Below are 117,801 nucleotides of genomic sequence, written 5' to 3' on the forward strand. Positions count from 1 at the left end.
GTGTGAACAGGGCCTAACTCCACCATTTCCTGTAACAACTAATTTTCTGCCAACTGAGAACTAATAAGAAAATCAAAGTGATAGTTTATAAAGTGAACCACTCGCCCAACAGGTTAATAAGAATTTAAAGGGCAAGCTCCAATCATTTCTTTTATTTAACCCCTTTAGGACACAGATGATTTTTTCAAACCTGACATATGTTGCTTTATGTGGTAATAACTTTGGAATGCTTTAACCTATCCAAGCCATTCTGAGATTGTTTTCTCGTGACATATTGTACTTTATGTTAGTGAAAAAATGTGGTCGATAAATTCAATATTTGTGAAAAACTTAAAATTTTAGAGAAATTTAGCAAAAATTTGCATTTTTCTAAATTTAAATGTATCCACTTGTAAATCAGATAGTAATACCACACAATATAGTTACTAGTTAGCATTTCCCATATGTCTACTTTAGGTTTGCATTGTTTTTTACACGTCCTTTTATTTTTCTAGGACGTTACGAGGCTTAGAACTTTAGCAGCAATTTCTCATATTTTCAAGAAAATTTCAAAAGGCTATTTTTTCAGGGACCAGTTCAGTTGTGAAGCGGCTTTGAGGGCCTTATATATTAGAAAGTACCCAGAAATCACCCCATTTTGAAAACTGCACCCCTCAAAGTATTCAAAAAAGCATTTAGAAAGTGTTATAACCCTTTAGGCGTTTCACAGGAATTAAAGCAAAGCAGAGGTGAAATTTACAAATAATTATTTTTTTCTGAAATTCATTTGTAATAAAAAAAAATCTGTAACACAGAAGCTTTTAGGGTATGTGCACACGCTTACTAAAAAAACGTCTGAAAAAGAGCTCCTGATTTTCAGACGTTTATTTAGCAACTCACGTTTTTCACAATAGTTTTTGGAGCCGTTTTTCTATGGAGTCAATAAAAAACGGCTCAAGAAGTGACATGCACTTCTCTTTCACGGGCGTTTTTTTTACGCGGGCGTTTTGAAAAACGGCCGCGTAAAAAACTGCCCGCGAAAAAGAACAGCGTATTTCCCATTGAAATCAATGGGCAGATGTTTGGAGGCGTTCTGCTTCCGATTTTTCTTCCGGATTTGTCGGCCGTTTTTTGGGCTATTTACGGTCCGAAAATAAGCCGTGTGCACATACCCGAACCAGAGAAACGCAACTCTATATTTATTTCCCAGATTCTGCAGTTCTTAGAAATACCCCACATATGGCCCTAGTGCAGTAATGGACTGAAGCACCGGCCTCCGAAGCAAAGGAGCACCTAGTGGATTTTGGGGCCTCCTTTTTTTAGGAATATATTTTAGGCACCATGTCAGGTTTGAAGTGGTCTTGTGGTGCCTAAACAGTCAAAACCCCCCAAAAGTGACCCCATTTTGGAAACTACACGCCTCAAGGCATTTTTCTAGGGGTATAGTTAGCATTTTGAGCCCACAGGTTTGTTGCTAAATTTATTCGAATTAGTCTTTGAAGATGAAGATCACTTTTTTTTCTGCTAAAACATAGAATTTTTTCATTTTTACAAGAAACAAAGGAGAAAAAGCACCCCAACATTTGTAAAGCAATTTCTCCGATTTAAGGCAATATCCCATATGTGGTCATAAACTGCTGTTTGGACCCACAGCAGGACTCAGAAGAGAGGATTGGTTTTCAGGACCATGTCGCGTTTGCAAAGCCCTGGAGGGATTAAAACAGTGGAAACTCCCTAAAAGTGACCCCATTTTGGAAACTACACCCCTCAAGGAATTTTTCTAGGGGTATAGTGAGGATTTTGACCCCACAGGTTTTTTTGTAGAATTTAGTGGAATTAGGCTGTGAAAATTAAGATCAACATTTTTGTCCACTAAAATGTTGATTTTTTTAAATTTTCACAAGGGATAAAAGAGAAAAAGCCGCCCAACATTTGTAAAGCAATTTCTCCGGAGTACGGCAATACCCCATATATGGTCAGAAATGTTTTTTTTGTTAGAAATGAATTAACCCTTTCAGGATTGATCCATTTTTTGCTTTTCCATTTTTGTTTTTCACTCCCCGCATTCCAAGAGCCATAACTTTTTTATTTTTCCGTCAATAGAGCGGTGTGAGGGCTTATTTTTTTGCGGGAGGAGTTCTAGTTTCTATTGACACCATTTAAAGTACCATATAATGTACTTAGAAACTGAACAAAAATTATTTGCGGGCTGAAATTGGAAAAAACTGTGATTTCTCCATTGTTTTTGGGGTTTTGTTTTTACGTCTTTCACCGTGCAGTAAAACGACAACTTAGTTTTTATTCTGCGTCTCAATACGATTCCAGTGATACCAAATTTATATAGGTTTTTTATATTTTACTACTTTTACAAAGAAAAGACTATTTGTTAAATAAAAAATTTTTTGTATCATCACATTCTGAGAGCCATAACTTTTTTTATTTTTGGTCAATTGAGTGGTCTGGGGGCTTATTTTTGACGGGACGAGCTGAAGCTTTTATTGGTACCATTTTATGGTACATACAACTTCTTGATCACTTTTTAGAAAAAAATTTTTAGAGCTAAGATGTAAAAAAAAAAACAGCGATTTTGGAGTTTTAAACTCTATTTCTTACGGCGTTCAACGTGCGCAATACATTACATTTTACTTTATTCTGCGGGTCGGTACGATTACGGCGATACCATATGTATATAGTTTTTTGCACAATAAAATCACTTTTCTATAAAATTATTTATTTTTTGCGTCACGCTATTCTGAGAGCCATGACTTTTATTTTTCAGTCAAAAAAAGCTGTGGGAGGTCTTGTTTTTTGCGGTACGGGTTGTAGTTTTTATTGGTACTATTTTGGGGTAAATGCGACTTTTTGATCACTTTTTATTCTATATCTTGGGCGGGGTGGTGACCAAAAAATAGCGATGCTGGCATAGGTTTTCATTTATTTTGTTTGCGGTGTTCACCGTGCGGGAAAAATAACATTATAGTTTGGGTTGTTACGAACGCGGCGATACCAATTATGTTTATTTATTTATTTTTTGACTATGCTCTAGGGGGAAAAGGTAAAAGGGGGGTTTTTTGAACTTTTAATATTAAAAAAAATTTTTTACACCAAAAAAAACTTTATTTAAAGAGCCTCTGTCACCAGATTTTGCAGCCCCTATCTGCTATTGCAGCAGATAGGCGCTGCAATGTAGATTACAGTAACGTTTTTATTTTTAAAAAAACGAGCATTTTTGGCCAAGTTATGACCATTTTTGTATTTATGCAAATGAGGCTTGCAAAAGTCCAAGTGGGCGTGTTTAAAGTAAAAGTCCAAGTGGGCGTGTATTATGTGCGTACATCGGGGCGTTTTTACTACTTTTACTAGCTGGGCGCTCTGACGAGAAGTATCATCCACTTCTCTTTAGAACGCCCAGCTTCTGGCAGATCACGCGGTGACGTCACTCACAGGTCCTGCATCATGTCGGACGAGCGAGGACACATCGGCACCAGAGGCTACAGTTGATTCTGCAGCAGCATCGGCGTTTGCAGGTAAGTAGCTACATCGACTTACCTGCTAAAGCCGATGCTGCTGCAGAATCATCTGTAGCCTCTGGTGCCGATGTGTCCTCGCTCGTCCGACACGATGCAGGACCTGGGGCAGGAAGTGAGTGACGTCACAGCGTGATCTCTGGATAACACGCTGTGTCTGCACTGCCAGAAGCTGGGCGTTGTGAAGAGAAGTGGATGATACTTCTCGTCAGAGCGCCCAGCTAGTAAAAGTATTAAAAACGCCCCGATGTACGCACCTAATACACGCCCACTTGTACTTTTACTTTAAACACGCCCAGTTGGACTTTTGCAAACCTCATTTGCATAAATACAAAAATGGTCATAACTTGGCCAAAAATGCTCGTTTTTTAAAAATAAAAACGTCACTGTAATCTACATTGCAGCGCCGATCTGCTGCAATAGCAGATATGGGTTGCAAAATCTGGTGACAGAGCCTCGTTAACTTATTTTTACTTTTTTTATTAGTCCCCCTAGGGGACTTCAACCAGCGATCGTTAGATCGCTTGCACGATATACTGCAATACTAATGTATTGCAGTATATCGTGATTCTGACAGGCACCTATTAAGCCCTGCCGGAGGGAAGGCTTAATAGGTGTACAAAAATGGTGGACCTGGGGCGTTCATTAAGCCCCCAGGCAGCCATAGCAACCATCGCCACCCCGCGATTGCGTTGCGGGGGGCGCGATGTGCTGTTAGAGGGGGTCGCCCCCCACTTTCTGACGATTTAAATGCTGCGGTCAGTATTGACCGCGGCATTTAACGAGTTAAACTAGCGGGATCACGCTCGAGCGTGATGCCGCTAGTTACTCTGTAGTGTCGGCTGTAACATACAGCCGCCATGTCATCGTATGGAGCGAGCTCACTGCGTGAGCCCGCTCCATGCTTCCCCTACCCGACTTTGGCGTATGGATACGTCAAATGTCGGGAAGGGGTTAAGGGGTTAATTGGCGAAATCAGCAGCACAGGACTGCTAGCCGGCAAGAGTGGAGTGTCAGCTGTCGGCGACAGCTGACCTCCGGGTTCCCGATGCACACTGTCGCCGAAGTAACCTCCAGCGACAACGTATAGTTACTGACTCGTGCGGGTAGGGGTTAAAGGAGTATATAGATACAGTATATTCTTTATTATAATCTTTATTAGAAAAAACAAAATAGGGACGAATCACACTCAAGTTAAAATGACCATGCAATCTGGCAATAAGGAAGCACACACTGACACAGACACAACGGTGTCTAAGGCCTAATTCACAGGAGCATGTTCGGTCCGTGATATACGGACCATTGGTCGGCAATATTTCCAGGACCGAGCGCACTGCAGGGAGCCGGGCTGCCAGGTGCGGAAACCTGTCCGGTACTGGAAACATGATTACACCGCAGGACTGGTTATAATAGATAACTATGACGCTAGGAGCCCGGCTCCCTGCAGTGTGTTCGGTCCGGGAAATACTGCCGACATACAGTCCGTATATCACAGACCGAACATGCTCGTGTGAATTAGGCCTTAGTGTTATTCACTATCGAGGAGATTACGGCTAATAAATAGCAGCTGATAGAAGTTTGCGGCTATAGTGCATTGTGTCTTTAAATTTTAATCTAACTGCCAGAGAATTCCACAATAAAGTGTAGTCTATCAGATATTAAGATATGCTCCTGCAGAACCTCATCGTACACACCACAGCTGCTGCAGAACCTCATCATACACACCTCAGCTGCTGCAGAACCTCATAATACAAACCTCAAATGTTGCAGAACATCACAATATACACCTCAGCTGCTGCAGAACCACATAATACACACTTCAGCTGCTGCAGAACCTCATAATACACACATAATATACACCTCAGCTGCTGCAGGACCACATAATACACACCTTGGCTGCTGCAGAACCTCATAATACACACATAATACACACCTCAGCTGCTGCAGAACCTCATAATATACATAAAACTTTTAGGAATTTCGGACCCAATTTGATTTGTGTAAAACTGATTCACTAATCTCTATTCACAGAACAGAACTTCTAGTGACTTCTGATATTCTTAAAATTGACAGTAGGAGATACATTATACAATATATCTACCAGCTTATATTAAAGTCTTTGTCCAGTATATATATATAGTAATATAATAGATGACATCTTTCTATTCCACAATATGGTGCAGTTTATCAGATATTCAGTAGTTGGCAGCAAGTAACATGGCCGGCCGCCTGACTGTTGTGATCTCACAGAGCTATGGATCAAGCAAGCAACATGGCCGCCTGAGTTCTGTGATGTCACAGAGGTATGATGAGGCGTGGATTGTGAGGTCACACATATGATGTCATAATGTCTTGAAGTTATATAAGGCCTGAGCACTGTGACATCAGCGCCATTTCCTGAGTTGATGCTTTTGCTGATACTTCATTTTGGTTTGTGGAAGAGCGAACTAGTTTGTATTACATATCTAGTGTTTACTTCCCGACCTTCTTATTGATCTTTGATCAAAGCCCAATAACACCGGGGCCACCTGAGAACTTAGTTCTCCAATTTTCCAACAACCCAACCTTGAGGGTTACTAAGCCATGAGTGCCCGAGAGCTGCGTCAGCTGATCGCTGACAATGACGCATGGCTGAGCCGACCGGAAAATCAAGGTAAGTGAAATGTTTAGATAGACAATATTCCCCCCATAGAGGAGCTTTCCTGGGAGGGGTTATCCCTGGGGTCTGTTGGGCAATGTTTTAGGATAGACAGCGCATTCTCCACCTACCATTCCTATCCCTTGGGGGCAGTTTTACCTTCAGCCCAGTTCTACCCCTGCCTTGTGATGTCTACAGAGAAGAAATGTACAGAGCAGATTTACTCATCCCAAAGTAACACTAATCTGTGCTGAGGTTCCCCTCTCCCTAAACCCCACAGCAACAGCAGGGTCCGTCACTATGGCCAAAAGTGTTTGATAATTTGTTTTTAACATTTTAATAAATAATCCCTCTTTACATTGTAGTGATGTCCCACATGGTGGAAAGAAGGGAGAATTTGTTGTACAACCAATACATATCCTCCCACCTGAAGCACTTAGTCTATTGACATGGCGAGCTCAATAGTTATAACAATGTTATACTTCTTCTTCCCTCTTACCCCACCCCCCTCAATGACTCGATGTCCGAAATGATATTGTCATATTTGTCTGACATGCACTGGAATGTAACTGCTCATCTGGATACATCTCTATTTTCTTACTTTTATAATTCCCCCATCCCCCTTCCCTTCGTCCTTTTTATTTTCTGTGCCCCTTATTGAAAAATGTTAATAAAAATAATTTGGAAATAAAACTTCTTTATAGGTCAGGCCATATTTGTCGAAAGACTAAGGTCTTCCCAAAGAGCGAATGGAAGACCTTCTACCAGTGACGCACAACAAAGAGCCACAAATGCTGTCCCTCCGAGGACAGGGAGACCGACCAGAGATCCTCCGCGGAGCAGGGGACAAGTAGAGACCAGGGAGCGAAGCCGCTCTCCACAAAGACCCGTCCCTGCGGAGCCCTCCAGGAGAACAGGAGAGAGCAGCCGTCCAGCAGGTGGATCTGCAGCCAGACCTGAATATGACATTCCAGGACCAAGTCATATTCCACCAAACCGCAGCCCCAGGGAGATTCCAATCAGCTCTCCAGAACACCCCCAAAATCCAAATTATTTATACCACACGCTGATTACACGGCGGGGGGTGAATTTATTGCCAACACCGCCACAGGCAACGCCACAGGCAACGCCACGGCCCGGCAGGAGAACGCTGCAAATCCAGAACCTCCCAACAAGAAATGTAACATCTGAAGAGGAGGCGCAGTCATGTATCATCTGTATGACTGAATATGAGATCGGGGAGCAGATCACAGTGCTGCCGTGCTCCCATAACTTCCATCAGGGCTGCATTTCTACTTGGCTCCGCTCCAACCCTCGGTGCCCCCTGTGTCGTGCCCGCTGCTTCCAATGAAGCACTAAAAATAAACTAAAAGCTTCAAGAAGGAAGTGAAGAATATGGCGCTGACGGGAAGAGACCGTCTTATATTCCAGCCCAGGTAAGAGACCCGCAGATACATTAATATTGTATTATATTTAAAGCTGCAAAAAAAATTAAAAAATAATCATCCTTATTTTCCTGACAATTTGGTCTCTCTTTAGTTTATCATCAGATTTGGTCTCATCTCATCAAGCATGAAGGGCTATGAACAGGGAGATCCCAAAAACACCAGACGGTAAGTCACCTATTCCCTCTTCTATCTGCGTCCTATGAGATGTACATTGTATGTGACATAGAAATAATTTATATTTTCTCCTTTTTCTAGGAAGAATCTCCAAGTCTAAAAATAATTGAGGAGAAAGGAATCACCAAGTCTGGCAAAAAAATTAGCAATTGGATCAGGACGACCTAAACTACAAGTAAGTAAATATTAGAATATCTTCCTTTTAGTTTCCAGTTTGTATTTACTTTTGATCATGAATCCATAGATTTGATATAATAACATGTTCTCTTTCTCTTTTCAGAAATCTATAAAAGTCACTTCCAGGTCACGTCCATCATGATCGGAGGATTCCTCATCTGCTGCATAGGAACACTGATCCCACCATGTGCAGTGATTCTGAGAACAGCGACATCTCCAGTCCTGGATGTTGTCACATATTCTATTCAATTGCAAAATATTCCTAAATATAAAAACTATTTACCATCTTTATATCTGGTCTGTAGTTATTGTTCACTATATATATATCATACTACACACCACAGCTGCTGCAGAACATCATAGTACACACCACAGCTGCTGCGTAACATCATAATACACACCACAGCTGATGCAGAACATCATATAACACACCACAGCTGCGGCAGAACATCATAATACACACCACAGCTGATGCAGACCACAATACACACCACAGCTGATGCAGAACATCATAACATACACCACAGCTGCTGCAGAACACCATAACACACACCACAGCTGCTACAGAACATCATAACACACACCACAACTTCTGCAGAACATCATAATACAGACCACAGCTAATGCGAAACATCATAACATACACCTCAGATGCTGCAGAACATCATAACACACACCTCAGCTGCTGCAGAACACCATAATACACACCACAGCTGATGCGGAACATCATAACACACAGCACAGCTGCTGCAGAACATCATAACACACACCTCAGCTGCTGCAGAACATCATACTACACACCTCAGCTGCTGCAGAACATCATAACACACACCTCAGCTGCTGCAGAACACCATATAACACACCACAGCTGATGCGGAACATCATAACACACAGCACAGCTGCGGCAGAACATCATAATACACACCACAGCTGATGCAGACCACAATACACACCACAGCTGATGCAGAACATCATAACACACACCTCAGCTGCTGCAGAACACCATAATACACACCACAGCTGATGCGGAACATCATAATACACACCACAGCTGCTGAAGATCTTTATGAAAAGGATGAAGATGCTGCATATCACTTAATGGTGAACAGGAATCTCCCCCTTACTCTTCAAAAAGAGGTTCTGCAGTAGCTGGGATGTATATAAGGAATCATGTACCCCCTACTATAAATTATAAAGAATATTAGGTGTCACCTGTGGCCTTGTGCTTTTGGTCACAGATAGAGATGAGCACATTTTCCAATATTCGTTTTGGGTCCGATTTGGTAGAATCGACCACCCGATTCAATATGGTCCGAATATATTTATCTTGTATCGAAAGTGCCCCAATTGCATTGAAATCTCGTGTCTGACTCCCTGCTGTCTTTTAGGACTGTATCCAGGTTAAATACAACCCATTATAAGGTCTTTAACGCCAGCCAGTATGTAATGTCACAGTGACAGCAACATATATATGAGTAGAGGGGGGATAACCACAGTGCGTCTTTGGACGGCTGCCTGCAAGGCATTATGGGGAAGCCCACCCCAGGTCATGTAATCCTTTTTCTAATTTGTAAAATGGCCATTTTGTTGCAATTTGTGCACCGCAAACCCCAGAAGTTTTGAAATTTGCCAAATCCAAAACTTTTAGGACGTTCGGACCCAATTTGATTTGTGTAAAAATGATTCGCTAATCTCTATTCACAGAACAGAACTTCTAGTGACTTCTAATATTCTTAAAATTGACAGTAGGAGATACATTATACAGGGGCGTAGCTAGGTGGGGGCAAGCGGGGCATATGCCCCGGGCGCAGTTCAGAGGGGGGCGCCAGCGCCCCCTCCTCCTGCACTATAATTGTACCTGTGTCGCAAGGACACAGGTACAATTAGAAGCAATGAATGCCCGGGCACGTTCCGTGCCCGGCCATTCAGCGCCTCTCCACGAATGAAGCGACTGGTACCTTTTGTACCAGTGACGCTTCCGTCGATGAAAGGCGCTGACTGACTGGCAGGGAAAGTCATCCTGCCCAGCCAATCAGCGCCTTTCATAGACGCCGCGTTAAAACCCCCTGGAGACCTGCACAGAAGAGAGCAGGTCTCCATGGCTGCCGGACGGCGTGGGAGCGGGAATAAGGTGAGTTTGAATTTTTTTTTTTTTTTAATTGTAATAGACATGTGGCTGTATTTGCGGGGGGGACTTTGTCTACGGGGGTGTCTATCTACAGGGGGACTATATCTACAGGGGGACTATATCTGCTGGGCTATATACAGGGCGACTATATATACAGGGGGACTATATATACAGGGGGACTATATACAGGGGGACTATATCTACAGGGGGGCTATATACAGGGGGGCTATATACAGGGGGACTATATCTGCTGGGCTATATACAGGGGGACTATATCTACAGGGATGGGCTATATACAGGGGGACTATATCTGCTGGGCTATATACAGGGGGACTATATCTACAGGGATGGGCTATATACAGGGGGACTATATCTGCTGGGCTATATACAGGGGGACTATATCTACAGGGCTGGGCTATATACAGGGGGACTATATCTGCTGGGCTATATACAGGGGGACTATATCTATAGGGGGCTATATACAGGGGGACTATATCTACAGGGGGCTATATACAGGGGGACTATATACAGGGGGACTATATCTACAGGGGGGCTATATACTGGAGTGGGCTGTCTATAGAGCACCATATACAGGGGTGGGCTATATAGTATATGGTGCTCCATAGATAGCCCACCCCAGTATATAGCCCCCCTGTAGATATAGTCGCCCTGTAGATATAGCCCAGCCCTGTAGATATAGCCCCCTGTAGATATATTCCCCCTGTATATAGCCCCCCTATGTATAGCCCACCCCTGTAGATATAGCCCCCCTGTGTATAGCCCACCCCTGTAGATATAGCCCCCCTGTGTATAGCCCAGCCCTGTAGATATGGTCCCCCTGTAGATATGGTCCCCCTGTAGATATAGCCCCCCTGTAGATATAGCCCCCCTGTAGATATAGTCCCCCTGTAGATAGATATAGTCCCCCTGTAGATAGATATAGTCCCCCTGTAGATATAGCCCACCCCTGTATATAGTCCCCCTGTAGATATAGCCCACCCCTGTATATAGTATCCCACAAATAGCTCCCCCTATAGTGCTCCACAGAAAGCCCACCCCTGTATATAGCCCCCTTGTACATATAGTCCACCCCTGTATATAGTGCTCCACAGATAGCCCACCCCTGTATATACTATATACAAGGGTGGGCTATCTGTGGAGCACTATATACAGGGGTGGACTATCAAGTGGAGCACTATATACAGGGGTGGACTATATGTACAAGGGGGGCTATATACAGGGGTGGGCTATCTAGTGGAGCACTATATACAGGGGTGGACTATATGTACAAAGGGGGGCTATATACAGGGGTGAGCTATCTGTGAAACACTATATGTGGAGCACTATATACAGGGGTGGGCTATATCTACAGGGGGGGCTACATACATGGTTGGGCTATCTGTAGAGCTCTATATACAGGGGTGGGCTATATATACAGGGGGCTATATACAGGGGTGGGCTATCTGTAGAGCACTATAGGGGGAGTTATTTGTGGGACACTATATACAGGGGTGGTCTATATGGGGGCACTATCTACAGGGGGCTCTATGGCAGGCACTATCTACAGGGGGGCTCTATGGCAGGCACTATCTACAGGGGGCATAGTGTGTGTGTATGGGACATGGTGTATGGTGCTATTATAATTAGAGGTGCAGTGTATGGCACTATTATATTTAGGGGCGTAGTGTGTGGTATAATGATAACTTTATATTTATTTATAGGTGCAGAAATGTTGGAAAAGTGAGAAGCTGAAGACAAACTGCAGAAATGGACCGGGAGAAGTCATCATAGAGGTCTGTACCAAATGGAGAAAAATAACTAGAATCTGAGACGTCACCGGTGAGTCACTTAATGTAAATGTTCACTCTGCCTCTAATCAGCACTGTAGTCACTGTATGATCTGCAGCGAGATGATGGGTGGAATGATTACGATAGGATTTATTTTTTGTGAAACGGCATCTCCCAGCATATCCTTATCATTGTTCGGGCCATGCTGGGAGCTGTCTTAAAATTGACAGTAGGAGATACATTATACAATATATCTACCAGCAGGTGAATTATCTGCTTTTCACAAACTTATATTAAAGTCTATGTCCAGTGTATATATATATATATATATATATATATATATATATATATATATAGTAATATAATAGAGGACATCTTTCCATTCCACAATATGGTGCAGTTTATCAGATATTCAGCAGTTGGCAGCAAGTAACATGGCCGCCTCAGTGCTGTGATGTCACAGAGCTATGGATCAAGCAAGCAACATGGCCTGACTGCTGTGATGTCACAGAGCTATGGATCAAGCAAGCAACATGGCCGCCTGAGTGCTGTGATGTCACAAAGATAAGATGAGGCGTGGATTGTGATGTAACACATATGATGTCATAATGCCTTGAAGTTATATAAGGCCTGAGCACTGTGACATCAGCGCCATTTCCTGAGTTTATGCTTTTGCTGATACTTCATTTTGGTTTGTGGAAGAGTGAACTAGTTTGTATTACATATCTAGTGTTTATTTCCTGAGCTTATTGATCCTTGATCAAGGCCCAATAACACCGGGGCCACCTGAGAACTTAGTTCTCCAATTTTACAACAACCCAACCTCGGGGGTTACTAAGCCATGAGTGCCCGAGAGCTGCGTCAGCTGATCGCTGACAATGACGCATGGCTGAGCCGACCGGAAAATCAAGGTAAGTGAAATGTTTAGATAGACAATATTCCCCCCATAGAGGAGCTTTCCTGGGAGGGGTTATCCCCGGGGTCTGTTGGGCAATGTTTTAGGACAGACAGCGCATTCTCCACCTACCATTCCTATCCCGTGGGGGCAGTTTTACCTTCAGCCCAGTTCTACCCCGGCCTTGTGATGTCTACAGAGAAGAGATGTACAGAGCAGATTTACTCATCCCAAAGACTAATCTATGCTGAGGTTCCCCTCTCCCTAAACCCCACAGCAACAGCAGGGTCCGTCCCTATGGCCAAAAGTGTTTGATAATTTTTTTAAAACATTTTAATAAATAATCCCTCTTTTCATTGTAGTGATGTCCCACATGGTGGAAAGAAGGGAGAATTTGTTGTATAACCAATACATATCCTCCCACCTGAAGCACTTAGTCTATTGACATGGCGAGCTCAATAGTTATAACAATGTTATACTTCTTCTTCCCTCTTACCCCACCCCCCTCAATGACTCGATGTCCGAAATGATATTGTCATATTTGTCTGACATGCACTGGAATGTAACTGCTCATCTGGATACATCTCTATTTTCTTACTTTTATAATTCCCCCATCCCCCTTCCCTTCGTCCTTTTTATTTTCTGTGCCCCTTATTGAAAAATGTTAATAAAAATAATTTGGAAATAAAACTTCTTTATAGGTCAGGCCATATTTGTCGAAAGACTAAGGTCTTCCCAAAGAGCGAATGGAAGACCTTCTACTAGTGACGCACAACAAAGAGCAACAAATGCTGTCACTGCGAGGACAGGGAGACCGACCAGAGATCCTCCGCGGAGCAGGGGACAAGTAGAGACCAGGGAGCGAAGCCGCTCTCCACAAAGACCCGTCCCTGCGGAGCCCTCCAGAAGAACTGGAGAGAGCAGCCGTGCAGCAGGTGGATCTGCAGCCAGACCTGAATATGACAATCCAGGACCAAGTCATATTCCACCAAACCGCAGCCCCAGGGAGATTCCAATCAGCTCTCCAGAACACCCCCAAAATCCAAATTATTTATATCACACGCTGATTACACGGCGGGGGTTGAATTTATTGCCAACACCGCCACAGGCAACGCCACAGGCAACGCCACGGCCCGGCAGGAGAACGCTGCAAATCCAGAACCTCCCAACAAGAAATGTAACATCTGAAGAGGAGGCGCAGTCATGTATCATCTGTATGACTGAATATGAGATCGGGGAGCAGATCACAGTGCTGCCGTGCTCCCATAACTTCCATCAGTGCTGCATTTCTACTTGGCTCCGCTCCAACCCTCGGTGCCCCCTGTGTCGTGCCCGCTGCTTCCAATGAAGCACTAAAAATAACTAAAAGCTTCAAGAAGGAAGTGAAGAATATGGCGCTGACGGGAAGAGACCGGCTTATATTCCAGCCTAGGTAAGAGACTTGCAGATACATTAATATTGTATTATATTTAAAGCTGCAAAAAATCATCCTTAATTTCCTGACAATTTGGTCTCACTTTAGTTTACCATCAGATTTGGTCTCATCTCATCAAGCATGAAGGGCTATGAACAGGGAGATCCCAAAAACACCAGACGGTAAGTCACCTATTCCCTCTTCTATCTGCGTCCTATGAGATGTACATTGTATGTGACATAGAAATTATTTATATTTTCTCCTTTTTCCAGAAAGAATCTCCAAGTCTAAAAATAATTGAGGAGAAAGGAACCTCCAAGTCTGGCAAAAAAATTAGCAATTGGATCAGGACGACCTGAACTACAAGTAAGTCAATATTAGAATATCTTCCTTTTAGTTTCCAGTTTGTATTTACTTTTGATCATGAATCCATAGATTTGATATAATAACATGTTCTCTTTCTCTTTTCAGAAATCTATAAAAGTCACTTCCAGGTCACGTCCATCATGATCGGAGGATTCCTCATCTGCTGCATAGGAACACTGATCCCACCATGTGCGGTGATCCTGAGAACAGCGACATCTCCAGTCCTGGATGTTGTCATATATTCTATTCAATGGCAAAATATTCCTAAATATAAAAACTATTTACCATCTTTATATCTGGTCTGTAGTTATTGTTTACTATATATATCATAATACACACCACAGCTGATGCTAAACATCATAACATACATCACAGCTGCTGCAGAACACCATAATACACACCACAGCTGCTGCAGAACATCATAACAAACACTACAGCTGCTGCAGAACACCAAAACACACACCACAGCTGCTGCAGAACATCATGACACACACCACAGCTGCTGCAGAACATCATAACACACACCTCAGCTGCTGCAGAACATCATAACACACACCTCAGCTGCTGCAGAACATCATACTACACACCACAGCTGCTGCAGAACATCATACTACACACCTCAGCTGCTGCAGAACATCATAACACACACCTCAGCTGCTGCAGAACACCATAATACACACCACAGCTGATGCGGAACATCATAACACAGCACAGCTGCTGCAGAACATCATAATACACACCTCAGCTGCTGAAGATCTTTATGAAAAGGATGAAGATGCTGCATATCACTTAGCCCCTTCCCGACATCCGCCGTATATATATGGCGCTGTCGGGAGGTGCTTCCCGCAAAGCGCCGTATATGTACGGCGCAGTGATGGTGCGGGCTCAGAAGCAGAGCCGGCACCATCACCGCGGGGTGACAGCTGTATTATACAGCTGGCACCCTCCTGTAACTGCCAGGACCTGAGCTATTCTCCGATCCGGCAGATTAACCCCTCAGATGCTGCGCTCAATCGCTGGGTTGCTGTGGCAATCGGACGCCAGAAAATGGCGTCCGAGTCTGCCTTGTACGGGAGCCGATGAGGACCCGCCAGAAAATGGCGTCCGAGTCTGCCTTGTACGGGAGCCGATGAGGACCCGCCTGCGGCGTGTCCTCATAGGCTTGCTGTCAGTGAATAAATGACAGCGCTAATACACTGCACTACGTATGTAGTGCAGTGTATTAGAGTAGCGATCGGGGCATCAGGCCCTCATGTCCCCTAGTGGGACAAGTAAAAAAAGTAAAAAAAAGTTAATAAAAATGTGGTAAAACAATAAAAACACACATTTCAAATAAAAATAAAGCTAAACTGACTTTTTTCCCATAGTAAGTTTTTTATTATGGGAAAACCGTAAAAATAAAAAAAACTATACATAATTGGTATCGCCGCGTCCGTAACGACCCAAACTACAAAACTATTATGTAATTTATGCCGCACGGTGAACGCCGTAAAAAAAAACCATGAAAAACAGCGCCAGAATCTTTGTTTTTAGGTCACATCTCCTTCCAAAAAATGCTATAAAAAGTGATCAAAAAGTCACATTTACTCCAAAATAGTACTAATAAAAACGACAATCCGTCCCGCAAAAAATAATCCCTGACACCGTTTCGTGCACGCAAAAATAAAAAAGTTATGGGTCTTAGAATATGGCGACACAGAAAACAAATGATTTTATAAAAAAAGTGATTTTATTGTGCAAAAGCCGCAATACATAAAAAAAACTATATAAATTTGGTATCGCCGTAATCGTATCGACCCGCAGAATAAAGCTAACATGTAATTTATGGAACACTGTGGATGCCGATAAAAAAAACAATAAAAAACTATTCCAGAATTGCTTGTTTTTGGTAATTTCCTTTACCAAAAAATGAAATAAAAAGTGATCAAAAAGTCGTATGTGTTCTAAAATGGTACCAATAAAATCTACAGCCCGTCTCGCAAAAAACAAGCCCGCACACCGCTCAATCAACTGAAAAATAAAAAAGTTACGGCACTAGTAATGCGGTGATGAAAAAACATCTCAATGTGCAGGCCGGAGGGGAACATTCCTTCAGTTTCAGGGCCATAGTATTTAGGAACTAGGAAAGGGAAGGGACATAGCACATCCGCTGGAAGCGAGAGTGCCCGTATTATACCAGCGCAAAACTTTCCCAGTAATATTTCCCAAACTACGAAGGAGAAAAAGTCCCCAAAAGGTGCAGAGCCTTACAAAAGGGGGATAAGAAAGAAAACCGTTTATCAGTGCGACACCGGCCTGCGCATAACGGATCGCTTCACGGCGTAACACACATCTATGGATAATTGTATTATTTACCCCATTATTATACCCTCTTATTATGCCCTGATGTACTCCGCACAGATTACATATACCCTGATGTACTCCGCACAGATTACATTATAAACGGAAATACCAGCAAAACCCCAAACAGAACTGTTACCAAGCAAAATCCATGCTCAAAATGGCGGTCTTTCCCTTCTTAGCCCTACAGTGTGCCCAAACAGCAATTTATGGCCACAAGTAAGGCATTACCATACCCGGGAGAACCCGCTTAACAATTTATGGGGTAAGATTCTCTAGGGGCACAACATCTTGTGCGGTGAATGGGCAGATCAGTGGAGAAATTGCAATTTTCACTTTGCACAATCCATTGCGTATTCATTTCTGAAAAACACCTGTGGAGTCTAAATTCTCACTACACCCCTTGATAAATGCCTTTAGGGGTGTAGTTTCTAAAACGGGGTCACTTTTGTTTGGTACATCAGGGGTTTTGCAAATGCAACATGGCGTCCGCAAACCATTCCAGCAAAATCTACGCTCCAAAAGATAAATACCGCTCCTTTTCTTCTGTATGCTCCCATATATGTAAACAGCTGATTATAACCACATATGGGGTGTTACAGTACTCGGGAGAAATTACTTTACAAATGTTGGGGTGCTTTTTCTTCTCTATTCCTTGTAAAAATGAAAAATGTGTATCTAAAACTACATCTTGTTGGAAAAAAAAATTATTTTTCATTTTCATGGCTTAATTCTAATTAATTCAGCAAAAAACCTTTGGGATCAAAATTTTCACTATACCCCTAGATGATTCCTCAGGGGGTGCAGTTTCCCAAATGGAGTCACTTTTGGGGTGTTTCCACTGTACTAGTACTAAAGGGGCTCACCAAATGTGACAGGACACCCAGAAACCATTCCAAAATCCAAATGGTGCTCCTTCCATTCTGAGCCCTACCGTGTGTCCAAACAGATGTTTGTGACCACATGTGGGGTATTGTTTTACTCGGGAGAAGTTGCTTTACAAATGTTGCGGTGCTTTTTCTCCTTCAGGCCTTGTGGAAATGAAAAAAAAATACCTAAACCTACATTTTCTTTGAAAAAATGTAGATTTTCATTTTTACGGCCTACTTACAATAAGTTCTGTAAAACACCTGTGGGGTCAAACTGCTCACTGTACCCCTAGATAATTTCCTCATGGGGTGTAGTTTCCAAAATGGGGTCACTTGTTGGGGGTTTCCACTGTTTTGTCCCCTCAGGAGCTTTGCAAATGCGACATGGCCTCCGCAAACCATTCCTGCTAAATTTGAGTTCCAAAAGCCAAATGGCGCTCTTTCCCTTCTCAGCCTCGCCGTGTGTCCAAACAGCCGTTTATTACCACATGTGGGGTATTGTTTTACTCGGAAGAAATTTCTTTACAAATTTTATGGTGCTTTTTCTCCTTTTAGTCCTTGTGGAAATGAAAAAAAATTAGCTAAACCTACATTTTATTTGAAAAAATGTAGATTTTCATTTTCACAGCCTACTTGCAAAAATTTCTGCAAAAAACCTGTGGGGTCAAAATGCTCACTATACCCCTAGATAATTTCCTCAAGGGGTATAGTTTCCAAAATGGGTTCACTTGTTGGGGGTTTTCACTGTTTTGTCACCTCAGGAGCTTTGCAAATGTGACATGGCCTCCGCAAACCATTCCTGCTAAATTTGAGCTCCAAGAGCCAAATGGCTCTCTTTCCCTTCTAAGCCCTGCCGTGTGTCCAAACAACCGTTTATTACCACATGTGGGGTATTGTTTTACTCGGGAGAAATTGCTCTACAAATGTTGTGGTGTTTTTTCTACTTTAGTTCTTTTGGAAATGAAAAAAAATTAGCTAAACCTACATTTTATTTGAAAAAATGTACATTTTCATTTTCATGACCTAGTTCCAAAAATTTTTGCAAAAAAACTGGCTGGTCAAAATGCTTGCTACACCCCTAGATAAATTCCTCGAGTGGTATAGTTTCCAAAATGGGGTCACTTGTTGGGGGTTTCCACTGTTTTGTCCCCTAGGGGGCTTTGCAAATGCGACATGGCCTCCGCAAACCATCCTGCTAAATTTGAGCTCCAAGAGCCAAATGGCGCTCTTTCCATTCTAAGCCCTGCCGTGTGTCCAAACAACCGTTTATTACCACATGTGGGGTATTGTTTTACTCGGGAGAAATTGCTCTACAAATGTTGTGGTGTTTTTTCTACTTTAGTTCTTTTGGAAATGAAAAAAAATTAGCTAAACCTACATTTTATTTGAAAAAATGTAGATTTTCATTTTCATGGCCTAGTTCCAAAAAATTTTGCAAAAAAACTGGCCGGTCAAAATGCTTGCTACACCCCTAGATAAATTCCTCGAGGGTGTAGTTTCCCAAATGGGGTCACTTTTGGGGGGTTTCCACTGTTTTAGTTCCACTAGACCTGTTCAAAGCTGACATGGTGCCTAAAATATATTCTAATAAAAAGGAGGCCCAAAATCCACCAGGTGCTCCTTTGCTTCTGAGGCCGGTGCTTCAGTCCAGTAGCACACTACAGCCACTAGTGGGATATTTCCTAAAACTGCAGAACCTGGGCAATAAATATTGAGATGCATTTCTTGGGTAAAACATTCTGTGGTACAAAAAAAATGGATTCAAAATGAATTTCTGGAAAAAAATAATGAACTTTGTAAATTTCCCCTCTACTTTGCCTTAATTCCTGCGCAATGTCTAAAGGGTTAAGAAACGTTCTAAATGCTGTTTTGAATACTTTGAGGGTGCAGTTTTTAAAATGGGGTGACTTATTGGGGGTTTCTAATATCTAAGGACCTCAAAGCCACCTCAGAACTGAACTGGCCCCTGTAAAAATAGCATTTTGAAATTTTCTTGAAAATGTGAGAAATTGCTGCTAAAGTTCTAAGCCTTGTAACGTCCTAGAAAAATAAAATGATGTTCAAAAAACGATGCCAATCTAAAGTAGACATATGGGGGATGTTAGTTAGAAACATTTTTGTGTGGTATAACTGACTGTCTTACAAGCAGATACATTTAAATTGAGAAAAATGCAAATTTTTGCAATTTTTAAGCTAAATTTTGGTATTTTTCACAATTAAATACTGAATGTATCGGGCAAATTTTGCCAGTAACATAAAGTCCAATGTGTCACGAGAAAACAATCTCAGAATCGCTTGGATAGGTAAAAGCATTCTGGAGTTATTACTACATAAAGTGAAACATGTCAGATTTGAAAAATGAGGCTCTGTCAGGAAGGTCAAAAGCGGCCAAAGAGGGAAGGGGTTAATGGTGAACTGGAATCTCCCCCTTACTCTTCAAAAAGAGGTTCTGCAGTAGCTGGGATGTATATAAGGAATCATGTACCCCCTACTATAAATTATAAAGAATATTAGGTGTCACCTGTGGCCTTGTGCTTTTGGTCACAGATAGAGATGAGCAAATTTTCCAATATTCGTTTTGGGTCTCATTTGGTAGAATCGACCACCCGATTCAAATATGGTCCGAATATATTTATCTTGTATCGAAAGTGCCCCAATTGGCTTGAAATCTCGTGTCTGACTCCCTGCTGTCTTTTAGGACTGTATCCAAGTTAAATACAACCCATTATAAGGTCTTTAACGCCAGCCAGTATGTAATGTCACAGTGACAGCAACATATATATGAGTAGAGGGGGGATAACCACAGTGCGTCATTGGACGGCTGCCTGCAAGGCATTATGGGGAAGCCCACCCCAGGTCATGTAACCCTTTTTCTAATTTGTAAAATGGCCATTTTGTTGCGATTTGTGCACCGCAAACCCCAGAAGTTTTGAAATTTGCCAAATCCAAAACTTTTAGGAAGTTCGGACCTAATTTGATTTGTGTAAAAACGATTCGCTAATCTCTATTCACAGAACAGAACTTCTAGTGACTTCTACTATACTTAAAATTGACAGTAGGAGATACATTATACAATATATCTACCAGCAGGTGAATTATCTGCTTTTCACAAAGTTATATTAAAGTCTTTGTCCAGTGTAAATATATATATAGTATTATAATAAATGACATATTTCCATTCCACAATATGGTGCAGTTTATCAGATATTCAGTAGTTGGCAGCAAGCAACATGGCCGCCTGACTGCTGTGATGTCACAGAGCTATGATCAGGCGTGGATTGTGATGTCACACATATGATGTCATAATGCCTTGAAGTTATAGAAGGCCTGAGCACTGTGACATCAGCGCCATTTCCTGAGTTGATGCTTTTGCTGATACTTCATTTTGGTTTGTGGAAGAGTGAACTAGTTTGTATTACAGATCTAGTGTTTACTTCCCGAGCTTCTTATTGATCTTTGATCAAGGCCCAATAACACCGGAGCCACCTGAGAACTTAGTTCTCCAATTTTACAACAACCCAACCTCGGGGGTTACTAAGCCATGAGTGCCCGAGAGCTGCGTCAGCTGATCGCTGACAATGACACATGGCTGAGCCGACCGGAAAATCAAGGTAAGTGAAATGTTTAGATAGACAATATTCCCCCCATAGAGGAGCTTTCCTGGGAGGGGTTATCCCCGGGGTCTGTTGGGCAATGTTTTAGGATAGACAGCGCATTCTCCATCTCCCATTCCTATCCCTTGGGGGCAGTTTTACCTTCAGCCCAGTTCTACCCCGGCCTTGTGATGTCTACAGAGAAGAAATGTACAGAGCAGATTTACTCATCCCAAAGTAACACTAATCTATGCTGAGGTTCCCCTCTCCCTAAACCCCACAGCAGCAGGGTCCGTCACTATGGGCAAAAGTGTTTGATAATTTGTTTTTAACATTTTAATAAATAATCCCTCTTTTCATTGTAGTGATGTCCCACATGGTGGAAAGAAGGGAGAATTTGTTGTATAACCAATACATATCCTCCCACCTGAAGCACTTAGTCTATTGACATGGCGAGCTCAATAGTTATAACAATGTTATACTACTTCTTCCCTCTTACTCCACCCCCCTCAATGGCTCGATGTCCGAAATGATATTGTCATATTTGTCTGACATGCACTGGAATGTAACTGCTCATCTGGATACATCTCTATTTTCTTACTTTTATAATTCCCCCATCCCCCTTCCCTTCGTCCTTTTTATTTTGTTTACCCCTTATTGAAAAATGTGAATAAAAATAATTTGGAAATAAAACTTCTTTATAGGTCAGGCCATATTTGTCGAAAGACTAAGGTCTTCCCAAAGAGCGAATGGAAGACCTTCTACCAGTGACGCACAACAAAGAGCAACAAATGCTGTCACTGCGAGGACAGGGAGACCGACCAGAGATCCTCCGCGGGGCAGGGGACAAGTAGAGACCAGGGAGCGAAGCCGCTCTCCACAAAGACCCGTCCCTGCGGAGCCCTCCAGAAGAACTGGAGAGAGCAGCCGTGCAGCAGGTGGATCTGCAGCCAGACCTGAATATGACATTCCAGGACCAAGTCATATTCCACCAAACCGCAGCCCCAGGGAGATTACAATCAGCTCTCCAGAACACCCCCAAAATCCAAATTATTTATACCACACGCTGATTACACGGCGGGGGGTGAATTTATTGCCAACACCGCCACAGGCAACGCCACAGGCAACGCCACGGCCCGGCAGGAGAACGCTGCAAATCCAGAACCTCCCAACAAGAAATGTAACGTCTGAAGAGGAGGCGCAGTCATGTATCATCTGTATGACTGAATATGAGATCGGGGAGCAGATCACAGTGCTGCCGTGCTCCCATAACTTCCATCAGTGCTGCATTTCTACCTGGCTCCGCTCCAACCCTCGGTGCCCCCTGTGTCGTGCCCGCTGCTTCCAATGAAGCACTAAAAAATAACTAAAAGCTTCAAGAAGGAAGTGAAGAATATGGCGCTGACGGGAAGAGACCGGCTTATATTCCAGCCCAGGTAAGAGACCGCAGATACATTAATATTGTATTATATTTAAAGCTGAAAAAAATCATCCTTATTTTCCTGACAATTTGGTCTCTCTTTAGTTTATCATCAGATTTGGTCTCATCTCATCAAGCATGAAGGGCTATGAACAGGGAGATCCCAAAAACACCAGACGGTAAGTCACCTATTCCCTCTTCTATCTGCGTCCTATGAGATGTACATTGTATGTGACATAGAAATAATTTATATTTTCTCCTTTTTCTAGGAAGAATCTCCAAGTCTGAAAATAATTGAGGAGAAAGGAACCTCCAAGTCTGGCAAAAAAATTAGCAATTGGATCAGGACGACCTGAACTACAAGTAAGTCAATATTAGAATATCTTCCTTTTAGTTTCCAATTTGTATTTACTTTTGATCATGAATCCATAGATGTGATATAATAACATGTTCTCTTTCTCTTTTCAGAAATCTATAAAAGTCACTTCCAGGTCACGTCCATCATGATCGGAGGATTCCTCATCTGCTGCATAGGAACACTGATCCCACCATGTGCAGTGATCCTGAGAACAGCGACATCTCCAGTCCTGGATGTTGTCATATATTCTATTCAATGGCAAATTATTCCTAAATATAAAAACTATTTACCATCTTTATATCTGGTCTGTAGTAATTGTTTACTATATATATATTATACTACACACCACAGCTGCTGCGGAAAATCATACAACACACCACAGCTGCTGCAGAACCTCATAATACACACCTCAGCTGCTACAGAACCTCATAATACACACAGCTACTGCAGAACATCATACTACACACCACAGCTGCTGCAGAACCTCATAATACACACCAGAGCTGCTGCAGAACATCATAACACACCTCAGCTGCTGCAGAACCTCATAACACCTCAGCTGCTGCAGGACATCATGATATACACCAGAGCTGCTGCAGAACATCATAATACACACCTCAGCTGCTGCAGAACCTCATAATACACACCAGAGCTGCTGCAGAACATCATAACACACCTCAGCTGCTGCAGAACCTCATAACACCTCAGCTGCTGCAGGACATCATGATATACACCAGAGCTGCTGCAGAACATCATAACATACCTCAGCTGCTGCAGAACCTCATAATACACACCTCAGCTGCTGCAGAACCTCATAATACACACCTCAGCTGCTGCAGAACCTCATAATACACACCTCAGCGTCTGCAGAACATCATACTACACACCACAGCTGCTGCAAAACATCATAATACACACCTGAGCTGCTGCAGAACATCATGATACACACCTGAGCTGCTGCGGAATCTCATAACACTCCTCAGCTGCTGTAGAACATCATGATACAGAGGTCTGAGGGGACCCAAAGACCCCTCTGCCACATAGGAAGGCACCGAGTGCAGCATGTAGTGGGCTGGGCTGATCAAACCCTGGGACACTTTACTAAACCTCGATCACTTCCATGTATTACCTTTGGCTATTTGACTAGCAGGCTTGTAATACATTTCCCCTACTGAGGCCACATCCCATTAATAACAGCTGATCTCCGGGCCAGCTTCAATTTGGAAAGGGGTTGTCTTGATGAGAATCAGAATGATGATGGCGATCAGAAGTTATTGCCAGGGGAAGCAATATCTGGCCATATATTTACTTTGCAGCTGCAGTCTCCATTGTTTTGGCTCATAGACGAGGGCCCCAACCACAGCACCCCCTTCTAGGACGTCCATATGACTTCATAGGGCAGGGGTTGCCGTCATGAGACAATTCCTCTAAATAGTATAAAGTAGACAGACCTGGTAATGATGAAATAGTCATGAATTACAACGCTATGTATGATGTTTCCTCAAATACAATTTATTATAAAACATAAAAATTATTTAAAAATTACAAAATTTAAAAAAAACAAATGCTATAAAATCTGGACATAAAAAACAAGGACAAACCCTCCTACTATTCAGCCAGTCCAGGTGATGGCGTGTACCTGACCCAAAAAATACCCAGACTGCATAGTACATAGTAAAAAGTGCTTGTTTGGAAGCTTCATCCCACGGTAGACGCTGTGTATTTCTGGAAAGGGAGGCGAATAGCTGATCAAACACGAAAGAATAAAAAACTTCAGGAGGTCTCTGCCGATGGAGAATTTTGTCTCAGTTCCTTGACCCGCTGAGCGGAGATACATTCCACATCCGAGTTCTAGCACTCCACCCCAAATCGATCAAAGTTCCTGAGCATGACAGTGAGTTCCAGGTGTACCTGCCCCATGGCTGTGGTCTGCAGACGGTACCGGTCAGCTCCCCCATATATAAGGTTCGGTGATTTTAGCTGGGGGCCGCCCCCTACAAACATGTGGGATATCTGCTCCTGCCAGGTCCCCAAGGGTCTCCATGTGGGGCTCAGCAATGTGTGGGTTCCTGGAGTAGAAGGGATGTGGAGGAAGCTGTACCCGAACAACTCATTCCGACCAAAAGAGTCTTGATGCCAAACCTGAAGATGCAGCTTAGGCCAACCTGGAAAGGAGAGGCGGTTACAGTGTAATATGGCACTAGTCATACCCACAAGTCAAGAAATAAGACTGGATGATGAGGATGAGACTCATGTCAGGCAATGCCCCTCTACAAATCTTACAGTCAGGATTCCAGGTCTGCTACGCTGCGGTGCGTATGACCAATTATAGATCACACGCCATGAAAGTATGTTGTATATAATCATTCTATTCGTGCTCTTACGGCAATCAGATCTCCATACATGGACTTCCTAGTGAGATTTTGGTTGCTCATGCTTGTATATATAGCAGCAGGGCTGCAGTGTAAAGCATGAAGGATGGGCAATGCAGCAGCCAGAGTTTTTGAGATAGGTGGATTTCAGACTACTCTCGACAAACATTACAGCTAAGCTAATGGAGAAGACCTAGAAGCCGTCAATAGGGAACAAATAGCAGGTAAATAGTATCCGTAGGTGCTGACCCACATTAGTCACTGATGTTATTTATCATTTATCCATAGGATAGGTAATAAATATCTTATTGGTGGGGGTCCAGCCGCTGGGACTCCCACCGATCACAAGAACGTGCTTATCTTGCCGTTACTTAGTGCCCTATAGAAATGGAGCGGCAGCGTGCCTGCTCATCCACCGCCCCATAGAAATGAATAGTGCGGTGGTCGAGCATGTGCACTGCCGCTCCATTCCTAAGGGGCTCCCAGGAACAGCAAGGTATGCCCTTTCTCGTGATCGGTGGGGGTCCCAATGGTCAGACCCTCACCAATCAGAAATGTATCACCTATCCTGTGGATAGGGGATAAGTAATGAGTATGTGAAAAACCCCTTTAAGACTCTCTCACATAGCGGAGGGTAATATAACCCCCCACTCCTCTATTCTAATATTGTGTATTTCAATATGATTTACAAACTGACTTACCTTGCAATCCTTTGGTAGCAAAATGTATGTCAATAGGGTGTGACCAGAAAGCCATGTCTTCATTCTGTGGGTTGTCCACTTGTGTCTGACCTTCCACGGTCCCCGAGAGCAACTTCCAGGCTCCTCCTACATGATATACAGAAATTACAGGGGACAGGTTAAAAAACATGGAAGCGGCGTAGAATTATAGGAGATCAATAGGAATTTTAAGAAACTTTATACAACAGGAACGGTTATATGGATTTATAGGATTCGTTTTTTTTAGAAGCATACCTCCAGCCAAAAATTAAAGGGAACCTGTCACGTCAAACATGCCGTCCAATCTGCAGCCAGCATTTTATAGGGAAGGAAGAGCTGAGCAGATTTGTGGGAATAGATTTAGGATAACTTGGTTTTGTGTTTTCATTTTTGATAACTCTGGGCTTAAGAGTCCAGTGGGCGGTCCTACTCTGTGACTGGCAGCTTTTTCTGTAGGCACACAAATGAAGGAACAGCCCACTAGGCTCTTTAGCCCACAGTGAGCAGAGATTTAAATCATTGAATTACAGGTTATCCGGAACCTTTTCCCACAAAACTATATATCAATCTGCTCAGATCCTCCTGCCCTATAACATGCCGCCTGCATAATGGACAGCACACACTATATGTCAGGTTCCCATAAAAACTTTATTTTATAATCTCAGTTTTTCGGTCAGCCATATTAGATCTCAAGGGGCTTTATTTGTCTGTCACCCGGCCACCCAGAGAACTCTTACTTCTCCCCGGCTGTCATTTACTGTAAGGAAACTCTACCTTTTAAGAATGAGACAGACACTAGATTGAATCTATGACTGTAGAGCGGGAAATATGATCTGGTATCAACAACATAGTTTTGTCTATCAGGGATGTGTCAGACAAACCAGAACCTTCTTCACTGTTTATAGATCTAAATCTAGATATAGATCCATTTAATGTGTCATGACAGCAGCACTTTGAATAGAATAGCAAGAAATGATATGAACTGTAATTCAATCGTGAAAGTGAGGGAGGAAGTAGCTAGCTTCTCCTCCTATTTGATTTAAAACAAAATCAATATCAACACAGTTAGCATTCTGGGACATAACGGCATGAAAACAAAAGGTAAGACATGAACTTATAACAAATAAAGCAACACCCAATTTTGTTCATATCCATGGAAATATGCTCTAATGGGAGTCCAGCACCGGGCCTGACCCCTTTTAACTAAGGGACATTTTACATTGTAAAATAAAATAGCGAAACTTAATTTTTTGTTCTAATCGTGTTTCTATTTTTTGATAGTAGATTTTTTTATGCTATTTTCTGTACATGATCATGGGGCGGCCATCTTGCCTGAGCTGCTGTTAACATTATTTAGAGATATGCTTTGCAGCAGCCACATGGGCCATAGGAACCTATATATTGACATATATGGGAGAGTTTTCTAGGCATGCTCTGTGACCTGTGCAGAGGTTAATTGTGCAGGGAGAGGGCGGAGGGGAGCCGTGTCCATCATCTACAGTATTGTCAATATATAGGTCTATATAGAGGTGTTACCTGTCAGTGTAATCCTGCCTGTGATGATGAGATGACTGCTGAGAAGTGATCACTACAGAACAGGAAGGGTCAGTCTATTATGAATGGTGGATCCTGTGTTATCTATAAATAGGTGTTACCTGTCACTGTAATCCTGCCTGTGATGATAACGAGATGAGTGATAAGAAGTGATTGCTACAGAACAGGAAGGGTCAGGCTATCGTGAGGCTCAGTGGCCAGAGAGAAAACTGCAAGATTTTAGGATCATTTTTTAATAGAGGTAACGACATAGAAAATGTAAAAATTAATCACCAAAAATTCTTACATTTTTTTGTAACATAAAAACTTGATTTAAACCATAGGTCATTTTCCGATGACACATTCGCTTTAACTGGTTGCCGACCCAGGACGAGTATGCTCGTCCTGAGCGGCGAGCACTTCGCGCATTAGGACGAGCATATTCGTCCTGTGTGACATCCGTCCCTGCGCGCGATCGAGAGCGGGGCAACGGCTGTAATACACAGCCACGGCCCCGCTCTGACAGCGGAGAGGAGAGAAACATCTTCTCTAGGCTGTTAACCCTTTGAACGCCGCGATGACAGCTGATTGCGGCGTTCAAGGAGAGGGGACTGCACATTGATCGCGTCACAGAAAATAACTGTGACGCGATCAAGCCCACAACTCGTATGGCCAGACAGCGCAGGGTCCAGTGAAGGACCCCAGGGCTGTCTGAACATATTTCCTGTTGTTAGGGCATACTGAGGTATGCCCTAACAACTGCCTGTGTACGATCAGTAACAGGCTAATGTACTGGCATATAGATCTATGCCAGTACATTACAGTTACAAAATAAAAATCAAAATGATAAATCCCTTTATGGGATTAAAAAAAAAAGTTAAATGAATGTAAAAAAAAAAATAATGGTAAATAAATAAAAAGTAAATAAAATACACAGAAATACACATTTTTTATAATAAATAAACTTTTTAAAATATAAGTCCCAAAACATGAAATAATAGACATATTTGGTATCGCCACGACCGTAACAACCTGTACAACAAATGTATACCATTATTTATTATGATCGGTGTATGGTGTAAATAAAATATTAAAACTGCTGCGCAACTGCTTTTTTTCAGCATTTTAATCTAATTAAAAATGTATAGAAATTAAATGATAATGTATTTGTACCAAAAAATGGTACGTACATAAAGTACAACTCGTCCCGCAAAAAACAAAGTCCCATACAACTACGTCGTACAAAAAATAAAAGCGTTATGAGCGTCGGGATGCAAAGAGGGAAATGTAAAAAAAATTGCTCTGTCCTCAAGGCTAAAATTGGCCGTGTCCTTAAGGGGTTAAAGGCAGTTTTTAATTTTTAAACATACGGTAGAGATTCAGGTTTTGCTAACAATATTATGAAAATTGTGTATCTATTTTCTGTTTTTAGTTATGACTTGACACAATGGAAATTTCAGTTTACGTGAGTTACCAAAAAAAGCCACGTTTGTTCAGAAAACAAATAGATATTCTCATATCATTTATGATGTGTAAGATATTAACAGAGACGTATCCATTACTGACGCAACAATTGCCCGGCCACCTGTGAAAATACAGCACCCGAATTTCCAGCAGAGCAACAACACGTAATGTGGCGATTGTAAAGATGGAGCATCAGTCTACTAGTAATAAGGGAAATGTACGTGATGTAATATGTGGAGTCACACAAGGTAATAACATGAAATAATAGATAGAAAGTTAACACTAATGCAAATACTGAAGAAAACAACAAGACAATGAATGTATATGGCCTCATGCACATGGCCGTGCCCGTAATCACAGCCCACGATTGTGGGCACGGCCGGCCACCGACGCCCGCGTGCTGCATTTTTCGTGCAGTGCTCCTATACAAAGTATGGGAGCACGGCCCGCAAAATCCGAAGAGTAGGACATGTTCCATATTTCCCGGCACGGTTCTACAGCACGGACACCTTTCTGTAGCCCTACGGAAAGGTGTCTGCGGCCAATAGAACCGGGCGGGTCCGTAATTGCGGACCGTATTGCCGCGGTCGTGTGCATGGGCCTAAGGGTGTGTTCACATCAGCGTTCGCTATCCGTTGATAGGTTTCGTCGGAGCCACCCATCAACAGAAAGGCAAACCGAAACCATAGCTTCCGTTTGCATTACCACTGATTTCAATGGTAATGCTTCCGTTACTAATGGCTCCCGTTTGTCTCCGTTCTGTAAGGTTTCCATTTTTTGGACTGTGCTATTGATTCCGTCAAATAAACGGAAACCTTGTGAAACGGAGACAAACAGAAACCATCAGTAACTGAAGCGTTACCATTGAAATCAATAGTAATGCAAAACGGAAGTAATGGTTTCCATTTACCTTTCCGTTGATGGGTTCCCGCGACGGAAAGGTCTAACGGAACCCATGAATGGAATGCGAACTCTGATGTGAACACACCCTAATCAGATTTATATTGGTAGGAGCTCCTACCTGTGTGCACCCCCCATTTACAAAATAAACTTTGTTGTGGGAAGCCGCTGGCTCCGATGATCTGTCCAATTACGTGGACCTCCGCCATCTGTGAAGAAAAAGACATTCATGCGAATATGACGACAATCTTCATACTGTAGAAGTCTAAGCAGCGCACAATTTATTACATGTAACGATGGCTATTACTGCACTGAATATAATACCGCCATGTGGCGAGTCCCGTCTGGATACCAAATCCTTAAAGCCCAAACGGACGCAAACGGAAACCATTGGCACCGGATCCGTCACCATTGAAATCAATGGTGATGGAAACGGAAAGCTATGATTTCCGTTTGTGTCAGTCAAGGCTCCATTTCGAGAGAAAGCTCCGACGGAACGTCGAAACGGAGCCCTGACGCAGATGTCAACATAGTCTTAGTCAGTAGCGTGATGTGATGCAGCCAGTGCCGCACTACTGAGCGGCGCTGCCGGCCCTGAAGACAGAGAATATGGTGCACACACTGCCCAGCGCCCCCATTATCCGTCTTCAGTGCTGCTTATTAGTGCAGCATCATGCTGATCAGCAAGTGTGCCCGCGCGATCAGGAGTGGGGCAATGGCTGTAATACACAGCCGCAGCCCCTCTCTAATGGACGAGATCGGAGAAACCTCTGATCTCCGCCGTCACCCCCTTTAATGCCGCGATCAAAGCTGACCGCAGCATCATTCAAAGGGAAAATGAGAGATTGTGAGCCCCGATGGGGACAGTAAGTGAGGAGCTTTGTACAGCGCTGCAGAATACATTGGCGCTATATAAGTAACAGAAATAAATAAGGGGGATTCCCCTTTGATTGCATCACAGAGAATTCCTGACACTAGGGGGACATACCATATATGGGCAGACAGCCCAGGGTCCATTGAAGGACCCCAGGGCTGTCTGACTAGATTTCCTGTTAGGGCATATTGAGGTACGTCCTAACAACTGCCTGTGTACGATCAGTATATATGTATATACCAGTACATTAAAGTTAAAAAAGTAAAATTAATGAACAAAAAAAAGTCATGTTAAATAAACAAAATTTGTAAAAAAAAACACAAGGCACATTTTTTTTTTTACAATAAACATTATTGAAATAAATCCCAACACTAATATAGGCATATTTGGTATCGCCGCGACCGTAATAACCTGCACAACAAATTTATAGCGTCATTTATGATGATTGGTCTATACTAATGAGCGTGGGATGCAAAGAGGAAAAAAATAATTGTTCTGTCCTTAAGGGGTTGACCCCAATGTTGCCATTACGTGAGGGGAATGATGGGGTCACTTATTGAAGTGCAATGAATTTTGAACCTCCATTTGCCTGACATTGATAGTAATTAACCCCATCATGTACCTTACACATTAACCCAATGTTGCCATTATGACGGTGAGGCACATGGAGGTTCAAATTCATAACACCTCCCGCCTCACATCAGAAAACAGAAGAAATTTTTATTTTTGTGTTTTTTTGTTTTTTTTTATTGTTGGCAAAGTATCATTTTGGTATCAGGAATCGCAATACTGCACAAAGTATCGGTATCAAAGTCCAAATTGTGGTATCGTGACAACCCTAATACCGTGACCGGATCCCACAAAAGACAAATCACGTGACCCAGAGCCCACAAAAGTCCCAAATACCCAAAAAGTCCCATCACGTGACCGAGATCATGCAAAAGTCTTATCGAATGACCTGAATCGTAGACAAATCTCACCGACTGATCCACGTCACACAATGGTCGCTGCAAACGCCCCGGATTCCGCAATAGTTTTTACCACGTGACCCGATGCCATATATTTCTCACTGTGTGACCCGATGCCATATATTACCACTAAAGTCCCATCAAATCGCCCAGATCTCAGTTACTCCTTGTTAATCCAACCTCACACAAGTGTCCATTAGACCTGCACTGCCTCCACCTTCCATAATCATTGTAATTCCGCACCTACGTGTCACATACGCCGCCGCTCACACGGTACTGGTGTCAGGCTCTTCTCTAAGTAAAACACGGTGGAGTAATGTCGTTGCTAGGAAACAGAAAAGCCGCCCGCTTCTGCCGCGCAAAGCGGAAGTGACGTCTCACTTGGGCTTCGCTTGCCCAGGTCGCAGGAAGTAAAGGCTCCTCCTGAGCCTGATGCGGCCATGATGACTGAGGGCAAGTTGCAATACTAATCTTTATTATATCGCTACTAATACAACGTAAACAGGACATGTAGGCTGTTGGGACAATATCTTCTAATATTTCATCATTTAATATGATTCATTAGTGAATATTCCAGATGTACATGGAAATTAGGAAGGTTCATCCCTGAAAATATAGCTGACCAGGCAAGGAATTATCCATACATAATCGATAGGTTATTAACCGTTTAGGGGCTTTGTCTTAGTTACAGTTGCCAACTTTTGAGAAGAGACACCAGAAAGATTCTGGTGAAGTGGCAAAATGTTTTCCGTGATTCCCCGCAAATTTATACATCATCTGCCCCCAAACTATGGAAATCATAAATAGTGCATATGACCGCCTTCATCACACCACAAAATAAATGCAGACCTCCTAAACTAATACACACCCTTGACAGACTCCCTAAATACATATCCAAGACCCCCTAATCTAATGCAGACCCTAGACAGACCCCCTAAACTAATACAGACCTCTTAAATTAATATAGACCCCATACAGAGCCCTAAACTAATACAGACCCCAGACAGACCCCGCAGACTAATACAGACCCCCTAATCCAAGACAGACCCCCCAAAACTAATACAGACCCCCTAATCTAATACAGACCCCCTAATCTAATACAGACCCCCTAATCTAATACAGACCCTAGACAGATCCCTTAAACTAATACAGACCCCAGACAGACCCCGTAAACTAATACAGACCCCCCTAATCTAATACAGACCCTAGACAGACCCCTTAAACTAATACAGACCTCAGACAGACCCCTTACATTAATATAGACCCCAGACAGATCCCTAAACTAATACAGACACCAGACAGACCCCCTAAACTAATACAGACCTCAGACAGACCCCTTACATTAATATAGACCCCAGACAGATCCCTAAACTAATACAGACACCAGACAGACCCCCTAAACTAATACAGACCCCTCTAAACTAATACAAACCCCAGAAAGACCCCCTAAACAAATACAGACCCCATAACTAATACAGACCTCAGACATACCCCTTAACTAATACAGACCCCTAAACAAATACAGACCCCCTAAACTAATAAAGACACCAGGCAGACCCACAAAATAAATACAGACCCTAGACAGACCCCCTAAACTAATATAGACCATCTAAATACAGACGTCTGACCACCTAAATAAATACATATAGACCATCTAAATACAGACCCCCTAAATACAGATACAAGACCCCAGGCCAAACCCCCTAAATAAATGCAAACCCCATAAATACAGAGCCAAGAACCCATACTCCTAAGTACAGACCTCAGACCACCGAAATAAATACAAACATCAGACCCTTAAAACAAAAAAGACCCCCTAAATAAATACAAACCCCTACATACAGAGTCAAGACCCCAGATCCCCTTAAAAATACAAACCCACTAAATACAGAGATAAGACCCCAGACCCCCCCCCCCCTAAATACAGACCCCAGATACTCACCTCTCCCCGTTCCTTCAGTCCTCTTCATTTCCAGAAGTCGCTGCAAACAACGTCCTGAGAGGAACGGAGAGAGGTGAGTATAAGTTAACCCTTCATTACCGTCAGGGCTGTGGAGTTGGTAAGGGTATGTGCACACACACTAATTACGTCCGTAATTTACGGACGTATTTCGGCCGCAAGTTCCGGACCGAACACACTGCAGGGAGCCGGGCTCCTAGCATCATAGTTATGTACGACGCTAGGAGTCCCTGCCTCGCTGTCGGACAACTGTCCCGTACTGTAATCATGTTTTCAGTACGGGACAGTAGTTCCACGGAGAGGCAGAGACTCCTAGCGTCGTACATAAGTATGATGCTAGGAGCCCGGCTCCCTGCACTGTGTTCGGTCCACTACTTGCGGCCGAAATACGTCCGTAAATTACGGACGTAATTAGTGTGTGTGCACATGCCCTAAGACTCCTCTATTTTTCCACTGTCCGTCTCCTTCATAGATGGCTGACGTATAATTGGTGATAACATGCTAACATCAGGCTTTTCATCTCCATCATGTAAATAATCAGGCTACTTAGATAGAAAATATACATAGATTTATTGTGATACAATTTCTGAACAAAATACTTTTCTAAATTCCTGTGAGTAAATATTCAGCACACTGCATTTAATAAATTCATACAATATTAATAATATATTATATTATATATTTTGTTTTGAAGACGGAGTGGGAGTCAAACCTTCATACCTGCTATCAAGCTATGTACAGTATCTGCCACAGATGACACCCAGAGTGCCTGGCGGAAGATGCCGTAGTCACCTGAAGGATTTAGTCCTTGGAAAACCCCTTTAACCAAATCTTTTTTCCCGATTACACATAATGGGATCCGATCCTGTTTTTCTGGCTCTGCATAGCTGGTTCGCTGGGAGAGCGCTATTACATCTGTCTAAATGAAATTCAATTAAAGGCGTATTCCCATACTTTAATTTGATGGAATATTGCTTGGATATGACTTAACATTATGACTGGTGAGGGTCTAACCCCCGCCAATCAGGAGAATGTAGCCCTGGAGTTCCCAGTGATCAGACCCCCAACATTCACACTTTTATGGTATGTCTAATTGATCATGGGGAAACCCTTTAACGTGGATCTGTCAGGTCTGCTATCTGAGGGAAGTAAAGGATAGAGGAGACGACGCTGAGCTCGGGGATATCATTTCTTATGATTTGATTCAGTATTTTCATATATAAATGCCGCCAGGCCTCATATAGACAAAGCCTGTGAGTCCTGCTCCCCTCGCCCACACACAGTGATTGACAGCTCTCCCTGTATACAAACTCATGCAAGAAAACCTGTCAATCACTGTGTGTGGGCGGGGGAAGCAGGACTCACAGGCTTTCTCTATGAGTCCTGACAGAGGTCCTGGGAGATGAGATACAGGGAGTTGAGCTCGTTAGCGGTCCTTGTATCTTAGCAGGTCCTGAAGAGTCCTAACGATGTGGGGCAAAGACTAGGATTGTTTTTAACATATTAAAATGTATATATTATAGAACTCCTGGCTCTTTAAGAGGGGTGGGCTTCAGGAAGATTTCACATGGATATATAGGGTTACCGGCAGGGAGAGTGCTCATTTTATGCCGTATCAGGTGAGCGGAGCACGGCCTCAATTTTTTTTTTGTTTTAGTCTGTTTGTTATGTCTTTTCTCTGCTTAGGATTTTCAGTCTTTCTTTTCTGGTTTCTGCTGCGTTCTTTCTTTCGGATGTCACAGCGTTGGCGGTATTCCGTGCCCAGGTCAGTCCACAAACCCGCAGCGGTCTGGACTTTCATACTGTTGGATTCCTTCCGACTTGATCAGAATGTTCTTGATAGATAGATGAAATTTGGGCATGGATAAGTTTTTCGTTTTTTTTTTCGTTTTTGTACTTTCTTTTGTAAAATGTAAATAAAGCTGTGGCAACCCACTAGACCCACATTCAAATGTAAGTGTGTTTTTCTATTTTGGAAAGTAAAACTGATCTGATGGGTATAAAAGGAGTTCATTCAATGTATAGTTTGGTATACATCCCTGCTGTCTCCTGTGGCATGGACGAGACTGTGGTCACTGGTAGTTTCCCCCTGTGACCGGGGCCGGCAGGTCCTTATGTCAGGGATCATTACTATGTATATTGTCTGAAAAATATTATCCTCACACATATGTATATACATTTCAGTTCTTTGTGTAATATACTGATATATATAACAAGTTCTTTGTTCATGTCGGACACACCTATGGAAGACACCGCCCCCTGGAATGCAAAGAGGAGTGTGCAGAAGAATGTATAGGAAAAGTTACAGCTGGGGAGCGAATAGAATTTAAGCAAGTCACACATCTATAGGGAGGGGCATGTGTCTTCTCTGTGTGTGTTTCTTTGTTCTGAATAAAGTTCAGTTCCTCCTGGCTGACATTGAAGCTGTACCTAGGACGCAGGTATAATTTACAGTGATGGTGAGGCAAGGGAACCATCAGTTCCCTTCCCCGCCATTCAGCGCTTTTCTTGTGATGTAGGTGGTGTGATGTCATCGAGCCGCCGCATCTTTCGCTACAGCAGGCCTGGTCTGAAAAGAGGAGATCGGCGTGGGAATGGGGACAGGTGAGTCCTTCCTAAAGCGTGCGACACTACAGGGGACACTGTGGCACTATCTACATGGACACTGTGGCACTACAGGGGGCAGCGTGTTGCACTATCTACATGGGCAGTGTTTGGCACTATCTACATGGGCAGTGTATGGCACGATCTACTGAGGGCACCGTGGCACGTTCTGCAGGGTGGTTTTTACGCTAGTAGACCACGAGTAGTGGTCAGCACATATCCACTAGACTAGCCATAGTGACATGTCAGAAGTTTTGATCGGTGGGGGTCTCGGTCGAGCGCTGAACGGCTTTTCTCGGAAAGCCAAAGTAACATGTATGAACTCAATAGAGAGTCTCTGAGGCCGAACACGTTACCTTGGCTTTCTAAAAATAGTCGATCAGAAACAAAGCGTCTCAGCACTCACCCAAGCGCTTCTGCTGCTTCGTTTTAGCGATCGGTGGGGTCTCAGTGACCGATCAAAACTTCTGACATGTCACTATGAAGTTTTCTGAAAGTTTAGTTACCCTTTAAAGCTTGTAATATAAAGGGATAGACTGATAGATACGTGCAGACCACTACACATAGCGTAAAAACCAGAGGAAAGCGGGGGCGTGGCGAAAATAACTGAGCAGCTCTACAATGTGAGGATCCCACCAAACAGCACATTATATTTGGATCCTTATAAGAGTGATATTGGGGATAACTGCAGTCACACCTGAGTCTGGATTGGAGCTGCGACAAGGGTGTTTGACCTTACACCAACTTTACGAGATTTGGACGGTAGGAGTATTTTAGTGCCGTATTAGAGGACACTCCATTAGTCGCCTTCTGTCCTGCAGGTGTCACCATTGTATATCCTAAAATATGATCAGAAGCTCAATAGAATAGTGAGTAGAAATATAGAACTAGGGAAGCGATATTCTAATATTTCCATGACAAAGGCCACATCCAAGTGTCTTGTGGGCTGAGCAATAATGAGGTTTATGCAGCAAGACTATGGAGATTTCAGGAAAACCAAGGGACACAAATATGATATCATGGGATTGTCCCACCAACGGGTTGCAGAGGGTGTGGGTTGAGGTAAGTGTGCATAAAAGTAAGCATTACCGACATGTTTTGTGGTTATTTCCGGGCGGATTGGGGGCAGGGCTTAAAACTGTCCACGCGAATAGGGATGCAAGTGTTGGAAGGTATGTCATGAGAACCAATGGCAGCTCTTAATTAGGGTTCATTTACACCTCATGGATTTGCCACTGATTTTCGGTGCGGATTCTGCACTGAAAATCTGCAACAATTTTTCGTTTAATGCATGTGGATGGATGTGCAGAATTCAGTGCATGCTGCAGATTTACAAATAGAAATAGAAAGAGTCTAGGGAGGAGTCTAGCAAAGTTTGCTGATAATCTGCTAACATTCAACCCATAACCCAGGCTTGCTGCCCCTGGTATCAGGATCCAACACCCCGACACAGAACAAGTGACCACCCAAGTCTCTGTCAAGACTATTTCAAAATTATGTCAGAAGTTAGACTGGACACAAGAGGGCATCCCTGCAAGCAAGCGACAGTGTAAGAACAAAGTACCCCCATAACAGTGCCAACCAAAGTGCCTCTACAATATTGACATCCGCATTGCTTCCAAAAATGGATTAGTCTGAGAGCCTCAAATATAGTGTAAGCCACAGCGTCCCCATAACTGTCCAACAAAGTGTGCCAGCCACAGATTCCCCAGAACGTTGCCGGCCCTAGAGCCCCCATCACTGTGCCACCCTGTGTCCCCATAGCAGAGACAGCCACAAATCCTCTACAACTGTGCCTTCCACAGTTACCTCATAACAGTTACAGCTACAGAGCCCCCATAACTGTGCCAGCCACAGATCCACTGGATTACTTAACGGAGCAAACAGGATCATCTTCATTTCAGGCAGGTGGTCCATTGCCAATCCCTACTGGCTCTGTCTGCGCTGTAATCGTCCATTGGTGGTCACTACACCCTCAGGTCACAATGTGACATTACTGGTTTCTGCTCATATTATCTTGGCAGGCCTCTTGTGGTATCGCATAGAATATATATGTATCTGTGGCATACATTGCATTTTACTACAGTGCACTACATACCGCATGTCACTATACCTCCCCCGCACATACACCCACACTATTTCTAGGTTAATGTGACATGTGTAATATTAATGTGTAAGAATTAAGTCTTTGGAGAGTCTTGCGTTCTGATTACTATTCCCAGCAGATTCTTCCTCCGCATGGATGAGCACTAGTGAAAGTTACTCCCCAATGTGTTCATATTAAAATTGACGACCTGTGCTGTATATTGAGTTTCTGCCTTGTAGTTTTAGCAACCCTGCCAACCTTCCGTGCCATCTCACCTTTTGCTTTAGACTTTTTTCAGGTATGATTTAGTATGTAGCATTATTGAATATTGTAGAAATTGTTCTGGTCATTACTACAACTTTAGGCTTTATTCAGACGAACGGGAATTACGTCCGTGCAACGCGCGGGATTTTCACGCGCGTTGCACGGACCTATATTAGTCTATGGGGCCGTGCAGACATGTGCGTGATTTTTACTCAGCGTGAGCCCGCTGAAAAAAAGTCATGACATGTCCGTTCTTTGGGCGTTTTGCGCAAATCACGCATCCATTGAAGTCAATGGGTGCGTGAAAACCACGCATGCCGCACGGAAGCACTTCCGTGCAAACTGTGTGATTCGTGCAACAGCGGTGAAAAGGATGAATGAAAACAGAAAAGCACCACGTGCTTTTCTGTTTACAAACATCCAAATGGAATGTCATAATGATGGCGGCTGCGCGAAAATCACGCAGCCGCGCATCATATGCTGCTGCCACACGGAGCTGTTAAGTGGCTTTTGCGCAGGCAAAATGCCGCGTTTTTGCGTGCGCAAAAACGCCACGCTCGTGTGAATCCAGCCTTATATTGTTTCATTGCAACTACTTACAAATGCACGTTACTAAAAGCAACTACGTGTTAATCCAGACGTGCCCTTATTGTTGTGATTAATTTGAGCCATAAATTAGGCTTAAATATAGAAAATGTGCTATCTGAACTATTTTGCTGCAGGGTATTTATGTGGCATGTGTATATAATGTAGGAGGATTGTCTATGTTCCTACCTTCCATCCCCTCCTCTTCTTTTCCCTCCCTCCAGCTACTTTCCCCTCCCATATCTTCTCCCTCCCACTACTTCTCCTCCGACTACTTCTCCCTCCCACTACTTCTCCGACTACATCTCTTTCCCACTAGTTCTCACTCCTACTACTTCTCCTCCCACTTATTCTTTTCCCACTACCTCTCCTCCCACTATTACTCCCACTACATCTCCTCCCACTACTTCTCTTTGCCACTACTTCTCCCTCCCACTACTTCTCCCTCCCACTACTTCTCCCTCCCACTACTTCTCCGACTCCATCTCTTTCCCACTAGTTCTCACTCCTACTACTTCTCCTCCCACTTATTCTTTTCCCACTACATCTCCTCCCACTACTTCTCTTTGCCACTACTTCTCCCTCTCACTACTTTTCTACTACTACCCCTCTTGAGTGTGCGCAAATCTTGTACCTCGTAATTGAGCCTTTACTTCCTTATATTGTGTATCTGCCTCACACTAATAAGTCCTACAGGCATCTGAATAGTGTTTTTTTCTATAAACCGTACTTGAATGGCTCCAGGTATACATGTATCTCCTTGTCCTGGATATAACATTATGCCTTTATTACCTGTATATTTGCTGTGGGCACTGGGAATACGCTATACAACATGTCAGTTCTGCATTTCGGTCCATATGTCAGGTGTAATATCCTATGACCATAGTTAGTTTGCAGGTCTGAAGTGCTCTACACTAGCGGCCATCACGCACTCATGTCACGTACGCACTTCCCAGGGAAATAAAATTATTATCTATGAGGGAAAATGATTTCAAGTGAATTACTTCTTCCAAAACCTTCATTAAATGTGTCTTAATAAATTACTGTTTTGGCCAGGATACAAAAAATTAAACCCTTATTTTATGACAGGAACCAGACTGTTTTTCGAGAGATAAACAGTATTTCATCTGTACTTCCCAAGACATAAAATATCTTCTAACATTTAACCAATTCTCCCAAATACTACCTCACAGACAGCAAACCTTTCCTTTACCAGGGTCCTCTCAACACCTGGAGCACATTACCTGCCAGCCCCCCAAGCTACGCCCCGTGCCACCTAGATTCACATCCACAAATACCTTCCATTTCCAACCGCTTCAGTCTTCACAACTATTCCACGTCTTCCTCTATTAATTGAGGACTGTAGCAAAATTCATATCTCATCAACAGGGAATTGTAGCAAAACTTACAGGACTAAGGCTTCGTTCACATCTGCGTCGGGGTTCCGTTTATGGATTCCGTCGGACCTTTCCGTCAGGGGAACCCATGAACGAAATCCAAACTGAAACAAATGGAAACCATAGCTTTGCATCACCATTGATTTCCAGGGAAAACAGCTCTTGATTTTCAGCCGTTTTTTAATCAAACTAGCGTTTTTCGCTGTGTTTTTTTACGGACGTTTTTGGAGCTGTTTTTTTTTATAGTCAATGTAAAACGGCTCCAAAAAACGGCTCTAGAAGTGACATGCCCTTCTTTTTACAGGGCGTCTTCTTACACGGCGTTTTTGAAAATGAGGCATAAAAAAATGCCCCGTCGGAACAGAACGCCGTATTTCCCATTGAAATCAATGGGCAGATGTTTGGAGGCGTTCTGATTCCGATTTTCAGCCATTCCCCGAAAAACGGCTGAAAATAGCCAGTGTGAACATACCCTAATAGTACAAAAAAACAGCACAAATAATTTTAGTACTGAAGGAATACAATAATAATTTATTATAATATTTAAAGAAAATTATACTAATTAATGTGTCCAACCACCATTGAAATAATTAGTATAGATATAACAAGCAATATCCACAATGCAACAATAATGTGTAGCGGTCTGAGTCCACTTGATATGTATAGATAGATACACCCTAAATTTCGGGGGTTGTACAGGATTATAAAAACATGGCTGCTTTCTTCCAAAAAATAGTGCCATCCCTGTCCATTGGTTGTGCCAGGTATTGCAGCTCAGCTCAATTCACTACTGCAATACCGGATCCAACCAGCTACAGGTGTGGCGCTTTGTTTAAAAAAAATCAGACATATTTTTTCAATTCTGTACAACCCCTTTAAAATATAGTCATGATCTTAAACAGTACATGGGATCCAGTTCAACCTGGCTAAGCATCAGGATTGTAGAAGCATGGCGCCCACCCTATTCCTGCTGCCAGTTTCCATCTGCCACACATTAAAATAAATCTACCAGTAGGATGCATCGAGTTACCATATTGTGAAAATGGCGCCACCTTATGACTATTTTACACAAAAAATGTCACTTGCCTTTTTTCAAGAAAGGTTAGAATTTTGAGATAGGTGCAAAAAATGTCTAAAATGCATAATATCTTTGATGCAAAACATATACATTTATTTAGTGCACTTTTTTTTTACAGAATTCTGGCACCTTTTTTCTTAGTAAATCTCTCCACTTTTGTAAAAGAGGATAAAGAATGAATAAGAAGCTCTAATCTTGTCGGGAGGGGAATATTGGGTCAACATTTTAGAAAGATTCTTGGCAAGGGGGTTTGAAAAAAAATAAATGGCCTCCTGCTCTTAGGTAGCTCCCTCCTATTTTGCTGCTGTGTCAGTCTTCACTGTATTTCTAGATTTTTACTCGCGAAGCAGGAAGTACAGCATGAGCGGACACATGAGTGATCTGTAGAGGCCTCTCAGCATAGCATGTCCGCATGTGTGTGTTTGAGAAGCAGCTGCTCACAATGGACATTACAGTAGGCAGCGATCTTATAACACTGGAGTCCCTGAGGAACGGCTCTAGACGTCTCTTCATCCTCATCATCTGCTCTATGCTCAGGCTCCGTTACATCCTTCTCTCTCCTTGAATTAGAACTGACGGACATTGTCACAACCTGCTGAGCAAGGACAGACAGACCATTTGTAATAATGACTTGTTTTGGATCGATCTCTCCCTCGAAATCACTATTAGAAATTCTAAATGCCACAAACTGGAGATCTTATAAAATCTGAAATCCCTCTTATTCCCCTCGAGATTTATAAAGCAGTTTATCTGATATCAGAGCGGAAAAGCTCCTACGCCGGGGGTAGTTACACACAATACAGGGGAAATTAGTTTTCTGTAAAGCCTGGGAACCAACTTCACGTCCCTTCCAGTAATGTGATTTCGGCCGGCTTTACTGCTGATTTGTGAAATAATCTAGTAGTGACTGCTGTACCTGAGTAAATGTGGATTTACCTCCTGAAAGATATTGTTCTGTACAGTTTTATACATGAAAAAGCAAAAAAAACAATAAAAAACTAACTGCAAGAGATGAAAAGCGTAGATTTGACTCTTTTTGACTGTAGATTTGACTCTTTTCTGCTCATTAGCATACGGCGCGGGAACACAAAACAACTGAATACTAAAAGTACAGAGCCGACTTAGAAGATCATTTTCAGTCAGTGACTGCCGGGGACCCTGAGGAGAAGATAGAAGCAGTTTTCACTGTTTCTATCTTCTCTGTTCTCTTGCAATTAGCGCTGTGCATAGAATAGAGGCAGCGCCACAGCCTCTATTGGTCCAATTGGTCATGTGACTGGTCACATGATCGCCGGGTGCCATTAGTGGCAGGCTGCTGCTGGCTCTAGCTAGACCCAGCACAGCCCTAATAATGACAATAGTCCCTTTAATTCCTAAATTAATTCCAATTTCTAATTGGATTCCTCAATCAATTCCAATTTCTAATTGGATTCCTAAAAATTAAACGCTAAAATCCCTATACCCAAAAATGGAGCTTAAATAAAAGTACAACTTGTCCCGCATCAAAACAAGGTCTCAATCAGCCATATCGGAGGATAAATAAAAAAGTTCTGACAATCATAACGTAGGAAGACAAAAATAGATGGTCCTGATGGCCATTACTGGCCAGGTCCTGAAGGGGCTAACAAACCCCTTTCACAAAGAGCCTAGATGCTGCGGATTCATGCCCTATCTGATGTGAACCCACCGCAAAAAAACACAACTGCTATTTGTTGCAGGTTTTACCTCTGCATTGAATTCAGTGGGTGAAACCCGCAACAAATAAGCAGCGTTTACGCAAATACAATTGACATGCTTCAGACTAAAATTCCGCACCGCAGGTCAATTTCTGAGTGTTTTTTCCGCTCAATATTTACGCAGCCTGTGGATGAGATTTGTTTTATCTCATCCAATTTGCTGCCACAGTATTTGCTGCGGATTTTCCGCAACTAATTCCATCGCGGAAAATCCGCAGGATTTACGCAGCGTGTGAACTGACCCTTAGTGTACGTAGCTCGAAGCCTCCAGGAAAACTACTTTGAAGCCTTTGTAACTGCATTTCTCTCCCGAGTCCTAACCTTATTAAATCAATAATGTTCCCATATTATCCCCGTTTTCTAAGGGACCCACAACCACATACATATATACATCAGAGTGCATAAACTTAGCGTTCTAAAATAAATGTGGATTATTTTTCCAGCGACTATATTCTATTTATACCCCAAGGTGACAGCATTATAAAGCCTTCATCATCCGTCTTGATGTGGAAGTGTTTGTTGAACCTAATCTATTTTCCCTATCCACATTCTCCGCTATCAGTATAATGAATAGGCAATTAACATGGAAAATAAACTGAATTACCTAACCGTTTATTTCTACTGCCTGAAGGCTGTTACTTGGCAACGCGAGTGAGAGAATTCCCCAACACACGTGCTATTAATGACAGCTCTCTACCCGTCCTCTACCCACTCATCTAGAGAACCGCACATCTACGTCACGTCCCCAGAGAGACGATCAGCACGGAGTCCTCTTGGCAATATGTCGATATAATGGAGCAATTTGCTACAGTTTCCGTGAGCTGGAGAGAGAACGTTCGTGAATCGCGATGAGTTCCTCTACTTGACTGGTGTAGAAATTATTCCTCGAATTTCCAGGCTGATTTTCATTAGTGAGGGCCAAATGTACCATGTAGGTCAAAAGATATTTTTATTGCCGAAATTCAATCATTTTTGACTGGGGGAAAATATGCTCCCTCCCTCTAAAAATGTATCCAACACGGTAATGTTTTTTTATTTGGCTGGACTTCTTATCTGTTTTTATGTTCTACATTTTATTTTATTTTTTTACAGAACTGTGAACAGCAGTTCCAGAGATTTGCTTTACAGCAGGCACCTGGATGAAAGAATTCAAAGTCAGAAAATGACATATCGACTTCTATGGATGATTGTAGTGAGCATGCTCTGTGATATGTGGAGAAGTCACTGTGCAGGGAGAGGGAGGACGAGCTGAGTCGTGTCTATCACCTACTGTCAGTGGTGTGAGAGAGGATTAGAATAGAGGGGTTACCTTTCATTGTAACCCTGCCCTCTTTTGTGAATGTGGAAACGGTAATATTTTTGTAACTTTTTATAAATATAGATAGCAACATGGAAAATTTAAAAAATCCAAGAGTAAATAGTAAGTATACATCAGGTAGACAACCAATCTCCTCTCCCTTTCCTGAGTTACACCTGTTTCAGGAAAGTACGGATGACAACTCATATGGCCCACATTATAGCTCCCACATTGGTTGTCAGCTGTCAGGGACAACTTTGTAATAAAGGGCCCTTAAATATGGCCCTCTAAATAAATATGGCCATTGGCCCTGACCCAGAACCCAACTCAAGGATGGCACAGTATTGGAGTCGGACACAGCAGCTGTCAACAGAAACGTAACTTATCTCCACTTGGGGCCACGAGCATAATGGTTACAACACGGTACACAATGGTTACAGAATATAGTACACGGTGTGGCAGTTACAGTCACAACTGGGTACAAAGCTTGGCGGTTGCAGACTTATGAGTATAAAACAACTCATGGCACTTGCAGTACACTGTGTCTATGTCCTTACTTTGGCTGAGACTCAGGTCATACTCTCTTTTTGGCAGGGGGTCCACAGCCTCCACCTGCCTCTGTGCAGGAGCCCTCTCCCTCTGGAAGTGTTCGGTAACCACTTGCAGCAGACACAGGACCCCCATGACGTAAGGGCCCAGGTCAGTGAGATCAAGGTAAGTGGTGTTTTCTGCCCAGCATGATTCACAGGGTCTACCTTTTCAGTGCCTAACGCTGGCACAACCCAACTCCCCTCCACAGACCTTCCTCCAGTCTGAGTTGTCCTGCCAGCCCTGTGCGGTATCTCCTCCTGACAGCTTGTTCCATAAGGTACCACTCTCTGCTACGAATTCCACCTACGAGAGGAGCCTGTGGATCGCCACGCTCAGGTGCCTACACACATGACCAGAGCCCGCCAACATATCCTACGTGACCACCGTGTATGTTGAATAAACATGGCTTGACAATTAAAGGATATGGACACCTTTGGGGGCTTTTAAGCTTAGAAGATTGTGCAGGAGTAGGCATGAGCCGCTGTACCATGACTCGACAGACCAGCTCTCTGATGGATTCGGCTGAGAACAGTATTCTGCAGCTTCTATGCACTGTGATACATAGAAGCTGCACAAGCTCAACGATGAAATTTTTTAATAGAAGCAAATTACAAAAGTGCAGTGTTTTTGCTTGATTTGATTGACCACCAACTTGGCCGTCAGTACAGCTCCCAAAGCGGTAGTCACCCAGCTTCCCCAGACTCTCGAAAAGGCAATTCTGGCTATTTACGTTCATTGGCAGATTTACCTCTTTCTAAGGAAAAGCTGAAAATTATTTTGTCAGAAGTACCACATGTCAGGGACTTATATTTTTTTTATTTCTAAAGGGAAATACTCTATAAACTTTCAATAATTATTATCTGACACTTCTTCAGTCCCAACTAGAATATGTATGATTTCTATAGTCCATAAGTAGTCCTCTGGGCACATTTTAAATGACCTCTATTCAGAATTGTCTTTCTTCCTGGGGTAACAGAGATGATCTGTCTGGCCTGTCCTTTAGAGCAGAGTTATCAGTAATAATAATATATAATAAATAATCCGTATCTGCTCTATCCTCATATAGCTCCTGAGTCCATCGATCAACCAGCAGCATTAGCGCTGATCCGGCTCTTATCTGCCCGCACACACTTTATAAATGGATGGGGGAGGGAGAATCTAGCTGGAGACTAAAAATTGTTCTTGCCATATATCAGCAGGAGCTCAGGGGCACAATTGCCTGGATTTAAGGTTAACGCTTTATTACAGAATGAGCAGTGGTTTTATTTGACCCCCTTCTGCGTCTGATAGTAGCAATACTCGCCATTAAAAGAATAACAGTAGGAATGTCAATTTAGTCTGCAAATATATCCGCTATTATTCCTCATATTAGTGCATCATTTTGAATGATATGTATACTTTTACAGACTTATTTTTTATTATTACTGCAATGCTAATACGAAGCGAAATAGTCTTAAAAATTAAAAATATCCTATTATTTTGTGTCTGCAGCTTTTTTTGCAGACCAATGCATCTCATACTAACCAAACCTGTGTAGTCTCATCCTGCAGTCATAATCCCTTCAGTTTTTTCCTTACTTCTTGACAACCTACTAAACGTAGGTTTTTATTTTAGATGCATTGGAGCAATGAAAAAAAAAAATCGGTGCATAAGTGTTCATACCCTTTAAGTGTACTAGACGTCCAAACCAGCGGCATAATGTTCTCGTAGTATACTGGATGAGGCTATGGTGATCATTCTGTTTAGTGCAGAGCAGCGTTCCCACACAATCTCTGCTGCCTGACGCCACTTCTGTATCTGTATGCAGCTCATATTCAGGTCCATAGGAGCTGAGTACAGACTGGATCACTGGTCACAGCAGCAGGAGGCTGAGATATGTATGTGGGATACAAAGGAATAGTGCTATTCATAATATTAAAGGGAGTCTGTCACCAGAAAGTGGCAATCAAAGCAGCAGCCCGGTAATATAGCGCAGCCTCGCCTGAATATAACGCGGTTTTCATTTTTCAGACGCGTGGCTCCGTTGCAGCGATAATAACTTTATTATTCATATGCAAATTAGCTTTTTGGAGCAACGAGGACGTCACCATTGCTCTACCTTCTATCCCTAGTCCCTCCCTACCTTCTTTGATTGACAGGGCCAGTCAGTGTAGAAGCCATGATCATGCCTGGCCCCGTATTCTTCTGAGCGTGCCCATGCCTTGGCTTCGGAATTCGCCGCATGCGCAGTACAGCACCCGGGGGCTGAATAAATGGATCAAATTCCGTCATTTAATGCCCCTTCTGCCAAGTCCAGGGAACTGTCCTCTTGACCCCCTCAACACTGCAAGGGCTCATGTAACTTACCCAAGCTCTTGGCAACTCCTTTCAAAACGTCCTACATCAGGGACTCCTTGTACATTAATATGGGGTCCTATAGTGGAGAATACTAATGTGATAACCTTATAGGCTCTGGTTTGTATCGATTTATAATAAAATGACATTTGATTTTGAAATTAATGGCTGGATCAAAGTATATTTGTTGGGGTTATTTTCTGCTCTTCAGGGAGTGCCCTGCATTCTCTTAAAATCTGATTTAGCTTGAAGCTAATGGAGACTGCTTTAGCTTCTCCAATGGTTGGGATATTGGGTAGGCAGAGTAGGCAGAATCATTGGGCGTAATTAAGCATGCCATCTGTACAGCCAATTTAATGTTGAGTCCTGGAGGCGGACAATACTATAGGTACCAGAGTCCGATGAACATCTTCCTTTAGGGCATTGGTAATAGAACGTCAATACTGGGACCATCCCAAGTCCCAATATTGCAATACAGGCAGGAGAACTTTTGATCGTAAAGAAAACGTCTATTTTTCGCATGTCCCTCTTTGCATCATAATAACACTGCCTATTATGTAATGGTGGAAATAAACTATTAGAAAAATCCTAAGCTTTTAATACAAGAACATTTAAGAGAAGATGTTAAGAACCTGCATCCTCCTTATTGCCTTGTTGGAGCAAGAACCCATTTCATAAAAGACAATTTTCATCTTAATGTCAATGGTCTTATAATGAGCTTGAAAAACGAATTTAAATTTATGGGAGAAACTTCTACATCTGGTTCTACATCGAAATCCAGAATATAACATTAGAGTTTTCTTCGTTAAGACTTTTGCAGACTTGAAAGTAATTACAAGTGATGTTCTTGGCGTTGTCACAATCTGATAGCTCGGCGAGATAAGTAATAAATCTGGATGTTCTAAGAAGTTTAGTCATTTTATTGTATTTTAGTCATTACTTTATTAGTACGTAGTGATTTGAAATGAGACGGTTTCTAGGCCAGGCTTTGTTGCATGAGGAATTAACAGTTTGCTGACAGGTCTATTAAGAAGAGGTGGTGACCTGGTCTGTTCGTGTAGAATCTCCTGTCATTAGATATTTGCTATCGGGGCCTCAGTTTGGCAGTATGCACACAGTCTTGTCTCTTCCGAAAATAAAATTGTTCTTCTGTCACGGCAGAAGGTGAGATATGAGTAAAAGTCTGGCTCCTGTCTGCCTAGAGTTTCATGCCGTCTCGTCATTAATGGACCTCAATGAGATCAGTGTCTATGTACATGTTACAAATTAATTAAATTCACCCATTGGAACAGAGAATACCCAAAAAAATTATTATTCTTTCTATACAAAATCAAGAACAAATGACCTTCTCCCTTCGGGAATACGTAAAAAGCTTTACTGTATGTTGAAGGGGTTTTCCGGGACTTTGATATTGATGACTTATCCTCAGGGTAGGTCTTCAATATCAGATTGGTGTGGTTCCGACTCCCAGCACCCCCACCGATCTACCGATTAAAGAGGCCACGTGCTCCCGCCTCTTCACTGTTTACTAGGACATCTCCGTACGTAGTGGCTGTGCCTGGTACTGAAGCTCAGTCCCATTCACTTGATAACCTAATGATAGGTCATCAATATTGAAGTCTTAGAAAACTTATGTATAGGTGTTGTCTTGTCTACGATTATAAAAAAATGGTCTGTTTTTTTTCTCACCCAAAATAGCTCCATATCTGTCCATGGGCTGTGTCTGGTACTGCAGTTTAGCCCAATTCAATTGAATGGGTAATAACTGCAATACCAGACGCAACCCATAGACAGGAGTGGGTCTGTTTCTGGAAAAATAAAGCAGATCCCATTATTTTAATCCTGGGCAACCCTCTAATGTAGTGTAGCTATATGGAGCCAACAAAAAAAATATATTAGGACATGGCTTAATCACTCCCTTTGGTGGGTGGGGGGGGGGGGGGCAGGTTAGCTTAATAATAACCTAAGGAACTGCAAGGGATTGCAAATTCTACATGTTTTCTGTGCAGACCTCATTTGACATCATCCCATAGTCTGTAGTTTAGTGATGTCATATATCTGCACCTCATAAACATCTCATGATCTGTTCGGTCTCACAATAAGTTTTTAAGATGTGTTTTTCCTGCCCGGTATATCAACAGTCAAGCTGCCCATAGACATTCGATTTTTGGTTGGGGCTTTGTTGACAATGTTATGTCTACGGGAACTGGCAGACCCATGAGTAAGGCTGTTGATGTTGAAAATATGAATGAAGACAAGTTGGTTTTTACCTGCCCAATCCTATTATTTCCACGGGAGATACACGATATCAGAGGTGCCCGTAAGCTACTCTTCTGCTCTACTGAACAGCTTGCATGTTTGGATGAGCAGCATTGTCTTCAGAGGCTTCAGTTGAGTTGTGCTTGTTACCGTACAACTTCATCAGGTAGAAGCGTCATTATTGTTTTATCCGCGAAAAAAATGTAGTCAAATTTAAGATATTGTCAATTTTTTCGCTTTTTTTCTTATATTAGGGAATCATATGACATACGTATTTTTTTTATCAGATTAGTTATACTATATTGTTTTTTTGCCATTACATAGGTGTTTCTACAAATAGAAGCTACTGTAATGATCTGGATACTGCGATACCCAGAGAAAGAGCAACTCTCCATTACCAAATTCACCTATAGGACCACCCTTTTTTCACGACTGCGGTTTGGGTCAAGGTATTCAGCTGGCCCCAGGACTTAAGTGCCCTAATTTATTCTGGTGTTTGATCCCTGGATAGTGTCTATCGTAGTTGGAACCAGAATACAAGGGGATAGTTTGGGGCAAAAACAATGAAAACTGATTCAGAAACATAACAATGAGTGCAGGTAGTCGTAGTCAGAGTAGCCGGGTCCACAACAGTGGTCAGATAAGGAATGTGGTGCCGTAGAGTGGCCAGAAGAGTATTCAGACAAGCCAGGGTCAGGTAATGAAGGTAAGTACAGGTCAAAGGCAGCAGGAAACAAACAAAAGTGCACAAGCCGAAACAGGCGGCGGCCGAGAGGAGGAGGAGGATGCGTCGCTAGAGGACAGATAAGTTTACTATACTTGCCAAGCACAGTGCCCCCCAAACAATGCCAAGCATAGTTTCCTACCAAACATTGACCAAACATCTAGTGGAAGGGAAGACAGCAAAAAAATGAAGGAAATGGAAGATAAGAAAAGTTAAAATAAAGGAAAGGTAATATTATTTTATGGTACCCATGCAACTTCATCGAAATCCTCTTTTGGTTTGAAATTAATAGTAATGTCTCCATTCTGAGAAAACCCTCATATAATTTCAATTCGTCTAATGTAATCTAATGTAGTTGAGCTATGCAATAGTCATATAGTCAAATACATTTCTTTTCCCCTATAAATAATGAATATACAATGTTATATAATTTGGGGTCCTGTGTTCCCAACATTAACCCATTCTTATTCCCAAAAGATAAGTTTTTTTTTCAGCAATGACCATACTTGCTTCTCACTATAGCCAGCGTTTGTGGAACCATGAGAAGAAAAGAATTTCATTTCAGCGTCTTTATAAAGGAGAGGATTAAGGAGCGTGCTACACGACAGGCACAAATAACAATGAATCAGTCCCCTCGGAGACTAGTCTAATTGAATAAACATACATATCTTCAGTCTAGGCACGTCCTCATCATCTGTGTATGTGTAAAGTTACTTAATGATCTATAACAGCCTGAAATCTATGGAATGTGATTGTATCTTTGTATTCTCCATGTATTTATTGAGAATAGATAGAATTTATGTGTTTGTCTGTTTGGAGGTTATATATGCCTTGTGTCTGGAAAGACAGACCTGGATCAGAATAGTGATTACAACCCCCTGGCAGATGAGCCCAGTGTTACCAATATCCTAATAGAATTGTGTATGGATTAGAGAGTTCTTTAATTAATCTTATTCATCATCTGTCCCACCGTTTTATTAAATGACAGAGATGTGTACTGCTAATCTCCCTACCTCCTGCTATCCATGAGCCATTCATTTGTCCTTGAGTTTTGTAATGCCACCTGATATCTTCTCCACAATCTTCTCTTACCTCACTCATTCCTGCTCATCCTCTACTATACTTGGCTGTTACCCTCTCCATAATCTTCTCTTACCTCACTCATTCCTGCTCATCCTCTACTATACTTGGCTGTTACCCTCTCCATAATCTTCTCTTACCTTACTCATTCCTGCTCATCCTCTACAATACTTGGCTGTTACCTTCTCCATAATCTTCTCTTACCTTACCTCCTGCTCATCCTCTACCTATACTTGACTGTTACAATCTCCATCATCTTCTCTTACCTTACTCATTCCTGCACATTCTTTACTATCATTTGGTTGTTAATATCCCTATCATCTTCTCTTACATACTCATTCCTGCTCATCCTCTATTGTACTTGGCTGTTACCTACTCCATCGTCTTCTCTTACCCTACTCATTCCTGCTCATCCTCTATTATCACTTGGCTGTTATCTTCTCCATCGTCTTCTCTTACCTTACTCATTCCTGCTCATCTTCTACTATACTTGGCTGTTACCTTCATCATCTTCTCTTACCTTACTCATTCCTGCTCATCCTCTACTATACTTGGCTGTTACCTTCTCCATCATCTTCTCTTACCTCACTCATTCCTGCTCATCCTCTATTATCACTTGGCTGTTACCTTCTCCATCGTCTTTTCTTACCTTACTCATTCCTACTCATCCTCTACTATGACTTTGCTGTTACGCTTTTCATTATCTTCTCTTACCTGACCCATACCTTCTCATCCTCTAATATCCCTTGTGTGTTATCATCTTCTACTTCAACCTGACTCCTTACCTGCATAAACTGAAATATCCCCTGATGGACCTCCTTACCATCCACTGCAAGATTAGTACACAGCTAACCATACTCTAACTGGCACCTTAACCATCCTCTATCACATTCATTTATATCTTCTACTATGACCCATATGCTTGGCCCACACTATGGTACTGGCTTGGTAGCGGCCCCAGTAGATAAACGAGGAACTGGTCTTTTTCAATGTATTATGTTTTATTTTTATGAAAATGTATTTGTGTTTTATCCAATGACAGCTTAAGGATAAATTTCTAATGTTCTCCTAATGTGTCTGTTGAAGACAAGTTCAAGGTTTCTCAAATGAGGACACGTCAAGGCAGGCAGATTTTGTATGAAAATTCACTAGTCTATGACATTTTTAGACCTATAACATATGACTTGTTTTTTAGTAGGTACATTTGTGCAACCTGTGCAGCTGCACAAGGGCCCAGTAGGTAAGGGGGCCCACTGTCACAATTAAAGCAGCAGCTAGAATCCTACTGCTGTTAAATTACATACATGGGACTTGGCTCGTTAATTTTGATATCTAGTAATTACTTGCGTATTGTTAGAGACTTTTGGGGGTGCTCTGTGATAAGCTATTAGAAAGCAAGGTTACTTGTATACTATTCTTGCACAAAGGGTTCTCTATTGTCTAAGTACGCCACTGTTTTTTTAGTGTATTGTCTTAAAGTCGAAACAGACAACACTTTCCATGATATGCATCCTCTTATTTTATTGGGATGAATATTAGAACAGTGGGTTTAGTTTGGACATGACACATTTCTTCTGTGGTTCTGAGGCTCTTTTTTGGCAACTCAGATGCCTTAGCTTTCTTATATAATATAATTGTTAATCTCCACTTCTGATCTGTACTGTCTCCTATTTATTTCCGCTTCTACTCTCTATTGCACACAGACTACTCATCTTTACTTCTGCTCTCTACTGCCACCTAACTGCTCATCTCTACTTCTGCTCTCTACTGCCACCTGACTGCTCATCTCTACTTCTGCTCTCTACTGCCACCTGACTGCTCATCTCTACTGCCACCAGACTGCTCATCTCTACTTCTGCTCTCTACTGCCACCTAACTCCTTATCTCTACTACTGCTCTACTGCCACCAGACTACTCATCTACTACACACTACTGCCACCTGACTGCTGATGTCGTATTCTGTACTGTCACCTGAATGCTAATGTCTTATTCTCTACTGTCACCTGACTGCTGATGTCTTATTCTCTATGGCCACCAGACTGCTGATGTCTTACTCTCTACTGCCAACCGACTGCTGATGTCTTACTCTTCCCTGCCATGACTGCAGATGTCTTACTCTCTACTGCCACCTGTCTGTTCATTTCTACTTTTGCTTTATACAGCCACCTGTCTGCTCTTCTCCACTTCTACTATCTACTGTCATTTGACTTTTCATCTTCCCTTGACTCTGCAGTCACATGACTTTTGACCAAATTTCAAGTCTCCACTGTAATAAAATTGGTTGCTCATCTGTCATGTCTGCCTGTGTCTGACTGCTCATCACCCCCTCTGCACTGTTCTACCCAGCTCCCCTCACTGTTCATTTCCTTCCATCACTTAAAATAGTTTCCTACCAAATGTGCTCAATACTGATAAGGAGAAATAGAAATGTAGTTTAAATGTTAATCCAGACTGAGTAATTGCTATGTGCGGAGTGATGATGCTTCCGGAAGCATAATTCCCATATAAATTTACTAATTGATAGGTTAACTTACCGACATTTTAGAGCTCGGAATCAAACATTCATTGAATAGTGAACAGCAGGCGATATGCTGGCTCAGTATCTGTAACACCTGGACATAATAGCACATTATTAGCATGTGCGTGTCCTCCACTCACGTAAGCACAGACACGTAAGGAACCCATCCTCTATAAATAGCAGTCGGTACCTCTCCTCAATCAGACCAGCAGGCATCTGTCATATTATTGTCACTATCCAGGGCCAGAAGAACCTGCCAACCACTCATTACACGAAGAACTAGATGATATTTTCCAGCATAAGTAGTGTTAATTGCTCTCGAGTGCATGATAAAAATGAATATATGAAACAGCGACACCAGCATTATAAATTATTAGAACATTTCATTGTATTCTTACTAGGGTTGGACGGGTAAAACAGCCACCTGGAAGGGAGGTGGGTCAGCAGGATGGTTTGCTTCACTCCTGGAGATCAGGAAATAATTGAGTTTTCGAACTCAATCAACTGTATCAGATGGTGGCACAACCGGCTTCATGGATGAGATCTCATTGATCCTTCTTTTGGAACACCAGAATAGGACAGGTTGTGTTAATCGCATGGAGATCCCCCAATATGTTGGAAAATTTCTGTGTGAGATAATCAGCGCTTTAGACTGTCAGACATACTAGTTATTTCTCATATATACGGTATCTAGACTACGTATGACCATTCTTCAGGCTGGTCACATACGTAACATATCTTACTAAGGGTCCTTTTGCACCGCCACTTTTGGCCATAACCACGAGCGCCGATGAATCCCTTTAAGGACCTTACTGTTGGCCTAAAGGTGGTATTACACGGCCCCGACTTGGGCCGTGTAAATGAGCGCCGATCAACGAGACAGCTCATTGATCGGCGCTCATTTGCTCCTTTCACAAGAAGCTAGTATGTGGACGAGCGCTCGTTACTCCGATCGCTCCTTCCCATACATTTCTATCGTGTCGGCAGTGCATCTCCTTGTTTACACAGGAGATGTGCTGACAACAACAATAACAGTTTCGGCAATTAAAACGATGCGTTTGCTCGTTCATCGGCTGATCGCTGCCCTGTTTACACAGGGCAATAACTGGGAACGAGAGTTCATATGAACGCTCGTTTGCCCGATCATTATCCCATGTAAAAGAGCCCTAACACCTAAAATTATCATATACAAATCTGATCATCAGAGCTGCTTTGTCGTTCACCAAACATGTCCTAATTCTCAGCATGATCATCGCGTCGGGTTTAAAGGGGTTGTCTGGTTTAAATAACCCATTTTTTAAATACCCTATTACTGCATTCTTAGTTGATAGAGGGGATTTGGGAACCTATATAAATTAGCCAGAGTGGCAAAAGTTCTCTATCTTTGGAGGACCATGTGTGTTTGTGCATTACAAAGAGATCACATTGATTTCAAGGGACACCATGTAATACTTAATTTCCCCTGTGGTGGCACTGCAGGGCTATTGAACACTTGTTACCAGATTTTCTTGCAGATTACAGCTGATCACTTGGGATCCTAGAACCAGGGCACTTTGTGATCATCTCGTTTTCAGCGAAACCTTCATATAAAAAGCAGACACCCCCTTTAAATATTACTTTGTTTAAGGCTAGCCTAAGCTAATGCAACACTGATACCATCGCTTCACCAAAGTTGTTCTTTAAAGAAAGCGCTAAATTATCAGTTTTTTAATTCTGACATCTCCATTAGTGCCAATATCCCGATTCTCATCTACTATACAAGGTTCAATGAGATGGTAGAGTAAATGTTAAGTAAATAGCAGTGCCTGGCTTCATTTGTGTACGTCTTTAACGTCTTTAACAAATCTGGCGCATTTTATGACTTCTCTTAGCCGCGCCTCATTTTTTAAGATACTTTCCAAAACTGTTGAGGAAGGTGCCAAAAGTGTCTACACATAATAAATTTGGCACACGGCATGTACTGACTCAGGATAAGCTGATGACAGGGTGCCTTGTTGCTGGAACCCGCAGCGATCAGTTGGGAAACCAGGCAGCAAAGGTTAATTTTCTCTGCAGTATCAGATATAGTAAAGAAAGTTGCTGTTGGATCTCATCCCAGATTCCGTGCATTTCATGAGGACATTACAGGGGCCTCAGCGCTGTGGCCCCTTTATTCTCAGGGTCGTGGGGTCCCAGAGGTTGAACCCCCACCACTCATAAATTGATAGCATATTCTTTCTCACCCCCCTGCAACCTGGTTTCCCCATCTAGGGGCGCCAAACCTAGATTTCAAGCTGTGGCAGACAGGTGGGCAACAACCTATGCAAATGCTGGAGCACAGATCAGTTCTTCCTTTGCTTCGGCAAAGGGAAACCACTGGTTCCTGACCTTTGCAGTGCCTTCTGGCTCAGAGGGTTGGGATATAGGTTGGGGGCCCCTTTACATTTGGAGAGAGTTTGCAATAGACTGCAGCACTTTTTGTGTGCATTTGGGCTTTCAATGTTAATGGGCTGTCTGCGTAATGTACGGATATAAAAAAGAAAAATAGGCTCTTTCTAGCCACTCTTTGCCTTGCCTGAACACAGGACCTCCTACTACTTAGGCCTCATGCCCACTTCAGTGTTTTCCTTCAGGATGCTAGCCGTTTTTCCAATGGCTAGCACCCTGACCCATTAAATTTCAATGGGGCCATGCACACTTCAGTTTTTTTGACGGTACCGTTGCTCCGTTCCGACAAAAGTAGAGCATGTCCTACTTTGGTCCGAGATTCCGTGACCATGAGGCGCATGCAAGTCAATGGGGCCTTCAAAAAAACTGAAGGCACATGGAAGGCATCCGTGTGCCGTCCGTGTGTGACGGAGCCGTTGCCTAGCAACGCCCGGGCGGGCAGAGGTACACATAGAGACAGATACTGCACTGCACTAATCGGCAGCCCCTTCTCCCTGTCAGCACTGATAGAGAGAAGAGGCTGCTGATTAGTGCTGGAACGCAGCGATTTTAAGAAAAATAAGTTCATATATACCCCGGTCGTTGTCTTGGTGACGCGTCCCTCTTCTGACATCCAGTCCAACCTCCCTGGATTATGCGGCAGTCCATGTGACCGCTGCAGCCTGTGATTGTCTGCAGCGGTCACATGGTCTGAAATGTCATCTCAGGAGGCCGGACTTGAGGAAGAGGCAGGCAAGCAGGGAGTTCTGGGTAAGTAGTAACTTTTTTTTTGTTGCAGGTTTTTTTAAATGAACCATTAATCTATATTGTAAGTGCCGCACATGGTATTCCCTGTCCAGCGGTAGTCTCTGTCCAGGCTGCTGAAAGAGTTAAAGGGCTGCACTGATCGGCAGTAACTCTTTCAGCACCCTGGACAGTGAGTACCGCTGGACAGGGAAAAGCACGTGCGGCGCTCACAATATCGTGTACATAGTGTGAACGGGTTTCAGTTTCCTCTCGGAAACTGAAACACGGAAGTGTACACGGAGTACACACGGGAAGCACACGGTTCCAATCACGGACACACGGATCCGTGAATAACGGCCATGAAAACGGTAATGGAAGTGTGTATGAGGCCTTATTAGGCGTCATTTACACTTGCGTATTTTAAACAGTATTTTCCAAAATACTGTCCAAAATATGCAAGTGTGACTGAGGCCTATTTACTCACAATTCCCTAGTAGAGTATTTGAAAATGGGTTTACTAAATTAGCCAATCCCTTTAAGGATCTTACTGGTGGCCTAAACGTGTTTTTTACACGGCCCCACTTGGGCCGTGTAAACGAGTGCTGATCGAATAGACAGCTCGTTGATCGGTGCTCGTTTGCTCCTTTCACAAGGAGCTAGTATGTGGACGACAGCTCGTTACTACGGTCGCTCATCCCCATACATTATTATCATGTCGGCAGCGCATCTCCTTGTTTACAGAGGAGATGTGGTGCCGACGACGATAATAGTTTTGCCATTTAAAACGATGCAATCAGCGTTTGCTCGTTCATCGGCTGATCGTTGCCCTGTTTACACAGGGCAATTATGAGGAACAAGCGTTCTGTGAACTCTCGTTTGCCCGATAATTGGCCGGTGTAAAAGACCCTTTAGTCTCCTTTTCTATGCGTACCCTTAACAAGCTGCTGGTACCCATGCAAGAGATTGGTATTGCAATGAGGGCACATATCCATACACATAATATAGTTGTCGGCTGATCTTCCAGGTTATCGAGCTGCCCCCATACACACCGGATAATCAGTAGATACCATCAAAATTGGCAGGATCTGCCAATAAATGTGTAATGTGTGTGGCCGGCTTTAGAAGTTCATCTCTTCAGCAGAGAAAGTACCAGATGCAGGAACGTTGCCTTTACCACAACGGTCTACAGAATCGGGACCTGCCACTCCTCGTGCCCCACAGTGTGGTTTCGCACCATTGCAAATATGCCACTGCACAAAATTATCCTGATGCGTTCTAACAAGACTGAGCACCACATTATGACCTTAAGAAGACCCATCACCATCTTGGCTTATGTAGACGGTCACCTTTTTTAAGCTCTAAAAGATCTACAATGGATCTACTCAGACGTTAGATCTTCCAAGTGTCAGGTCAATGGATGCATTCACTGTGTTGTTTCATCCTCGGCACAAGAATTTGACTGCCACCATAAATTCTGCAACAAAATAGAATGGTTTTAATTGAGCCTTATGGTCTGTTCAAAAAATATTTGCTCGTTTCAGCTTATCGATGATGAAAAGACGATTGAAGCTCTAGACATAAAACGTTGAATCTACTTCAGTGGGAGAATATGGAATTCTTCCAGTATTGGTCTCATCTAGAGGTGTTGGACATGAGATACTGTTCTCCTATAATGCTCTTCTGGCAGATGAAATGGCTCCTAGAATTTGATCTTCAAAGGAAGCTATTTTAGATCAATCATTTTCTCTTTTCTGATTAAATCCACTGAGTGATTTGGAGAGCTATATTTAGATCCAAGGGATTGCGCTTTAGACGTTCGGTTTGATAATGGGGTAACAGATAAGCATGGCAAAAATCATATTACAACAATGTGACCGATCTGCCTGTGAGAACACTGATAACTCGGAGACATATACTAAGCTCTTTACAGAACCCACATGCCCATGTTTTTATGACTGGAGGAGGTATTCGAAAAGATGGTCCGAAATGAGCAGCTAAATTTGTTTTTCACAATGATGAATAATAGACAAGAGAACAACAAAGGGGTAAAATTTAGTCCGGAGGGGGCAATTTAAAGTACTGATTGTGGCCTTGTAATGTCACCATTTTGGTGTAAGAGGGATGCGACATAGTTAGAACGCGCAAAAATGGATGTGTGCCATAGATCATACTGTAGTCATACCTTCAGGGAAATATGATACGTGAATGATGTGCTAAATGATGGAGTTCTGTAGCTAATATAATCAGGGCTGTATTTATCTATAGGCACATTAGGCCAGTGTCTGTAGGCGGCCCTGGGGAAAAGGTGTCCGCTCAAACTCACCCTGACAGTGTCAGCGGGTTCATAGCTGTAATGTCCGCGGTCGCAGACCGCAGGGTCCTATCATCCTGCAGACGTCTTCCTCCCCAGAGATGCCAGCACATGCGGCCGTCCTGTCCTTCAGTGACAACTAGGGTGTGCGTTCGAGCTCATTCCTGGCATTAATGGGCCAGAGTACACACATGTTAAAGATTGACTGATTGCTCCCATAATCACCCTGGACAATAAGAAGGGTCCTGCCACTTCCTTCATTGCCTGAGCTTTGTTGTTGTGTTACCCGTGAAAGTCTTTGCAAATGGTCCCTTAGTGTTTTCCAGTTCCCAGTGTTCCTGTTCCTGCTACTTGAATCCTGTATCCCGTGCTACCTTGTTCCTGTGCCGCAGAGAGTTGGAGTCGTGTTGTCTCGTATACTACGCCTGCTGTATTTCACCGCGCCTGGTGTCTGCCTGCTGCCAAGGTCCCATCCGAGCCTGCCATCACTACTGTCTGTATTGCCACAGGTACCCTTATTCGAACTATTGACTTTGCCTTAGTATCCTGTTTGGCCAGCTGCTATCCCGCTACGGCCCAGTGGATCCACATACCCATCGTGAGAATAACTTAGATGTGATCGATTACAGGTGGATCATGTGTGTCAGAGACACGCAGGACCCGCTCATACTGAACCTGTCAGTCCCGCGGACCTGACAGATTCAGGTCTTAGCGCATGATACAGCTGTTCTATATACAGAATACAGAACAGCTATAGCTCAAAAAGTAAAAAGAATTTTTAATGAAAACTAATTATAAAGTTGCACAAAACACACTGATTGAACTTTTTATTTATTTATTTTAAAAAAGGGTTTACATAGCCTTTAAAAATGTCTTTGAAAAAATGCCTCAATACACGCTTCAAAAGCGCTTGCAAAAATCAAAAATATGTTGAAAATCAGCAAATCGGCTCCAAAAACACTTCAATTCAGAGGCTGTTTTCTCATTAAATCAGCCTCGTATTTTTTTTGTTGGAACATAGATCATGTAAACCTAGCCTAAAGCTACTGAAGGTGTTAAATGTTGTGAAGAGTAGACAATTTGAAAGCTGTACATGACTTAAGTTGTGGCCTATTTGATGGAGTCTAAGGATCCTTTTACAACGGCCCATTATGACCGTAACAACGAGCGCCGATCAACGAGACTGCTCGTTGATCTGCGTTTGTTTGCTCCTTTCACAAGGGGCTATTATCAGTAATGTATGGGCACGAGCGTTTGTTACTTCGATCACTCGTCCTCATACATTTCTATCATGTCGGCAGCACGTCTCTCTCTTTACAAGGGGAGATGGGCTGTTGACAACAATAATAGTTTCTGCCGCAGAAACGATATGATCAGCCGATGAACTAGCGTTTGCTCATCCATCGGCTGATCGGTGCCCTGCTTACATAGGGCAATGATTGGGAACAAGCGTTCTATGCCCGAAAATTGGTGCGTGTAAAAGGGCCCTAAGGTGCCAGACTATCTGTCTCAGGCTACTGAGATGTAAATATAAAATATGTCTAATTGCTGGATTGCTTGACCCATGGAAGCATTTCTTCTTCAAAATCATTACGTTTTTTAATTGTGAAGTATTTTTTGGGAATATTTCTAATAGAATTTTCAGTGAAAACAGAGCAGAGGTGCCACAATACAAAGGCTATAGAGGCCTGAATCTCTCCAGCCCTCCCACTCATGTCTGGAAATATTAAAGTAATGGGTTGCATGCAATAAAGCATCTGCCCTTAAAGAAGAATTGGCCACCTACCGTGTTATTGTCCCAGTGAGCACCATGCTGTCGTTTTAAAACAATCATTTAATGGATTTTTAGCTGCAGTTGTGTATTATTTAATGATAACCATGTGGATAAATGTGTTCCAAATAATCTCCATTCAATCCACTGGAAATAAGAAATCTGAAATCGTAGTCTGATAAATAACAGTTTCGGAGTTACGGTATTTGCTTTTTTAGACTTTGAATGATTTCTTATATATATATAAACATTAATACAAAGCTCCATCTCTCTCATGGTTATTAAGGGACCCGGGGGGTGCAGACCCGGCCATAGAAGACATTGGGGTACTCTCCCCACTGCTCGTCATACATTTTCTATGTTTGTTGGACAACCTTTAATAAGAAAGATATACCAGGTACAAACTGGAGAAAGTAGGGGACAAATAATGTAGTAATAACAACAACAATAATATAGGAGTAGTCATATATTTTAGTGATGGTATCTCAAATTAACGGAGTTCTACCAACTCTCTAACTCCCAGTGATCAGTTTTTATTGGCAAGTAAGCAACATGCGACCATACATTTCCCCTATAGAAAAATAATATTATATAGCACTCGATGAAATGAATGGACGGCCATGTGATACATGTTTGCTTTAAATCCGCCGGAGCGGAAGACATTTTTTTGCAGCAGTTCTATTCTCTGGCTCATAGTGGGGAGGGGGGGGGTTCCAAGAGGGGAAGTCCCCCCCCCTCCCTATGATGTCCATATGCCCTAATAACAAATCTCCTACTTTTATATTTAACGAATAAACTGCAAAAATAAAGAGCATTTCCTCCTAAAATAAAAATAAAAGTCCTTTGGTTGACCTCTTGTGTTTCAGCTTCGGCTGTTTATAAGTTATCTCACTGAGGTTGGATTTGCACCAGTGACAACCACTATAGAGGGTGCAGTGGTAGCAGTCGCACCGGGGCCGTGGTACCTGGGGGGGCCCAAAAACATTTTCACAACATAAGAAGACACCAGTCTTATAAAAGTCGCGTGGGAGGCCCTGTTACAGACTTTGCATCGGGGTCCAGGAGCTTCAAGGTTCCCCCTTAGGAGCCCTCACAATGCTTGATGGGGACGGGTTGTCACTCATCTTTCACTAGACTATAAATGGCAGATAGCCCTGCATTGTTATTGAGTTATAGTCCATAATTATCCAGATTTATTTGTGGAAAGGTTGACAACTTCTACGGCCATAGTAATGACAGCCATTAGTAATTGTCACCCAGGCACTTTAACTACAATCTCTTTAACCAAGTAGTAGACGCATCAATGTAATGGACTCCAAAACGTCTGGACTTATAGTTTAGGTGGAATCCTCTTTAATATCCGGCTGCCTCCTTTTTTATGGATAAACACTGATATTTATCACTTTTCCTGACGATTTTGCTGGGAGGTGGAACACATCTACAATTAAAGAACAAAACTTAAAGTGTAGCTAAATGTTCGACAAACTTCTGACATGTCATAGTGACATTTGTATTGGTGGGGGTCCGAGCAATGAGACCTCCACCAATTGCTAGAACGAAGCAGCTGAAGTTCTCGTGTGAGCGCTCAGCCGCTTCGTTTCTGATCGGCTTTTTCCGGAAAGCCGATGTATCGGAGTACGGGGTAATAGAGTTTCTATTGAGTCCGTACACGATACATTTATTTCCGGAAAAAGCCGAACAGAAACGAAGCAGCTCACACAAGCGCTTCTGCTGCTTCGTTCTAGCGATTGGTGGGGGTCTCAGTGCTCGGACCCCACCAATACAAACTTCTGACATGTCACTATGACATGTTAGAAGTTTGTCGAACGTTTAGCTACACTTTAACAAGACTCTTGGATGACCGCCAGCAACTTCTGCAGTGAGCGGGACACACCAGACGCCAATCTACTATTATCAAACTCAATTTATATATTTCAGATAAATAGGTCACAAACCCCGATTCCACTCAAAGGTCAGGGCTACATCTGGTCTTTTTGTAGCGCTACTGATTCATTTTCATTTTTGGGTGACAGCTGCAGTCCACAAGATTGCTTGCAACTCAATGTATTTGCTTGGATTTCAGCTGTAGCTCAAAAATGTAAAAATCAGTAGCGCTACAAAAAGTCTAGGTGTATCCCTGGTCAAAGATTTAGTTCAGGGCTAAGCTGAGACTTTTTGTAGCGCTACTGATTGTTTTAACTTTTGAGTGACAGCTGCAGTCCTCAAGATTGTATGCAACTCAATGTACTAATGTGGACTGCAGCTGTAGCTCAATAGTTAAAATCAATCAGTAGCGCTACAAAAATTGTCAGTGTAGCCCTGGCCTTAAAATCAATGTTATTGAAGTTAACCCAAATCCACATTCATAGGTGTGTAGGAAGCTGAGATATGGGGTTTTGTTTGATGGGATCCTCACACCGTAGAGCTGCTTTAGTTGTCTCTGTGAAATGGAAGAGACAGAATTAGCTTTCTTCTCTTGAAAGAAAATAGTGTCTCTAAGTCCAGTATGACAGCCACTTTACATATGAATAGTTATATTCAGCCCTGACATTCTTTATTCCCAGCAGAAGTCATAGCGATGGGTGACCACTTCCCTCCAGTGGCAATATGGGGGAAAGTAGTAGTCTCCAACTTTACTGATGACTGTAATAGATGTCAGCACAGTCTAAGTGAATTGAACGGGCAAGCACAGCTGATGACATCACTCAACTTACCATCATGAGGCATTGTACGGAAGAGGAACAAAGGCTAAGTAAGTCATTCAATTTAATTTTTTTTAACCCTCCCAAACATTTTTACGTTCTCACAGTGGGCACCAACGTGCTTTGAAACTGCTCTTTTTGCAACCTTAATGATGGAAAAAATGATTTGCCCATAATTTCCCAATTCCTGCATTGGATAAGTAAGTGGGTAGTATATAAAAGAACTGTGCTCAGTAAAGAGTTATTCCGGACACTGCTATTAATATGTCACAGAACAGATCTGACCCAGAATATCGGTAAGGTGGCGTATAAATCCCCAATTCCCGTATCAGTCCATTAATTTAAGGTCACTTCTAACGCGTGAAAGTGGATTCACGAGCTGCAGTCTCCCAGGACTCGCACTATATTTATAGCCAGCGAGGACGCGCAGAGCGAAAGCGGCAGAACGGATGTTCCCGTCATTCACAGTGAACTGGCTTCTGGATTACCATTGTCTGGTGTGAAAGGCAATTATCCAGCTCTGCAAGAAAATCCCGTTAAATAGTTCCTTTGTATACTTTGTATAATGACATCAGAGGTGTTCGGCCTGACAGCCCCACTAGGAGAACCTTCAAGAGCGTTTGTTGGCAAACAAGGCAGAATAATAAGTTGGTTTTGTGACTATAGTCTGGACGTTGAATGCCAGGTCGTGGCCGTATGTCTGGGTTATAGTCAAGTGCGGGCACTGTGGCTAGTCAATGCCATCGCTATGGCTCTGCCTTATAAAACAGATGGTCACAATTAACATTGGGCCTACGGGCTGGTTGGCATCCAATTACTCCGTCATTCCCGTCAAAGCCAGATCACAGCCAAATGCAATCAGGACATATTACGCTGCATCTCCCGCCACTTGGACTAACCCCAATATCCTATTACCTTCATTCCGAAACATTCTGCTATTTACATTTACTGTGTACATTTCTTCCATTACTGCAGAACCCTGCAACGTGACGCTCCCCAGACGACAACCTACGCCAAGTTCTAACTTGGTGCATTGAGCGTCTGCAGGAGCCAGAAAGAAAGGTCCTCACATCGTGTTATATGTAAATTTATTTATTTAAAGTGCACCTGTAATTTTACTGAATATATTAAAGGACTGTATAAACATCTGTTATTATGGGTTTAGATTGGCATTCTTAAAAGTTTCATCCATTTGTATAATGAAATGTTATACAATTTTTCTGTATCAATCATGGTTTCAAGATCTCTGCTTGCTGTCATTCCAAAGAAAACATTATTGTTCATCCAGTGGATACAAAATCTATCCTGGACATGTGAGCATCACACAGGTGCATGCTTCGTTACACTGTAATTCAAACGAGCTGAGCATTTGCTGAGATGTCTCTGAGGCTTAATTAAAGGGGTTATCCTGGGAGAAAAATTATTCACCACTGATTATTACTAATATAGGCACTTATTAATTTATATCTACTGTCAAAGATGCTCTGATCCCCGTTCTGACCCTCAGTCACGTGGCACAGGAAGTTCTGTCGTTTCTGTCTTTGCTGTGACGTATTGACACAGCGCCATGTGACTGCAGGCTGTCTCCCCCTCCCGCTCGTGTCGGATCATCACTGATCTCGTGTAATAGATTAAGATTGCCAGCTCCTTGCGATCACATCATTGCTGATATCCCAACACCAACGGGAGGGCGAGACATGGAACTGGCTTCAGGAATAGGACAGGGAGGGCAGCAGTACAATAGGTCCTGGTGAAAGTGGAGCATGCTGGGATTTGTATTATTTCAGCGCCCGTTAAAAGTCTACGTCCCCCTCGATACCGGATGTGAAGTAGCAGCACGTTCGTAAGCAGTGAAATATACAACTTTTTTCACAAGGAATACTCATTGGATGATGGCAAATTATGTTCTACATGTGATTTAAAGTTGTTGTATTTTTCTTATGCTGCTGGATAACCCCCTGAATAAAATATACGGTACTGACACACTTACTACATATGAACCCTTTAGAAAAACATGACCTATAACACGGCGTCAGAGGTCATCTGTAGCTTTGAATGCCACATATGGGAGTCTAAGGCCAGGGCTACACTGAGACTTTTTGTAGCACTACTGATTGATTTCCACTATTGAGCTACAGCTGCAGTCCACATGAATACATTGAGTTGCATGCAATCTTGTGGACTGCAGCTGTCACGCAATAGTTAAAATCAATCAGTAGCGCTACAAAAAGTCTAGGTGTTTCCACGGCCTATTTGGGCATCAAAACTTGAACTGGAATGGGCACCTTCAAAGGTATAAACTAGTGATAATGTTGGAAAAAAACCTCTAATTTTAGAGGGGTTTTCCAAAAATTTACATTGATGGGCTACCCTTATCCATCACACAGCAGTGACGGGGCGAAGGTGATCCTGCAAGCAATTGTTTCTGGCCTGGGTCTTATTTTTGCCTGCCTTGCTGACTATGTAAATCTAGGTCTTGGATTTTGTCCCGTAGGCATTACATAGGTGGTTACCTTGTGATCTACGTATATTATTGCCCCTTTCAGCAGCCTCCAGTTATTTTCTTATCCACCTCCCGATCCTGCTCTCCTCATTTACCCCGTCCTGCACATGTTCTTCTTGGTACGCTGCCGTATTGTCCCCAACTTTCCTGTTACTGTGCAAAGTCTTTACAGCTTTCTACAAGACACTGTGGGGAATGTGAATTCTCTGGGCCCTTCTATAGCTGATTGCCTATTAATACTGATTATGAATGTGGTAAAATAACAATGTGAGAAAAAGTCGCCTCGACATGCACCCCGTGTGACCTACTGAAAAATCTTTCAAATTAATTCACCGTATTCATTCTCATCATTAAGAGACAGGATCTTACCTTCCACCAGACACTGTAAATGCCTTCATTAATATCAGATACACGGACACGTCTGTTTCCTGGGAATTGATGGCTAAATTTCAATGTGATGTGAATAATGTGTGGCTTTGAATAGATCCAAATGACCAATTATCTAAGAAAAGTGGATGACTGTACAGTACAAAGGGTACCTGTCACCAAGAAAAATACCTTTACATTATGGCAGTCTTATAAAACCTTAGCAAAACTGAAATAATGGGCGCAACAATGTCCGTCTAATTGGAGATGCGACCCTGAAGTAGTATCTTGTTGGTTTTAAGGGTAGACACTGTACCCCGAGGAAAAAGTGGGCATGTATGATTTTCTGTAGTTATCCAAAGCTGAGAGCCAAGCTGGGCATGATGTTGGTAATAGAAGAGGGCATTTGGAAAAAGATAGCCTATACCCCTTTATCTATAACCCCCTTCAGCCCATGACTAAAAAGGGTCGTCCACTTCTCATAATTCCTTTTTTAAGAATCCCCCAACAATAAATTGATCACTGGGAGTCCTGCAGGAATCCAGCAGTAAGCGTTTAGTTTCCCTACAGCTCCCCCGCAGGAGAAATGAAGCATTACACAGTGTCAATTGTAATAATTTGAATGCCCGTGTAATGTATGGACATGCTGGGTCCTCCAGATGCTCTTAGTAGCTGCTCTCTGTCTTGGTTGATAGAAGGAGTCTCTACTAGGGCATTCAAAATTAGTTTTCTAAACTAGACAACCCCTTTAAACAATAGAAAATTATTTTGTGCGATTCACCGAAGAGAAGCTGGAATTTCTATGTCACAATTTCATTCAATACTGGGAAGCTCTGGCCAGTTCTGAAGCTTCTTGTATTCAAGAACTTCACAAGGGATCAAGTGGTAGTCAAGCTGATTCAGCTCCTAACACCACAAAGCTGGAACTATTGATAGCCATGATTAATTCTCTTGAACTGTGAACCCCTAGTTCTGCTAGTTAGGGCCTAGGGACTTGTTAGAGAAAAAAAATCCTGTTTAGATGTTTTATTAATGATCATCCTTTATTGATACATTTTTACATATTTTACATGTGAGTTTTGTTTCAGATCTGCAGCAGTTTTCTCTTTTTGCATTGCCAAGGGAGAAATCCGTGGCAAAAATCTGCTGCCTCTCCGCCACAGAATTGAAATTCCACAGACTATCCTGAGTTCCCTGCAGGTTATTACTGCTACATGTGGATGTAACCCCATCAAAACCCCATCCACATGTATTGTATTGTAAATTGTCACACATCAGCAACAAACCTGCGACATCTGAATTCACCCAAAGAGGTCGAATGTAAGTATTGTAACGGCTCTTTGAGACGCTGAAATACCCAGCAGTGTCTTGTTAGTAAGTCCGCACATTCCTTCTAAACGCTATATATAATTCATAAAAACATAATTTATCATTTTTGCAGAGCCCAGTGACTTGGACAATATCCATCTTGTTCCTGGCAGATCATGAACCCGCAGTCAGAAAAAGTCTAATTTCCATTTTCTTCCAGAAAAGGGCAGAGATCTGACATCACATTCCTGATGTGTAACAATGCATTTTGGCTCAGACTCCTAGATATACAGAGAGAGAGAGAGACCTAAAATAACTGTTTATATGCAGGATTTCTTATGCTGTTTTTGTTGTTTTTGAAAAAACCTGTACAACCCCGAAACGTTACCCAGTTTTAATGGGTCTTCACCTCTTGTGTTCCACATAATGTGATTACTAAATGGGTGACTTTGTAGTAGTGACATTATGATCGAGTTTATTCTAAATTCCCCTCCACATTTTTTTAAGCCACCTGATGATGTAGGGAGGTTGATGAGTCCTGACTAATGGGGGTCACTATTTTTGGGGTAAACCAGATCAGCAGGCAGTCTTATCACCCCCACCCCTCCTTTACTAGTTATGGGGTCTGCTATGGCTTTAACCCAGCCCTCTTAGCCCTTTTGCAAAAGACCGAGTGCCACTTGAGCCAATTTTTACGGCATCAGAGTGGCGCCCGATAGTTTTCACAGAGCCATTCACTTTAGAAGACGGACCCGACTTTCCAATCTGTGGAAAGATAGAACATGTCCTATCTTCCCACGGATCACGGACAGGGCACGGACGTTTTGTTTAAAGAGGCTCTGTCACCAGATTTTGCAACCCCTATCTGCTATTGCAGCAGATAGGCGCTGCAATGTAGATTACAGTAACGTTTTTATTTTTAAAAAACGAGCATTTTTGGCCAAGTTATGACCATTTTTGTAGTTATGCAAATGAGGCTTGCAAAAGTCCAAGTGGGTGTGTTTAAAAGTAAAAGTCCAAGTGGGCGTGTATTATGTGCGTACATCGGGGCGTTTTTAATACTTTCACTAGCTGGGCGCTCTGAAGAGAAGTATCATCCACTTCTCTTCAGAACGCCCAGCTTCTGGCAGTGCAGACACAGCGTGTTCTCGAGAGATCACGCTGTGACGTCACTCACAGGTCCTGCATCGTGTCAGACGAGCGAGGACACATCGGCACCAGAGGCTACAGATGATTCTGCAGCAGCATCGGCGTTAGCAGGTAAGTCGATGTAGCTACTTACCTGCAAATGTGCCGGTGTCCTCGCTCGTCTGACAGGATGCAGGACCTGTGAGTGACGTCACAGCGTGATCTCTCGAGAACACGCTGTGTGTCTGCACTGCCAGAAGCTGGGCGTTCTGAAGAGAAGTGGATGATACTTCTCATCAGAACGCCCAGCTAGTGAAAGTATTAAAAACGCCCCGATGTACGCACATAATACACGCCCACTTGGACTTTTACTTTTAAACACGCCCACTTGGACTTTTGCAAGCCTCATTTGCATAACTACAAAAATGGTCATAACTTGGCCAAAAATGCTCGTTTTTAAAAAATAAAAACGTTACTGTAATCTACATTGCAGCGCCGATCTGCTGCAATAGCAGATAGGGGCTGCAAAATCTGGTGACAGAGCCTCTTTAAGGCTTAGGGTATTTAGCCATACTGCCCTATACTTGGGCCAATAGAAGATGTACCTCTCCCAGCATTATGGGTTATTTAGGCCCCACACCTCCAGGTCTCCCTCTTTTCCCTCTGAAGAGGTCCTGAAGGCTTGTTGTCCGGCCCGCCCTCCAATGTTTTTAGCTGTTTGTTTTATACTGTATATATACAGATATTGGCGAGATGTCTTTTTGTTGCTGTGAACATTTTCACTTGTTTTCTTGTTCTAGTTCTCTGTTTTCTTTGGTCCTTCCTTGGGATCAGTTCAAGTCACAGCTGACGGTAGGTAAATGGTTACTCTGGAGGACAAGCTTTGAAGGCGTATTTGCCCACTAGGAGTCCATTGGTTGGAATGCCACTTCAAAGTAAGGTGGTGTCAGAATCATTCAGCGCCTTACCATGGTATATCAGGGTACCATGTGTTTTATTTGTTAACCATGAGTGTCCCTATACATTCTGACAAGTGGAATGGTAACGCCCAGTTGTCAATTTATTCATACATTTCCAGGAGGAATAAAAGAGGAATGGCACAATGCAAAGTTCTAAGAAAAAATGCTCCAGAATTGTTATATAATTGGGATGCAAGTATTTTCTAAATCAGATTTCAGGAGAGCTGACAGGTGGTTCTCTTTATGTTTGACAGAAATAATTAAATGGTGTAAGGCGGGATTCACACGACCGGGTCATTCCCGAGCCCGAGTGTCGGCCGGTAAAATCGGCCATTTTGCCCGGCCGGTTTGCATAAAGTTATGCATCCGTGCCGGGCCGGGCAGATCCGGACAGTGACATCAGCGGCAGCTCCTGAAGGGGAATCCCCATGTGTTCGGGGATTCCGCTTCAGGAGTTTCCCCTGATGTCACTGCCCAGATATGGACAGAGACATCAAGCGCTCTGTCCAGGAGCGGAATCCCCGAAAACACGGGGATTCCGCTCCTTCAAGGAGCTAAAGTGCGGCTAGCACATAGCAGAGCGGGGAGATACCTCCCCGCTCTGCTATAGTGGCGTCGCTACAGTAGTAGCAGCCGCAGCAGCAGCAGCTGCTGCTACTACTACTAGCGGCGCCATCGAAGGTGTCGCCGAGCCAGGGTGCTTTTAACAAGCAGGGGAAGGGAGCCAGCGCAGCGCTCCCTTCCACCTGCTGTACACCCCGGCCCTGCAACACAGTGTACAGCGATGCCATTTGTCAGAATGGCATCAACTCCTCCTCCTCACATGCACTCTGCGCTGTGAGGAGGAGGAGATAGAGCGCAAGCGCCGGGAAACCCGGCCATCACTCGGAACACATTCCGGTGATGGCCGTGTAATACCCGGCCCCATAGACTTGTATGGGAGCCGGGCGGCGGGGTGCCCGGGCAAAGATAGAGCATGTCCTATTTTTTGACGGCCGGATTTTCCGGCCGTCAAAAAATCGGTCGTGTGAATAGCCCCATTAGGGGTCTATCATTCCTAATGCAGCCGGGTGCCGGCCGATTTATGAACGGCCGGCACCCGGCCGGGAAACCCTGCCGTGTGAATGAGGCCTAACTGTTTAATAAGATTGTTGCCTTCATCCTGTTGTCTATGATAATAAAACATTCATCAGACATGTTTCAAAATATTTGCCACTTAGAAAATAAGAGTCGTTAATACGATCAAGAGAGAATAGGCGTCCATTTATAGACAACTATTTCATCACCTTAGACTTCTTTATTAGTCCTGGGTTCAGTTTCACCACTCTATAGAGATCCCCCTGCCTGTCCTTGTATTCCTGTGCTAGAAGCCGGTTATGTCCCATTCATATAATTCCAGGGGTCTAATGCCTTTAACCCTTCCGCTCCTGTGCTGGTTCTAGAGCTCCGATACCTTGTCCTCCCTCCCCCAGACCAGGCTGTGGTTCTCTTTGCTGTAGTTACAGAGTCTCATTAATCAGACTGTGTTCCCAGCTGTGCCTTATGCAATTAGCTTTGTGGAAATGTTACGCGTCTCTGCGGATCGTGGGCGGCATTTTTATAATGGTATATTTTCAGGGAAGTGGGGGTGCAGACTCATTAGTGAGGGAACTTTGTATTCACATTGTTACTGGGCAGCCTGGATTAGATACACAGTGTGACCTCGTTCTCCATAATCCTAATTAACCAAGAACGAACACTACACTTTGTATATCTATCTATCTATCTATCTATCTATCTATCTATCTATCTATCTATCTATCTATCTATCTATCTATCTATCTATCTATCTATCTATCTATCTATCTATCTATCTATCTCATATCTATCTATCTATCATCTATCTATCTATCTATCTATCTATCTATCTATCTATCTATCTATCTATCTATCTATCTATCTATCTATCTATCTATCTATCTATCTATCTATCTATCTATCTATCTCATATCTCTCTCTCTCTCTCTCTCTCATATCTCTCTCTCTCATATCTCTCTGTCTCATATCTCTCTCTCTCATATCTCTTTCTCGCTCTCATATCTCTCTCTCTCTCATATCTATCTATCTCATATCTCTCTCTCTCATATCTCTCTCTCTCATATCTCTCTCTCTCATATCTCTCTCTCTCTCTATCTCATATCTCTCTCTCATATCTCTCTCTCATATCTCTCTCTCTCATATCTCTCTCTCTCTGTCTCATATCTCTCTCTCATATCTCTCTCTCTCTCTCTCTCTGTCTCATATCTCTCTCTCATATCTCTTTCTCTCTCTCATATCTCTATCTCTCTCTCATATCTCTCTCATATCTCTCTCTCTCATATCTCTCTCTCATATCTCTCTCTCTCTCACTCTCTCTCTCTATATCTCTCTCTCATATCTCTCTCTCATATCTCTCTCTCTATATATATCTCTCATATCTCTCTCTATCTCTCTCTCTCATATCTCTCTCTATCTCTCTCTCTCATATCTCTCTCTCATATCTCTCTCTCTCTCACTCTCTCTCTCTATATCTCTCTCTCATATCTCTCTCTCATATCTCTCTCTCTATATATATCTCTCATATCTCTCTCTATCTCTCTCATATCTCTCTCTATCTCTCTCTCATATCTCTCTATATATATCTCTCATCTCTCTCTATCTCTCTCATATCTCTCTCTATATATATATATATATATATATATATATATATATATATATATATCTCATATCTCTCTCTCTCATATCTCTCTCTCTCTCTCTGTCTCATATCTCTCTCTCTCTCTCATATCTCTTTCTCTCTCTCATATCTCTTTCTCTCATATCTCTCTCATATCTATCTATCTCATATCTCTCTCTCTCATATCTCTCTCTCTCTCTCTCTCTGTCTCATATCTCTCTCTCATATCTCTTTCTCTCTCTCTCATATCTCTTTCTCTCTCTCATATCTCTCATATCAATTCAATTCAAAGAAGCTTTATTGGCAGGACCAAATACATATTAGCATTGCCAAAGCAAGTAAGAAGTAAGGGAATGAGGGATAGGGACTGAGGGCTTGGGGATAGGGACACATCTAGGGTCGGGGTTATACAAGTCCATGGCATATCATGTCTCTCTCAGTTTATGGCATGCAGTGACATATTGTGCCGCTGTGCCCACTGTGGTTTCCTCTTCACCCAGCATATCTCTCTCTCTCTCATATCTCTCTCTCACTCTCTCTCTATATCTCTCTCTCATATCTCTCTCTCTCATATCTCTCTCTCAATATATCTCTCTCATATCTCTCTCTATCTCTCTCTATCTCTCTCTCTCATATCTCTCTATATATCTCTCATATCTCTCTCTATCTCTCTCTCATATCTCTCTCTATCTCTCTCATATCTCTCTCTCTCACTCTCTCTCTATATCTCTCTCTCATATCTCTCTCTCTCATATCTCTCTCTATATATATATCTCTCATATCTCTCTATCTCTCTCTCTCTCATATCTCTCTCTATCTCTCTCTCATATCTCTCTCTATCTCTCTCTCTCTCTCTCATATCTCTCTCTCTCTCTATATATATATATATCTCATATCTCTCTCTCTCTCTCTCATATATCTCTCTCTCTCATATCTCTTTCTCTCTCTCATATCTCTTTCTCTCATATCTCTCTCTCATATCTATCTATCTCATATCTCTCTCTCTCTCATATCTCTCTCTCTCTGTCTCATATCTCTCTCTCATATCTCTTTCTCTCTCTCATATCTCTTTCTCTCTCTCATATCTCTCTCTCTCATATCTCTCTCTCATATCTCTCTCTCATATCTCTCTCTCACTCTCTCTCTATATCTCTCTCATATCTCTCTCTCATATCTCTCTCTCTATATATCTCTCTCATATCTCTCTCTATCTCTCTCTCATATCTCTCTCTATCTCTCTCTCATATCTCTCTATATATCTCTCATATCTCTCTCTATCTCTCTCTCTCATATCTCTCTCTATCTCTCTCTCATATCTCTCTCTCTCACTCTCTCTCTATATCTCTCTCTCATATCTCTCTCTCTCATATCTCTCTCTCTATATATCTCTCTCTATCTCTCTCTCTCTCTCTCTCATATCTCTCTCTATCTCTCTCTCATATCTCTCTCTCATATCTCTCTCATATCTCTCTCTCTCTCTCATATCTCTCTCTCTCTCTCTCTCTCATATCTCTCTCTATATCTCTAGAACCAGCTGAATAATAATGATAATAATGTTAAAAACACCTACTGACATTGTGAGGGATAGTACCCCCGTTGATGTGCCTGCATCTCTGCACCTCTATCTGCCTTCCACTCCTCACCTTTGTACATTCTATAGCTTTACCACTGGTCTGAGATTCTATTTCAGCCATCTAATTAACTCTTTGATTGAAATGTGGAATAAAGCAGCCATGTTTTTCAAAACTCCTACAACCGCTTTAAGTGTATTTATTATACATAATAGAAACGACATAATGAACAATTCCAGGAACAATTAACTCCTTAGGATAGACCATAATTGTTTGACCGGTGGGGACCACATCGACCTGCACAATGAAGAGGCGGCAGCTCTTCAGGAACAGTCTCAGTCCACTTCATTGTACTTATTGGTGGGGGTAAGATCCCTGCGATCAAACAAAGATAGGCCATCAGTATTTAAAGGGAAAGTCAGATTTCAGCAAATTTAGTGTTACTTTTGTATAATTAAAAGTTATACAATTTTCCAATATACATTCTGTATTCATTTCTCACGGTTTTCAAGATCTCTACTTGTTGTCATTCAGTAGAAACATTCATTCCAGTGGATAAAATTCTGTCCACGGTCATGTGATGTACACACAGGAGCAGGGATCGTTATAGTTACAGTACGTGTATCACATGACCATGGACAGAACTTTATCCGCTGAAAGAAAAGAGTGAATGTTCCTACTGAATAACAACAAGCAGAGATCCTGAAAACTGAAGAATTAATACAGAAAGTATCTTGGAAAATTGTATAAGTTTTATTTATATTAAAAAAATTACAATAATTTGCTGAAACAGGACAACCCCTTTAAGTCCTGGAAAATGCATTCAATGGCATAGACAATGTTCCCGTGTAAAATAGTAAAGATTTTTTGCAAGCTAAATTTTTCTAAATGCCATCTTTTTATATTCTGATCATCACTCCCATCATGCCTCTAGATAGAGCACAGATTTCACTTAGTTTTTTCTTCCTGGAATTAGCATTGTCACCCCTGCAGAATAATGCTGCCAAGCTTCTAGTAATGGAGGGAGAAAAATGGCACCTGCTCCGACCACAATTATGGCTCATCCATTTGCCTGCCAAGCAAAATAGAATCTCTGTACTATGCCAACACTATGGGTATGTTCACACGACCTATTTACGGACGTAATTCGGGCGTTTTTGCCCCGAATTACGTCTGAAAATAGCGCCTCAATAGCGCTGACATACATCTGCCCATTGAAAGCAATGGGCAGACGTTTGTCTGTTCACACGAGGCGTAATTTACGCGCCGCTGTCAAATGACGGCGCGTAAATAGACGCCCGCGTCAAAGAAGTGACCTGTCACTTCTTTGGCCGTAATTGGAGCCGTTATTCATTGACTCCAATGAATAGCAGCGCTAATTACGGCCGTAAGGGACGCAGCGTTCAAGCACCTGCACATGCCGGTACGGCTGAAATTACGGGGATGTTTTCAGGCTGAAACATCCCCGTAATTTCAGCCGTAACGGACGCCCTCGTGTGAACATACCCTAAGTGTTATGCCTGGTGCAGGGCCTGGGGGGCAGGGCATGACACAGAGGTTCCCTCTTTAACCAGTTACAACTGCCGGCTGTACATAAACACCCGGTGATTGGGGTCCTTAAAACCCGCGCAATAGAATAGTTACGGTGTGGGATTTAGCTTGCTGCCCGAACGATCGGGTAGCTGAATGTCGTTTCCCTGGCAGTCAGTGACTGTCGGGGACCCTGAAGAGAAGATAGAAGCAGCTTTCTCAATGAGCGCTGTCTATAGCAGTGGGGCTGCTGTGCTTCCCCCGTTACAGTGGAAAAATAAGGTGTAAAAGAAGAAAAAATAGTCCCCCAAAGGCCTTTTCTGACCTTTGAGGAACAGACCATAATAATAAAAAAGTAAAAGTAAAATAAAGTTCAAAAAACGTTAATAGTAATTACACATAAAATAGCCGCCCAAAAAAACCATCCCCGCCAATCATTGTCGTAACGCTAGCCCTGACCCAATTACCATAAAATAGACATGTAATATATCAAAATTGATGGTAGACAACGACGATCACAAATAAAAGGTCTATTTCAGGGTAAAATATATATTATTCCCAGATATAATTAGCTGAAATGTAAAAAATAATATTTTTTTACTATTATTATCAAACTTTAATCCTAGAATTTCTAAAATAGCATAAAGGATGTGTATAAAAATTATAAAAAAGGAAACCTGCATTGTCTACAAAAAAAAATAAATCGCAAAAATCACATCGCTAGCCCAACAGATAAAAAAGTTATAGCCGTTTAACTAATGCGTGCTAAACGGTGCCTGTTCCTGAAGGCTGAAAATAGCCCGGACCTGAACTGGTTAAATCCATGTGTCATGCACCACCCCCTTCCAGGCCCAGCACTAAGTATAACATAGTGTATCAGTTTGGCATGCAGTGTTCCTCTCTCTACTATAATACTGCCCCCTATGGACAAGAATATGGGAGAAGTTTCACATTTAAATAGCGTTGCTCTTGAAACTTTATGCATTGGTATTCACATTGGGGCTTTCCAACTATTGTGCTGGTTGTTGACTGCTGGGGTGAGTAGTTCCTACACGTTTTCTATGCGCGCTCTATGCTGATCACTCTATGCTGATTTATCCACGACAAAAAAGCAGCGATTACGCAAATACAATTGACAAGCTGCAGATTTTCGTTGCGAGTATTTACGCTACGTGTGAACTTACCCTTATTCCTATATTGCAGGATAGAAATACTTCCAGTCTGTAGGGGTTTTTCTCCCCTTCCCTTCATTTTGCTGCGGATAATTCCTGTACAAGTGGAAAGATTGTTGAGATAACATTCCAGGTCTTCACCTCCGGGCTGAACCTGCTAATGACTGCGCTGCGCCTCTCCCCAGTATAATTAATGTCACAGGAGGTGAAGGCAGCGAGAACACAGATCATCTCATAATGCTTCCACACAGGAGCCTGCAATATTCAGGATATATAGATATAATACTATTCAGCTGATCTGTATGGAACTGGGTTATCTGTTGTTTCTACAGAGTGCTGCTCCGGGTTGCCAGCCTCTTTTTTTTTTTTTTTTAGGACAATGTATCCAAAAAATTAGGGACAGCCAACATGTTTTTATGGAAAATATAAGTAATATATGTCTATAGTTGAGAATAGTTATATGACCATATTAGCAGCATGTACTGCGACCTCTAACATTTTAACATTTACCATCTCAATAATCTGTACAAACTTCTCCAAATTCCCCAAAAAAATTCACGGATCATTAATTTGTTTTACAGACTTTCTAGAATCTAATATTAGATTCTATGAACTACAAGGCATTGTGTCCGATTCTACCACTAGATAGTAAGCGTAAGCCTATTAGACAAGCATCTATTATTTAATTACGTATATCTGTTTTTGGGAAAGTTGGCCAATAAGGCCATCATAACAACTCTTATTAGGCTGGGTTCACACGACCACATTAACGTCCGTAATGGACGGACGTATTTCGGCCGGAAGTCCCGGACCGAACTCAGTGCAGGGAGCCGGGCTCCTAACATCATAGTTATGTACAACGCTGGGAGTCCCTGCCTCTCTGCAGGACAACTGTCCCGTACTGTAATCATGTTTTCAGTACGGGACAGTAGTTCCACGGAGAGGCAGGGACTCCTAGCGTCGTACATAACTATGATGCTAGGAGCCCGTCTCCCTGCACTGAGTTCGGTCTGGGACTTCCGGCCGAAATACGTCCGTCCATTACGGACGTTAATGTGGTCGTGTGAACCCAGCCTAAGAGTTGTCATCCTGCTTCCTCAGACTCCTGAATGTGCCTAATTACATGAACATTCCTCTCAGCATACGTAGGTAGACATGCCACTCAGAATCCTGGGAAAGATAAGTGACAACCTATGTGTCAGCTATAATGACATCTGTATTGGTTGTCACTCAGCTTTACAAAATACTGATATTGCATATGTCAGCATAAAAAGCCCTTTGTTTAGGTGAAGAAGGACCAGAATAAACTCGCCAGGTAAGAAAAATCAAAGCCTAAGGAACGTCAACCTCAGGAATGGAGTTCATGCGTTTAAAAAAAGGTCTTAGAAAATGGAGCAAAATAGTACGAAGTATGCATAAAATATCTGGACCTGTAAGGCTTCGTTCACATCTGCGTCGGGACTCCGTTCATGGGTTCCGTCTGAGTTTTCCGTCAGGGGATCCCTTGAACGGAATCCAAACTGAAACGCACGGAAACCATAGGTTTCCGTTTGCATCACCATTGATTTAAAGGGTGACAGATCCGACGCAAATGGTTTCCGTTTGTCACCGTTGTGTAAGGGTTCCGTCATTTTGACGGATTCAATACCGTAGTCGACTGCGCTATTCATACCAACTATCAGGGTTCCCGAGCCTATTGACCACACAGGTTCCTGCACCTGACCACTCTCTGGAGCCCTTTGGCCCTGTGGATGGTTCCCAACCCATAGAGCACATTCCTATGTTAGAACCGCAGAACATTTTTGCCTCTTCCAGGCAAGAAAATACTAGACCAGCCACGCTGGCGGACATTCATTTGTTGTTAGGTAATACTCTGTCCAGAGCTGATAGGGCGGAATATGCCAGAACTATCATTGCTGAATGCAAACAAGAAATCGCCAAATTTCAATCAGACCTTTCTGCCTTGTTGTCTCGTGTAGACGTTGTGGAACAAGCAATGAGGGCAACTTCCCAAACTACTACAGCTCTACAGGACACTGTTCAAACTCACGCAATGCATATTGTGGCCTTACAATCCCAATTTGACGATTTGGAAAACCACAACAGACGTAACAATCTTCGCATCAGGGGCCTTCCAGAAACAGTGGCCACTCAAGATCTTGCTCCAACGTTAATTTGTATCTTTATTGGCATTTTAAATTCTCGGCCTACCTCTAAAATTGAACTTGATAGGGCACACAGGGCCCTCCGTCCTCGAGACCCTGACCCCAACAAACCAAGAGACATCATATGTCGAGTACATTACTACAAGATAAAAGAGGAGATTCTCCTAAAAGCCAGCGACCATCCTGCAGTGGTCTTTGAGGGTCACACAATCCAGATTCTTCCGGATCTCTCCAGGGCGCACATTAATGATGAGAGCAGCTCTCCGCCTTCTCACTACTATGCTCAAGGACAGAAACATCACGTTTCGCTGGGGCTTTCCCTTCACACTTACGGTGCGACTTGATGGAGGCTTTTCCACTCTTCGTGTTCCAGGAGACTTACCCTCCTTTTTGGATTGCCTAGGATTTCCTATTATCCAGTTGCCTCACTGGACATCATTCTTCACCTTGAACAGAGAGCCTGCCCAATTCTACAGAGACCGGCCTCAAATCCCTTCATCCTCCTCTGGTTTACCTCAGCGACAGTCCAGACGACGACATTCCCAAGGCTTTCTTTCTCGTAGCCCGAGGTCACCACCTCCGAAGAGCTCTCCGTAACCTGTTTTGTTTTTCTCCACTTGAAATAGCTGATTTGAATTATTATCTTACACTTGCTAATACTTCTTATTATTCAGTTCAGGGCTCTTTGGGGTGGTATCTCCCCTGTAGTGACCCTACGATCGTGCTTGACCGGGACTTATATGCGTAATTATTAAGTCCCCACATACTTTAGTAGACTGTGTTGTTCTTACTCTTTCAATAGGTAATCACTGTATATAGGAGCCGAGTAACGCTCCATGTACTTCTGCCATTTCCCCCACGTAGGTAGACAGTTGGCAATTTGGGGCATTCCCCCAACTCGGCTGAATATGTTTTTGTGTACTCGGTACTCAATAGTAGGATTCCAACTGTCTTTTTTGTTGTTCTTCTTTAATGTTCCTTTGTTGCATTTCCCTCACAGCGTTTCCGAATTACCTATTGTATGGCAGTTGGCGGTTTAACAGACAGGACCTCATGGGGCCTTGATCTTATGGCGACATTCAAGTTGGCCTCCTTCACCATGAAGGGGCTGAACACACGGGAGAAGAGATCCCATGTACTCCGAATGCTACACAAATACAAGGTACTTATAGCCTGTTTGCAGGAAACATACTTTAGCGACAAACACCTTCCGTCACTTAAAAATAGATACTACACTCATTGGCACTCACTCATCCATCTTGCAAAGATTATATATTCTATTCGGCCCCTCATGATTCTTACAGTCGCATCGACTACATCCCAGTACAGCATGAAGCGCTCACGTGGTCACCTGCCAACGATATTGGTAACATTTTGTGGTTTGATCATGCTCCAATATTCAGCTCCTTCACTATTCCTTCCCTGTCCAGGCCGGTGTGGTCATGGAGATTGAACGAATTTCTGTTGCTGGATAATGTTGGTCAAAGAATGTGGACGATTCGATTGGACACTTTATTGGAGATCATAGTGAAGACGCCACCTTGTCCCCCATAAAGTTTAAAACATTAAAATGTGTGCTCCGAGGTACCCTTATCAAGCATGGTTCTGGCATAAAGCGAGAACGGGCCCATGCACTTTCACCAGTTCTACGTAAAATAGAATCTTTAGAATTGGCTCACAAATGTGCACTTTCTCCATCAACACTACGAGAACTTTTGGTTGCCAGGCAAGATGTTCGACAATTGCTGGAGCAGGCTCATAAACGTCACTTACAAGTGTGTTGCAGTAAATTTTATGAATATGGAAACAAAAGTGGATGAATGTTGGCCAATGCCCTTAGAGCCCAGAAATCACAGAACCATATCCCACTTATTAAAACCCACACGAATCAGACCCTACATACAACTCAAGATGTTACCGAAGGACTTCATTCTTACTACTCCAGATTATACAATCTGGATGGCCCACATTCTACCATGCATTCCAGCACTCTTGCACATGCCTCTCCTGCCTCTTCCTCTCAATCCCCAGTATTGGTAGCCCATTTGGATGACCCCTTCTTAGAGGAGGAGCTCCAATTAGCAATCCGCTCCCTGCCTGGGTATAAAAGCCCGGGCCCAAGCAGCTTCACAGCTAAATTCTACAAAATGTTCTCAACCCAACTCTCCCCTTTACTTCTTCAGGCTTTCAATGATGTCTCTGACAATTCTCCCTTCCCTTCACAAACAATGATGGCTCATGTCGCGGTTCTTACCAAACCGGGTAAGGATCCTCATCTATGCCCAATTTACCAAACTATTTCTCTGCTGAACGTGGATCTGAAGTTGTATACGAAAGTGTTAGACTACAGGCTCCAGCCCATAATTTCAGACCACATTCACCTTGATCAGGTGGGATTCGTCCCCAGGGAGGGAAGCCCGTGACAATACCCTGAAAACTCTGCACATCGTTCAGTACGCCCAATCCAAAGGTGTTCCTCTCATGGTTCTCTCTCTTGATGCCGAGAAGGCCTTCGATTGCGTTTCCTGGTCTGCAATGTACTATTCCCTAAGGAAGTTAGGGATTGGGGAGTCCTTCAGAACTAAAATCATGGCCTTGTATTGCGCTCCTTCAGCTAAATTGACAATAAATGGGACTCTTTCTGCCCATTTATCGATCACCAATGGTACAAGACAGGGTTGCCCCCTATCGACCCCTTTTGTACATAATAGTAACGGAACATCTTTTGACCTCTATTCGTAGTAACCTGGATATTAGGGGCTTCTCCATTGGGCGTGCTGAATATAAATGTACAGCGTTTGCAGATGATCTATTACTCTACATTACCCAACCTCACACATCCTTGCCATCACTATTTGCGGAACTTGACCATTTTGGTTCGTGGTCAAACTTTAAAGTTAATGCGGTCAGAGGCACTTAATGTTTCGCTTCCCAAGGAACAACAAACCCTACCCCAGGAAAATTATCCTTTTGCCTGTCCATCCACAGGTATTCGTTATTTGGGACTGAGAATACATAGTGATTTAAGTAATTTGCTTGAGCTTAATTCCACCCGCTTCTACTACAGATCCGCGAGGGCTTAGAGTCCTGGACTGTGGGTGATTTCTCCTCGTTTGGTTGCATTAACATTCTAAAAATGAATGTACTTCCTAGATTGCTGTACCTTTTCCAGACCATACCAATCCGTATCCCTGCCCCATTTTGGCTATCCCTGAAGCCGTCTCTTCCGAGACTTTGTGTGGTCTGGTAAACACTCACGTCTGCGATGGGATGATCTCACTAGGTCCAAATCTAAGGCGGTCTAGGCCTTCCCGACTGTAAAAAATATTATCCAGCTTCTGTCCACTCCCGTGTATTAAATTTCTTCCATTGACACAAACGCAAACTTTGGGTACAGATTGCACAAACAATATGCCCCAAGGCTCTGTCCACACTCCCATGGTCCAGAAAATTGGCTGACCTCTCCTTGCAATCCTTGTGGTTTAGTTCATACCACACTCTCCTAACTTTGAAATATGCAAACCGGACAGATACTTTACTAGATCTGAACGTCCCTATGCTCCCGGTGACTGACAATCCTGATTTCCCTCCAGGACTCTCCTCCAATCGTTTTCTGGGGAGGACAAAATTTGCCCCTTTAGCATTTCCCACAAGTTTTATCGGGTAATACCTTAGCCCCCCTACGGTCTTTGATCCCGGAGGAAGGAGGCTTACCAAGACCACCATATGACTATGCTCAGTTTACGCATTTTTACAACTCGGTTAAACCACACACATAGAGATCTCTCAGAAATCGAGCAGCTCTGTCTGGCGTCGTCCCCGCCCTCCCACACAGTGTCCATGCTTTATACTCTCCTACTGGAGAACTCCACGTATACGTTACCTCCGTATTGTAAGGCTTGGGAGAACGAATTGGATAAATCTTTTGATGAGGACCAATGGCTGCAGTGCTTTCGATTTGCTCACAAAGGCCTTATAGCCATTAAAACAAAGGAAACCTCATTCAAAATTATCTCACCGCGGTACAGGGTTCCGGCTTTGATGCATCGCTGTTATCCCAATGTCCCTGACGGCTGCTGGAGGTGCGAAATGGGAGAGGGGACGATGGCACATGTGGTGGGATTGCCCCCAATAAAAAACTTCTGGTCTAGGGCCCTTTTGTTACCCACCAAAATAACTGGTATCTCTATACCAAATACGCAAGAGGCCTTCCTTCTTTTTATGATACATACAGGTTTCTCTAAATACAAAAGGTCCTTGGCAGGTTTCCTCCTCCAAGCGTTAAATTTTTTTATCCCAAGACGATGGAAGGGCCTGGAACCTCCTACAATAGAGGAGTGGTACACAGAGGTTTTACAACTTTAAAGAATGGAAGACGTTATAGCACACACTTCTGACCTAAGGGAAAAGTTTGTTCATACTTGGGACGCTTGGGTTGAGTTCCAACACAATCTTTTAGTGACTTGACACTTCCTGTTTGATTTGGATGGGGTCTTCTAGCAAGGTCGTCCATAACCACGATCTCTTCTCCGGGAATCTCCTCCTTTCTCGATTGCCCCATGATATGAAGGTCCATCTTTCACTGCCACCTGTTCGGTATGTACCTTTAGACTCTGATTGAATAGTCTTTCAGAAATATAGTGCAATGCAATGCTGTGTACCCTTTCTTCCTTCCCTCTCACTTTTCCTTACCCCCTCCCATACCGTGCTAAGTGTTTGAAGATCTACTATACTGCTGTTATATATAATGTTGTGTCAGGTGATTCTCGCCTGATTGTCTGTTATATCCTTATTTTGATAAAATCAATAAAACCTTAAATTTGAAAAAAAAAATCCATATAACTTTGGGTATGTTCACAACATGGTGCATTTCTCTGCTGTAGGTTTTTATAGATTGGTAACGTGTTTCTTTCCCAGAAACAGATCTAGGAACATTTCGTAGAACTGCTTCTTATTAAAGCGCGTCTATTGACATATACAGCATCAAGGACGGATCAAGGTCTGTGAATACCTCTGGGCAAAACATTGTGTACGGACCCCCTCCTTGCTTTGGAAGGGAGGGAGACTATCTCAGGAAAATCAGGCTACAGGTGGAAGATGAACATTATACAGCCAGAATAAATTACAGACAGTAGCACCGTCACAAAAGTGTCTTTCTAATAGCTACCATTGAGTGCACAAATAGTGCCATACAGTCCCCAAACAATGCCACCATACACTGTGTAAGTAACAGGGCTAGATAACAGTGCTCAGGTCCAAGCCAAGTTAAGAGACTGGTAGTTAAACCCTGCTATGAAACATCCTGAAGATGGCGGTGGTAGCCACGTGGCATTTCCTAATTTTGTCCCCCCTATAAGCCGGCCATGTAGAGAAGAAAATGTAAAGATTCCTGCCTATGTTATGTGCAGTTTGTAGGTCAAGGCTCAAGAAATAAATCAGTGACAATGATGAAGTGGTATGGAGGCCTGCCTATATATCCCTACTTTTGAGCCTGAACTGCCTATATACCCCTACAATTAGCCTGAACTGCCTATATACCCCTACAATTAGCCTGAACTGCCTATATACCCCTACCATTGATCCTGAACAGCCCATATACCCCTACCATTGAGCGTGAAGTGCCCATGTACCCCTATCATTGAGCCTAAACCGCCCATATACCCCTACCATTGAGCCTGAACTACCCATATACCCTTACCATTGAGCCTGAACTACCCATATACCCTTACCATTGAGCCTGAACTACCCATATACCCTTACTATTGAGTCAGAATTGCCCATATACTCCTACCATTGAGCCTGAACTGCCCATATACCCCTACCACTGAGCCTGAACTGCCCATATACCCCTACCATTGAGCCTGAACTACACATATATCCATACCATTGAGCCTGAACTGCCCATTTACCCCTACCATTGAGCATGAACTGCCTATATACCCCTATCATTGAGCCTGAAACACCCATATACCCCTACCATTGAGCCTGAACTCCCCATATACCCCTACAATTGAGCCTAATCTACCCATATACCACTACTATCAAACCTGCCCCAAAACATATAACTCCAGAAGAATTTTGTCTATTTTTCAGTAAAATAATTGAACTATTGGATTCAATGGTGACCCTGGTATAATAGGATCACCACACCACTACCAGCTAATGTGAACTCAACCTTGGGGGTTATTCCTCTTTAATTGCTTTAACAATGCCAGTCAGGTGAAGGGTTAAATGGAATTTATTTGTGATCCTCCTATGTTTTATTAAACTAGACTTATTTATATCATTTTAATCAAAGCGACTGTTGAAGCCTGTCATTGTCTTCCCATGTGTAAGAATGTAGAGGCACGTACAATAGATATACAGAATCTATATCTTGAATGAATGCACTCAGCGTATATAAATAGATCATTGATCGGCTGCAGTGACACCATCCAGATTCAGGTTTAGATCCCCTCGGAGAAGTGGAAGACATTGTTTGTACTGTGCCCCTGTTATATTAGCTGGAACGAACTGCATTATTATCAGGAGGAATACTCATTTTATACAGCGTGTACAGAGTACAGAACTAACACAGAAAGTTAATTAATGACAATGTCAAACTAAAATCACTCGACTTTCTCATCCTCCCGGGAATCTGGAAGCGACCGAGACCCCAGAACGCCAGAACCAGCAGCCGGGAAAAAGAATAAGAGCCTGGAGATGAGAACAAAGGGAGAGAAGACATAAAGAGAATGAAAGATAGAAGAGAATGAAAGAAAGAATCTAAATGAAAAGCAGAACAGGATTTGATTGAAGGCAGAAAGTCGGATCCTAAAAATAATAAGGAAATACAGGAATTGGGGCAAGACCTTAGAGAATAGTTAACAAAAAATGGCCTAAAGGTAAAAACAACCAGTGGCATATGAGCCATTGTGGTACCTATGTCCCAGAACGTCCTGCAGTGCTAAAAGCTAGTAGTACATGCTGAGAGTGGTAGTAGTAGTTTAGATAACTTGTCATGGTTAAAGAAAAGTTACACCTAATATAAAAGAAATCAACATACATATTAATCCTTGAGTAGTCCTCAAGGTCTTCCGAAATCTGTTCCGCTTTCTCTTAGTAATAGTTGTTCGACAGAAAGCTGGATGACAACCAGCATATCCACTATTATTAGGAAATGGCCTAATTGTGCATTTATACCTCCACCACTCTTGCTTGAGTAGCAACCCATTTGAGGGTTGTGCGCTTGGATAGCTCCATACCCCCATTGCTGGGTGGCGAAGAGTGCCAAGCTCAATTTAACATTAATTTGTGCCAAGAAAGACCGTTGAGGGTCTAGAAAGGCTCTATCACATCGTAGGTATCGGGTAAGCTTTAGAAGACAAACTTTGTATCTGGCTAGAAGTTCTTGAATGACAAGATGCAATAGATCTTTCAGAAGCATATTCCAATGCAGTATCCCGAAACAGGACCGTTGACCAGGTTTAGGCAAATTTGTGATATACACTTTCCAGCATAATGGACTATTTGACAGCTGAAGACGCACAGGTTACTTACCCGTTCTACTTAACATTGGCCACCAACATTTTACTCTCATGGTCACCACGTACCATAAAGCAGTAGTTCCTAAGAAACGTGGACCATGTAACCTTTAGAAGTTTTAATCCTACAATGGAAGGAAAGAAGGAAATTGAGAATCGGTCTGACTTAGTGCGAAAGGAAGGGGAAACAATGACAACGAGGAGAGAAGTATGAAGAATAAAGATACAGACACACAGAGATGCCAGCAAGGCTCCAGTCAGAAATATATAGCAGAAAATAAGAAACTAGCTGGAGATAAAGGATCCAATTAGTGAGAGAGAGGAAGCTTCTCTATCTCCCACATAGAGGAACGTACGCTGAATACTGTCCCTCTCTAATACTCTCCTCGTCCTCCTTCATCTCTTTATACAATTATTGTTTAATAATTCACCCCCCAACATTACCCTCGCCTTGCATATCTATCAATTTTACCATTTTTATTTAGTCTCCGCAGCTCTAGTTTGTCTGGGGTCAGTCTTGTTTCCCAAATTCTTCATGCTGACCTTCCCTAGGGTCATCAATAGACAGGCATACCCGATCATCATCATACTTATAGCCATGCTTGCCAGGACATTTTTCACCTCTAATCCTCTCCCTGACCTTGTCTAAATCTTTTTATTTAAAAAAAATATTGCCACCCAGTCTCCACCCATTCTATAGAAAAATATACTGACCCCTAAGTTACTTTCATCTCTACCTAGTGTCCATCGTCACTCCAGCAGTCAAGGGGTGGAAGTGCTTGTAGCTCTCAATCGTATGTGTCCATAAGCACTCAATCAGATTGCTGGGTGACAATGTTGGTTTCAAAGATCTAAGCACATCCACGTTGTCACCTCTTACCCCCCCCCCCGATCTGTTGCTAGGCAACAGTCTGAAAATGTTTATGTTTGTTTTGCAATTTTGATGATAAAAAAAAACATTTTTGAGATTCTAAAAGACAGAATAATTATAATAAAGAAACTTACGTTTTTACCAGTCGTTCCCTTTAATAATAAGTAGAGGTCCTGCCATTCAACCATCAGCTGGTCATATTGTGAGACCACCATAATCACTCAGCTGATTGCAGCAGCATCCTGGACCATTTTATGTTCATGTTCCTCCTGGGAAAAAAGAGAATAATAGCCTGCCTGTAAAAAAATCAATCGAGTTCTGTATTCTTTACTATGGATACATTTCAGGGTCAAGTCATTCAGGAGGAGAATGAAGCAATTAGTTAAGTGTTTCAAAAAGGGCATTTGAGATGGGATTGTCCACCTCTTTAGTCGATTCCATCCAGACCTCCGTTCCTCTCTCACCTCCCATACATGTTCATTACGTTTGTCATATCTATGCCCTTCCCGATATTTTCCCAATTTATAATTGTCACTTTACATCTCCTCTCTATTTGTAGTCTTCAGGGACCCTGATTGGGACTAGAATCTGGATCATGACCATTTTTTTTTTCTTACTTGCTCTTAATGTCAGGGCTTCCCAACCTTTCTCTACTGGGGCCTCCCCAGCCTGAACAAGGTGATGCCTGGGCCCCACCACCAGTGGTTGATGTCCATGCCAAAATGAAAAACGTTGCTCGTCACCTTTATTTGCCTCCTAAACCCATATATCATTAAAGTAGAAGTCAAAGATGTGGCTAAACTAGAGATTACTACAGACAAAAAAAGGCATGTGCAGCTTATGAAAACTTTAGTAAAAACTGCCTCACCAACAACTAGGGGCCGCCTCATTGATGATGCCCGCCTCACAGTTTGAGAAGCATTGCCCTATCTTGATATCATCCCTGTACAAAAATACTGTTTACATGGAAATGTTTTTCAAGAATCCGTCTTGTTGCTTATTTTCCCCATCTGCTTTTCTTCTCTATAGTCATCCTGGCTCTTCTTGCCTCTCTCTCCTTCACTTTTATTTCCTCTATCGTCTACCTATTCTGTGTCTTGCCTTTTTACACCGGCCGATTATCGAGTATTCATGTGAACACTCATTCCCGATCATTGCCCTGTGTAAACAAGGCAACGATCAACCGATGAACAAACAAACGCTCGATCATAAGCTGATCGCAACATTTATGCAGAAGAAAATATTATTGTTGCCGGCAGCACATCTCCCTGTGTAAACAAAGATATGTGCTGCCGATATGATAGAAATGTATGAGGACGAGCGATCGTAGTAACGATCGCTCGACCCCAAACATAGCTCGTTGTGAAAGGAGCAAACGACCGCCGATCAACGAACTGTCTCATTGATCGGCGCTCGTTTACACGGCCCATGTCGGGCTGTGTAAGGGGACCCCTAATCTTCCAACCTTTCACTCTTAGATGGTCGTATATTCTCCATGGACACATCAATACCACCACCGCCACCTCTCGTACCCTCTCCTCTACCCTGCACAATGTCATATGTGTGCGTATGCACCCCCTCTTCGTCCCTTGTTAGGTTCCTAATTTTTCCTTTATCCTTTTCTTCATGCGTTATGGCTTCTCTCCCTTCTTCTTGATTTCCTTTCTCTCCAATCTCATTCTTTTCCACCCACTAATACTCTCGTTTTCTAGACTGTTAATTCTCATCCTCATTATATCTTTTTTACCCCTCACCACCCCCCCCCCCCTTGCTCTGTCCCGTCCTCTCTCGCTCTCTGACTGATATATTGTTCCATTAAAGCTTTCACAGGCTTTTAAGAAAATAAAAATCAGCAGAGAGAGACGAGGGTTGAATAAAAGAACATGAAAAGATGTTGGATAGCAAAGGAGGCTGAGGACGAAGGGTAGAACAGCCAAGTGTCACATAGCAGGAAATATATATATATCCCTTACCAGCAAGATTAGTCATCACTTACTGGAATAAATCATTCTCAAGTCCAAAACCTCTAAGAGGAAATGTCCTTTAGGACTTTTCCAGATAAACCTCTAGGAACCATGCCTTCCACTAGACTTGCTGCGCAGGGAGAAGTAAATGAAGATGTTGTAACACTTTTAATGAAGTGTTCTTAATTAGCATGTAATTGACACTTATTTCATTAGCAGGTTTCTTCCAGAGTAGTACGAGGTCATATCACGGAATAGCAGAGGATAGCGGTGAAATGTTATCAGTACAGGAATATCAAGATGTTAGGCTAGCATTGTGTGTGTTGGGTAACTGGCATAGCTGAAGGGGTGGCACACACTAAAGACACAACTGACCCCATTTGTTTGGGGGGCACATAAGTTCCACCATCATATTGGGCAACAGGGAGGCATAATGACATAGCTTGCTAATGTTCATTACACCAAAGTGAAAAATTCTGGATTTTTAAGGGGGAGTTTCTAAATGCATTGGTGTCCAGAGATGCCAAAATTACCCTCCCTCTACCCCAATTATACTAATCTTGCCAACTTTCTACATGTAGTACATCAGACATTTTTATATAGGGCAGTTTAGGGGTTAGTAATAGTATTCCAGTAATATCCCTCGGAGGTTAATGGCGGCTTAGAAGTTAATACCTGGTGATCTAGGGCGGTGAAGGGGTTAATATTAATACCCATATTGGTCTTGGGTGGTTATGAATTAATATCTAATATCCCTTGAGATATAGGTTGGTTTAGTGGTTAAAACAATATGATATAAATATAATAATATAATTTTATAGGTATTATATATTCTCACATGTGAGTCATATTGAGATCCTATCATTTAATTTTATTTTATCAAATTAAATTTGAATGTTCTCTCTTAAACTGCTCAGAGAGGGGTGCCTGGGTGCGGCGGTCCTCCTCTTTCCTAAGCCTAGGGCCACACACAAACATTGAGAGTCTCAACTGCAAAATTGTAGCTTGCTATTTCACGTGATTCTTATTTATTTTCCAAATTAAATAATCACCTGCACCAAATGGCTTCACAGTCGCGTATGACGACATCATCATTTGAAGTCAGATGTCGTCATCGCTGTAACATCTGACCGGGGGCCAAAATGGCTGTATCCCTATCCAACAATCATGTGGCATCTGTCTAGTTTGCTCCACAGAATATAACTTGACAACTGTGCAGTGATACGGTTACCATAATAAATTCTGTTGTGTAGACCTAACCTAAGATGAAGACGTTTAGTGAAGGAAAAGTAGAACAAGATACTTCTCAACAGAGTTATGTAGGGTCAGTAAAGTATAAGGCCTTATTCACATGAACGGGTATCAAATCGGCTGTGAAAAATGTCAGTTTTTCACGGCCGATTTGAAGCCGTGCGGGACCTCAGTTTACAGATCCTTCATAGACTTGAGTCTATTGAGTGATCCGCGAAAAAGGGCAAAAATAGGACAAGTCCTATTTTTTACGGGCCATTCACACGGTCCGTTAAAAACATGGCCGTCTGAATAGCCCCATAGAAGTGCATTGATTGTAATGCAGCCATCTGACAGCCATTAAAAAACGGCCGTCACACAACAGCCCTAAATACAATGTAAGTGAGTATAATAAGGGTATGTGTACACGACCTCTTTTCAGACGTAATGGAGGCGTTTTACGCCTCGAATTACGCCTGAAAAGACGGCTCCAATACGTCGGCAAACATCTGGCCATTGCTTGCAATGGGTCTTACGATGTTCTGTACAGACGAGCTGTCATTTTACGCGTCGCTGTCAAAAGACGGCGTGTAAAATTACGTCCGCGGCAAAGAAGTGCAGGACACTTCTTGGGTCGTAATTGGAGCCGTTTTTCATTGACTCCAATGAAGAACAGCTCCAATTACGTTCGTAAAAGACGCGGCGAAAAACGCGAGTACATGCAAAAACGTCTGAAATTCAGGAGATGTTTTCTCCTGAAAACAGCTCTGTAATTTCAGACGTATTTAGCGTTGTCGTGTGAACATACCCTAAAGATGGAGCATAAGACGTCTCCATGTCCTTAGGGGTTGTCCGAGCACGGGATGTTTTTTCATACTGATGACCTATCCACAGGATTTGCCATCAGTATATAATTGGTGGGGGTCTGACAGGTTGTTATGCAGGATTCAGTGCCGGAAGTAGATGACTCCGTACACTGCATAGCGGCCGTGCTGCAGAACTGCAACTCTGCTCCTATTCACTTGAATACAGTACTGCAGCTCGGCCGATATACTGTGACCAGAGCTATCTGCTTCCGGCATGGACATCCGGTGCCTGGAGGAAGCCGAAGCAGCTGATAAGTGTGGGGTCTGGGTGTCAAACCCCCACGATCAAATAATGATGACCAATCTTGTAGATTGGTCATCAGTATGAAAAAACGTCCCATGCGTGCCCGTTTTAATGGCATTCAAGTGGCACCTGATAGTCTTCACAGACCCATTCACTTTAGCGGGTGAATCGGGTCCGTGAAAACTGACCCGATTCTCTGATCCGTGGAAAGATAGGATCACTTGACAGGACGTATAAAAACTGAAAAATGGAGTAGCTGCCCACGGCAACCAATCAGATACCACCTCTCATTTTTCAGAGGCCATTGGGAAAATGAAAGCAGCAGCCTGATTGGTTGCCATGGGCAACTACTCTACTTTTCTTTTGCACCAGTTTTTATATATCTCTTGGCGCTACTGTTGTATTATATTGTAGCGGTACAATTTTCATATTTTACCTAAATCATGGTTTTTTTCTGAGCCAATTTTCACTCTTTCCAAAAGGATAGAGCGAGATTCCCATTTAATGTTTTGCCTAGGTCCTTTACATATAGCCTAAATTGTTGACTTGCCCATTGACGCACTGGAGTTCTGGAGACATGGTTGTATTTGGGTCAGTACAGGAATAGCAGAGCGTCAGGGAAGGTGTAGTGATAGTGAATTAGAAGGTGTTTTGATAAATGTGCCCGAGCTGTAGAATAAGACTCTCGGGGAAGTGATTCAGTGGGTACATGTAGGTCATCTTCCTCTCCTGTCTGTATATTTAACATCCATTTGATTCCTGCATTTTATATTTAGACCGAATGTTTGGAGCCCAGGAGTCCACAAGTTGCCTCTGACAGATTGTGATGAGCGACACGATGTGTTAGCAGTGGGATTGTAATACATTTTCCAGCCCAGGAGTCAGCTGCGTGCTCCTTTGCATTATTGTTTTCCTGTATGTGTCCTAAAACATGGCCGGTCACAGCAGAGCTCCTATGAACAATGGTCACGCGGCATCCCGAGATGTGTGTTTTGTCAGCCGCTGGCTAGAGTCCAGTCCTTGATGAGAACTGGGAGTTTATCCAGCAGGTGCTGAACACTTACAAATGATTCAGAGCAGCCAGGCAGGGAGTGCGGTGCATAGAGAAGCCAACGAGACGAGAATTTGTGATATAAAGACGGAAAAACGAAGGGTAATGGACCAAAGGAGAAGAGAAAGAGTGCTGGATCGGGGGGAGAGAACCTTCAGCAAGCCAGGTCAACATGTAGCTCTTCACTTATTCTGGATCTACAAGTTTCGGCGTCCTATGCCAGCCAGAAGCTTGTCAATGCCAATCAGTGCCTACTTAACTGTTATATGACTATGCGGCACAGCATGTCCTGTCAGTCAAAGATTGCCAATCCATAGCCCTCATGCCGTTGAAGAACTTAAAGGCCTTGTATGTTGTCAACGTATAGCTGGGAGTGGGGATTCTCTATGCTGCATGAATTTAACTCCTTCGGGACGAAGCCATTTTTTGATTTTTAATTTTCGTTTTTCACTCCCCGCATTCCAAGAGCCATAACTTTTTTATTTTTCGGTCAATAGAGCGGTGTGAGGGCTTATTTTTTCGCGGGAGGGGTTGAAGTTTCTTTTGGTGCTATTTGTAGTTGCACATAATGTACTGGGAAACGGCAAAAAAATTATTTGCAGGCTGAAGTCGGAAAAAACTGACTCGAAATTTTTTGGGGGGTTTACTTTTTACGGCTTTCACCATGCAGTAAAAACGACAACTTATCTTTATTCTGTGGCTCAATACGATTAAGGTAATATCAAATTTATATAGTTTTTTTTATATTTTACTACTTTTATTCATAAAAACTTTTTGTTAAAGGGAATGTGTCGCTAGAAATTTTAGATTCTAATTTATAACATTTCCCTGTGCTGGTCACTACAGGGAGCAATTCCCAAAATTGCGGCATTGGCATGTGGTAAAGCAACCACATTGCTTTATGCTGCAAAATTGGAGAAGACACACTCGCTCTAGTGAGCTCACAGAATCCCCCCTCCCTTATCCTGGCTAGTGCCAGGAGAAAGGAGGGGATTGAATGTTCAAACCTCCTACACTGTGTGCCGCCATTTTTTGAGCGAATACACAGTGTAGTAGGCTTACATACAGTGCTAATCACACAGTAAGGCCTCATGCACACGACCGTATTTTTTCCCCACCCGTAAATACTGGCGTAAATACGGGTCCGGTGTCACACGTATTCGACCCGTTTTGCACCAGTATTTACGGGCCCGTGCCTGTAAATACGGGCCCGGTGTCACCCGTATTTACGGGCACGTTTTTGGCTGCAAAATTACACCGCACTAATCGGCAGCCCTTCTCTCTATCAGTGCAGGATAGAGAGAAGGGACAGCCCTTTCTGTAATAAAAGTTAAAGAAATTCATACTTACCGGCCGTTGTCTTGGTGACGCTTCCCTCTCTTCACATCCAGCCCGACATCCCTGGATGACGCGGCAGTCCATGTGACCGCTGCAGCCTGTGATTGGCTGCAGCGGTCACATGGGCTGAAATGTCATCCAGGGAAGTCGGGCCGGATGTCGAGAGGGACGCGTCACCAAGGCAACGGCCGGGAGACTGGACTGGAGGAAGCAGGAAGTTCTCGGTAAGTATGAACGTCTTTTTTTTTTACAGGTTGCTGTATATTCTGATTGGAATTCACTGTCCAGGGTGCAGAAAGAGTTACTGCCGATCAGTTAACTCTTTTAGCACTCTGGACAGTGACTATTTACCGACATCGCCTAGCAACGCTTCCGTAATGACGGGTGCACACACGTAGCCACCCGTCATTACAGGAGCTCCATAGACTTCTATGGGCTGTCCGTGCCATTATTACGGCCTGAAATAGGACATGTTCTATCTTTTTCAACGGCACGGGCACCTTCCCGTAAGAAAACGGGAAGGTACCCGCGGCCAATAGAAGTCTATGAGCCCGTTATTACGGGTCGTAATTACGACCCGTAATAACGGGTGTTTTTACGGTCGTGTGCATGAGGCCTAAAACACGAACATACACAAACATAACTTACCTGCTCCTGCCGCCGCCGCTCCCTCCGGTCCGTCCGCTCCTAGTTCTTGCTTCTAATCACATGTCCGGGAGCCGCGACCGAAAGTAGTCATCTTACTGTCCGGCCGCGGCTTCCGGTCCACAAGAAAATGGCGCCGGATGTCGCTCGGCCGAAGACCTTCGATTTGGACTGTGTGGGAGCGGCGCATGCGCCGTTCCCACACAGACGCGTACACCTTAGTGAATGGAACGGCTCCCATTCGCATTCTCTATGGGGATGTATGTGCCGTATTCCATCTCTGTATGTGTCGTTAATCGATACATACAGAGATGAAAAAAATAATGGCAGCCCCCATAGAGAAGTAAAAGTTAGAAAAAAAAAAAAGTAAAACACAAACATTAAAGTAAATAAAATTTATTTTAATAAAACACTAAAATCAAATTAACATAAAAAAAATATTTTTCGCGACACCCGTCCTTTAAAAAATAAATAAAAATGTTGCCACATTCTGAGAGCCATAATTTTTTTATTTTCTCACCGATTGAGCGATGTGAGGGCTTATTTTTTGTGGGACGAGCTGTAGGTTTTATCGGTAACATTTTGGTACGTATAACTTTTTGATCACTTTTTATTAAAACATTTTTAGAGTTTAGAGCTAAGTTGACCAAAAAACAGCGATTTTGGTGTTTTACATTTTTATTTTTTACGGCGTTCAACTTGCGCGTTAAATAATGCTATATTGTAATAGTTCAGACTTTTACGGACGCAGCGATACCAATTTTGTTTACTTTTTTTATTTTGTACATTACTTTAGGGGGAAAATGGGAAAAGGTTTTTTATTTAACTTTTAATATTTATTTATTTTTTCTCACTACTAAAAACTTTTTTTCACTTTTTTTACACACTTTATTACCCCCCTAGAGGACTTGAACGAACGTATTGCAGTATATCGTCATTTTTACAGGCTTCTGTTAAGCCGTGCTGTTAAGAGGCAGAGTGAAGGCAGTCCTGGGGGCCTTCATTAGGCCCCTAGGCTGCTATAACAACCGTCGTCACCCCCCAATCTCACTGCGGGGGGCGATGAGCTGTCGTAGGGGCCCGTCCCCTCTTTTCAACGCTTCAGATGCTGCGGTCGCGATTGACAGCAGCATTTGAGGAGTTAAACAGCCAGGAAAAGCGCGATCGCTGCTCCTGGCTGTTAGTTCCGGCTGTCCGCTGTAAAATACAGCCGACGCCCGCAGCATATGGAGCGTGCTCAGCTCGTGAGTGCGCTCCAAACATCACCCGCCGTGTCCGGGTGCGCGAAGGGGTTTACATTAAACAGTATCTACGTGCAATATATATTAAGTGGAACCTCTTCAAAAGACCACCTCTTTGAGAAGACCACCCCTTTATCCATACCAGATTTTCAGTTCCATTATAAACTATGTATACTAGCCTACTTCTTTGAGAACCACCCCACTAGAAAACCATTTTTTTGCAATTTTGGGTGGTCATCTCAAGGAATGGCAGGGTAGGGAAGTGATGGTTTCACTCACTACTTTGAATTATTGATACTCCCAACATTAAGGGAGAATCTAACATTAAAAAAAAAAATCAATATGACATTTCGGACATAGGAAACATTTTGTAGAACATTGTATACGATCATTCATCATGATCGGAGCTGTCAGCAGGATTAAAGGAGTGATTTGTCTTAATCGATCATTGATATAGTAACCTATACATAGTGACAGTTTCTTGATAGACTGTAATATGTCTTTATTACACACCGACTTGTGACTCCCCGTATAGTACTAGGTTATTAGTACAAGAGAGGGTGAAGGTGGGTGACTTTATGGTGTGGAGGGGGTTTGTTACAGGCTTAGCCAAAGATAAATACATAATTTGGATGATTTGACTGATGCTAAGACTGTACTGGTACTATGTGTGAGTGTCCGTCTTTAAATTAATTTTCTTATCTACAAAATCCATTTTCAAATACTAGTCAATTTTGAGTTAATACAGAGAATGGGGACCGCTGTACGGGACCCTCATCTATAAACCACAGTGGACAGCAGAGACAAAGAGCATCGCTCACTCTGGAGGACCCACCATTTTCATGCATTCAATGGACAACCCATTGATTTCAATGGCAACTGTGTAATGCTTTATTCTGCCTGTGGTGGCGCTGCAGGGAAAATAAACACTTGCTGCCAGGTTCCACTACAGATTAGCTGACTGCTAAGGATTCTAGAAGCAGGACACCCTGTGATCAACTAATCGTGAAACCTTTGGAACAAAAAGGATTGTCCAAAAAACACAACCCCATTCACAAAACATATTTGCATGTCACCAAAAGAGTTTATCCCTTAATATACGGTAGTGGGCGGAGTCATAAAAGTTGTTTGTTCTCTGCCTCTTTGGATCTAGAATCACTAGTGGTCTAGATAGTTACGAAGGTCAATTGTTACATTCTTATCTATAGGGAACAAATGAAGTTGCGTCATGATCAAGATTCTCCCGTGATTTGGGTGCAACTTCGTATTGCTGTAAAGCCCTAGTCTTAACGGTTGCTAGCGCTTGTGTTTTGTAAACTAGCCGAGATCAGACAGGGACGTATATGGTATAATAGGCGCCGGACAGGAAAGGATTTATTTTGCTGTTATTTTTCATATTTGCCACCGTTAATAAAATTGACCGTGAGTCGCTTCAAAACTGTGTTCCTGCTGTGAAACCTGATTCAAGATGTTGCTACAGACACAGTGTTCTTTGACCCCAGCAAAGGCGACCCTACTGCATAACAAATATCGCAATCCAAACTTAGCGAGTCCCACAGCAGTCTGCCGCTATTAATTGGCATATTCAATTTGTCAATTTAGCTCATATCCTTAAAATGTGACATAGTAAAAGCTACCCTGGAGCTTGCATCAAGTGAAAGGGCCACCTATAAAGGAGAATTGTTACTAATAAAACAATTTACTACAAGTAGTCAAGTACAGGCCGGACATAGGCCAAAGGACTTAGGGAAGGCCAGCATGACCAGGGGTAGGAAAGGGTTAAGAAAATATAGGGGAGGAGGAGGAGGCAGGAATGGGAGGGGGTTAACAGGGCGAGGCAATGGGGATAAAAGGGGAGGCAGGGGAAGTTAGCGCCATTAACGGCTGAAACATCGTAGTAAGTTCCCGCCCGCCCTCCCTTAATTTTTGTAGTTTGGGGGAGTGTTGTTGAGCTGCTTGTTGTTTTTTTTTCTTTTTTCGCTGTGTTGCTCGTTCTTTCTTTTCTTTTTTCACAGATGCAGGGACGCTGAGGGGACAGTTGGAGCAGAGTCACGGCAGACTATTGGCAGATTGGGGGTCTTTGGAATTGGTGGTAAATTGTGTGTGGGGGGGGGGGGATTCATCGTGGGTATGGCCCCTCCCGTATTATAGAATTGATCTGTGGTCTGGCTCAATTTGGGCTCCTGCTGGGTGGTGTCCCGGGGAGTGGTGGCATTTAAGGACAGCCAACTGCAGTTATAACAGTGCCCCTGAGCTGGTGGGAGACGGCTGGGGGCAAATATGCAGATGGACAAATTGTTGGGGGCCAGATTTTGTAGATCCAAGGACTTCCTTTCCATGTTCATTTTTATATGCTAATTTGTTTATTGTTATTTATGTTTGTTAATAAAAATGGCTGCTGTGGCCAAGATTTATCCAACCCAACGTGTCTGTGTTTTATGGGATAGGTACATTTTGGTGGGGTTTTGATGGTGGCCATAAGGGGAGGGGGAGGTAAAAGATAAATGGGCCATGGGGTTTAGTCCTCAACTGAACGAACTCTACAATCTCAGGGTCATGAGTTATAGCAGTAATCATGACACTGAGATCATCACATGCATGCTACATATTGAGGCATCTTGATTTCAAACTTTTAAAGGGAAACTCCAGTGAAAATCATAGTTGCCCAAGTGAAATAATACCTGTCGTCATGTCTGAAGTCACTGCAGTTTCTTTAGGTTTCTTAATAATAAAATATCAGGCAGAATGTACCTGGGCCATATCATAGCGCAGAAATGCACTGGGTGACAACCACAAATCTGCATAGCCTTGTGTATTCTGCTGTTTTCACTGAATCTCCTCCAAGCTGCTTCCTATTTCCTGTAGATGAAGCAAGGCTATTGCCAACCTGTCATCTCTTCTATTCCCTGCAGTGGGCTGGAGTTTGTACACTGCCTGTGACATACATGCTGCTGCATAGGGCACAGTCTGCAGCCTCTCTTGTGCCTTTTCCTATGCCCTAGACCTAAGCTCACAATTTAGAATAATCTATGTGGACACACTACTATGTGATGTCTGTAGTTACCAGAGATACTCCATGCGGACAGTGATTTCCACAAACAAGATGGCTGACAGCAGCTGGATTATTTACTATTAAAAAAAGTCAGCTCTTCTGGCATGTCCGTTTTAGTAAATATTTGTATTTCTCATGAAATAACAATTTTGGAACATCTTTACTTAAAACTTTGCATTGTGCTGTTCCTCTGTTAATCCTACTAGAACTGTATGAATAAATTGACAACTGGGTGTTATCGTTCTACTTTGAAAGAGGCGTGTCCCATTAAAGTCAGTAGTGATTAGATAGTATCAGATTGTGTAGTAACACACCCCAAACTGGTAACGGTCAGTCTATTTATTTATCAATTTCTAGGAGGAATAACAGAGGTACAACACATAGCTCTTAGAAATTATGCTTTAAAAACGTTATATTGTGGGGAATACAAGTATTTACTAAAACATCCATGTCAGGAGATCTGACAGGTCCTCTTTATAGATGGTATGAGGTAGGAAAATAGAAGAACACTCTTATAATGTGGGTTAGGTTAGTGGCTGGTTGGATTGATTTTATGCACCGTTTTTGTTTTTTTGTAAGGCATTTATACTTGTACTTGAAGAATAAATGCTATTTACTAGTTGCATAAGATGCTTCCTCAGGAAAAAGCTATGTTACAGCAGCCATTTTAGGATGATGGGGCCATAACTTAGTCACACAGTCACCAACTCAGGCTTTGTAGTAATGCAAGGTCCCTGCTCCCCCATCCTATTCCTATAGTTTTACACTGAATTTAATATAGTGTCTGCTCTATGGCGGCCTTGAAAATTAAACGCTAGAAAAATCTGAAAAGGTCAGGTAGTGTTTTTACCTTTTTTTATACAGAATCCTAAAGGTTCTGCCTCGAATTGCACTTTAAAGTGTTTGTCCAGTATATTGCAAACAGTATATGGTTGTTTTCCATTAGACTGTGACCTTCGTTGAAATTGATGGAAACTCTAAAAAGACCAGTTTGAATTACTAGTATAATATGTAGTCTTGTTATGTGGGCATTCCTATCTCAGCCCAGATGTGCTATCTTCTCATTTACTGACAAAGAAGGTACATAGGGTGTGGCTATGGGTGTAACATACTCAAGATTGACAGACATAGAGACTAGACAGGGGGTAAAGGGATGAGAGAAAATCTACAGTATGTGTGTATGTCAGCGAGTGACTGGGTGACCGAAACAGCTTCCCATAGTTTGCAAAATGGCTGAATATGAATAACTTCCTGTTCCACCTTCCAGTAGGAAAAGCTGCTCTAGAGCACAAGCTGCTGCTTAACCAAGTGTGTTTTAAGAGATCAGCAAAATTATTGAGCACATGTATTTTTTTATTATTAGGGCAGATATTAACCATATAACTCCTGGACCAGATATTTTTGTTGCTCTAAAGATACAGAGATACCGGATGCAATTTTATCACTATTTCCAGAATATTTTTTTGTACCCTGTAGCCCTCATTCAGTCATAAATTATACATCTCAAATATAAAGACCAACAGAAATATTTAGTAGCCAGTGAGTGGCGGAAGAATTGCAGTATTACCTGCTCGTGACCTCAATGTTTACCTATGCGGGAAAAAGTTGCATGACAATCGCAATAGTTCTTTTACTCATAAGGAAACATTGAGGTCATGCGCGAGTAACACTAAGGTCATGTTCAGACGTGGTGAAATTGCTGCAGATTTCCGGTGCGGATTCACAATACATGATCCTGCGTAGAAGTGAGAGACTAAATCCGGATGTAACACGTGAATTTTGCAACGAATTCGTCGCAGATTTGCTGAAAAATTCTGCTGATTGTGGACTTACCCCTATGGATATAAATAATCTCCCTGTATCTGCAGACTGTTCTCCATGAATACAAACATAATATAGTTAAAAACGAGTAAACAACATGATAAAGGGTATCCATTCAACACAGAAATAATCTCAGAGCAGCTTCCATATCAATAAATTATAATCAGATCACCATTTACACTGTAATCATATCGGCCGTCAGCAGCGCTATGACCTAATTCTCTGTACTTAATACTTCAGTGGCTTAGGGTGAACATGTTTTTATCTTAGAGTCTGGAACATTACACCACTAATAATACGAGGCACAGAGATAATATTTACATAAGATACACGTCACCATATGCTGACCAGATACACGTTACCATATGCTGACCAGATACACGTTACCGTATGCTGACCAGATACACGTCACCGTATGCTGACCAGATACACGTCACCGTATGCTGACCAGATACACGTCACCATATGCTGACCAGATACACGTATCCATATGCTGACCAGATACACGTCACCATATGCTTACCAGATACACGTTACCATATGCTGACCAGATACACCTCACCATATGCTGACCAGATACACGTCACCATATGCTGACCAGATACACGTCACCATATGCTGACCAGATACACGTCACCATATGCTGACCAGATACACGTCACCATATGCTGACCAGATACACGTTACCATATGCTGACCAGATACACGTATCCATATGCTGACCAGATACACGGTACCATATGCTGACCAGATACACGTATCCATATGCTGACCAGATACACGTCACCATATGCTGACCAGATACACGTCACCATATGCTGACCAGATACACGGTACCATATGCTGACCAGATACACGTTACCATATGCTGACCAGATACACGTTACCATATGCTGACCAGATACACGTCACCATATGCTTACCAGATACACGTTACCATATGCTGACCAGATACACCTCACCATATGCTGACCAGATACACGTCACCATATGCTGACCAGATACACGTATCCATATGCTGACCAGATACACGGTACCATATGCTGACCAGATACACGTATCCATATGCTGACCAGATACACGTCACCATATGCTGACCAGATACACGTCACCATATGCTGACCAGATACACGGTACCATATGCTGACCAGATACACGGTACCATATGCTGACCAGATACACGTTACCATGTGCTGACCAGATACACGTTACCATGTGCTGACCAGATACACGTTACCATGTGCTGACCAGATACACGGTACCATATGCTGACCAGATACACGGTACCATATGCTGACCAGATACACGTATCCATATGCTGACCAGATACACGTCACCATATGCTGACCAGATACACGTCACCATATGCTGACCAGATACACGGTACCATATGCTGACCAGATACACGGTACCATATGCTGACCAGATACACGTTACCATGTGCTGACCAGATACACGTTACCATGTGCTGACCAGATACACGGTACCATATGCTGACCAGATACACGTTACCATATGCTGACCAGATACACGTTACCATATGCTGACCAGATACACGTTACCATATGTTGACCATAAATTGTCACAATTTAAATGTTGATTTAAATTTTAATGACATTGTAAATTGTGTAATTTGATTTCAGTTGTCTGCCCCCCCCCCTATTGTTTCTGAATAGAGTTTTAGAACTCATTTTAAAAAAGAGATCTATAGATTTTATTGGATTTAAAACTAGAGTAAAAATAGATTGAAAAACGGATGCTTTGACTCAAGGTGCATTGAATAAGGACTCGTTCACATCTGCGTTGGGGTCCCGTTCTGACATTCCGTCTGAGCTTTCCGTCAGAACGGGACTCTGAACAGTCACAAACTGACACAAACCAGAGGTTTCCGTTTCCATCACCATTGATTTCAATGGTGACGGATCCGGTGCCCATGGTTTCCATTTGTCTCTGTTGTGCACCGGACCCGTGGTTTTGCCGGAAGCAATAGCGTAGTCAACCTGAAATGAATGGTGATGGAAACGGAAACGTCTGGTTTCTGTCTGTGTCAGTTTGTGTCTGCTCAAGGTCCCATTCTGACGGAAAGCTCAGACGGAACGAAAGAACGGGATCCCAACGCAGATGTGAAGGAGGCCTAAGTCAGACTTCACAGTTCAACAAAGAAGTATCTGGTCAGGATACACATAGTTACAGAGCATGCTGTCCACATGCTGTCCACATCCATGTATCATTATGAGATTTTGGGTGATTTTTGCTTCTTAAATCATTTGAAACAATGATGATGCTGCTTGGATAACACATCATTTAAACCCCTCAAGGCATCTTGACTGCTGGAGAAGGCACATTAGCCCTAAGTGATGCAAAGTGCTTTCTTCCAAAGTCAATATGTACTCTTTTCATTGCTTCCTTTCTTCCAAGTCTTTCCTTCCAAAACCTATTTTTCCTTCCAAATTCAGTTTTTCCTTGGTTTGACCTTCTATTATAAAGTTCTTCCTTCCTTTCAAGGTCCTCCCATCCTTCATTCCTAGGTCACTTCTTCCAAAGGCCTTCCTTTCTTCTAAAGCCCTTCCACTCTTCATTCCTAGGTCCTTCCTTCCAAAGTCCTTCCTTCCTTCCCTCGTTCGTTCGTTCGTTCGTTCGTTCGTTCGTTCCTTCCTTTCTTCGTCTGTCCATCCTTTATTCCTAGGTCCTTCCTTCCTCTGTCCATCCTTTATTCCTGGATCCTTCCTTTTAAAGTCCTTCCTTCCATCCTTCCTCCCTTCGCCTGGCATCCTTTATTCCTAGGTCCTTTCTTCCCAAGTCCTTCGTTCGTTCGTTCGTTCGTTCGTTCGTTCGTTCGTTCGTTCCTTCCTTCCTTCCTTCCTTCCTTCCTTCCTTCCTTTGTCTGTCCATCCTTTATTACAAGATCCTTTCTTTCAAAGTCCTTCCTTCCTTCTTTTTTTCCTTTGTTCCTAGGTCCTTCCTTCAAAAGTATTTTCATCCTTTATTCCCAGGTTCTTTCTTCCAAAGTAATTTCTTCCTTCCAAAGTTTTTCCATCCTTCCTTCCAAAATCCTTCCTTCTGTCCCTGCCGTTTCTTTCTTTCTTTCTTTCTTTCTTTCTTTCTTTCTTTCTTTCTTTCTTTCTTTCTTTCTTTCTTTCTTTCTTTCTTTCTTTCTTTCTTTCTTCTTTCTTTCTTTCTTTCTTTCTTCCTTTCTTTCTTTCTTTCCTTTCTTTCTTTCTTTCTTTCTTTCTTTCCTTCCTTCCTTCCTCATGTATAATATTCTAGTCCATATTCTTCTTTTGGATGTGGCATCAAGGTTAACATAAATGCCAAAGAGACTTTCCATCCTAGTTCACTTTTCTTAAACTTTTTTGTTTTACATTTTTTTTGTTCTGTATGATGTTAGGACAGTTATGATTGCTAGCACACTTGCCACCACGGTTAGGTATTATCACTGATGGAACCACAATAGAAATGCCATTTTATGGAAAAATTCTCATTTTGGTGCTACAGAAAAAGATTAGGCACCTATTGAAATACCAAATAAAACTTTTAAAGGGTAACTAAACTTTCAGAAAACTTCAGACATGTCACATGAACACTTTAACCGATTTTAAATTAAAGCCTATGTACCCCTTTGGGATTTTTTTTTTATAAAAATGTGTATCGGTGTGTTTTCTTCAACTTTTTGAGATACAGCTGCTTTATATCCTGTATAAAGAGCAGCTGTATCTAGTGCTGAAACCTGCATCCGTCAGGTCAGCGGGACTGACGGATTCAGTGACAGCGAGTCACGTGAGCTGTTACCGATCACATCTAAGTTCACAAGATTTTTAATAAAAAGTATTTAGAAATTTGCACAAAACACACTGATACACATTTTCATAAAAAAACAAAAACAACGATTTCAAAGGTGTACATAGCCTTTATACCAAGGGTATGGATAGTTCTGGATACATGTTTGCGATGGTGAAACCACTATTGACCCCTGTTACAATGACATTCCAGCCTACTAGTAACAAGCCCCCGGAGATAACATTCATGTTGTTAAGTCTGTATCTATGCAACGTGTATTTTTATACAGCAAGATAAACACATTCTTACCTGATAAGTCAACATGTCCTACAGCAATCAGGACATAGTGCAAATTTCCACGTAGAAGCAATCAAAGCAATTCAATCTCACACATTCACCAACCTCCTGCGCTAATTATTTCTACTCTGACCTATGCTGAGGGTAGATGCAGAGTGACCTTGTTTAATAGCCAATTAGTAACAGACGGAGTTAAATCAATTTAGTTGTGGTGTTCCTCCCGGCTACTGCTTCTTTGTCGGATAAATAAAGCATCCCACGCATCCTGATGTCACTATCTGATCCGTTCAACTGTAAAACACCATAGGGGTGCATAGATAGCAGTCACATTTTGGGCACTGGTGACTAAAGGTCCTCTTACACAGCTCTTCCTGGGCCATGTAAACAAGCGCCAATCAACGAGACAGCTCATTGATCGGCGCTCGTTTGCTTCTTTCACAATGAGCTATGGATGGGGATGAGCGCTCGTTACTCCGATCACTCGTCCCCATACATTATTATCATGTCGGCAGGGCGTCTCCTGTTTACACAGGGAGATGCGCAGCCGACAACGATAATATTTCACTTTTTTAAAACGATACGATGCCCTGTTGGGCAATTATCGGCAACGAGCGTTCTATGAATGTTCGTTTGCCCGATAATTGGCCCGTGTAAAAGGGCCTTTAACGTGCCAAAATATTATATATGAGCACATGGTATGTGGGGTAGTATTATAAATGGCACATAGTAGGTGTGGGGCCCTATTAAAGATTTAGTATTAGGTCCCTGGAGCTTCAAGTTATGCCTCTGACTATGTATGTGACTTTGGGTCCTTTTACACCGGCCAATACAACCAGCGCCGATCAATAAGACAGCTCCTTGATCGGCACACGTTTGATCCTTTCACAAGGAGCAATGCTTGGTTATGTACTCTCAAACCCTCGATTGTTACTACGATCGTTCGTCCCCATACAACGATAATATTTTCTGCTGCATACACGACACAATCAGCTGATGAACGTTCCTCGGCTGATCGTTGCCCTGTTTGACAGGGCAATGATCAAGAACGACCGTTCAAATAAACGTTGGTTTGCCCGATTATTGGCCCGTGTAAAAGCACCTTTAAAGCTGTGAAGGGATTGGAGATGTTAGGTGTGAATATTGGTAGATAATGAGTAGTCTAAAGATAAAGAACACTTGCTCCATAGTTGACATAAAGTCGTCTGGTTGAATACTCGCCTGATAGACATTATTGGATTTAGATTAGTGACCCTTTATCCACATTCTTCTTCAAATGTTCTTTTAAGACCTGGAACACTATTGATCCACATCAAGACTATTGAAGTGACATCCAGGATATCAAGGTAACAACCAAACTTATAGTAGAATGATAACCAACATCTAGGTTCACTGTCCGGTATCTGAAATATTTCAATATCCAGAGTCTCCATCCAAAGGGATATTCCCAGTATGGACAATAATTACCAACCTCTGCCTCTATAGATATTGTAAAACTCCAACTACCAGCATGCCTTGATAGCCTGAGGCTGGGAGTTGGAGTTCCACAAAGTTGGAGAACCACAGGTTGGTGACCTCTGGCCATTCTGGAAATACCCCTTTAAACATTAAATTGCCTATTAAGTCTATTACTTCCCGGTGCTCAGATGTCCTTTTGACGCTCTAATCCAGTGGTCTCCACCTGTGGCTATCCAGCTGTTGTGGAACTCCAACTCTCAGGGCATGCTGGGAGTTGGAGTTTTACAGCAGCTGTAGAGCCGCAGGTTGGAGACCATTGCTCTTAACCATTCTTGCTCCTTACTTGACATGACTCATTCCCTGACCTATATCCATTTCTAGGTATGATTTACTGCTACACCCATACCATCTCTTTTCCAAATATCCATATTGGTCCTTTTTTACAATGTTTTTCCATTTTTGCATTCCTTTCATTATTCCTTTCACTATTCATTATTCCACAGACCAGATTCCGCCGCTCTATAATATGTTTTCTCTTCTCCATACTCTCAAACCCTCTCTTCCAGAACACTATGATTTATAGATTATGATAAGAACCCTCCCAGCTGTTCAAGCCTGTTGACGGCCATGATTACTGCCTCAGACCCGATCAGGTTATTAATCAATCCTTTAGCGGTCTGATCCTACTCTTATAGGATAAATATGTCACTTATCTACACAACGAGCCACAAGCTGCCAAGCTCCTTTACAAGAAACCTCTCATCCTTTGGTACTTGTGTTTCTCCATCTGTCTTCTTTCAGTCTCTTGCATTACACCTTTTATTAGTTTACTTTTCACTTGAAAAATAACTTTACTCTCCTGCAATATGGTTCCCGTCTTAGTATCGCCTCAAAAGCAAGAGCATGCTGAAATTATACCATTATATCTCTCTATTCCCACAAGCAGTCGTAAACCCTCTAGGGCCTGTTATAGGGATGCAATATGCAGGCCATTTATAATACTTGTCACAAATGCAAATTGTTGCAAAAAATAAAACGAAATACTGCAGCCATTATCAGGAAAATATGTGCTCACTACAAAGGAGCTCAGACCTCCCCAATCATAAAGAAGTCTACATTCTGCAAGAAAAAAAAGATCTTCTAAATCCCTAATCTACCCCTAAGGGCACCAAACACATAGATAACTTTATAGACTATGGGCCCATGCACACGACCGTGGATTTGCATCCGCATACGTGGGAACTACAGTTGTGTGCATTGGTCCATAGGATATAATGTGCCCTATACTATCTGCAATTCCGGATAGTATAGGGCACATTATATCCTATGGGCCAATGCACACGACTGTGGTTTCCACGGTCCGTGCATTGCCCAGAGCCCAGACCACAAAATAAAATAGGACATGTCATTTTACGGACCACAATTCAGTCCAAACTTGAAATCAATGCACATCTTGTGTGTGTACGGTCCGTGATTGTGGACGGCCCGCGGATGACACTCCTTGGACTGTCCGTGCCGTAATTATGGACAGCGCACACAGCTACGGTTCGTGTGCATGAGACCTAGCTGCACTTTCATCAAACTTTAGATATGTCGTAGAGACATATCTGAAGTTTGGACTGGTGAGGGTCTGGGTCCAGAGACCCCCATTGTTGCTGAAACGAAGGTGATCGGCGTTCCTCATCAGACGTTCTATGTGAGCCGACTTCAGCCTAACGGGGATCGCCGGTCAAAGCCGAAGATGCAGGACGCTTATCTACGCTTTAAATAGTTGTTATCTATTACTTTATCAATAGAGCTGATTTACTCAAAATGTCTTCGTAGTCCATCCCTATGACCTTGCTGTAGAAAGTCCTTGAGGTGGCAGTCCAACATCTGCTGGGTAGGGGTTTTAGGACATTATGAGAACTTGGTTAATTTGTTTTATGTGGTAAAGTGATTAGAGTCCAGACCTTGTGTTACATTTTTTTCCCTAATATATACTAGTATGATATCTTCAATGATTTCCTTAGCAATTTGTATATGCCCCAAAAAAATGGTTCCTGTCTCATGGGGGGTTGTTTTGCCCTCATTTGGATCAACACTGCAGAATAGTAAATTGAACAAGATGGACTTTGGTCTTTTTTTTCGGTTACTTTGTCACATGGACCTTTGGAAGCGCTATATTTGCTTATGAGTGCCAAGTCCGTCCGTCACCCAAGGGGGTAGTTAAGGTTATCTCACTGACTATTTAAGGACAAGAAGACCAGATAATCATGAATAGAAAATTCGTAGAGTATGGTTATGAAATCGGTGACCAAATGTTTTTGACCATTAGTGATGTGTGGGTCAGAGGGCTTTGCTCTAAATTTTGAATTATAAGGTCAGATTTTTATTTTATTGATAAATAATTAATTTTGGGAACAGTAGTTTTATTGTGACATAAGTGAGGGAGGAAGTAGCTAGCTTCTCCTCAAATTTGCGTTTTAATGGGAATCATTATTGCTGGTAGCCTAGGAAATAACTGCATGTATTAAAAACATGACATGAAATTTTTTCACAAACTTATATAACAGTTTCATTTTTCACCCTGTGACATGGACAGTGCTCAGTTTTTGTAGAAATCTCTGGAAATACACTTATAAAGGGGCATTACTTTATGGTAAATTTGTAGGCTATGATATAAAGGTGTTGTAGGTGGAAGTCCATAGGATATGCCATAAATGTCTGATAGATGGGAGTCTGTAGGATGTCATTAAAAGTGTGATAGGTGAAGGTCCATAGGATATTCCAAAAAGGTCTGATAGATTGGAGTCAGTAGGATATCATTATGTAACGACCAGCAGGTTTGTGAACCCACTGGGCTACTCCGCCGGATTGACATAGGGCCACCTCTAAAGGCGTTGTCTAAGCAGCCTCCCCGGTCTTCACCCCTTAACCTCTCTACAAGGATCTGGTCTTGGCTGCTGGGAGACTGCCAGGTCGCTACCTCTTGAGGTGATACCGGTGGAGAAGCGGCTGGTGAAACAGAAGCTAGGCATAGACAGGCACGTGGTACCTTGGTAGTAGACTGGTGCCGGATTGCTGGAAGCAGGCTGGTGCCGGATTCCTGGAGGTCCATAGGATATGCCATAAATGTCTGATAGGTGGGGATCCATACAATATGTTGTAAATGTCACATAGTGGGTAGTCCATAGGATATGCCATAAATGTCTAATAGTGTAGGAAATGTCATAAATCCCATTACCCCATCATATCGTTACACTCAGCCTCGATAACGCCCAATGGAGAAAGCCATGTCCCTGCATGGCTATCTTTCTCCTGCTGCCCCTCCCTCTTATGGCCGCAACAGCAAATTTTAAGAGACCCCTGTTCTCATGATGTTGGACATTCCATAGATGGACCAATAGAATTCTACTTCATTGGGAGATGCAATGTATGAAATCCACGATAAAGCGGGAGTTCTGCCGTATAGTCCGCTTTACTCCGGTGCCTTGGTAATAGTATAGATGTTTACATGATGTTGTGATTGTTCCTTGTTTTAATTACAGTCTGTGTAATTGCGATGTTGGTAAGTACATACCAGAATGTGAGGCGGTATTCAGCAGCGTCAGTGAACCGCTCATATATTTGTCACGGCTCTGTGGTTTGCACCTGTTTTATAACACGTTTTACTTGTGTACCTTTTCCATTCTTGCTACATCCATTAGCCGTTTGGCAGGATTTCATTCGATTGAACGCAACTATTTATTTAACAGTCGGGTGCACTACACCGGAATGGAATTATCCATGTATGAGACATTTACATTTCTCGACTCACACCTCTTGTCGCAATTCACTGCTGTTCCCTGATTTATATCTTGTTTTAGATGATTCTACCAGGTCATTTTTCCTACTGGTGTCTTTTTTGCTTTTGATCTCACAGTGCAATGTGGAAACTACAAAGAACTTATTGGACACAAATTGATTCCATACATAGAGATTATAAAGAGCCCACTACTCTTATTTGCCACAACAAAAGACTAGACATCACTAGCGCTTAAAAAGGACCTGTCACCTCTCCTGATTTGTCTATTTTAGCAAATACTTGTATTCTCCATGAAATAACAATTCTGGAAGTTATTCTCTTAGAACTCTGTATTGTGCCGTTCCTCTGTTATTCCTCCTAGAAATGTATGAATAAATTAACAACTGGGTGATACAATTTCCCTTATCAAAGGGTCGTGTCCCTACACAGTCTCACTCTGTCAGCACTGATTGGACATTGTCAGTCTGTGTAGGGACACACCCCTAACTGGTAACACCCAGTTGTCAATTTATTCATACATTTCTAGGAGTAATAACAGAGGAACGGCACAACATAGAATTCTAAAAATAAGATGCCCCAGAATTGTTGTTTTATGGGAAATACCATAATTTACTAAAATAGGCATGTGGGGAGAGGTGACAGGTCCTCTTGAAGGTAAACCTATTGTTATTAGTCTATTTTGATAAAACAGTAGAACATGTGAATGCATGAAACTTTGTAATTCAACATATTAAGGAAAAGTGGCATCTTCTTCACCTTCCAGTAGCTGGCAGTCCCGTTTTCCCTAGTTGCAGACCCAAAAATCCATCTGCTGTAAAACAGTAAATAGAAGTAAGTGAGGGGGATGCAGCTGCAGTTTCTTTTACTTTGTCTGTAAGACTTCATGCTGTGAGAGGGGACAGGGAGCAGGTGTGGGTGAGACATCTGATTGGCTCTTATAGAACACTAGGCATGGAGACTGCAGGGGGGCTGTCCATTGCTTCTGTCTTCCAGAACAGCTGGGGGTGGCATAGTAAGCTGGAAGGCCGCCTCTCTGTGAGCAGCTCATCTCTCATCAGCATTGGTGCTCCGCAGAAGAGGTCCACATGTACAGGCCTATTACAGTTATCTTGGAACGGAATTCTCTACCATGTTGTATGCATAGAAAACAGTGTCGACAACCAATATTGTGTTAAACTGTATACGCAATCCATATCAACCTTACTGCGAAATGCTCTACACCTCCCACTGGCATGGGATTAAAGAGTCTCTGTCACCACATTATAAGTGCCCTATATTGTACATGATGTGATCGACGCTGTAATGTAGATTACAGCAGTGTTTTTTCTTTAGAAAAACGATCATTTTTGACTGGGTTATGACCTATATTAGCTTTATGCTAATGAGATTCTCAATGGACAACTGGGCGTCTTTTACTATATGAAAAAGTGGGCGTTGTACAGAGGAGTGTATGACGCTGACCAATCAGTGACCAATCAGCGTCATACACTTCTCTCCATTCATTTACACTGCAGATAGCGATATAGCTATATCGCTATGTGCAGTCACATAAACACACTATAACGCTACTCATGTGTCATGACAATGAATATACATTACCTCCAGCCGGGACGGGATGTGTATTCATTCTCCTGACCACTTCTGTAGCGTCTCTGTGATTTACAGCACAGCAGGCGTAGTCTCGCAAGATTACGCTGTAAGCTGTCATTTACAGTGAGATCTCGCTGTGCTGTGCTGTAAATCACACAGACGCTACAGAAGTGTTCAGGAGAATGAATACACATCCCGTCCCGGCTGGAGGTAATGTATATTCATTGTCATGACACAGGAGTAGCGTTATAGTGTGTGTATGTGGCGACACATAGCGATATAGCTATATCGCTGTCTGCAGTGTAAATGAATGGAGAGAAGTGTATGACGCTGATTGGTCACTGATTGGTCACTGATTGGTCAGCGTCATACACTCCTCTGTACAACGCCCACTTGGCCATATAGTAAAACACGCCCAGTTGTCCATTGAGAAACTCATTAGCATAAAGAGAATATAGGTCATAACTCCGTCAAAAATGATAGTTTTTCTAAATAAAAAACACTACAGCGCCGATCCCATCATGTACAATATAGGCCAGTTATAATGTGGTGCCAGAGACTCTTTAAGTTTAGACTAGAAATCTGCACGCGTACGTTTCGCCACCAGTGGCTGCCTGGAGAACCCGACTCATTATTATTCATGTACTCATAGTTCATAATTCTCTTAGTGAAAGTCCTCGAATGTAGATATTATATTTGGTGATTTAGACCCCACAAGATCACCATGACAACTCTGCATCTGACAGCAGAAGGGGGGCATGTCATCAAAATCTCTCAGTAGTGCAGCCTCAGGCTGTGGGCCTGTAACTACAAACATCACATCATAGCATAGACATTTTGATTTTACTTGCATAGGTCTGCTTTCATTTTCAGCGCTAATCTGGCATGGACAAAATTAATGGCTCTGGAAAGGGGAAAGGTTCGTAAAAACCAGTGCAAATGAGGAGATATCAGAAGCAACCAATCAGGTGGCTGCTTTCTTCTTCTCATCGGCCTTCGATAACTGAGAGCTCTTATCTGATTGGTCACTATGGTCATTACCTCTGTTTTACTTACATTCGTTTTAACCCTTGACGGTATTCATGCTGACTGCTCTGTGCACGGTATGATGATCGACTTTCAGATCCTTTCCAGTTGTTGGATGATTCTCGGTCTTTTTGTTGCTTTTTTTACTGTTTTATCTAAAGTGTGGCGTGCCAGCTATTTATCCGCGCTGCGCAGAGTCCAGGACACAGTGTACAAAACTTTACCAAGAAACATTCATAAAACAGATTTCATCTTATCTCTCTCTCTCTGTTGTCTTTCCAAGTTCTGCTTTTCCCATCTGTTCGTCTTTCTCCTCCACAGTTTCATTCATTGCTTACATATTGCTGCCTATAAACAAGTTTCCTGCTTGTAGGATTTTTCCACATGTCATTCAGATGTGTCAAAATGTCTCACCGATTATGTGTCTTACTGACAGGTTTCCTTAAAGAAACACTCTAGGAAAAACTGATCGGACCTGAAGGGGCGGTGCATAACACAGGGATTCCAAAAACACCAAAGAAAGAATCCTTTTGTCATGCTCCGCCCCCTCAAGCCCTGCATTAGACATAACACAGTGTATCAGTTTTCCCTGGAGTGTTCCTTTAACTCACATTTTTTTTCAATGGACACGCGGCAATGAATACATGGTCAATTCTTCAGAGTTGTGACCCCGAACACTAGTCAGGTCCCATCTCCTGGACCATCACAGATGTAGGGGAATAAGATATTTTATTCTCCTGATATTCTGGTAACATGCATAACCTTAAAATCTGCATTATTTTTATATATTGCCCCTTATGAAGAACATTTTAAGGCTATGTCCCGTGTCAAGGTCCTTCAAAGGAGAAGAAAGCTGGCATCTAATTTTCGGCAGGATGACCATTCGGACATTAGGGCAGTGCCTGATGGCCCATGGCCAGAGGAGGCCAGCAGCCCCCTAGTGCAAGTGACAAATGCTCCTCAAATGCAATTTCTTAACCCAAGCCAAGTGTATCATGACTCTAGTGGTTGGTAAAGGTCCTATGACCTAACCCTTTAATGCCCATATTAATATTAGTCCAATCATGAAAAAACTTGAATGGATTATTTTGGGAATTATATAGGATGGGGATGTGGGGCAGGTCGGGTATATGAATACTAGGGATTGATAGGGAATGATTGCCTATCCATCGGCTATCATGCAGAAATTCAGAGACAGAGGGTGGCGGGGGGCATGCTGAAACCTTTACCCTTGGCACCAAGATACCTTGACCTGCTCCTGGACCTATACCAAATTTAACATGGCAGCAACACGTTTTATACATGACCCATGTCTGATTCTTGCTAATACTCTTCATGATGTCGCCAGTGTCACCTCTCTGTAATAAGCATGTCCTGTGCGTCCTTCGTATCTGTCTTCTCCATTCCATCCTCCACAGTAGACACATTCTTCCTTGTTTCCGTCTTCTCCATCTCATTATTATCCCTCAGACGCCTCCTCTTTTCTTACAAATAAACAAAAATTGAAGGTTTAGTAATGCCCTTTATAAATGTCCTTGAACTTTGGCTGCCATGACAACAGTACGCCAACCTTAGTTCCTTATCCCCCCTCACCCTCCACCTTGCCAGGCTCACATTTATATATAGAACAGAACAGCCAAATATGACCATTGCAGAGCTCACGTACATAAACAGAGATGTAGCAGAACCGAGTTTGTCATTTCGAACAACTCAATGTGAAATCAGTAGTTGTACACAGGATTATATACGTAAACCTAATGCATTACACTGAGAGCAGAGTTGGGTTGCTGATTCAGCTCTGCTACATCTGTTTAAACACAAATAACAATGACAAGATTGGTCATAAAGGGAGGATTATCCAATGGGGGTGTTAGAAGGACACCCACAAAGAAAACGATGGAAGATATGTGTGTCTACGTTAGTCATCCACATGTCAGACATAATCACATGTATATTGTATTCCTGCCTATTACCCCCCACCCTCCCACCCACCACCACCTTCCAGCTTTCTGACTGCGGCATCACGCTCGTCCCGAAAAACAATAGACTTTAATCATAAGGAGCAAAATTAGCGGGGAGACCTCTGTATATGAGATGAAATTTCTACTCAGGAGTAATTACAGTTTACACACATCTCATCTTCATGGCATAACTCCTGGGTGCCATAGTGCCCGAGATGAAGTCCCGCTGCTGATGGCACACAACTGCTAAGGGCAGATGGTTGGTGGGGGGGGGAGACAATATTAACAAAAGCCCCCGTGCAAATTTTATACCTCTGTAGATGCCGCATGCTCCACACACAACACATGCAGCTGAACGTCGAGCATAGCAGAGTCTCTAGGGGAACCGGCTGAGGATAATGTGTGTTATCTGCAATGTTCACAAGCCGTTGCGTTTTGTATGTGTTCAGAGATAATGTATCCTGATGAGAAGGGGAAGGTGGGGGACAGTCCAGCTCAGTCCAGAAGGAATCGGTTCAACTACTGGGGGCACTTCTAGTATTAAGTAATTAAAACAAGGATAGTCCTCTTTGGCTGGGCATGGTTACATGGGGAAGTCCAGAACTTTAGTTAAAGGGAATCGTGGTCTTATTGTTTCATTCATCATTTTACATAATTAAAAAAAAAATTTGCAATAATTTTTGGTGGTGCTTTTTCACATTTTTGGTGTCACTATCTATATTAAAAGAAATCCTGAAAAGTTGCTGTTTTGACACTAGCCACTGAGCTATCATAATAAGCTGACACATCCTGTTACTTTTCAGCATGTGCTGCGTACACTGGGGGCAGGGGCAGCAGTCATCTAATTATCATTAAAAGACCGAATTACAATGAAAGGTAACAAGGTAACCTGGAGGCAGATGACACAGGATCTCATCTCTCACCATAGGTGATGGACACAGCGCACATCCTCCTCCTCCCTCCTCCCTCTCTCTGCACAGGCCACAAAGCATGCTCACTACACTCTCTTAGTCAATGAGTAATTTTCTGCATGTAGTACAGTAATTCTCTGGGACTTACCTCAGGCAAGATGGCTGTGACCATAATCATGTAAAGAACAAAGAATAAAAAAATCAGAAAATGAAAACATGGTTAGATAAAGAGGAGTATGTTTAAGTATTTACTTTTAATTCGTAAAAAATATATATAAGGTGATGAAATTCCTCCTACACCGTGTAAGATGATTGTCTTCTATTTGACTTCTGCCTTTTATTTTCTGATGTGTTTAGATTTTCTCTCCTGCTGCTCTGGAACTTTCTTCCTCACTCCCACCAGAAGAAATAGTTCTTTGCATATACATAAAACCTCCTACACCTAATCTGTGGGCAAATACTAGGACTTGCTTAGGCTTTCCATTTTACCTATAAAACTTTAGATTTCAAGGTCTCTGGGCTAAATTCTCCTTTCTATTGTATATTGTCTCCTAAATGTTATACGTTATATTTTTTTAAATGGGTATTATGTCTATTCTTAATCTGTGTGGTGAGATAGATAGATAGATAGATAGATAGATAGATAGATAGATAGATAGATAGATAGATAGATAGATAGATAGATAGATAGATAGATAGATAGATAGATAGATAGATAGATATGAGATAGATAGATATGAGATAGATAGATAGATAGATAGATAGATAGATAGATAGATAGATAGATAGATAGATAGATAGATAGATAGATAGATAGATAGATAGATATGAGACAGATAGATAGATAGATAGATAGATAGATAGATAGATAGATAGATAGATAGATAGATAGATAGATAGATAGATAGATATGAGACAGATAGATCGATCGATAGATAGATAGATAGATAGATAGATAGATAGATAGATAGATAGATAGATAGATAGATAGATAGATAGATAGATAGATAGATAGATAGATATGAGACAGATAGATAGATAGATAGATAGATAGATAGATAGATAGATAGATAGATAGATAGATAGATAGATAGATAGATAGATAGATAGATAGACAGACAGACAGACAATAGGATGGAATTGGGGCACAAATGCTCCGAAAGTGGAGGTTTTGTTGCCCCTTAATTATTTCAGAGACGGCTTCATCAATCATAGATAACTTTATTGTTCTGCCTATTGGTCTCAGACTAGATGAAGAGATTCTATGGGTTTTACAGAGGAGGGTTTGGAGGCAGAACGTAGCACAAGATCCGTGAAATAATCGGAGGCCCATACTAGTACCGCAATTACTGACATAAAG

At 42.5% G+C, this 117,801-nt stretch overlaps 1 protein-coding gene and 3 long non-coding RNA genes across 10 annotated transcripts; 3 read left to right on the forward strand and 1 right to left on the reverse strand.

The window, feature by feature from the left end:
• Nucleotides 1-5,932: 5,932 nt before the first annotated feature.
• On the forward strand, nucleotides 5,933-7,786 carry LOC142658842 (uncharacterized). The gene is made up of 3 exons (XR_012850200.1): nucleotides 5,933-6,159; nucleotides 6,849-7,580; nucleotides 7,684-7,786. It is a non-coding gene; the product is annotated as an uncharacterized LOC142658842 (long non-coding RNA).
• Nucleotides 7,787-12,559: 4,773 nt separating this feature from the next.
• On the forward strand, nucleotides 12,560-14,813 carry LOC142658843 (uncharacterized). The gene is made up of 5 exons (XR_012850201.1): nucleotides 12,560-12,770; nucleotides 13,456-14,186; nucleotides 14,277-14,350; nucleotides 14,441-14,534; nucleotides 14,640-14,813. It is a non-coding gene; the product is annotated as an uncharacterized LOC142658843 (long non-coding RNA).
• A 7,467-nt stretch (nucleotides 14,814-22,280) lies between these two features.
• On the forward strand, nucleotides 22,281-23,367 carry LOC142658844 (uncharacterized). Its single transcript, XR_012850202.1, has 4 exons — nucleotides 22,281-22,772; nucleotides 22,862-22,935; nucleotides 23,026-23,119; nucleotides 23,225-23,367. It is a non-coding gene; the product is annotated as an uncharacterized LOC142658844 (long non-coding RNA).
• Nucleotides 23,368-24,603: 1,236 nt separating this feature from the next.
• Nucleotides 24,604-113,835, reverse strand: B9D2 (B9 domain containing 2). 7 transcript variants are annotated; one of them, XM_075836211.1, is made up of 7 exons: nucleotides 113,600-113,835; nucleotides 111,710-111,761; nucleotides 88,320-88,454; nucleotides 87,331-87,439; nucleotides 30,224-30,311; nucleotides 26,188-26,313; nucleotides 24,604-25,279 (listed from the first exon to the last, which is right to left on the reverse strand). In XM_075836211.1, the coding sequence occupies exons 5-7, from the start codon at nucleotides 30,309-30,311 to the stop codon at nucleotides 24,966-24,968; spliced, it is 528 nt and encodes a 175-aa protein (XP_075692326.1). In that variant the 5' UTR covers nucleotides 87,331-87,439; nucleotides 88,320-88,454; nucleotides 111,710-111,761; nucleotides 113,600-113,835; the 3' UTR covers nucleotides 24,604-24,965. The 7 variants fall into 7 exon arrangements, with proteins under 7 accessions (XP_075692326.1, XP_075692323.1, XP_075692324.1 ...); XM_075836208.1 differs by having other exon boundaries at nucleotides 111,710-111,764; XM_075836209.1 differs by lacking the exon at nucleotides 111,710-111,761.
• Between the last annotated feature and the right edge of the window lie 3,966 nt (nucleotides 113,836-117,801).

This window comes from Rhinoderma darwinii, chromosome 8 (genome assembly GCF_050947455.1).
Source record: "Rhinoderma darwinii isolate aRhiDar2 chromosome 8, aRhiDar2.hap1, whole genome shotgun sequence".
In the NCBI taxonomy this organism is placed as follows: Eukaryota; Metazoa; Chordata; class Amphibia; order Anura; family Rhinodermatidae; genus Rhinoderma; species Rhinoderma darwinii.

Coding starts and splice junctions, on each gene's coding strand:
- B9D2 (XM_075836209.1), bottom strand. CDS start 30,311: ATGGCGGAGGTCCACGTAATTGGACAGATCATCGGAGCCAGCGGCTTC. Junction 26,314..30,223: donor TAAATGGGGGGTGCACACAG/GTAGGAGCTCCT, acceptor TATATCATGTAG/GAGGAGCCTGGAAGTTGCTC. Junction 25,280..26,187: donor TGCTACCAAAGGATTGCAAG/GTAAGTCAGTTT, acceptor TCTCCTTTCCAG/GTTGGCCTAAGCTGCATCTT.